Source organism: Arachis hypogaea, chromosome 1 (genome assembly GCF_003086295.3).
Source record: "Arachis hypogaea cultivar Tifrunner chromosome 1, arahy.Tifrunner.gnm2.J5K5, whole genome shotgun sequence".
NCBI classification, from domain to species: Eukaryota; Viridiplantae; Streptophyta; class Magnoliopsida; order Fabales; family Fabaceae; genus Arachis; species Arachis hypogaea.
In genome coordinates, this window is record NC_092036.1 from 11082537 (window position 1) to 11225058 (window position 142522).

General features: G+C 34.7%; 13 protein-coding genes and 1 long non-coding RNA gene across 21 annotated transcripts; 11 read left to right on the plus strand and 3 right to left on the minus strand.

The window, feature by feature from the left end:
* Positions 1-5317: 5317 nt before the first annotated feature.
* LOC112796441 (ABC transporter G family member 32-like) lies at positions 5318-6641 on the plus strand. Its single transcript, XM_025838892.3, has 3 exons — positions 5318-5802; positions 6162-6282; positions 6387-6641. The coding sequence occupies exons 1-3, from the start codon at positions 5528-5530 to the stop codon at positions 6519-6521; spliced, it is 531 nt and encodes a 176-aa protein (XP_025694677.2). The 5' UTR covers positions 5318-5527; the 3' UTR covers positions 6522-6641.
* Positions 6642-7949: 1308 nt separating this feature from the next.
* Positions 7950-13238, plus strand: LOC112796437 (ABC transporter G family member 32). Of its 2 annotated transcripts, XM_025838883.3 has the most exons (19): positions 7950-8159; positions 8263-8339; positions 8407-8460; positions 8547-8637; positions 8718-9019; positions 9104-9385; positions 9474-9790; positions 9869-10029; positions 10116-10219; positions 10368-10530; positions 10613-10732; positions 10819-10910; positions 10983-11315; positions 11439-11729; positions 11858-11941; positions 12032-12165; positions 12243-12470; positions 12550-12721; positions 12797-13238. In XM_025838883.3, the coding sequence occupies exons 2-19, from the start codon at positions 8265-8267 to the stop codon at positions 13097-13099; spliced, it is 3306 nt and encodes a 1101-aa protein (XP_025694668.1). In that variant the 5' UTR covers positions 7950-8159; positions 8263-8264; the 3' UTR covers positions 13100-13238. The 2 variants fall into 2 exon arrangements, with proteins under 2 accessions (XP_025694668.1, XP_025694671.1); XM_025838886.3 differs by lacking the exon at positions 7950-8159 and having other exon boundaries at positions 8267-8339; positions 8554-8637.
* A 2720-nt stretch (positions 13239-15958) lies between these two features.
* On the plus strand, positions 15959-23676 carry LOC112796447 (SUPPRESSOR OF ABI3-5). 7 transcript variants are annotated; one of them, XM_025838909.3, is made up of 16 exons: positions 15959-16190; positions 16551-16693; positions 16933-16973; positions 17214-18036; positions 18119-18190; positions 18281-18373; positions 18453-18532; positions 18617-18752; positions 19043-19130; positions 19356-19447; positions 19572-19640; positions 20041-20220; positions 20666-20834; positions 21058-21978; positions 22653-22831; positions 23324-23676. In XM_025838909.3, exons 2-16 carry the CDS (start codon positions 16646-16648, stop codon positions 23507-23509), a joined length of 3177 nt encoding a protein of 1058 aa, XP_025694694.1. In that variant the 5' UTR covers positions 15959-16190; positions 16551-16645; the 3' UTR covers positions 23510-23676. The 7 variants fall into 7 exon arrangements, with proteins under 7 accessions (XP_025694694.1, XP_025694701.1, XP_072093539.1 ...); XM_025838903.3 differs by having other exon boundaries at positions 15969-16190; positions 18614-18752; XM_072237429.1 differs by having other exon boundaries at positions 16029-16190; positions 16401-16693; positions 18614-18752.
* Positions 23677-24534: 858 nt separating this feature from the next.
* On the minus strand, positions 24535-29715 carry LOC112796467 (phosphatidylinositol/phosphatidylcholine transfer protein SFH13). The gene is made up of 15 exons (XM_025838936.3): positions 29270-29715; positions 29133-29162; positions 28726-29035; positions 28380-28479; positions 27384-27650; positions 27003-27080; positions 26816-26920; positions 26675-26724; positions 26491-26590; positions 26297-26392; positions 25893-26006; positions 25620-25764; positions 25125-25516; positions 24964-25038; positions 24535-24729 (listed from the first exon to the last, which is right to left on the minus strand). Exons 2-15 carry the CDS (start codon positions 29152-29154, stop codon positions 24709-24711), a joined length of 1875 nt encoding a protein of 624 aa, XP_025694721.1. The 5' UTR covers positions 29155-29162; positions 29270-29715; the 3' UTR covers positions 24535-24708.
* Positions 29716-41716: 12001 nt separating this feature from the next.
* Positions 41717-42613, plus strand: LOC112796478 (uncharacterized). The gene has a single exon (XM_025838946.3). It carries the CDS (start codon positions 41920-41922, stop codon positions 42340-42342), a length of 423 nt encoding a protein of 140 aa, XP_025694731.1. The 5' UTR covers positions 41717-41919; the 3' UTR covers positions 42343-42613.
* Positions 42614-43870: 1257 nt separating this feature from the next.
* LOC112803463 (uncharacterized) lies at positions 43871-45244 on the plus strand. Its single transcript, XM_025846979.1, has one exon. The coding sequence runs from the start codon at positions 43871-43873 to the stop codon at positions 45242-45244; it is 1374 nt and encodes a 457-aa protein (XP_025702764.1).
* Positions 45245-45406: 162 nt separating this feature from the next.
* On the plus strand, positions 45407-48690 carry LOC140179581 (uncharacterized). Its single transcript, XM_072218543.1, has 4 exons — positions 45407-45537; positions 45622-46081; positions 46336-46470; positions 47071-48690. Exons 1-4 carry the CDS (start codon positions 45407-45409, stop codon positions 48688-48690), a joined length of 2346 nt encoding a protein of 781 aa, XP_072074644.1.
* Positions 48691-52943: 4253 nt separating this feature from the next.
* Positions 52944-53372, plus strand: LOC112796487 (chaperone protein dnaJ 11, chloroplastic). The gene has a single exon (XM_025838955.3). It carries the CDS (start codon positions 52944-52946, stop codon positions 53370-53372), a length of 429 nt encoding a protein of 142 aa, XP_025694740.1.
* Positions 53373-90706: 37334 nt separating this feature from the next.
* On the plus strand, positions 90707-93310 carry LOC112796496 (uncharacterized). Its single transcript, XM_025838967.3, has one exon. The coding sequence runs from the start codon at positions 91169-91171 to the stop codon at positions 93161-93163; it is 1995 nt and encodes a 664-aa protein (XP_025694752.1). The 5' UTR covers positions 90707-91168; the 3' UTR covers positions 93164-93310.
* Positions 93311-96073: 2763 nt separating this feature from the next.
* On the minus strand, positions 96074-96905 carry LOC112796505 (uncharacterized). Its single transcript, XR_003199219.2, has 2 exons — positions 96653-96905; positions 96074-96511 (listed from the first exon to the last, which is right to left on the minus strand). It is a non-coding gene; the product is annotated as an uncharacterized lncRNA (long non-coding RNA).
* A 408-nt stretch (positions 96906-97313) lies between these two features.
* On the plus strand, positions 97314-100963 carry LOC112796510 (ferredoxin--NADP reductase, leaf isozyme 1, chloroplastic). Its single transcript, XM_025838985.2, has 9 exons — positions 97314-97753; positions 97867-98104; positions 98547-98680; positions 98825-98903; positions 99007-99098; positions 99221-99298; positions 99665-99727; positions 100013-100247; positions 100694-100963. Exons 1-9 carry the CDS (start codon positions 97649-97651, stop codon positions 100759-100761), a joined length of 1092 nt encoding a protein of 363 aa, XP_025694770.1. The 5' UTR covers positions 97314-97648; the 3' UTR covers positions 100762-100963.
* Positions 100964-103844: 2881 nt separating this feature from the next.
* Positions 103845-105157, minus strand: LOC112803543 (uncharacterized). The gene is made up of 4 exons (XM_025847056.1): positions 105140-105157; positions 104878-105050; positions 104124-104781; positions 103845-104003 (listed from the first exon to the last, which is right to left on the minus strand). Exons 1-4 carry the CDS (start codon positions 105155-105157, stop codon positions 103845-103847), a joined length of 1008 nt encoding a protein of 335 aa, XP_025702841.1.
* Positions 105158-119183: 14026 nt separating this feature from the next.
* Positions 119184-120435, plus strand: LOC112796523 (uncharacterized). The gene has a single exon (XM_025839010.3). The coding sequence runs from the start codon at positions 119288-119290 to the stop codon at positions 120095-120097; it is 810 nt and encodes a 269-aa protein (XP_025694795.1). The 5' UTR covers positions 119184-119287; the 3' UTR covers positions 120098-120435.
* Positions 120436-120621: 186 nt separating this feature from the next.
* LOC112796517 (thaumatin-like protein 1b) lies at positions 120622-125859 on the plus strand. The gene is made up of 5 exons (XM_025838998.3): positions 120622-122356; positions 123011-123077; positions 123292-123342; positions 124166-124862; positions 125560-125859. Exons 3-5 carry the CDS (start codon positions 123294-123296, stop codon positions 125696-125698), a joined length of 885 nt encoding a protein of 294 aa, XP_025694783.1. The 5' UTR covers positions 120622-122356; positions 123011-123077; positions 123292-123293; the 3' UTR covers positions 125699-125859.
* The last annotated feature ends 16663 nt before the right edge of the window (positions 125860-142522 follow it).

Genomic DNA, 142522 nt, shown 5'->3' on the forward strand with positions numbered 1-142522 from the left:
TGCCTCTTTGATATGGATTGCGAGAAGGGACCTTCTCTAAGTCCATTTACTAGCCCCATGATGACTGCCTCAGTGGGCAGGTCTTGAATCTTCAAGCACGCTTTATTGAACCTTTCCATATAGTTCCGTAAAGGTTCTCCGACCTCCTGCTTTACTCCCAGGAGGCTTGGTGCGTGCTTTACTTTATCCTTCTGGATGGAGAACCTCATTAAGAACTTTCCCGAGAGGTCCTTAAAGTTGGTAACCGACCTTAGAGGGAGGCTATCAAACCACTTCATCGTCGCTTTTGACAAAGTGGTCGGGAAAGCTTTGCAAGAGTTGCATCAGAAGCATAAGCCAGATACATCTGACTTTTGAAATTGCTTAAATGATGCTTCGGGTCTGTGGTTCTGTCATAGAGGTTCATATCAGGGCTTTTGAAGTTTTTTGGAACTTTTGTTCTCATTATGTCCTCACTAAACGGATCCTCTCCTCCCAGGGGCGATTCTTTTCAGTCGCCACGGGAGTTCCGACTTCTAAGGGAAGACTCTAGCTTCAAGAGTTTTTCTTCTAACTCTTTTCGTCGCTCTATCTCTTCCTTAAGATTTTGCTCTACCTCTCGTTGTCGTTCTAATTCCTGTTCCAGCTGTTCCAAACGACCTTAGTGACCATGGACCAACCCCATTAGCTCGGCTGCATGGGATGGCCCTTCCTTTCCTGATTCTCGTCCTTTCGAGGAGTTTACCTTTGGGTTTTTAAACCCAGAGGTGCCTTCTCTATGCTGGTCGTTGGCTCCCTGGTGAAGGGTCAGGTCTGCGTCGTTGTTTTCGGTATCTAGATTTTTTTGTTTGGAATCAGACGCTGTATGACCATCCTCCGGTGAGTTGTCAGCCATTACTGGTTGATCTCTCGGGTCCCCGGCAACGGCGTCAATGTTACAATGGGTAACCGAAGATTAATGGGATGGATTCATTAGATTGGCCCAATCGTCTGAGGAGGGAAGCCTTCGAATGGGTTCGCACCTTTGGGGCCTCCGTCCGACTTGTGAGTGTGAGTAAAATGAGGGTGGTACCTGCAAAGACACTCCGATGCCTAAGTCAGCAAGGGTGTGAGCAGGTCTAGAGAGTATTGGGACTTAGAGATACCTATGGGGTGTCAGTGTATTTATAGTGGTGAGCCAATAACCACCGTTGAAGTAGTTCCACCTTTTAAGGTGGATAACCGTCCCTTTATCTTAGGGAAGTTGAGATATGGCTCCTGGAAATGGTTTGAGAGATTTTAGGGGCAGTTATTTTAGTATTATCTGCCAGCTAATCCTCGTTTCCGATTTTCCTAAAGCAAGTCGTGGCGAGAACCGACTTCTCAGGGGAAGGTCGGCGTAATGTGAGGCTCATCCTTGTGGGTTGGGCCTTTCGTTTGGACCTGGGTCCTAGCGTTGGGTCAGGGTATGAACAAGTATATAACATACCATTATTAACATACCTACTAGATCAATGAGAGAAGTTCATCAATATAATTAAGAGTAAAGTATATTTTGTCTCAAAAGATTGTTAAAAGTTTTAAAAATACTTTTAAATTTTATTTTGTTTAAAAAATTTTTGATTTACATTAAATATACTATTGATAGCTAAATTTTCAGAAAGTTTAAGACCTATCTAATAATAATGCATGATAATTATGTCTAATTTGCTTATGTGAAAGATTGTTCTTGTGAAATTATTATTACTGAATTGGTCATAAATTTTTTGAAAAATTAGTTGCCAAAATATATTTGATGTAAATCGAAAACCTTTTAAATAAAATTGATACAAAATAAAACTTAGAAATTTTTTTAAAAATTTTGGATAATTTTAGAGACAAAATATGCTTTATCCTATAATTAATTAGTTTCAATACTCATTATACCGTAAAACAAAAAGTTAGAAAAAAAAGAATGGTATACTATGGTTAATGATATTTTTTAATTGCACCTAATATTATTGGATCTCCTCAAATAATAGCTATGTTTAGAAAGAGGTAAATTAAATTATGTCTGTCAAAGCCTAGTTTCAGAGATAATTACTCCGTCTCCATATTATTCTTCCTGGCACCAATTTACAAAACTAGTTCACCTAATATGATCTCTGAGGATTCCACAGTAGTTGCCCAACTCATCGGAAAAAAACATAAACAAGATCCATATAAATGCCATTCCATGTCTTGTACCTTTTCAAAAACTTACCATTTGTGCCTTAATTTGCACTTTGTCATATATAGATATACGCTTCTATCAAGTGGGTGACTTTATTTTCAATAAGTCAATATAATATATAACATAAGATTATTAAACGAGAAATCTACCAAATGTTTGGGATGACAAAGACCCTGCAAGAAAATTCATTGGATATATAAATAGAAAAATGTTGAGGCAAGTTCGTTAGGCTTTATACATGTTTGGTGATTGACTTGTATGTTTTGGTTCAATTTTCACTTCAATTTTTCCTAAATCTATATATGTTCCTTTATTAATTTTTTTTCCAAAGATAGTAGAGTATATTTCATTAATTATTAAAAAGTAAAATATAAAAATGTTAAAAAATAGCGCACCATAATAAAAGATGAAATTTTTTATTAGTTTAATTAAGAATAATATTGATTTTTTAAAGAATGTTCTTTTTAATTGACACAATATTGAATTAAGGAATTCAAAATATCATCGTAAGAAAAGGAATTTTCAAATATTATTTAGTTCTCTTTATTTGAAACTTGATTGATAACTTTTTTTTTTTTAACTCAAACTTGTCACATATATTTTTATTCATTTTCTTGTCTATATATAAACGATAGAGTATATATTTTAAAATTATAGATATTTGAATCTTTGACTATTTATTTATTACTTAATCATGACCTATTACTAACTTATTACGAATAATTTTTATTTAGTCAAATTTACTCTTAAACATTTTTTCCTTTTTAAAATAATATTTAAAAGTTGACAATTATATATGTACATTGCATTATGCTAGCATCAATGAATATACTCTATGAGATATGTTTTTAAAAGGGACAACCTTCCTTACATGGTAAAAAAGGATATAATAGTAAATGATAGCTAATGAAATTAGTTGTCCATGTATATAACACAAACTGTACTCTTATGTACTCTAATTTTAATACAATTTTTACTCGTTCTTTTTTTCTTTTACATATCTCTAATATCTTTGATTTGTGTTCTAATTCTTATTCTTCGGAACCTGAGTCTTGAAAAGTCAATACCTTTTACATGGCATTAATTTTTAATATGGACTGAGACCAATATTATCATGGGATGATTTTAATTAGCATCTTAAATATGATTTATTATAACCACTCTTTCTGTCCCTTTGGTGTTAAAGGAAGATCGAGCTGTGATTGATTATTTTTGTGAAATTTTTTTTGGATAAAGTTATAGTTACATCAAACTAATATAACTATATATGCCTTAGTTTATATAGGGATCATGAAAATTTGGAATCATTTTAGGTTTTACAACGGATCAGTTTTTAATTTAGTTGAGTTATCCATAGTTACGCGGATTTAAATATTTCAATTTATGGAATAGTCTTGATTTAAATTAGTTTCTTAAACTTAATTTTGTTTTTTAGTGTGGTTGGTGGGATAGTGACATGTTATATGATATATATGACATATTATGGATTATTATGTGACATGTCACGTGATTATAATACTTCGTGATCCCTTGCAACAAAAAAATTATTTCAATAAGAGAATTAATTTCACTTCTAATCAAACAACCATTTAAGAGATTAAAATAATAAAAAAATAGAATGTATACACTAAGAATTTAACCATCAAATCAATTATTATGTATCATTTATATATATATACAGTATTATTATATATATTTTTAATGTATATCTTATATTTTAATATGTATTTTATGTAGATGAGCGACTAATTTTCAATACGCTTGTAATATAATAATTTAAATAATTTGTATAAAATGAGTCTTGTTTTAGGTTAAAATATCTGTGCTCTCATATATATATTGCAACCACTTTGCAAGTGTGCAAAGATACAAAAAGGCAAATCAATATGTGAATTTTTTTGTTGTAATGTATATCTTTTTATATTTTAGGTAGAAAATCAGGTGCATTAACCGTTAGATGATTTAATTGATTTGATTAAATTTTTATCTAACGAATCTCAGATATCAATTTCATTTGAAATTGGCTTCATCTGAGTTTTCACCGTTATTTTAATATGTATTGCGAGTGTTTTCTTTAGACTAAATCTCGTGCCTGAACCTCTTTCAACAACGTAGAACAAATAGAGGAGAATAACGTTTTACATGTGTTTCCATTTGATGATTCTTGGCTTTGTGCATGGAAGTAAAGAAAGGAAAAGGTAGATATAACTTGCAACAACACTTAAATCCAAAATAAAAGCTCCGAAAACGCTTACCCCTTCAATCATCACGACTAGTAACCCACCATAATGTACAATAATGCTTCATACTTAATTTTCAAGTTGTAGCCGTTTTCCCAAAACCGGGATAGTAACCCACCATGTCTACCGTTGGATCGTGGTCACCATTTACCACTCACCACAAGGATGAGATTGTAAATTCTCTACCTCATTCTAGTCTACTTGTTATATCACTCTAAATGACCACCGTACTCTCCGAACACTGAAAAAAAGTATACATATTTTGACACATTAAAAGTGTGTTGGAATATATATATTTTTTCCAATAACTGGCTTTTATTGAAAATATTATTCAATCTATCTTTTCACAGATATTAAGAATTAAAAGGAATAATTTTCATAGTGTTTGTAAATTAATTGAAAAGTAAAATTCATATTAAAATTTATGCTGAAAGTCGAAAGCCATTAGTATTTTACACCGATTTACAAGTTCACACACATAGAAGTATAGGTACAGTTATGCATTTAACTCTTTATCAAAGTCAAATTTATTTATTTATTTCTAAAATCCTAATCCAGAGGCGGTGTTAGTGTTAAAGTGTTAAGGATTAAAAGGCATTATCGCCAGGGTAGTTAGTTGGCGGGAGCGCGTGACAGTCACAGCGAGAGCTTCGTATTTGATTTTGATTTTTCTGAATTATTGTTTGTTTATCCTTTCCCGCGGCTATTAAATGAGGGAAGGTCTAACTGGAGAGATAAAGAAAGTCACCAGAGTGTTGTGCTCTTTATCGCAGTGCACCAACTCAAATCTCAATATATGTGGAGAGGGAAGAAATATTCAAGTCTCTATCATTTAATGCACACTTCAACTACCTGTCCAAACAACACTTAATCTACATTTGTAGTAGCAGTAATAGTAGTTGTATCATTGTACCTTCTTCAGTTTTTCTCGTCATTTCTCATCTCTTTCTGTCTCTCAGACTAACACCACCGTTGAACTGACCAGTAACCACCCTTACACCACCACCACCAACATCTCACGTTATTATTGTTATTATATTCTATTTTGTTCGAGTTTGTTAGACAGTTAGGGGTTTGGTGAGCTGCCCGCTGGCAGAGAAGGTGGTGAAGGGGCGCAATGTGGAATTCTACGGATAATGCGTTTGCGAGATCGACATCGTTTCGGAAGGAAGGGGAGGATGAGGAGGCGCTGCGGTGGGCCGCGCTTGAGAGGCTCCCTACCTACAGGCGAGCGCGGAGGGGGATCTTTAAGAATCTCAGCGGCGACAAGAGGGAGGTTGACGTCGCAGACCTTGGCACGCAGGAGCATCGAATCCTTCTCGAGAGGCTCGCCGATGCACTCGATGATGATCCTGAGACGTTCTTTCAGCTCATGAGAAACCGATTCGACGCGTAATGATAACTTTTTTTCTGTGCATCCACAGGGGGAAATGTAGAATCTAGTAAACTTATAATTCAGAGTTCTGAAATCAGAAGTAGTATTTTTTAAAATAAAAATCTAAAAAAAATATTTGTTAGTTGTTACATTTGATGTACTTGTTATGTACTCTTACTATAAAATTAATTATAATTGAGTTATATTATTATTAATAGAAAATGATGTAGGTAACAAGTACCGTCTTTACTCTGTATCTTCCATGTGTAGTTAGAAATAGTGTTTGTGATTTGTTGTATACTTCTTATTTTGACTGGATCTTTCATTTTTCTTTGAATGTAGCTAATAATGCTTTTATTTTTTTATGTGTCCGCAGAGTAGATTTGGAGTTTCCGAAGATTGAAGTTCGGTTTCAACACTTGACGATAGAGACTTTTGTCCACATAGGAAGTAGAGCATTGCCTACAATCTCCAATTTCATTTGCAATATGAGTGAGGTAATATACAGTACTTCCTATATTTCTCTTAGGTTGACTTGAATCAACGATTTTTTTTTGTTTTTTGTATAGTTTTTTAATTTGATTTCGGTTTGTATTATTAGGCTCTTCTACGACAAATGAGGATATTAAGAAGGAAGAGAAGCAAATTGACGATTATTTCTGACATTAGTGGGATTATAAGACCTTCAAGGTCAGTGATCAAAGTTATTATTCACTTAATTCTAATATTTTATTAGATTCATACTGGCGTTAATGTCTTATTGAGAACCACAAGAAATAGTTTGAGTATTTTTTATCACAAATTTGTGTAACATTTGAGATTTCAAAAATTGAAAGATAAAGTTGCTATTACAGTCGGCTGTATCTTTCATAAATAGAAATCCTAAATGTTTAATTTCTGTCTTTTTTGAAGCGCTGTTATTGTCTCCCAGTGGAACTCATACAATTATTAGCGATAGTCATTTTTAAAAAAAAATTAATGAGTACATAATTGGTGGCAACAGAGAGTATTCCTTCCTGTTTGTTAAAACTTTTTGGTTTAAGTTTTAATGTGTTTTTTTTTTCTTGTCTATTTTAATATGTGGTTATATCTAATTGCTTGTAGATTTGCATTGGCCAAATAGAATATTCTTCAATAGAAGAATGACTATTATTATTTTTTAAAGTTTTTCTTCTCAATTTTTGTTAAGTTTAATTTTATTAGTAATATAAAAATTTTTATATAGTCATTCAATCAATTCGATTCATGTTTAAATAATTTTTTAAGTAATGAATTTAAGAATTTATTACTTACATGGTAATACACATCTATACAAAATTCTTTTACAATTGATAGTAAATAATTTAAGAAAAAAAATATTATTATCATCGTACTTCGTCACACAATCGCGTTAAGTATTTTCCTTCAAATTTTTATTTGCTATCAATCATTTTCCCTTTTTCTTTTTGGGTATCTAATAATCGTTGTCCTTATATTACATTGATATGTGCCGAACAATAGAAAAAAGATTTTGTTTAATTTTTAGTCGTCACAACTTGTTATCATTCATGTGTTAAGCAGTATTGGCTAAAGTTTTCTATCCAAAATTTATTCATAATATGTTATATGAAAAACAATAAAAACATTGATAAATTAAATTAAAATATGATTGTTATTAATTAATTATGTATTTAAATTATTTTTTAATCAATAAAATAAAAATATTGATTGTCAGGTGTCAAAAGGTATTTACAATAAAAAAAAATTACAGACGTAGCAAGATTGTTTAAAATAACCATTAATAAATTAATTTTTTCATGTATATGATAGGATATTGATTTGTCATTGTTGCAGACTAACGCTGCTGTTGGGTCCACCAAGCTCTGGAAAAACGACACTTCTATTAGCTCTTGCTGGTAGGCTGGGACCTGGTTTACAGGTATACTAATTAAGTAGACTTCAATTACACTCACATTGAACAACAGTATAAGAATCCCTGCTAGAGTCTCGTTTAAATAACATAATTTCGTTCCAGTATTACTCCTAATTTAAAAAAAAAATTTGATAACATGAATTATGATGTGAATGGAGTAATAGGTTGTTTGGGTTTTGAAATTGATAATAACCCAAGGCAATAAGCACTGGTAGGAGTTATATCTACATTCTATTTTGGACTTGTATCTTTGTCTTCTTTTTTTTGTCACCACCTCATTTTTGTTCTTATGTCATCCACAGATATCAGGGAACATTACTTACAATGGACATGGTTTGAATGAATTTGTTCCTCAGAGAACGTCTGCTTATGTCATTCAACAAGATTGGCACGTGGCAGAGATGACCGTGAGGGAAACTCTCCAATTTGCAGGCCGCTGTCAAGGCGTCTGATTTAAATTTGGTAATGTGTTATGATAAACAAGTTACTTAGTAGTTGATTTTTATATTTAGTTCATTAGAAAATACTTACGATTCTGAGTACTAAAAGTCTTGAACGTTAACAGATATGCTACTAGAGCTTGCTAGGAGAGAGAAGAGTGCTGGAATAAAACCAGATGTTGATCTTGATCTCTTCATGAAGGTATGCTTTTCATTAATTACGAAAACTTGTTACACAAACTAATAATCGAATCTATTTTCTTTTGTAGTCAATTGCTCTTGGAGGACAGGAAACAGATCTTGTGGTAGAGTACATCATAAAGGTATTCATTATGCAAATTGTGAAATAGTTTAGTATTTGTTGAGTCGATAAAAATGTAAGAATAGAGCTAAGATATTTCTCACAAAGATATTAGGTTTGGATATATGTGGAAACACATTGGTGGGAGATGAAATGCTCAAGGGAATCTCAGGGGGACAAAAGAAGCGACTTACAACAGGTTTATCATAACATTGACATATAATTTGTCTTGCATTTTAGTATGTGCTATGCTAACCAAATGATGTGTGAGATTTGCAGGAGAGTTACTAATTGGTCCAGCAAGAGTTCTGTACATGGACGAGATATCAACGGGGCTCGATAGTGCAACCACTTACCAAATCATTAGATATCTTAAACATTCTACCCGTGCACTTGATACAACCACTATCATATCTCTTCTCCAACCAGCTCCTGAGACCTATGAATTGTTTGATGATGTCATTCTATTGTGCGAGGGTCAGATTGTTTATCAAGGGCCCCGTGAATCTGCTATTGAGTTTTTCAAAATGATGGGGTTCACTTGTCCTGAGCGAAAGAATGTAGCAGATTTCTTACAAGAAGTAAGTGGTGGTAGCAATATTTGATTCTTTATTTTAATAAAAGTGCTGGCTTCTGAGACTTTCTGACTAATTTTTTGTTAACAGGTTACGTCAAAGAAGGACCAGGAGCAGTACTGGTCTGCTCTGGACCAGCCTTATCGGTACATACCTGTTGGGAAGTTTGCCCAAGCGTTTTCATTGTATCGCGAGGGAAAGAACTTATCAGAGGAACTAAGAGCTCCTTTCGATAAACGCTACAATCATCCCGCAGCCTTGGCTACTTGTACCTATGGTGCCACCAGGCTTGACCTTCTCAGGACAAATTACCAGTGGCAGAAGCTTCTTATGAAACGGAATTCATTCATTTATGTTTTCAAATTTGTTCAGGTATATAGTTAAAAGATTTTAGATTTTATTTTTATTGAATCAACCACCTTCAGAAGCTCACGAAGAAGAATGTATTTATTCTTTGCAGCTGTTTTTGGTAGCTTTAATTACAATGAGTGTATTTTTCCGGACAACGATGCACCATAATACAATTGACGACGGGGGATTATATCTTGGTTCACTGTACTTTTCGATGGTTATTATTCTCTTCAATGGTTTTACGGAGGTGTCAATGTTGGTTGCAAAGCTTCCAGTTTTGTACAAGCATAGAGATTTGCACTTCTATCCTAGCTGGGCTTATACAATCCCTTCTTGGTTCCTTAGCATCCCAACTTCTCTCATGGAAGCTGGTTGCTGGGTTGCTGTCTCTTACTATACAATTGGATATGATCCTTCAATTATCAGGTAACTCTCAATTCTAACTGGACTTTTGTGTATTCTTAAGTTTCTCTTGAGCTATTTTTTGTGTTTCTTGTTTTGCAGATTTTTTCGGCAGTTCTTGCTTTATTTCTTTCTGCACCAGATGTCTCTAGGCCTATTTCGTCTGATAGGATCCTTGGGGCGGAACATGATAGTGGCCAATACTTTTGGATCCTTTGCCATGTTGATTGTGATGGCTCTTGGCGGATACATCATTTCAAGAGGTTATATAGGAACTGCACTCTGCATTTCTCCTAGTTTCATTTATATATTGAACTAAGTTTTATGAAGTCTTGTCATTTTTTGATAGATCGCATTCCAAGTTGGTGGATATGGGGTTTTTGGATTTCTCCTTTAATGTATGCACAAAATTCGGCTTCCGTAAATGAGTTCCTTGGGCATTCCTGGGATAAGGTATCATTTACACCGTTTTCATCATAACTTTGAGAGCTATGTAACAGTATTTATTCACAGGTTAATTCTGTGAAGTGATGATCTCTATTTAGTATGCATTCAATCCAACAATTTCCTTACTCCCTTGAAATTCTTCTCTTTCTTACAGACAGTACAAAATCAGATCACCAACTATCCCTTGGGTAAGCTAGTGTTGAAACAGCGAAGTTTGTATCAAGAGAGCTATTGGTATTGGATTGGTGTTGGAGCCATGGTTGGATATACAATTTTGTTCAACACATTATTTACTATCTTCTTAGCTTACCTTAATCGTAAGACAAATTTCTCTGTATAGTTTAAATGTTTAATATTTAATAGGACAATTTAAGATCTTGTTCTCCTTATTTTCTTCAGCTTTGGGAAAACAACAAGCTGTAGTTTCAAAGAGTGAGCTACAAGAAAGAGAAAAGAGTAGGAAAGGTGAAAGTGTTATTGTTGAGTTGAGAGAGTACTTGCAGCATTCATCATCCAGTGGTTTGTAAAATGTCTAATACATATTTTCTTTGCCCGTTTCTGTTCAGCTGGGAAATGACATTCATTTTATTGTATTGTCATCCCAGGAAAGCATTTCAAACAAAGAGGAATGGTTCTCCCATTTCAACCTCTTTCCATGGCTTTCAGCAATATCAATTACTATGTGGATGTCCCTTTGGTGCGTAAAAAGAAACCCCCTGTCGCCCCTAAAAAGTATTCTTAAAAGATATTTGATTCATGATTTCTTCAGGAATTGAAACAAGAAGGGATACAAGAAGAAAGGCTGCAGCTGCTTGTTAATGTTACTGGAGCTTTTAGGCCTGGAGTGTTGACAGCATTGGTTGGAGTAAGCGGGGCTGGAAAAACCACGCTAATGGATGTCTTGGCTGGAAGAAAAACTGGAGGTGTTATAGAAGGGAACATATACATATCTGGTTATCCCAAAAGGCAAGACAGTTTTGCAAGAATTTCTGGTTATTGTGAGCAGACAGATGTTCATTCCCCTTGCTTGACTGTCTGGGAGTCCTTATTGTTCTCTGCTTGGCTCCGGTTATCTTCAGATGTTGACTTTGAAACGCAAAAGGTAAAGAGTTCAGTCTTTGTTTAGACATTAGACAATACAGTTACCAAAATCATATGAACTTGTCATTACTATTTCATTTTTGAAAGTATGCATTAAGTTTGGAGAGTTTAATTGGCATGGCAGGCCTTTGTTGAGGAGGTAATGGAACTGGTGGAGCTCACTCCATTGAAAGGGGCACTAGTTGGTCTACCTGGAATTGATGGCTTGTCAACAGAACAACGAAAAAGATTAACAATAGCAGTTGAATTGGTTGCAAACCCATCTATAGTTTTCATGGATGAGCCCACTTCTGGATTGGATGCCAGGGCTGCAGCCATTGTAATGAGAACTGTTAGGAATATAGTCAATACTGGCCGAACCATTGTGTGCACAATCCATCAGCCTAGCATAGACATATTCGAATCGTTTGATGAGGTATATACTCTCCTTACTACATGCAACATATGCTAGTTTCTGTTAGAAAAATATATAGTTTATACTTTATAGCTTAGCGTCATGGCCTTGGACACACTAGTCTAACAAAAACCCAATTCCTTTTATAGCTTCTGTTTATGAAGCGTGGAGGAGAGCTCATATATGCTGGTCCACTTGGCCCTAAATCTAGTGAACTTGTCAATTATTTCGAGGTAAGCTAATTGATGCTTAGCTTTCACTTATTTATGTGATATATGAATGGTGATGAAACAATCTTCAACTACTTATCTATGTGATTGTAGGCAGTGGAAGGGGTTCCGAAGATCAGGTCTGGATATAACCCTGCAACATGGATGTTGGAGGTTACTTCTTCAACAGAAGAAAACCGTTTAGGAGTGGACTTTGCAGAAATATACCGAAGATCAAGTTTATACCAGTACGTATAAATTTCAAATTACTACTAAACAAATAACCAGTTTCATACTAATTAATAGATTTTTTCCTCATGTAAAGGTATAATAAAGAATTGGTTGAAAGCTTGAGCAAGCCGAGCAATAATTCAAAAGAGTTGCATTTTCCAACCAAGTATTGTCGATCATATTTTGATCAGTTCCTAACTTGTCTTTGGAAGCAAAATCTATCTTACTGGCGTAACCCACACTACACTGCTGTTCGCTTCTTTTACACTGTCATCATCTCCTTGATGCTTGGGACAATATGCTGGAGATTTGGTGCTAAAAGGTCTTTTTCTTTTTCATGCTAATTTTAGCTGAATCACATGAATTTCTCAACATGTTTTACTCTTGCTTACCATTTTCAGAGACATGCAGCAAGATCTATTCAATGCCATGGGATCCATGTATTCTGCAATCCTCTTCATTGGCATAACAAATGGCACAGCCGTTCAACCGGTTGTTTCGGTTGAAAGATTTGTTTCATATAGAGAAAGAGCTGCTGGGATGTACTCGGCCTTACCATTTGCTTTTGCTCAGGTATCTTACACTTCAGATGAGAAAGATTTATTTTGTAATAAGTAGATTAATATGTTGTACTTCTTGGATGTGCAGGTTATTATTGAGTTTCCTTATGTGTTAGCACAGGCTATGATATACTCCACAATTTTCTATTCTATGGCTTCCTTTGCCTGGAGTGTTGATAGGTTCATATGGTACTTGTTCTTCATGTATGTTACTATGCTGTATTTTACCTTCTATGGAATGATGACAACGGCTGTCACACCAAATCATAATGTTGCTGCCATTATCGCTGCTCCATTTTATATGTTATGGAACCTTTTCAGTGGTTTTATGATTCCTCAACCTCAATCTTTAATTCATTTATTCTGCTTTATTTGCCAAGGTCTTGAGTAACTATTTGGTGTTAACAGAATGATTTGATGATGTAGCATTCTTTCAAGGATTTAATTAATGAAGAAAATCTTGATGAATATAATAATAGTTTACTCTGTTGAATAACCAGCAGCCAGTAACTATCATTTATTACGACATATATAGCTTGTTTGAGCGTTATCAAATTAATAGAAAAAAAATTAATAAAAAATTTTTTTTTTAATTTTTTTAATATGTTTGATAAATTTTTAGTAATAAAAGTAAAAGTATTAAAAAAATAAAAAATATTTTTTTAGAAATAATTTATTTTTTTAAAGATTTTTTTTAAATAAATATTTCACGTAATAAATAAACAAAAAGGTACTTTTTTATGGTTATACTCAAACATAATTGATAATTAAAAAAATTTTTTTGCATGAAATATTTAAATATAAAATTATTTTTATTTTACTATAAATTTTTTTTAAAAATTAATTTTAAAAAAAGATATTTTTTAAAAGCTCATCCAAACAAACTCATGTTTTAGTTATATTTTCCGGTTAGATTTTACAACTAAAGTGTTTATTTTACTCTAAATCTAGGGAATCAACTATATTGTGAGTCAACTCAAACCAATTCTTTGTATTTTTAGTTTTAAAATTGGAAAAATTAAAAATAGTGAAGATTGTTTTTTCTTTTTTTTATAACAAACTTATTTTAAAAAGTGAAAATTCAAGTATAATCAATTTTACGTGAAATTATGATTTAAATAAATTGACTAAATTTTTACTACAGTAAAATTAGTAGGCTATACCTAGGTGATTCTCTAACTTAAACTGCCGGTGGCAAAGTGCTAAAGACACCAATTATTATTGTTCATGATAAACTCAAGGCTTTTAAGAGACGCACATCTGAGTAAAAAATTCATACATTACGTTAAAATTATCCATTTAAGAAATTTGTCTGGATGTTGCTTTAATTTTCTCAGAGAATCCCTGTTTGGTGGAGATGGTATTACTGGGCAAACCCTGTAGCCTGGAGTCTTTATGGTCTCCTGACTTCACAGTATGGTGGTGATAAAAAATCTGTAAAGCTATCTAATGGGAATTCTATGGCTATTTCACAAGTACTCAGAGTGGTGTTTGGGTACAGGCATGATTTCTTGTGCGTTGCCGCTATTATGGTTGCGGGCTTCTGCGTATTTTTTGCAATAATATTTGCCTTTGCAATTAAATCCTTCAATTTCCAAAGGAGATGATGGTATTTATACGCACTTGCAAAGCCACCAAAATTATATATATACTCAATTGTTGTATGTCGGATTCTCCGCACCTCATAAAATAAGTGTGTATAGCATAGTTAGAAGAACTAGAATGTACTTTTAGGGTTTGTAAACTAATAAGAATATATTGTTTGGTTGAGTATAATTTATTGTAAATTCATATATTCTTGGTTTGTAGGTTTTGTTAGATAAAAATTCACATATTCTTGATTCATATAAAACATACTTATAAATCTTCTGTGTATTGAATTGCAGCTACAGTTTACCTAAAGTGCCAAATAGTATATGAAGTGTTATGCTTTTTTTTTGTTGGATGGTAATGAACAAACCTTATCCCTTTGGGAGAAATACAAAATTTGTCATCTAAAAGGTGAATATCGATATAATAATTGAGTTTCATTTGTTTATCTTTTAAAATGCGATGGAAGTGACAAGTGAGGAAACATATTATTATAATGTTCTAAAGTCATTTTGGTATTAATATAAATGACTTACCCGAACTATTACTTGACAGAAAATCAAAGCATTGGTTTCGACTAATAGGAATAAAAAAGAAAAAAAAAGAGGGTTTTGCATTTGTTAACTCAAATGGTAAGTACACAAGCATGAAAATTTATATGATGTGCTATATCTTCATGAATTTAAAAATTTTACTTGTATTATATTATTTGGTCTACGTATTTAAATTTAAATTGATTATATTTGAGATTATACAGGATTATACACGAAAGATTTTTTTTGCTTTTTCTTTAGTCTTATGTCTCTTATCTTATATTTTTTTTTCCGAAAAGTTTTATTTACTAGCAGATAAGCCTATATTTCTTCGTTTCAACAGGATTCCTTGCAAGCATTATTTCTATATATTATTATCTAAAATAATCAAATTATTAATGACGAAACGAAATCAAAAAATAACTCCTTAAGTGTAAAATTATAGAAAGTTCATCTTAAAATTAAACAATTTTATCGAATTAAATATGATTGTATGTGTGATAATATTAAAGAAGATTAAGTAGATAACCCATACGTAGCGCAAACTATATACTAAAAATCTAATAATATAACTAAATATCACTTAATTAATATTTATTATTTGTGTGATTACAATATAAACTTTTTTTTAATTTTTTTATTGATTGTATAAGAATAACACAGTGTAACATTTATTTAAATATACAAACATAATAACTTTTACATTTAAGTAAAATCTACTAACATATGCTAAAAAAATAATAAAATTATTTTGACCTTTATAAATAGATGATAGAACAGTGTTATGTATTGTATAATTAATTTTTATACATCAAGATTTTTCTAAGTTAAAAATAACAATTATTAGTATTAATAGATAAACACTAACAAATTTTTATAATAAAATAATATATTTATACACAAATATATTAATAATTAATTTTATTATACAAATAATATTTTTGTATATTAATATAATAAAAAAGATTAACCTCTCATCCTATATAACATGTAAAAAATTTTATTGTTCATGTATAAAATTCTTTATTTATAGAAAATTAAACGATAAATACATAGTTATGAATACATGTATTAATTTATTAATTATTAATTATTAATTAAATAATTAAATAGGATCTTGAATTCTTGATTTTTGGCATGATTAATGTACTGGCCTATGGAATCATTGCCACTTAGCAGCACATTCAATTGAAAGTTGAAACACAAACAAATCGTTTCTCCTTCTCCAACAACACAAAATACCTCTCTCTGAGTTCCAATTTGGCGCTATCTCCCTGCCAACTGAAAACCCTAGATCTTCATTTTGGGCACCTGAATCGCGGTATCCGACTTAATCTTACCAAACCTATCCTATCATCGGTAAAAACCCTAACTATTCTGGCCTTTGATTTTCATATGATAATCGGAAACAATATATTCGTTGTTTTTTGTGATTGTCCTGATTTCGTTACTGTCGATTGGAGTTGTTCATATTTGATGGTTGTTTAAATGTTAAAGCTCAATTTGTTATGTGATTTAATTTTAAATTAGTTGTAGAGCTGATGAATTTTGTTGTGTGGTATACCTAAGGGGAGGATTTGGAAGAAGGTAATTATGTTTTTGAGGATTGCAAATTCCTATTCGAGTTATGAAAGAAGAGAGGGCCAACAAAAGGTCATGGGAATTATTGGTTGTTGGTTCAATGGTGGATAACTCTATCTGTTTGTATGCATATTACAGGGGAGAGAGGTTTTGAGACCCAATTTTGCATTCTCGAATTCGAAATCCATCTTGAGAGAGTTTCTCGCCTCGGGGGGCTATTGGCTCGGCAAGAAATGGATCCTGGTCGCTATGGTCTTCATCAAGGCTGGGATAATAACAGCGTAATTGTGGTTTCCTCCTTAAATAAATTCACCTATAGTGGGGATGATTATTCAAAGAAACTATTAGGGGGTTTCAATGTGATTGAATTTTTTACCGGGGAAAATGTCATGTCATCCTTAGAGAAATTATGAAAGAAAGCTAGCTGTGGGGGCAGTGAGGATAAGGACTGGATTTGCCTAACACTCCTCTCATCATTGATTATTTGTTGCTGACATAGCTTATTCTCTTGAATCCACAGGCTCTTGAGGGTTATGGTGCGGTCCATGAGCCAAATTATCGGTGAGTGCAACTGCTTGTTGCTTATCATCCCTACGGTAATATAAAACCTTGGGCAAATTTGTATATGTAATGTATATTATTTTATACTTTATAGATAGAAATGCTTCATTATGGTATAATATGGTACATGATTGTCTCAAGATCTTCTGTTCATCTTTGTGCTGCATACTGTATTTGTTTGGATGCATATTATCGAGTTTTATCTTTTCCTTCCTCCCATTTTATCCATTTGTTTGGCAGGGTTGGGGGTGCTTATGAGGATAGACGCTTTGTAGATGAAAGATATCCAAGGGATGCCATATACCAGAGAAATGCTTTCCATCGTGACATTTTGGATAGGGAGGGCTATATGCCACCAGGACCTCCTGTTGGCCACTGGAATCAATCCAAAAGGAGAGGTTATGAGGAAGATTATCCAATGGACAGAGAATCTAGACGTTTTCAGAGGCCTTATCATGAGCCGTATAATCAGATTGATGCCTACAGAGAAGCCGATATTGACACGTTCCCAGAATATGATAAGTTTCGAGATGGTTATGGCAGCATTGAAAATTATGGGGATCGAGGATATGATAAACCTGCCAGGTTTGGAGGACATGACCGTGATGATTATGCATATGATGACTATGGCTACAAGTCCCGTGCTTCTCATCATCGTAGGGAGGATAGCCATGAGAGGGATTATGATCATGGCCGCCATAGTTATGATTCTGATTATGAAAGAGGCAGTAGAAGAGATAGTAACTGGAGGCGACGTGGATCACGTGATCGAGAACATGATAGAAGAGGTCTTAGTCGGGAAAGAGATGTAAGCCCGCGTAAGAGGCGTGAGCATTCTCATTCTAGGTCCCGATCCCGTTCCCGGTCCCGGTCCAAATCTCAGTCCCATTCCCGATCCCGTTCCCAGTCTCGTGGATACGACGATCATCCAAGATCAAGGTCCCCTCGAGGTCGAAGCCATAGTCGGAGTTATAGAGAAGATAGCTATAGTGACAGTCGATACGATAGAAGTGAAAGACGCAGGGATCGTGAGGAAAAACGTCAGCGTGAACATTATTCAGTGGTATGCGCCCAATGTAACTTATATGTTTTACGTGAGTACTTACAAATTCTGGACGATCTGATGTAAAAAGCTATTCTACCAGGCCCCATCTGCAACTATTGTTGTGAAAGGTCTCTCACAGAAAACTACTGAGGAGGATCTGTACCAAATACTTGTATGTGCCCCTGAATTTGCTTCAGCATTATTATGTACTTATGTGGCTTTTGTGGTCTTATTTTACTGACATTATCATGGATCTCTTTAGGCGGAGTGGGGACCCCTTCGTCATGTTCGTGTTATAAAGGAAAGAAATTCTGGCATTTCTCGGGGATTTGCGTTTATCGATTTTCCTTCTGTGGTAATAATCATGTCTGGTTTCCAATATCATTTTTATGTCAGTTTCAAGAATGTTGAAATGAGAATAATATTATGATTAGGGAGCCGCACAAGCAATGATGGACAAGCTAGGAGATGATGGTCTTGTTGTGGATGGCAGAAAGCTTTTCTTTGAATATAGGTATTTTTTGTTTCATTCTCAAATTCTGTAATATTGCCTTTTTATGAGCATCTGTAATATGACAGCCGTACTTTGTTGCAGTAGTAAACCTACTGGTGGTCCAGGTCCTGATGGAGCTATGAAATCAGGCCATAATCATAAGAGCATTACAATACCATCTGATTGGATGTGCACTATATGTGGCTACATCAATTTTGCACGTCGTACCTCCTGTTATCAGGTTCATACTTTCCCTTGCATTGGTTCAGTAATTGGTTTTGCTATCTTGAAGCTTAGTATTCATTCTTGGATATTGCTTTGAACTTTGGCGATGCCTAAATTAGTTTTTGGTGCTAATAATAAGCCATTTTCTCCCTGATTTATATGCTCCCCATCCCCACTTCACCCCACCCCCAGATAAGGTACTTCCATTGATTGTAAAAAGTAGTACAAACTGGACCATACTAGATCAATAGCAGCATGAAAATGGGCTTCTATTATTAAATAATTTTTTCACTATAATGATTGCAGTGTAATGAGCCACGAACTGAGGATGCTCCTGCAGCAGATGTTTCATTAACAAATTCATCAGCCATGGGGAAGAAGGGTCTGGAGGCAGGTTAGTATAACACTCTTATTTGAGATTAATATAAATTGTGTGTGTGTGTGGATGCATTTTTTGGACAAACAAAAGTCACCTTTTTCAATTTTTTTAAAAAAAAAAAATCAATGTTCAACATTTTCCGTTAAATAGAAAATTTAAGTTGTGGAATCACTTGTTTCAGAACTAGAAACAAATGCATCCTAAATTTATCTGTTATTAATGAAGTTTCTATGTAATCAGGTCCAACTCATGTTTTGGTTGTTCGTGGATTGGATGAAAATGCTGATGAGGAAATGCTCCGCTATGAGTTTTCTAAACATGCTCCAATTAAGGTTCTATTGATAAATAATTTTATTAAAATGATTCATCCTTCTTCTAGATTGGGATGTTACGAGTCTTGTTTTGCATCTGCTTTTATCATCTATGTGCTAAGAGTAATTTTATCATCAATTACAGGATCTGCGTCTTGTGAGAGACAAGTTTACACATGTCTCAAGGGGATTTGCATTTGTACACTTTTATTCGGTGGGTATAAGTTATGATGAATGCTTGAGAATTATTTTTGCATGCTCTCCTCATGACCTCACCTATTCCTTCTTTTTTCTCCACTAAAAAGTAATATCTTTGCCGTGAATTGGTCAGTAAGAACTTAATTTTAATAAATTGTATGCATTTGATTTCCTATTTGCAATAGCGCAACCTAGCGCCATTAGAACAAGTCCAAACCCATTGAATTGACTCATTTTGGTTATTAAGTGGTTACATGAGAGGATCCATTGCTTAAACTTGTTAGGTTAACTCATTTAACATCCCTATTAAATGTCATGTCACTGTTACACTTTAGAGTAATAGTAGAGTTTTTTCTTTTTTCTATGGTGGTGAAAACTGAAAAAGGTTAATAATCTGACAAGATACTTACTTTTAGGTGGAGGATGCTACCAAAGCTCTTGAGGCAACAAATGGGACTACTCTTGAGAAGAATGGACAAATTCTAAGAGTGGCATATGCTAAAAGTATCTTGGGCCCTGGATCAGGAGCACCAGGAACTTCACAATCAAGCAGCCTTGCAGCAGCTGCTATTGAGGCTGCGACATTTGCTCAACAGGTGTTCTATTCTTTATATATATATTATTGAAATTTATAAATGACTAAGGTATATTTTGTATTGTTGAAGTGATTATTGTCGATTTCAAATGATGATTAAAAAAAATTACAAAACATTTTAATTTTAAAAGATTTTATGCAATGTGAGCATTTTCCAAAGTTGTTCGAATCCTTAATATTTTAAGAATAATATATGTAGTTAAATAGTTCTGAGCTCATTTCCTAATTTGACATAGAGCTACTTAGGCCTTTTTTTCCCCCTTTTGTTGGAAGTTTCACTCTGTTTTCGGCAGTTTTCTTTGATTTTAGGTATGGTGTAGAATTTCAAGCAGTAATCTTTCATTGATAATATTGCCTCATTTTCGTGCACTTAATGAATTTCAGTGTTCTTAATTGTCAACTTGTCCTGAATATGATTGTTGTCTTGTACTTTTCCTACTGTTCAGTATGATTCTGTGGGGTGGGCTCCAAAAGAATACAATCCCGATGATAAGCAAGCTTCTGCTCCTGAGCAAAGCACCACAGGTGGTGCTCCACAATCAGGCTTTGTTTGGGATGAAGCATCCGGTTATTATTATGATGCAGCATCTGGGTTTTACTACGATGGAAATACTGGTGCGTATGTTGCTATTCGATACAAAACTCATACTGAAGTTTCTCAAAAAAGCATTTTTCCTGAAGTAGTTCTTGAGTTACTTTCTCAATTTTAGGATTTTAGTTTATTGTTTGGGCCTTTGTTTATAGTTTGGGCAGCATTATGATTTAGAAACACTAAAATACTTGTCAAACGATATTACCTTCTATTTTATTTTCATTTTCTGCATTTTATGGCATGTAGGTCTTTACTACGATGGTAACAATGGGATATGGTATACGTATGACCACCAAACTCAACAGTACATCCCTTGCACTGAACAAAATCAAAACAACACAGCTAACCAGCAGTCTGAACCTTCCAAGGCATCTGATGGTGCCAGTAGTAAAAAGGTGGTAATTTCTGCACCGGCTTCTACTGTTGCATCAGTTGAGAAGCCTGCATCATTGGCAGATGCTGTGCAGGCTGCTGCAACGGCTGCTTTAGCTGCTGAGAAGAAAGAAAAAGAGAAGGCAAAGGAGATAAAACTTGCCTCAAAAAGCAGTATTCTAGCAAACAAGAAAAAAATGAACAATGTGTTGTCAATGTGGAAGCAGAGGAGCCATGAAGGGCAGGCTACTCGAGTAGCCTTGGAGGACAATCAACTCTCTGTTTCCACCGATGATAGGTCATACCCTACAAAGAACAAGTTAAAAGGTGAATCTATGCCTAGGGAAACCAACGTATCTAGCTTGGGAACACATACAACTGTTATCCAGGCTGCTGGTTTGGACTCTCAGGCACAGGCACGGCCTGTTAGTAATAGTCTTGGTGGAACTATTATGGGAGTTATAAGGGGTTCAGGAAGAGGGGTTGTCAAATCAGATAGCTACCCTGGTTCTACAGCTTCTCCGTCATCATTTTCAAGTTCTTCAGCTGCAAGTGTCGATGCACAGATAAGTTCAACTCCTTTTAGAACAGATGTCTCTGCCTTGGGTTCATATACACCATCAGTGGCTGCCGGAAGTGGCAGAAGAAGGTTTTCAGAAGCGCCTAGTTCCGCTTCAATTCATAAGGAGCAACCTCAAACAACCTATAGAGATCGTGCAGCTGAGAGGAGAAGTTTGTATGGCTCATCATCATCGGGTGGGAATGATTTGGCTGATTATGAAATTGGGGATTCAAGTAAGACTGCTTAAATTATTTTTTATTATTTCTTGAGTTCAACTACTTTTGAAAAATAACCGAGGTGAATAGAAAGTATTTGCTTAATGGAGCAATTATTTCCTCATATTTGAAATCATTGTCCTCTGCCTTTTGAAAGGCTCTAGTAGAAGAGGAAGCTTTAACTTCACATTAGGTGCTAAGTAAGGCCTCGCTCTTCTACTTGTATTTTTGAGAATCGGATATGTAGGCCTGTAAATATGTAGGATTGTCTCTTATTTTTGTGATAATTCTCAAGGGGGATTTCAGAAATCTTCAAGGCAAGGAAATCAAACTTTAGTAGGGTTGTATGTGAAATATATTTTAATATATTTATGATTTAGGATATATGTTTTGTACAAATATAAATTAACCATTATTTCTATTAAGTCTCTAAGTGCTGATCAATTCCAGCCAGTAGAAAGGGATTTGCATTTTCATTTTATTTTATTTTTTCTGAGGCTTGGGTGGCGTATTAGAAAAAAATTTCTTGTATCAAATTGTTGATGCTTCGTATGATATTACTATTTGATATTTGGAGTTTTGAGTAACGGAATAGTAATCAAGAAGCCATTAGGTTCACTGGTAACTTTATATCCTGGACACATGGACTGACTTTTAAGAAACAATTGTTTCTACCTTATGTGACCCTGAAGATCGAGATTTTGTGTCGAGGAAGGGTGATCCTATGCCTTTTCCTCCTGGGGTTGGTGGAGGACGTGCAGTTGGAGAAGTCAACCTTGATACTTTTGAGGTGATAACAGCAGAAAAAGCACTTGATGAAAACAATGTTGGCAATCGTATGCTTCGCAACATGGGATGGCAGGAAGGCTTGGTATCATTTCATTCTCTCTGCACTACATTAGTTTATTATTGATATTAAGGATATGCTTTGTTGCAAGGTTAAAAATGAGGGTGGAAATTCCATGAATGAGCTTCTTGGGTAAATTACATATGGAGCTCATCCATGTAAATTTTTCCTCCCCATTTTCACCCTCCGGCAAAACACATCCTAAAGGCATTAGTTGTCTCCGTGTGACCACAAGGTCATGGGTTCAAGCCGCGGAAACAGCCACTGATGTAATTATCAGATTGGGCTGCATACATTACACCCTTTAGGCGCAGTATTTTCCCGGATCCTTAGTTAACATGGGATGCTTGTGCACTGAGCTGCCCTTTTTATTTTATTTTATCAAATTGCACCTGTAGACTTGGATGGGATATCCCTGGAAATTTGATGTTCTCTCACAACATATCTACGATTTGAAGGATTCTAGGATTTTAATATTGTGCTTGTTTGTTCTTGAATGTATAATTTGATGCCCAGGGACTTGGAAAGGATGGGAGTGGAATGGTAGAGCCAGTGCAGGCACAAGCCATGGAGAATAGAGCAGGACTTGGAAGTCAGCAGAAGAAGTTAGATCCTAGCCTTGAGGTGCAGGCAGGGGACAGTTATAAGATGCTTATTCATAAAAAGGCACTTGCCAGGTTCCGGGAAATGAATGACAGTTAAAGGTTTGAAGTTGAACCCTCCAAAATTTAATATTTAAGCCTTGAGAAATGAGAAACATATAATATTAAAATCTGTAGGTTTTTTTTTAATGTTTTCCTAGTGTAGTGACAGTGACATAAAATATTGTCAGTTTTGAAATCTAGTGATTAAGTCAGCTTTCTTTTGCACTGGTTGAACTTTGTATTAGAATGTCATTTAATTTGTGTTTGCCTTGGTGAGCCAAGAAAAAACTTGTGATGGATTTGTATTTTTTTTTATTGGTTTTTCTTTCTTATGTTTGGAAGATGTGTGATACTGTGCCCAAAAAAAAGTTTGTCTGCCTCGTACTCAACAAACTAAACAAATAATTTATAAAAAGGCATTATAATATGGATCCTTGTGACTCTCCCACTTGTCATTTTACCTGCAAACAAGAATCATTCTTCCCAACTAACTTGTCTGTTTTAAATCGTTGTTGTTTGTAATCAAAATTGTTGTCTGCACAATTTCAACTCCAAATTATATTATTTCTAAACCAATTTACCGGTGATTTCAAAGGTTCTGATTGTGGATATTCATTCAGGACACCATCTAGGAACTGAGGTTAAAAAAGAGAGAAAAGCAATGCACAATTATTAAGAGCCAAAATAAAGTTCATTTATAAATCGTTCGTAACATTAAATTTTTATTTTTGAGAACTATTGTTAAACTAGAAATCATAAGTTTTTACATTATTAAGAGTATTTAAATATTTATTTTGTTCTATTTGTCATCAAGAAAATGGACCTTTCTCACTAGGGCAAAGTTTATAGGTTTTTTAGTTTAAATAAAATTTAATATTTACAAACATTCACAAATCTACAAACTTCAAAAATGAAGCACACTATTGGTGTTATGCATAGCATGATTGATACATATTATATAGCATTTTAATATTGGACTGGAGAACAATCTCACGATTTTTTATAGGATCCTTTTTTTTTCGGATTTTATTTTTCCTTTTGATATTGCATAAGAATGGCTCGAACTAAATATTAAGATTGTGATTTCGCCCATTTGAAGTGGTAGTTTCCTCATTAAACTGAAAACCCAGAATACAGGAGCATTTCCATCTAAGCATAACTAAAATTTTGCCATCTATTTACCATGAAAATGCTATTCAAGATAGAATATTACAAAAACTAATCTTCTGAGCGGCTGACCAACTTGGTTCCAACTGTTTAACAGAAAAGCCTTCTTTTCTGCAATAATGATTGTTAATCAGTCAACACCAATAAAAAATAATAATTGCAAGAAGTGATTTAAGTTACTTAAACATCCTCCTCCTAACTACTGAAAGAAAGAACATTTCAAAACATGGAGTATATCTACTTAGTATTTAATTGGATATCGTGGAACATGTTTAAGATGTTGTACCATTACTCTTTTTAAGATTAAATATATGGCACGACACATAAAGGCGAAAAGCAACTCACTCGACATTTGGACACCTGAAACTTCTCGAGCAGATCTGAAATCTCAAGTTGCTTCATCACCATAGCATGTACTACCTGAATGATTTAACAGCACAAACTATTAAGTATCATATTGTCAACTAAAAGATGTAGCTGATTTAAGAAAGTAAGAGATATAATACCCTTTTAGTCTTTTCAAGATCAAACTCAACAGATTTAATCCTATCCAACGAACCCTTAAGCATTTGATCCTTTTCAAGAGGTATACTTGCTGGTTTATCGCGAAGTTCCTCAACAGCATTTTCTAGTCTCTGAAGGCGTTGTAAACATGGTAGAATATGATCCCTTTCGGACACAACTTCACTAGTTGCCAAAATGTTATCAGTGTTAGGTTCGATGGGGATAGACGGCAAAACATCGTTCTGTATTCTAACAAATTCAAATCTTAAACTGCAGAAGAATGTAACTAGTCTTTGCAATACATATGTAAGCACTCTTGACACATTTAAGAACTTAGTTTTCGCCACCATTGCTTTGACAAGACTGAACCAATTGCTGATGCCAAAAAAGGTTTCTGAAAATTATGTAAATTTGTAATAAGCCCATAAGATTATGCAATACTGAAATACTTGCTAGTGATATAACCATGGTAACCTCCTAACTTCCACACAAAGTACCTTGACAGTTTTCGCTAGAAACAATTTTCCCCACATCATTGTGCAATGACTGTTTGTTAGGACGATGAAATTCATCACTTGTGGGCACTTTCTCAGCTTTAGGTGTGCTACCATTACAACTGAAGTAGCTATCTGATACCCTGAGCTGCAGAACAACCAGCTTTTGTACGATAAAAAGCTCGATGACACCCACATAACATGAAAACAGTATGTAAAGACAACAAAGTGATCATAAGCTGAATCAGATTGAACGGTATCAAATTGAAAACTCACTTCTTCAAGAACTGGGGCTAACCGAGGAAAGGTAAAGCTTCTTTGTATGTATGGTGAGCAACAATCATCAATATCAGACCCTGATTCTACCGGTGATGCATCACCCCATTGCTCCTGGAAGATGAGAGAAGATAAGGTAAAACACATACTAGTGCAAACCATTTCTGCTAAGAACTTCGGCCAACATATCAAGGACGGGATGTAATGTTAGGTCATGTCCGATTGATACTAGCTCATCTCTAAGCCCACTAAACAATAAGATTAACAACCTAATTATGGAAACAAAAAAGAAATATAAAGAGATCATTCTAAGATGTTTCTATTGATTCAAGAATATGATGAAATACCCAAACAATATCCTACAAAAAATTGTAACATCCTAGTTATCCATTGCCAAGACTTACCTTATGTGAGTGAATCCAAAAAGAGTCCGATTTCCCTTGTTCACCGGGTAGTCCAGTGATTTGTCTCACAACAGTTGCCTCCACACTATGTACCACCTACAATCAAAACATTTATTAGTCGTGAACAAGGCAATTCTGAGAAGGAAAAAAACCCTCAAAATGTAAAGGACATAAAGAGAAAAAAATTCCAATACCTTCATGACATCAGGATCTTTCCATGGACCCATGCTAGACCTTAGACATCCACCTTCTCCAGGACATGTACATGAACCACCCAAAAAATCTGGCAACTGACTGTATGGATGCATTTACATATTACAAGTGACTCAATTACAATGAACAGAAAATTCGAGGCAATATAAAGGAACAAATGCATACCTTGAGTCAATGACATCCAGTAACTTGCATAAAGACTTGGGTTCATAAACCTGGAAATTTGGGAATTTATGTAGTATCAAAGGGACTTCAGGAAAAACATTGAACAATATTCATAACAGAAATAAAAGCTATATCCATTACCTGTATCTTTGCAATAGTTTTGGGATCAAGAAACTTCTGTGCAGCAGGCCAAAGCATCTTCTTGAAGCCAGTACCAGCATTTACTATATACATCCGATGTAATGTCTGTAAATATATCAAGGGAGTGTTTTATACAAAGAGAAAGGACTAAATAACATGTTACTTTGAGAAGGTATACGGACGAAACCTCAGGATAGTAATTGTTATCTATTCTTGTCATAGCAGCCAAGAGATTTGCAGCAGTAGGTGAGAAATTTTTCATTCCCTGAATCATACACAATCAAGAGCCAGCTAAGGTTCAGAAAAAGTAGCACCAAAACTCAGGGGAGCTCCTAACTTTGAAATCTAGCTAACTAAGAACACCCTTCCAAATAGGAGTTTAGCACATAGAATGTGACTACCAGAATTGATACATTGTTACAGAACAGGTGAATGACTAATCAGCTACCTCAAACCAGAACAAGCTATAAGACATACAAAGAGTGAAAAGCTGAAAACCCGCAGAACCACATCAAAGCTTTAGTGTTTTGGAAATCAGATAATTGTTTTTCAGTGTAATGCAACATACCAAGCCCTGCACGTCCAAAATTGTTGTGGTTGAAGAAATCCGTCTCTTGGAAGCAACAGAACATGCTGGAAATTTCTCCTGTAGAGCTCTCTCAAACTCCTGAACATGGTACTTCAAATATCTATCTATTGTGGTAATGCGCATCAAGCGGCTCGGATGAGCTTTCCCAAGCCTCTCAATGTAAACTGGCCTACCTTCTTTGTCAACTCCATGATACCCTTGAGGATAATGCTGCAGTACTTCTTCCAACTCTTCAAATTCAAAATCCTTCAAAACACCATGGCATCACACTTAGCTGACTAATACATGAAACAAGTGTATCCAATCCAAGCACAGAATCCATGCTAATGCTAAAATATACAAATCATACAAAGAGTATATGAATCTGTATAACAGTAAAAACTTACACTATCCTATTTTACTTCATCAACCAAAAAAATTGTTGTATAGCACAAGTTTTCTGTCATAAAAGTTGGTGGGATCTGTGAATGGGTGAGTATCTTGAATAAAATTAATACCCACTTTCATGTACTCATTTAAGAATCCTTCTATCATCTAATCTAGAGAGGTCGATCCCTTCAATTCATGAATCAATATATGATTCAGATTCACAGATTCAGTGAATGTTATCTTGTATTCATTTTGTACCAACTTTAGAGATGATATTTATTTAAGTCAAACATTTATACTAAGATGATATATATAAGTCAAACATTTATACTAAGGTTCACAACCCAAGATTAGATAATTGTAAGAAATATTTTAAAACTAACAGTGTAACAAATAAGTTATTTTTTTAAGTGTTTTTACTCCTACCTTACATAAATATATTCTTTCCTCCCTTAACAGAAACCCAGGAATATTTAACCGACACCTTGGAAAAAGAGAAAAAAAAATTGGCAGTACCGAAGTAATGAATCTCCAACACTTTGAAGCATCCATTGAAAGTTGAAACTTTTACTAAGTTTTCTACATTCATAAAGTCGCAGCATTAACCTGAAGGATGGTATCAGTTCCATATTCTTTTCTCCAGCTTAACATGTCTTCCCACATCTGAATAGTCTTCTCAATGTCAAAGTCCCTTGCTTTCAGAAACCTACCACACCCACATAATAATGAAAACCACAAGAGTGAATGAGAAGAAATCTACAACACAACTAAGAACAAATAATTAAATCAATGACACTATCGACTATACATTAGATATAACATAACATTATAGTCACTCAGTTTCAAACAACTGTCATTTTCACTAAATTAGGATGATACTTTTTCACTTGAACTAATGTGAGTATATAGAGGTGAAAAGAAGGGGAAAAAAACCAAAAGAAGAACAGATTACCTTAACAATGCATGATAATCATCATGAGTTGGACGCAAAGAACACCTTTGTAGCAGTTTCAGACGCAATTTTTGCACAGCTGATTCCTCTTGTGCATCTCTCACATCTTCAATGTGAACCCTATTGTTGTTGTTACTGTTATCATCTACAATTCTGCTTTTCCCCCCTCTCTTCTTCAAAGAATGAGTGAACCTGCATGAAGCACTTATGGCCTTCTTCTTCAAGCTCCCAATCTTTGATCTCTTCCTTTCCTCTTCACAGGTCTCACCATCAACACCAGGACCAAAACCAACCCCATCTTCAAAAACCCCTTTTTTTTCACACCACATTTCAACAATTACCACATTATTTATTTATATACCCAATAAAGGAATAATAATTTATTTAACTCAATTAGCATAACATACCTGAAACTTGATTTGAGTCCATTTCAGTGACTGTTTAAATGGAAAAGAAAAATTAGTACTTGTATTTGTAATGTAGATGAAGTGTTTGTGTAAATGTGAATGTTAAAAATGGGAAGCATTTATGTAAATTCCAGTACCAGTGGAGGGAATCTTTTCAGTTTTCTGGTTTAATGGATCCAATGCAGCATTGTTGTTGAGTTTTCGTTGCAATGCAATGTAATGAGAGGAATGTGCAGTAACAATAACAATAGCATAGAGAGAGTTATGAAGGCTGAGCTCAGAGAAAAAGAATCTCTTGGGAAATGAAGAACAAAAGGAGGAAAAACGATGAAACAGTTAGTTAGTTGGGGTAATAAAGGAGCCACCTTTAGCGGTTTTTCAGTTTAGGGGGTTGTGGCTTCTTCAGCTGAGCAGTGAGAAAAAATGGAGAATCTCTGAGCAGAGAGAGAGAGAGAGAGAGAGAGAGAGAGAGAGAGAATAAAAACTGCAATGCAAATGCAAATGCAATTGGAATTGGAATTGAAGTGGAATGTGAATGTGAACAGGGATGCAATGAATCTCTCTCTCTCTCTCTTTCTTCTCTGCTAAGCTCTGGTTAGTATTAAACTATTAATAGTGTTTTTTTATTAGAATTTAATTTTATTTGTTTAACTTGAAAATTTATCTATTTTTTTAGTAGAAATAACAATTTAATTAATTTGTGTCTTAAAAGTATATTTTAAAAATATAATAATAAAAAAATTTATTTTATGGTATATTTAATTGTTGTCTTTATGGCACAAGTTAACAAAACTTAAATATTAAAATTATTATAAATTGTATAATATGTATTGTAAACAAAAAAAATGACATAGTGATTTTTTTTTCTAGATACAGTTAAATAAAAATATATAAATAATTATACATTGAATATATTCTCTCTTTGAGTGTGAATTATAAATAAATTCAATCTAATTTTGATATTATTCACAAAATTACTTATTTTAAAAACTATTATTATATGCACACACATGACACAACTCTACAGTTGATGAGAAATGTTTTAGGCAAACAAGATTTTTAATGGTAATTTTTTGGAGGATTCATGTCTTGACCCAAGTTTGTTGACATGTTGATGGAAGTTGCTGTAGATGAGAGGTGATGGATTGGATTTTGCAGCAACTTCTGATTTAGAAGTTCTGGTCAGGGTGCAAGGATTAATTACATCTTTGAAAACAAAGACACTCATAGTACTTTTCGAGTTAATTATCTTTTTTATGATGGATAAAATGATGTAATACGATAGTATGAGTTAAAATGGGTGTATTTCACAAGTGTGATGCATAATACAAATCTCGATTTGTATAACAAAAGAAATCGATATTCATGATTTCATAAATCACATTTTTTTAAAATTAAAAAATTAAAATCGTGACTCACGATTTCTTTTTTTTTTGTCTTACTTAAAATCGTAATTCACAATTTCTATTATTTTTTTTAATTTTTTGTTTTATTTAAAATTATTACTCACAATTTTTTCTTATTCCATATCACTGCATTACGTTAAAATATTATAATATTAATAAAAAATACTAATAACAACCCAATATAAAAAAAATAGCCCGTATTTTTCTCCATAGTACTTTTCTTCTTCTTTTTATTACAATTATATTTTTTTAGTTATTTTTTGTATTCTGTTGAAGAGTTATTTTTTAGTTATTATTATTATTTAATCCAAGTGATCATATTATATAATATTATATTATTAAAAAAATAAATATAATTATATAATTACATAAAACACTTCGTACTGTTCGAATACATTAAAATTAAACTCATTTTAATTAGCAATAAGTCAATAACATGTTTTTACTTTTTATAGAATAGGAGTAGGGAAATAATAAGGAAGAAAAGAAGGTGGAAACGGAAACAGTGAAATAGTTAGCGGAAGCAAAGGCATTGGATGTGGCGGTGGTGGTGCTGACTCTGACTCTGACACTGTCTTTTCTGATGCCAACAACACACAGGTCACTGGCGTAGCCGGTAGTCCCACTACCTACATACCTTTCCTCTTGCCACGTGTCCTCTTCCTCCGACACCATTTGTCCTTTCTCACTTCTTTATACTCTCCATGTTTTAAGCTAACTAAGCCTATAAAAAAACAAAAACCTTCCTTCATACAGGATTGAGCAACAAATGCTGTTAATCATTATTCAATTATTTCAAGAAAAATATACAAATAAATAAACAGCTACTACCATTTATTATAAATAATACGTGTCTATCAATTTTTTTATATATACAAATTACTCTGAAAATAAATTTTTTAAATTATTTTATTTTTTATTAATTAAATCAATTATATTTTTATTTATTATATTTCATATTAATTATTCCAATTTATTATTTAGAATTATTAATTTCGCTTATGTAAATATGAAAATTGACTCAAGTAACTGTGGTTATGTATTCTCAAGATTCGATTGGTCTTATTTTTTAGATTTTTTGGTATTAGTTACTCTAAACTTTGATGAAACCTTGAAAAATTGATGTTTTCATTATGAATTTAGAGAAATAAATTCTTATGCGAATATATTAGTCTTACATGAATATGATTTACATTATAGTTTTATATATATATATATATATATATATATATTAAATTTTTATTTTTTTTATTTATTATCTTATTTTTTTAGAAATAAAATTTGTTATGTTTATCTTTTTTAAATAAGTTATGTTTATCTCTTTCTAATAGAATCAACTAAAGATTTTGATTGTTTTATCTTATTTTAAAATTTAAAATTAATTTAATAATTAGTATAAATAGGTAGTATTATTTTCTCATACAACAACATACAATAAAAAGTATTCATGTTTTTTTTATTCTTTCATAGTTATATATATAGTTGCTTAGTCTTTTACTTTTTTATACAGATTAGTTGGAATTATATTTTTTAAATAATGACAGTGTAATTTGTTTTTTCTTTTGATTTTTCTATCTTATTACTTATCAAAATAGAGTTTATAATTTAGAATTTAAAATTTAAAATTTATAATATTTTGCTTTTGTTTATTTTATATTTATTTTAAAATAATTTTTAAAAAGTTAGACTTTTACTTTTATAAAGAGCACATTAATATTTGTCTAGAAATGATCTATTAAATTAGGTAAATTAATTTATATGTCTATGAAAATTAAATAATTTTTTATTATTTAAACATTACTATATATTCAAATGTCTTGTCACGAACACGACATTCATCTGTTGGTCCTGATATGAAGAATAGTCATCTTTCAATGTGCAAACGTGATGAGACATTCATGAAAAGTTGAAAAGCAGAATTAGACCTCTATCAATGCTTTATTTTTAGATTGCACTCATAATTACCAATTACTAGTAATTTTGATTTTTCTTTTTTTGTCAGGTCAAGTATGGTATAGCCCTATAGCACAGTAGCCCACCAATTTTGTTTTTAACTGTTTATTCATTTCTACACTTCAATGTGACACACTGACACTGCTCCAAAAAGGGTATGTTAATTCACAAGAAATATTTGGCACAAATTATCTAAATATTGTAATTAAGGTATGGGGTTAACTATCTTACGTCCTAATAAGAGCACATATTATTAAATTTATAAATTAATAAATTTTTTAAAAATATATAAAAAATTTAATTTTTTAATACATTTATTTTATATTTATTAAATAAAATATTTAAAATTTTCTACTAATAATAAATTTATTATGTGTTCTTAAATCACATGTTAATTAAACCCATAAAATATTCGTAGTTATAAAACAAGTAGTATGTAACTTATTCAATTATCTCCTCGGAATTCATAGTACAAGTTTAACTTCAAAACATAATCAAAATATGATTTCTAAACTAATTTTTGAAAATATATATCTAATCTCTATTTCTTTATCATTTTTTAAATATTTTAAGTGTTTATTTATCGTTCGATCTTTTAAGTTATTTTTATCAATAACATAAAATTTTAAATATTATTTTAATAGTTTATTTTATTTTTAAAAAAACTTACAAAACCAAACTTTTAATTTAATATTTAAGATCTCTTTGGTATCCAAAACTAAAATGTGAAGATAAAATTTGTATTAATAGTCAAAATAACTTTAGAAAAATTATGTTTGTACAAATTTATTCTTGAAAAATTAGATATTTTAAATTAATCTATAAAAAAAAGTCAAATAACAATAAATTAAATTAGTTTTTTCACCAGTTAGACAATGATATACGACAAAATAATTATATTGTCTATCGTAATTTAACTTAAAAAGATTAATTTGACTAATAATTATATCTTTTAATTAAAAATTATTTTCACTATTAACCCATAAAAATCTTATAAAAATGAATCACCCTCATTTTTATTCATATCATTTTTACCTTATATATTTCAAATTTCATCCTTGTTGGAAATGATACACGAGTACATCACCACCGGAGAATAAAACAAAGGAGACAGCTATATATTTTGAATATACTCCAAGAGTTTATGTAAATATCAAAAGGGCATGTGCATACACATACAAATAGAAAGGAAAAACAAGATTTTGTCTTCTGTAATAAATGGTAGCATTTCAGAACAGAACACAGAACTAAGAGAAGGGTGAAAGTGAAACTTCAATGTCTCCATGCATGAAAGCTCCATTTCAATTACCATCCTTAATGCCTCAAGAATAATGTTACATCAAATGACGAAATTGCATATGCATACAAATATGTATGAACCATACACACATAGCAACTTGAATTTTTATTAAGAAAATGCTATTCGTACACTAAAATTAGTTATTAATATATTTATGTATAAATATATGTGTGATTTAATTTATTTTTAATATATATTTATATTTTAACATGTATTTTATAGTAATAATTGATTTTAGTAACTAATTTTAATATAATACAGCATAATCATTTTTATTTAGTGGAAAAAAAAATAAAAGCTTTATGTATGACTACAAAAGAACAAATACTAGTACGATATTTGTGATCAAGTACTTCATTATTCCCAAACCGGATAAATAATGATTTCTAGTATAAATCATAATTAGAATTATTAGAATAAGAAAAAAGAGAAAGCAAAGCCGTATAAATTATTTTTTGAGATCTTCTCCATCTCTTGTCCTTTGGGTCCATGTCTTTCAATAATTATTTTCTGCTAGTACTCTAGTTGAAATAATGTATGTTGTGCAAGGAGATCGAAAAATGTTGGAAAGTGACTATAATAATGTTATTGTATTTTCTAAATTATTTTCTTTTTAAATTATCAACACATAAATGCATAAAATATTGTAAAAGAAATAAAGAAAAGTTATATCTATTTTTTTTAATTTATTAATGACCTATATTATGTATACACTAAAATCAGCCACTAAAATTAATTACTAGTATATATAAATATATATTGAAAATAAGTTAAACAACACATATTTTCATATAAATATATATATATAAATTAATTTTAATGATTAATTTTAATATACAAATAATATTTTTATTTATTAATACTTGATTTTAACTCTCTTATTTTTATTATCATTTTTGTAACATTTAGATCTTATACTAGCAATATATTAAATTTAATTATGTATTTGCGATGTAAAATAGTTTTATAATATTAAAAAATTAAATTTAATCAAATATATTATTTATACATAAAAAGTATAGTTATCAAATTTATTATCATATATTCATGTATAAATTTACTATCATATTTTATCATTTATTTTAACAAGTATTATTTTCTATAAATATTTAGTTTAATTACTGATTTGTTGTAAATAAATAATATGATTGAAATTTAACTCAAATAATTGGTAAAAAATTTACTATACTAATTACAATAAATTAATATATCAATATATATTACCAAAAAAATATTAACATAGAAATAGAAGTTGGGAAAGTAAAAAATGCAGAGGTAGAATTTATTGATAGAAAAGTCATTTTCATTGCAGGAAAAAGGGGTAGGAAGGCCCATTGTCAACCCCCAAAGCCCAAGAAAATAGCAGTTAGTAGTCACATTAAATTAGAGGTTGAAGCTCAACTAAACTGTGCTCAATATATTTATAGGACTGAACATAGCTGTGTGCTTCATTTATAGTTGTGCCAATTATGCTAATCCTTAGCCCTTAGGCCTCACACAAACATAGACTTGCTCACTGTTAGGAATGTCATTGGGTAAAACCCTAAATCCTTAAAGGTCGTTTACACTGGTCACTTTCATATACAGTGATCATCGGAACCCAAAAAATAAAAAAATTCAAATAAACATGAAAACTCAGATGCAGTCAACTTTACGTAAAGTTTATAATTGAGAACCGTTAGATGATTTGATTGATTTGACTAAATTTTTATTTAACAATTCTTAATTATCAACTTCACGTAAAGTCAACTGTATCTGAGTTTTCATTAACAAATAAATAACAGTGATTAAAGTAATTTACCCTTTTTTTTGTTGCATGTAAGATTGGGCTGGGTGTTTTGGGTTTCTTTAAGTATGAGATTTTGAATTCATTTTAGATACTGTTAGACAATAGAATATATCTCATTTACGTTCAAAATAGAACATTTACAGGTTATTTTTTTTAACAGAAATATAGAAAAATATTTTAACATTATATTAGAGTTGTCTGAATTTCATCAATCCTAGATATTGGTTCATTCAATGAAAAGAAAAAAGGACAAAATCTATCAACAACATAAAACTCTAGTAACCCTTTCTTTGAAGTTGTTGAGGAATTCTTAAGTTAAGTTTATTGGTAAAATATGAAATAATATTTAATTTGGTCTGAATTTATAAATATAAATTTTTATTTAGTTTATAAAATTTTAATTGTCTATATTTAATTTTTAAATTTTGTAAATGTGACTCATGTTAGTTCTTAGAATAATTTTTAATTCATAAATGTTAATAGAATATTAAAAAAAAACAGTTAAATATTACACTGAATTTTATAAAATGATGTTATTTTGGTTTTGATATTCAAATAGTCCAAAAATAATATTGTAAATGATATTAATTGAAATTTTTCTTCTCACTGTAAGTAATATAGTAATATTTTTAGACTATTTAAACGTCAAAATCAAAATAACATTATTTTATAAGTTTTATAATTTGCAAGTTGATATCATCATTTTATTAGACATACAAAAAAAATCAATATTTTATTAATGTTTATATGTCAAAAATTATTTTAAAAATTAATGTTTATTACGTTTACAAAATTTAATAACTAAATGAAAACAATTAAAAGTTTTCAGAGATTAAATTAAATATTAATTCAACAAAATACCTTCTCAATAAACAAATACTTTTTATTTATAAAAAATAAGGCATCAAATTCTCATTACTTAATTAATAGACTAAATAGAATAATTACGAGTGGGAAATATATTCTAAAGTGCTTTTACATGAGGATATATATAACAAATTCACAATCAACCGCATATGCCATATAGTATGGTGATACCGCTAAAAGCCTAATAAAGTAAAACAAAATCAAGCGTCGGTTCACAGATTTTGTGAAATATTATTTTATTCCATCTGGTTATCATTTTAAAACCAATATGATTATTATTAGGGCAATTTACATAAATAAATAAAGTGAGAGAGTTATTTACGTAAATGTGCAAATCTGTTTGTTGTTACGATTTTGTGCAAAACGGATTTATATGTAAACCGTAGCAACCCACCACGGTTTCTAAACATTCATAAACCGTGGGAGGTCACCACGGATTTGGAGCAAATAGTTTTACATGTAAACCATGGTAGGTCACTACGGTTTACGAAGGCAAATCGGTGTGCATAAACCGTGGGGAGTCACCACGGTTTATGAGGAAACAATGTTGAACGTAAAACCCGGTAACCCACCGCGGTTTACGTGTATCTATATATATATGTAATCCGCTGAAAGCAGGGACGGATTCATTTGCAACCTTAGGAAAAAAGTGGATTCATTGTGGTAGAGAGAATCTGGGAAAAGGTTTGGAGGCAGTGAAGGAGAAGTGAGTGGTGGCCGGTGGGGCCAATGGAGGATGAGGATCGATTGTACCGACTAAATGGCATCGCTCACGTGGCAGGAAATATCGACGAAGAGGTTAGTAACTGTTATTGTTATTATTATTGTAATTAAATTTAATTCTAATATAGCAGTTGATATGTTAGTAGGAATATTGCTAGTAGATATTTTTATTTTATTACGTTTATTTGTTTTGTGATTCTGTTTAATATTATTTACATAAATATTAATGATATTATCGGTATTGTTAGTAATACATATTTTATTATGCTTATTTATCTTCTTAGTGTCGTTTTTAGTATTTTTGCACAATATTTTGTTATCATTATTTTATTTTATCCAAAGATTTTTTTCATGAATTTAAATTGTTAATTTGTTGTAGTGAGTGCACAGTTTTCTTAGCTTCAGTATTTAATACAGGATAAGAGAATCCATGAATTTAATGTGCACAGTTATCTTAGCACCAGTATTATGTATCTTGTTATTTGTAATGGTTGTATGTTAAGGGATTTTATTACCAACGTTTTGCAGCCTAGTAGGGTTATTACAGCCGTTAGGCGGCAGCAGAATATGCCCTTACATGACCGGATTATACCGTATCTGGAGACTGTGGGGTTGTATCATCTTGCTAGGCTAAACAGTCAGTGGTTCTGGGTTGACGAGTCTCTGCTTAGCGCATTTATTGAGCGGTGGCGTCCGGAGACCCACACGTTCCATATGCCGTTTGGTGAGTGCACCATTACTCTACAGGATGTTGCGTATCAGCTGGGTTTGCCGATTGATGGTGCACCCGTTAGTGGGTGCTTGACTGAGTTTGAGAATCTGATGGAACACGGTAGACCAGCATGGGTGTGGTTCCGGGAGTTGTTCGGGGAGTTACCTCCGCAGAGTAAAGTGAAGCAGATGACAGTGTGCTACACCTGGTTCCACGAGAGGTTCCGTGTTCTCCCTACAGATGCTACTGATGAGACCGTTCGTGTATACGCACGCGCTTATATCCTGATGTTGTTGTCGTCTCAGCTGTTTGCGGACAAGAATGCAAACAGGGTACACCTTCGCTGGTTGCCTTATTTGGCATCATTGGATGACTTGGGCAGATATAGCTGGGGATCCGCTGCACTAGCCTGGTTGTATAGGTGTCTTTGTCGTGGTACAAACAGAAACGTCGTTAACTTGGCTGGGCCGCTACACCTACTACAGTCTTGAATTTTCTGGAGGTTTCCCACTCTGAGGCCCACTGGTTTTGACCGGTTTGGTTTTCCGCTTGCTTCTAGGTATGGTTTAGAAATATGCGTTCATAAATTGTAAAAATTGCTACTGTTATGGTTTGTTATGACATCATTTAAATTTAAATTGTAGGTGGGCGGAGTTTGTTCCGAGGAACGATGCAGGGGCACAGAGATTAGTTTCCGCACGCCTTGCACTTGATCGTTTGCGTGTCCACGATGTGAGTGATTTATTTATTACTGATGGTCGACCTAGTTTTTCTTACATGGCACTGCCTCATGAACGTGTTACTGTTTGTATGCAGTTTGTGTGGGAGCCTTATTCTTCTGCTGATGTTACTGCTGTTATTCATCCGGAGATACTAGTTGATCAGCACCGACGGCTATGGACGGCCGTCACTAGCCTGATATATTTTGCTGCGATCGAGTGGCATCAGGTGGATAGGGTTCTACCCCAGTTCGGCGGTGTTCAGCATCTCCCAGATGTAGCTCTGAACATAGATTGGCTACATGCAAAGGATGGTAGGGGTGGGGACCGGTGGTTTCCTGCATATTATCAGGAGTGGCACCAGCTTTGGGAGAACCGGCATCAGTCAGTCATATGGGTCGATCGTGTCCTCGACCCTGGTCCATCATCAGATTACCTAGAGTGGTGGTACCGTGTGGCGCACAGGTTCCTATCCCCAGATGTAGCATTTCAGGATCCGAGGCCGATTGTGTTGACTGAGGAGGCGCGTCACAGAGGGTCGTCTCAGGCACCTCCTAGAGTTCATGTTTATGACAGACCAGATAACAGACGAGTTGATAGGCGTCGCCGTATTGGGACCCGGACCACCGATCGCGAGTGGAGGGAGTTTGCCGACCGATTGGAGCAGGACGTTCCTGGAGCTGAGGCTGGGGATCCAGTGGACTACCGTGTCCCTCGACGTAGAGGCAGACGACCACCTGCACGGCCTGACCGTCGAGGTGGGCCTGATGGAGGACCCTCAAGGGCCGCCTTGATCCCATTATGCCTGTCTGAGATAACTAGGATACCCTCCTGAGGAGTCACATGCTCTCGTAGGTTGGACAAGAAGAATGACCACGACTCTGCATTTTCCCCCTCTACAAGGGCGAATGCTATCGGCAGGATGTTCGAGTTTCCGTCCTGAGCTATCGCCAACAGGAGCGTCCCTCCATACTTCCCATACAAGTGGGTACCATCAATATTGACGAGTGGCTTGCAATGCCGGAATGCCTCGATACAGGGTGGAAATGTCCAGAAAAGTCGGTGAAAGTACACCGTCGACTCATCAACAGCACCACCAATCTGAACCGGAGACGTCTTCAGCACCGTGATTGTTCCCGGCATTGTTGCCTGGATCCCTAGCATCCAACGGGGCAACTCCGCGTAAGACTCTTCCCAATCTCCATATATTTGTGCCACTGCCTTTTGCTTAGCCAACCAGACCTTCCTGTAACTAGGCCTGAAACCGTAATCAGCTTCTGTCGCTTGTTGGAGTACCTTTACCGTAACCGCAGCATCTGCCCTAACCATAGGAAGAATCCTCGCACATATAACGTTATAATCCAGCTGACGGTGATGACTTGAAATAGAAGTTGCGAGGCACGTGTGTGTCCCGTTGTACCTCCTAACCTCCCAAGTTCCCTTTCGTGCACGAAGCGCTACACGAATCAACCAAGTGCAACCGTTGCCGAATTCCTTGCATTTTCCATGATACTTCAAATGATCCGATTCGATGACTCTGTACTCAACACCTCGCCGGATGCTATAGTCCTTCACACTTAGCACAGCTTCATCTTTACTCTGGAAAGATTGCCCAATCTCAAATTCTGTAGAAGATCTACCCACTCTGTGCCCACTGTCTTCCTGTTGACCAAGAGCTTCCAAGTTTAGTGTGGAGAAGTGTGGAGGGTATTGATGAGAAGCAGAACTTGAAGGCCGATGATGCGCCTGTGGATCGCCGCCTGTGTTTTCGTCGCTGTCACCATCGATATCAACAAGCTCCTCGTCAGACTCATCATCACGCATTGCATTCTCTACTTGATCAGGTCCACCAAAGTCTTCGAGATAAGGCACGAGGCCACCACCGGTACCCACAACGTTGGGAGGCTCAATGACTGCTGCATGCTCCAAAGGGACAGAACCAACAACCTCCGTTTGTTCTAAGTCAGCCGCAAAAGAAGGTGATTGAACCGGCGGAAGATGCGGTCTGACCGCAGGCATCGAACTAGATGCACCACCCGCGGAAGCTACGCAAGGAACTGGAGCGGATGCCCCAGAACTATCGACACCAACCTCCAACTTCGCGAACAACTCATGGATTCTGATCTCCGGAAAACTCCTTACACAGTAGAACAGAACCCTAATATCTTCATTAGACTTAACCGCAAAGGTTTCGTACTGAACACCGGTCGAGACAACCGCCATGGGAATCTTGTAGAATAGTTTCTTCACCCACTTGCAACCCAACACGCCAAGCTTCTCCAAGATGCTGTTCTTCAACTCCGACAAACTCATAGACAAACTGATAAAAATACTTAGTGGTTCTCTGTCGGTGAACTTCATACCTTGGGTTTTGCTTTTTTTAATTTTGCCAGAGCAATGCACCAGAGCAAGAAAGCTCTCTTCCTCACTAGCCATTGTGAGAATGATCTCTTCTGGTGCTTGAATCACCCACATATATATAGATTTTCCGTCAGAGTAAACCGTGGCAACTCACCACGTTTTTTTACTCTACATAAACCGTGGTGACTCCCCACGGTTTATTGTTGCCAAATTTGCTTCATAAACCGTGGTGACCTACCACGGTTTCCTTCTACAAAAACTTGCTCCTAATCCGTGGTGGCCTCCCACGGTTTATGCATGTTTAGAAACCGTGGTGGGTTGCCACAGTTTACATATAAATCCATTTTGCACAAAATCGTAACAACAAACAGATTTAGACATTTACGTAAATAACTCTCCCACTTTATTTATTTATGTAAATTGCCCTTATTATTATTTTCGTGAAAAATATCTTCATTCTTCTAAACTTGAAAAATCGAATGGACACCTGTAGCCCACGCATCAATTATATTCAATGAGCTTAATAAAATTATTGGTGATCACTTGTATCAAAATATAATTTAATTTTGATTCGGTATAAACTTTTACATGCATTTAATTATATAACATTATATTAATACAAATATTATCTTTTATATTGATGACAATGTAAATTAATTTATTTTATTAATATATTAAAATTAGACACATCAAAATATCGATAATAATTAAAATTGGTTAAAAATTTATATATCTAATTAAATTATCTAATATAACATGTGTCTGTATCTTATTTTTTTTTTCATGTTGATGTGAGTACCAAAATTATTATCCCCTTTTAATCTTATTGCTATCTTTCATTTATTGTTTTTTGAGTATATAACAAGACTAGTAAGATTATCTCATCTCACTTCACCGTAGCCATAAGATTATTATAATTAAGATCCCACAAAGCACTTCACAGATAAGAGAGAAGGGATGGGAGTGGTGGTTATTGACGGCACGACCGTTAGGGATTTCGTTAACGACGATGCACACTTCGACAAGAGCGTTGATGAACAATTCACGGCGCTTGATACCAACAACGACGGCGTTTTGTCACGCTCCGAGCTCCGCACCGCCTTCGAGTCCATGAGGCTCATCGAGACGCACTTCGGCATCGACGTTGCTACTTCGCCGGAGGAACTCAAGAAACTATACGATTCCATCTTCGAGAGGTTCGATGGTGATGGAAGCGGCGACGTCGACAAGAACGAATTCCGATCCGAGATGAAGAAGATCATGCTCGCAATCGCTGACGGTTTGGGATCTTTTCCGATCCAGATGGTTCTCGAAGATGATGACAACAGCTTGCTCCAGAAAGCTGCAGATCTCGAAGCTTCTAAGACCGCCACTGCTTGATTTCCGCCGTCATCGGCGGTGGCGGTGGCGGTGGCGGTGGCTCCGCCTTCGTTCTTTTGTTACTTATGGTGGTATCACGTTGTCGTTTTGTGTTGTTTTCAGTTGTCGTTTTGGTTATGTGGAAATAATGACTGGCGACTGGTACGGGAATTGACTTTGTAGTTTGTATATGTTTTTTTTTGTTTTGTTTTATTGGGCCTTTTTTATATGTAAGATGAATAATAAATAAGCGGGCCTATTAACATGAAAATGGGCCCAATGTGAATCCAAAGTAGTGAATAATGTAGCTACAAAAAGTAGAAAGAAAAAACGCCTACAAAAACTTCACATGTAGTGCTCAATCTGTGGACAAAAACATAGTCACTTCATTTTAGCTTTGGGTTTGAAACTAGGAAAGTACCGAAATTAACAGTTATTGTGATTTGCGTGATTGGTGATATGATCGTAAAGCGAAGTGGTGTATTTACACTTTCATTTCATATAATGTGTTACTTTAATTCCTTGTGTCACTGGCACCAAGGTAATCCTAAATATTATTTGTTCCGCAAATCATGTTCAAAGTGCAATGCATGAGGAAATATACTTTAGGCGAAAACATGGAACAACGCGAGTGATGACAAAACTACTCTTCCCCACATGTAATGTCATCCAATTCTCCGAGTGTGATTAAATTAGGCCAGACGAAAAGAGAATAGTGATTCATGAGGCACATTTTCGCATATGCACGTTGAATCTACTACGAAGGTCGTGATCTTCTTATTTTGGATAGAAACTTTTGTCTCATACATACGATTTTTTTTAAAGTAATTTGATTTTACGATTTTTTGATTTTTTGTATTATAATCTATAGTGTCAAAATAAAACTAACGTAATTTTATAAAAGTTATATTATCAGAATGTTATTATGAGTAACAATACTAGTTTGGAGAAAGTATTTTCGGCCAAAAAAAATTATTTATGTCGGTTTGATGATTTGTTCCTGATACGTAGCCTACAACCTCGGTCGTCAAACCTTATCTCATCAACACAAATCTCGGTCAAACAAATGCATATCTCAACAAAATCAAATAAATAACAAACGCCACCAAATCTGAGGACTAAAACAGAACTCAAAATCTCAACTGACTAGGATTAACGTCATCAAGATATCCTTGGTAAACAAGGAAAATTCCTAAACAAACGCCAACTAAACAATTCCCAAGGCCTATATAAACAGATACATAACCTCGGAATAGAAGAGGTCACAGAACTCACTCTGATTTATTACTCTCATTTTCTTATAACTCACATTCTTACTTGAGCGTTGGAGTCCTTTTTGCAGATGCTTCCGCCGCGATGTTCCAACTCAGTCGACGTATACCTCTCCCACCTGAGCACAGCAGCAGGCAGTAGGAGTTACTATACCTCGGCCCCATACGCACGGAACATTTGGTGCCCACCGTGGGGCCCTGAGTTGATCTAACCCTACTTTTACTCTTAGATATTCTCCGTTTCTTTTCTTGTGTGCAGGGATTCTGACCTCCCAGACATGGCTGAAAATGGAGCTCAATCCTTCAACCAAGCCGAGCTGCTAGCCCAGATGGCCGAACTCCAGGCAGAAGTCCATAGGCTAGCCAAGATCTCCACACAGAATAACACAGGCAAACATGAGGAGAGTAGCTCCAAGAACGCGGCCTTGGGAAACTCAGACCCCTTAAGCATCACCCCACCAAAGGAGAAGTTGACGCTAGACAACCCCTTCTCTGAAGAAATCACGAACTTCAAGATGCCTAAGAATTTCATTCTGCCTAACTCCCTGGAACCTTACAAGGGGATTGGTGACCCCCGATCTCACGTTAAAAAATTCCAATCCATGATGTTCTTTAACGGCCCTAATAATGAACCTATACTATGTCGTTCTTTTCCTACTTACCTTGATGGTGCTGCTTTATTGTGGTTTTCTAAATTTTCTGCAGGATCAATTTCATGTTTCGAGGATTTGGCGAGGTCTTTTATTGACTACTTCGCCGCCTTGAGGATCTATGTCCACGGCTCAGATTACCTCGGGACAATCAAACAGGGACAACATGAGAGCTTGAAGGATTACTTAACCCGGTTCGCTGATGCTACCATGGAGATTCCGGACTTGGACCCTAACATCCACCTACACGCACTCAAGGCCGGACTCAGGCCTGGGAAGTTTAGAGAAACAATAGCAATAACCAAACCCAAAATATTGGAAGAATTCCGAGAAAGAGTTGCAGGCCAAATAGAGATTGAGGAATTGCGAGAAGCACAAAAGACGGACAAACAGCCGACCAGAAAGAAGGACGAAAAGACATTCAGACCACCGAGCAGGAAAGATCAGAAGAAACCCTTCAGGCTCACTCCAAAGTTCGATACCTACATCAGATTCAACACAAAAAGGGAGAATATAATCAAGGAGATCCTCAACGCCAAAATAGTCAAACCTCCCGCCAGAGCTGGAAGCTATCAAGATCAACAGTTTGTAGATAGAAGCAAGCATTGTGCCTTCCATCAGAAGTATGGACATACAACGGACGAATGTGTGATAGCCAAGGACCTATTAGAAAGATTAGCTCGGCAGGGCCTCTTAGAAAAATATGTCGAAGGTCGAAAAAGCAGAGAAACCAAGAAAGAGTCAGAGGAGCGGTCAACAGAGAGAAAAAAAGGAAAATGGACAACAACAGATCCTCCCAGGGGAATCATAAACTGCATATCAGGAGGATATGCAGGAGGAGGCGAAACAAGCTCGGCCCGAAAGAGGAGCTACCGAGCAATGCTGGCAATCGAAAGAACAAATCCTACAACAATGCACAAGATGACAAAGCCAGAGATAACCTTCTGCCAGGACGACCTAACAGGCCCAAACCTTGATGACCTAGTCGTGATCTCCATCTAGACAGGAGAGTTATTGGTAAGAAAAGTCCTTCTGGACCCAGGTAGTAGCGCTGATGTATTATTTTATTCAACTTTCATAAAAATGCAACTATCTGAAAAAGCCATGCAGCCCTCATCCGGAGAAAGGATCCCGACAAAAGGGCACATATGGCTGAAAACAACTATGGGTGACCCCCCATTATCGAAAATTATTGACGTCCAATACTTCATAGTTGACTGCCCTAGTCCTTATAACATTATTCTTGGAAGGCCCGCCCTGAATAACTTCAGAGCGGTAGTATCAACATTACACTTGTGTGTTAAGTTTCAGGTACAAAGCAATAAGGTGGCAACCGTACATTCAAATTGACAACAAGCTCGGCAATGCTACAACGCCAGCTTAAAGAAAGCCAGCAATGAACCTAAGACTAACCAAAGGGCGGGAGTAACGCATACCGCATCTGAGGTATTGTCCCTATCGGAACTGGATCCAAGGGAGGATTTTCAAGAAAGGCCAGAACCAACGGACGAGCTTGAGAAGATCCCCCTGATGCCAAAAGCTGAACTGTTTACCTATATCAGCCGAGCTCTAGAAGGAGAGGAGCGAGCAAGGCTAATAAGAGTACTCCAAGACAACGTCGACTTATTTGCCTGGACACCAACAGACATGCTAGGGATAGATCCAAATATAATCTGCCACAAACTCGCCATAAACAAAACAAGCAAGCCAATTGCCCAGAAAAAGAGGAACCTCAGAGAAGAAAAAATGAAGGTAGCCCTTGAAGAGACAAAGAAACTTCTCAACGCCGGCTTCATAAAAGAGCTTCGCTTCACCACATGGCTCTCAAATGTGGTAATGGTAAGAAAACAATCAGGTAAATGGCGCATGTGCGTCGACTTCACAAATCTAAATAAAGCTTGTCCAAAATATACGTATCCTTTACCTTGCATTGACAAATTAGTAGATAACACTTCTGGATTTAAAAGTTTAAGCTTCATGGATGCATAATCTGGATACAACCAGATCCTCATGCACCCAGAAGATCAAAACAAAACAGCCTTTATAACAGAACACGGAAATTTTTGCTAAAAGTTATGCCATTTGGTTTTAAGAATGCAAGAGCAACATACCAGCGACTCATGGACAAGGTTTTCCAACAACAAATAGGAAGGAACATGGAGATCTATGTAGATGATATGGTAGCAAAAACCTCGGAACAAGGATCACACTGTGATGATCTAGAAGAGGTCTTCCAACAAATCCGAGCATATAACATGAAACTAAACCCAGAAAAATGTGCATTCGGAGTTTAAGGAGGGAAATTCCTCTGAGTTATGCTGACCTCACGAGGAATTGAAGCAAACCCAGAAAAATGTGAAGCTATTCTCAAAATGAACAGTCCAAAAACAATAAAAGAAGTACAACAACTAGCAGGACGAGTTGCCGCACTATTATGTTTCCTACCGGCAGTAGCAAACCGATCATACCATTTTTTCCAAACAATCTCCAAGAATAAAAAGTTCAACTGGACAGAAGAATGCGAATGATCTTTCACAGAACTTAAGCAAATACTATCATTGCCACCAATCCTTCAAAAACCGGAGCTCGGTAAACCACTATATTTATACTTATCAGTTTCTAATCATGCCATTAGCTCGGTGCTAGTTTCTGAAACAGGAAAAACATAAAGCCTGGTGTACTTCGTCAGCAGAATTCTACAACTGGCAGAAACCAGATACCCAAGAATAGAACAGCTCACCCTAGCCCTGGTCACAACAGCACAAAGACTAAGGCAATACTTCCAAAGCCACAGTATAATAGTCAGAACAAATCAACCGCTTCAACAGATTCTAACCAAACCTGAGCTAGCTGGATGCCTAACAAAATGGTCCGTCAAGCTCTCCGAATACGATGTACAGTACCAACCTCGGAAGACTCCAAAGCTGCAAATACTAGCCGACTTTATCTCAGAGCTGACAACCGAGGACAGGGAAAAAGAATATAAACTTTATGTAGACGGCGCATCGAACAAAACCGAAAGCGGAGCAGGCGTAACACTTAATGAAGGAGAACAAGTCATAGTCGAGCAGTCATTACAATTCTCATTTCCAGCAAGCAATAACCAGGCAGAGTACGAGGCTCTTCTAGCCGGATTAAAGCTCGCCCAGGACTTACAAATACATCATCTCACCGTATACTGTGACTCACTACTCGTTGTCCAGCAAATCAAAGGTGACTTTCAGGTAAAAGATCCTTTGTTAGAGAGATACTGGCTCATAACAAAGGATCTTATTTCAAAATTTCATGAGTTTAAAATAGTACATGTGAACCGGGAACAAAACACAAGAGCTGATGTTTTATCTAAATTAGCAACAACAAGGCCACATTCACACACACCAACACTTTCACAATTAACACTTGAAAAACCAAGCTTTGAATTAAATGGCATATTGAGCATTACACAGGATAAGGATTGGAGGACACCGTTTCTCAAATACATCAAAACGGGAGTTATCCCAACAGACGAGCAAAACGAAAAACTCTTTCGAAGAAGAGCAAGCTACTACACAGTAGTCGGAGAAAGCCTATACAGGAGAGGACTCTCACAACCTCTCCTAAAATGCCTAAACAAAAGCGAAGCCGAGATAGTAATGGCGGAGACACACGAAGGGGTGTGTGAAAATCACATTGGAGGCCGAGCATTATCCACCAAGATATTACAAGCAGGATACTATTGGCTAACAATGAAGAGAGACTGCATAGCCAAAGTAAAAAAATGTGACAATTGCCAAAAGCACGCCATGATATCCACAACACCAGCAGAGAAGCTACACACTCTAGAGGTAAGTTGGCCTTTCGATAGATGGGGGTTGGATATCCTCGGCCCCTTTCCAAAAGCGCCAGGACAGGTAAAATTTCTTTTAGTATCAATAGATTATTTCTCAAAATGGATTGAAGCACAACCCTTGGCATGGATAACAGCAGAAAAGGTGAGATCTTTCCTTTGGAAAAATATCATCTGCCGCTATGGTATACCTAGAGAAATAATCTCCGACAATGGCCGACAATTTACAGATCAACACCTCGCCTTATTTTCACAAAACTTCAATATAAAACATCATTTCAGCTCGGTCGAGCATCCAGAGACAAACGGCCAGGTAGAATCAGATAACCGAGTCATTTTGCAGGCCTTGAAGAAAAAATTGGACGATGCTAAAGGCAAATGGGCCGACCTTGTCCCAGAAGTCTTATGGGGCTACAACACGATAATTCAATCATCAACCGGAGAGACCCCCTTCAAATTGGTTTATGGGGCAGAAGCCCTTATACCTGTAGAAATTGGAGTGCCAACCCTCCAAACCGAGCTATATGATCAGAACAAAAACAACAAAGAGAGAACAGCCAACCTAGACCTCGTGGATGAAGAAAGAGAAATAGCAACGATAAAACAACTAGCGATAAAATAGTTCTTACAAAAACAACATAACAAAAAGATCGTCTCAAGAACATTCGAAAGTGGAGAGCTCATCCTCAGATAAACAGAGGAGGCAAGAAGGCCCAAAGCCCACGGGAAGTTAGCAGCAAACTGGGAGGGGCCATTCCGAATTTACAAAGTGCTCGGCAAGGTAGCATATCAACTGGAGACCTTACTAGGAGAACCAATATCAGGCAATTGGAATGTATCCTCTTTAAAGAAGTATCAATCATAATGTATACAAAGCGGATGAAGGTACTCTTTTTTCCATTTGAGGTTTTTATCCCAAGTAGGGTTTTACTCAATGGGTTTTAACGAGGCCGAACGCCATATCTAAATTTTCTTTCAAAACAAGATATCCGTATCCTGCTACTCATCATACTTTACATTTTCAAATATTTCCAAACAAACGAAAACGGCCAGTAAAGACTACCAAATTAGTTATACAAAGAGGCGTCTAGCCAAAAACAAACATACATGTATGCATATCAAAACAAACAAAACCGAGCTTCATACTCGGACGCATCTTAACAACCAAACAGCAAAGTCAAATATTACAAAGACCATTGTAGCATTTCAAAATAACATCAAAAAATTCAAAAAACCTAGCCAAATCATCATTCTATTTTATCACCAATACTAGAGTTGTCGCTTTGCTTATCAACCTCATTGTCAATCAGCTCTCCATTCACAATGATCTTCGTCGCATCCAACTTATCGGCATCAACCTCAAGAAACAAAACACGAACTTGAGAATAGCCCTCTCAAAACCTTGTGCAAAACCCTCGTAAACCTCGGTTTCCAACTCCTTCACTCGAGCCGCCAATTGATCATTCTCAGATTTCAAAACCTTGTTATTTCCAGCAACCAATGAGTGAAGACGCTTCTCTTCAATAAGCTCATCCTCTTTCGCCTTTAAAGACGACGAAAGTTCAGTAATCATCTTATCCTTTTTTTGAACAGCAGAAGACAGCTCAGCAATGTCAACAGAATCCTTCACCTCAGACTCGACAGCAAGCTCCTGAGCCCTCCCAATAGCAACAATATGAGCTCCAATAACCTGCAATGAAGAAGGTTCAGTAAGGAAAGTAAAGATAGAAAGCAAACAAAGAAAGAGAAGATACCTGAAGAAAATGGCTAGTTCCGGCCCGACCAACCTCTTCAATCATCTTAGAGTCCTCGGGAAAACGACACAGTTCATCAACAAGGGTGGCAAATGAAAAGAACCTTGACCATAAGGATCTCATGTTGTCATCCTCCCGATAGGCATGAAGCCTCTTTTGAGATCCATATGCAGCTTCAACAATTGGTAACACCGGAGAGTTCTCCTCTTTACTCTCAACTACCTCGGCGCGATTCTTCACCCTTTTTCTTTTTGAACGAGGATTAACATCGGCCTGAACAGCAGGACCACCTTCTTTACCCGCATCGGTGGTCGATCCTTCTTTCTCATTCTTTTTCCTCTGGCTAAAAAAGGACTTTAACCCAGCAGTAGTGATGGTGGGGGCTTTTTCAGTTGCAAACAAAATCACAAAAGCCAAATATCAATACTAACAATACCAATACATCAACAAACCATACCAGGAGCGATTACCTAAATAATCCAAAATCGCCTCCTTATTTTACTCCCACTTCAACAACTCAGCAACAGACAACAACCCAACTGACTCCAATGCCTCTAACAAAAATTCCAGCACAGCGTTATCATCAGAAACCCTATCATCAACGTCAAGCACCTGGACTAGTTCGGGAGACCAGGAGAGAGGAAATCTAGCCTCTAAGAATTCATCAAGATAAAAAGGAAATTCATCATCGACACTTCTAACCTTGACAAACATTGTCTTAAAATCCTTATATGAAGATTTATACAAAGAAAACACTGAATGACGAGGATGGCTACTAAGATTCACCCATAATCCCCGCCTGACCCCCTTGGACTGAAACAAGGAAAAGAAGACCCTGAGGGAAGGAGGCCGCTCTAAAATATCCATTAAAATTTCAAAAGCATGAACAAAGCCCCAAGAGTTAGGATGTAATTGAGAAGGAGCGCAATTCAATCAGAATAAGACACCACACTCAAAATCTGTAAAGGAAAATCGGACACTCAGCTCAATTAGCAGACATGAATACAGATAGAAGTAGGACCAACCCTCAATCCGCTCACACACACGATCTCCCTCCTCACAAGGTAAAAGCTCTATCCTGATCCTATGTCCCTCCCTAACCCATACATTTGAACCTAGCACCCTCACGGACTCAAGATCATTAAACCTAGACACACACTGCTTCACCTGCTCACTAAGCCAGTTACAAGGATCGCCCTCTTCTACAGTAACCTTACCCTTTTCCATGACAGTAGAACAAACAAAAAATAAGGAAGAAGATAAGAGGGAGAAACTGGAGTCCTTCAAAACAAACCTTTGGTACTCATTCTTTTTCTCCTCTGATAGCAAAAACTCAGACTAACATCAAGCAGGAGTTACCTATAACAAATCCAATAATAAAACATGGGGTATCGAAACGGTTTACAAGCCACAACTTAAAACCGCCCCAATCTTAACCGTCCAAAATCCACAATAAAGATCAACGACCAAGATTGCACAGGAAACTGCACCATGAACTCACATCAATCATTTCAGCGCGAGAAACAAAACGGCAATTAAATGCCCACTTTTCTCTTTCCCAAGGAAGCCAAGACAAACGCGAAACGCAAAACCACGACAGCAAATCCAAATACTAATGAAGAAAAAAGCTCGCCCTTGTTCCCTTAAGGACACAAGGCGACCTTGGGGGCTATGATACATAGCCTATAACCTCGGTCGTCAAACCTTATCTCATCAACACAAACCTCGGTCAAACAAATGCATATCTCAACAAAATCAAATAAATAACGAACACCACCAAATTCGAGGACTAAAACAGAACTCAGAATCTCAACTGACTAGGATTAACGTCATCAAGATATTCTCGGTAAATAAGGGAAATCCCTAAATAAATGCCAACTAAACAATTCGCGAGGCTTATATAAACAGATACATAACCTCGGAATAGAAGAGGTCACAAAACTCACTCTGATTTATTCCTCTCATTTTCTTATAACTCACATTCTTACTTGAGCGTCGAAATTCTTTTTGCAGGTACTTCCGCCGCGATATTCCAACTCAGCCGACGTATACCTCTCCCACCTGAGCACAGCAGCAGGCAACAGGAGTTACTATACCTCGGCCCATACGCACGGAAGCGTTCCCATTACTATAATTTCAAGAAGCTAGCTGTTGTGTCTTGTGTGCATGTTTACATACAAGTTTACGTTTCCCCAATAAGACTTCACCAAAATTTGAGTTTCGTTCCACAGTTGATTTCTCTTTTAGAAGACTTTCTTAATTCGACTAAATTATAAAAGTTTTAATCATGATCAATCAATTTCTCTCATCCAAAGTAGAAGTTATTGTCATATGCAAAATAGGGAAAAATAAAAATTTTAACGTGAAAAAAAATGAAGTGCGTAAAATTACAATTTTAACAAAATTTAAATTGTAAAATTGTTAAATTTAATATAAATTTTATAAAATTAATAAACTAATTTAAAATTATAAAATCAAAATATTTTAAAAATTAAATCAACATTATTGTATTATAATTATATTATTATATTATGTATATATTAAAATTAGTTATTAATATAAAATATATAATAAAATAAATTAAATTATATATATTTATATATAAATATATTAATAATTAATTTTAATGTATAAATAATATTTTTAATAATTATACGACTCAATAAATAGGAGTTACTCCATATCCAAGATAGGATAAGCCGATAAGGTGTACACTCATGGTGTGAGTCAGCACGGATAAAGAATTAAAAAAAAGCTGAAATCTGATTTGTATTGGATAAATTAACACTGAGATCAGCCAATGAAATAGTCAATTTACTAATTAACTTAAACAAATATCAATAATTTGAATGTTATTTTATATACGTATTAATTTATTAGTTAATAATAAATGAATAAATGAAATTTTAATTCGTAACAGCGAGAATTCGATTTAAAAAAGAAAAACGGGAAACAACAGCGGGACCCACCACTTTCCCACTCTTACTCTTGAGAGTTCACGTATCACACAATTCACTTTTTCTTGGTTTCGTTATATATGGCACCGCAAATTCCTCTTCTTCCTTTCCTCTGAAACTCTTCCAACTTAACGAAACGAAACGAAACGAAACGGTGTCGTATCATGCTATCCTCATCTTTCTCTTCGCTGCGCCACGTCAGATCCCGGCCAACACTCGCTGCCGGAGCCACCACTTCTCCGACGTCGGAGAATCAACAATCATCGAGTCTTTCTCTCCACGCAACAGCGTCGTTTTACGAGATCCTCGGGATCCCCGCCTCCGCGTCGATCCTCGAGATCAAGACTGCGTACCGCCGACTAGCCAGGGTTTGCCATCCCGACGCCGCCACTGTGACCGGCGGTCGGAACGTATCGTCGGACGAGTTCATGAAGATCCATGCTGCTTACTCTACGTTATCGGATCCTGAGAAGCGCTCCAGCTATGATAGGAGCTTGCATCAGCGACGGCGGATTCCACTGACCGCGACGACGCCGGAGTCAAGGTTTCCCGGTTACGGTGGGCGAAGATGGGAAACGGATCAGTGCTGGTAGCGAGCTGACTCGGTGAGTTAAGGAAGAACGAGTTAGTTAGCTGAACTTTGGGTCTTAAACTCAATTCTTAGGCGTAGTTATTAAATTCGCCTTTGATTGTGTGTAATTACTAATTAGTAGTTAATTACGTTGGTGCGTGCAACCTGTGTTATATTCTACATGTCATTACTATTCCATACAAAAGAAAGAAGCACCTCTCTATTTATTAGTAAACTTCTTTGAAGTATTCTACTTATTACAACTACGGTATAAAAATGCGTAGAAAAAGAGTGCCGCTAAATTTTAATAGGTTAAAAATCTTTAGAAAGTTGATTCTCTTGTAATTAATCTCCCAATGTTTTTAGTTTTATCTTTTTGTATAATACCTTTAATTAATTTCAATTGTTACGTTAATAAAATAACTAATTTTTATATTTGTTATAAAATCAATATTTGAATATATGAATTTGATTAGATGATTGTATAAAATTTTTTAGTCTTTATATATTAATACATCAAAATGAAACTCTAATAATAATATGAATGGGACAAAGTCTAGGTGAAGAACTAACCAAAAAGTCAACAATTAGAACCCTTAATTGGTTTTTTTGTGTGGAAATGAAATGTAAAAGTAATAAGTAATAACTGTACATTGGTGCAATCTACAAGTTTAATTAGAATCCTTTTATTGCACCCAAAGTCAACCCTTTTATTGCACCCAAAGTCAACACCTTCTAGCTAGGGCTATAAGTAACGAATTCACGTGTAATTGTATTGATTGGATTAATTCAATTTGAAAATGTCTTTAGAAGAAAATGGATACACTTCAATTTCAGTCTCCATTGATATTGATTAAGGATATCTGGTTATAAAAGATTGAAAATTCGATTATTATTCTCAATCTTACAATACGTGTTTGGATGGAAAGTTAACACTTTAGTGCTTGAAAGGGAAAGGCCAGAATATAGATAGCGATGAAAAAAAAATATATATATATATATATATATATATATATATATATATATATATATGATCCAGTCAATTTTACATAAAATTAATAATTAAAAATTATTAAATAAAAATTTAATTAAATTAATTAAATTATTTAATTATTTTTAATTATTAATTTTATGTAAAATTATCTGGATCTAAATTTTTACTATACATTATATACACACAAAACTCTTGGGATTCAAACTAATAAACACCTTAAATAAGAGTGCACGTATTCTCATTTTTATTCATTTTATTAATTTAAAATTTAAATGATTATATTATACCTATTTCTTTTATTCCATCTCTTTACCCAAATATTCTCATTCCCTTCATCCGTTTATTATCAATCATCAATGATAATACAATTAATGTACACACAAACATAATCTTTTGATTTCTATAACTAATAAACTATGCTCGTATTTAATTCATATCTCTTTACGTCAATATAAGTTCACTTTTTTTTGGATTTTTTTTATTTAATTTTATATTTGTAAAATTTCTTTACAAATAATAACATTATTTATGCATGTCCAATTGACCAATTTAGGTTTTCGGACAGAGAAAAAAATATCGGAAAAGCTCTTATGCTTTACAAGTTTATTAAACAATAAATTTAAAATACGCGCTCCTCCACGTACGTTGAATACACGCGCTATATAATATCCCGCGTATATCTAACTTCCAAATTTGAAATATTTGTTTCCTTCTTCGTTTTCGTTATTTTGAGATTTGGTTGTTCTTCTTCTCGCGCGTCTTCCCTCATTCTTCTCCATCGATCTTTTCCTCTCCTTTTCTCACTGGTATGTTCTTCGTTTACGTTACCTTTTTCTCTCTCTGCAACTCGAGTTTCGTTTTCTCTTTTGATTTGTTGTTTTCTGAAATCAAAGTTTGAACTCGTTTTGAAGATAATGGATCCTTCAAGCTCAGATTGTCTGCTGAATCCAGCGAAGTGGATTATGAATTTGAATCTAACGAAGTTTCTGAGGTTTGATTTACAGTAATTTGTATAGCATTGTGTAGTTTAAAAATTGCTCAACATTGATTAATTACCTGGAATTTATAGCAGACGCTCGGGTGTAGATCAATTCTTCTTTGGGTGTATTTTAGCTAGAAGTGTGGGTGTATATACACTTTACTGGTTTTTTGTTATTTTTAATTGAGTTGTTGTTGTTCAGGTGTATTATATCAGACATGATTGGGTGTGTTTTTAGTTTTTGACATGGTGTATTCTGCAACCTGTGTATTGACAGTTTATGGCTTTAAAGGTCATTCTGTAGTTGAGTTGTTGCGGTTCGGGTGTATCATATTAGACATGATTGGGTGTATTTGTATCATATCTATGGGTGTATTCACAGTTCTGACACGGTGTATTGTGCAGCCTCTCTCGGTTGTTGATGACGAGCTTGTTCCGAAGGTTGGAATGACCTTTACCACCCTTGAAGATGCCGGAAAATTTTACAGGAACTACGCCAAGGCTGCAGGTTTCTCTACAAGAGTTCGGTGCACAAATAGGAAGGAAAACGAGATTAAGAATCAACTGATTACATGTAGCAGAGAGGAAAAATGAAAATCTAAAATATCTCCAACCGAGAAGACCAATCCGACAGCCGGTTTAAACTGTCCTGCAAGAATTTATATACACACATTGAAGGATGTCGGTGCTTGGATCATTTCAAAGGTTGTGCTGGATCATTCACACCCCTGCTGTCCAAGCAAAGTAGAGATGCTCAAACAGCACAGGGAACTAAGCATGTCCATTCGTCGTACGATAGAGAATAACGATGAGGCCGGTATCAGACCAAGCAAAACCTACCAATCATTTGTTGCGACTGCCAGGGGTCACCGCGAGTTAAATTTTATCGAAAAGGACGTGAGGAATTACATTACCAGGGAAGTGCGGAATGTTTCCGAACAAGAAGATGCAAAGGAATTCAGAAAATATTTCTTAAGAATGAAAGAGAAGAATCCGAATTTCTTTTTTGAGCTCGAACTCGAGGAGGATCAATCGATTAAGCTGGCTTTTTGGGCCGATGCAAGAAGCAGAGCCGCCTTTGAGTATTTCGGAGACGTCATTTCATTCGACACCACCTACAATACAAACAGGTAACAAACTGTCCCTGTTTATGATGCTAAATTAATTTATTTTTACGAATCCACAGCAGAGGTGTATATTGGCTGTTTCATTGGGTGTATTCGAAGCATTTGTTGGGGTGTACCTAATGATTTTGCATTCTGGACCATGGTAATTTGTTTCAGGTATAATTTGGTCTGTGGTTCTTTTGTCGGGGTGAATCACCACGGTCAGTCAACACTTCTCGGATGCTCTTTGACGAAGAACAAAGAAATCGAATCATTCAAATGGTTATTTCAATGCTGGCTTCGTTGCATGGGAGGAAACGCTCCGAAAGGGTTTCTCACCGATCAGTGCGCATCAATGAAAAGGGCTTTAGAGTCCTGTATGCCAACAACAGTTCACCGCTGGTGTATTTGGCACATCATGAAGAAGATTCCAAGCAAATTAAACAGGTACAAGGCACATGCCGATATCGAACAACAAATGAGCCATTTTGTTTGGAACTCTCATAGCAAAGACTCATTCGATAGGAATTGGAACGATTTTCTGCTAAATTTTGGTCTTGCGGACAACAAGTGGCTTTCAGGTAATGTGTTTTTAAAATCTGCAGCAGAGGTGTAAATTGTACGATCTCTCGGGTGTATTTTACAGTATGTGTTTGGGTGTATTATGCAGATCTGTACGAAGACCGTCACATATGGGTTCCTATCTATCTGGATCACCACTTCTGGGCAGGGATGAGAAGCACACAAAGGAGCGAGAGCATGCATTCATTTTTTAACAAGTACATCACCCGGAACAGCTCGCTCATTCATTTCGTCAAACAGTACGATAATTGCCTCGGAAGCAGGGAGCAAGCAGAGAGAGAATCAGATGCTGCAGATTTTCATACGGTCATACCGTGTGCAACCAAATCCTCCATTGAAGCTCAGTTTCAAGATGCGTACACTCACGCAAAGTTTAGGGAAGTCCAAGCGCAATTCAGAGGAAAGGCGAATTGCATCACCAGATTAAAGAATTCCGCTCTAGGCTATTCAGTATACGAAGTCGGAGAACAAGTTTCCAGCTCAATATTCAACAAGTTCGCGGTTACCTACGACTCAGTTGCAGCCGAGGTAAAATGCCAATGCTTATTATTCGAGTCGAGAGGGATACTGTGCCGTCACGCACTAAGCGTGTTAAGCTTCGAACAAGTAAGCCAAGTGTCCCCTAGATACATATTGGAACGATGGAGCAAGAAGGTAAAGAGACGACACACACACATCAAGAGCAGCCACGACGAGCCACTAATGGAGCCAAGAAGCAAGAGGTTCGACCAATTGGTTTTTCGTTCGCAAAATATTTGCGAATTTGCCTCCGAATCGGAGGAGCTGACTGCAATTCTGCACCGTGCGTACGATAACGTCATGGCTGAGATGGAAGCATTAAAAGGCAAAAGGAAGGGGACATCTTCTTTATCCCACGAAGACGCCAACTTGGAATCCGTTAACGAGCTTCAAAGCCCGCCAAGGATTCGAACAAGAGGACGTCCAAAAAACAGGCTAGGTTCAAAGCTGGAGAAACAGATTGCAAATGCCACAAAGAAGAAGAAGACGAAAGTTTTAAGCGAGGTAAATGTAATGTTCTTTAAATTTGTGGCGATTGAGTTTATTTTTCTAGTTAATAGTTTAGCTAATGCGTGAGTGTTATATTCAGATAAACCTGTTTGATGCTGCATCAGTGGCGCATTCAAATTGCAGCCAATATCAGGGACAAGTTATAAATTATCAGCTCAGGGTACCAGCAGCAGGGGATAACTCTTTGGGTGTATAGTTATAAAGAGTATGGGTGTAAAAGCACTGTTTCTTTTAGGTGTATTTTTGTTAATTCACAATTTACATATAGACACATATATAGATACATATAGAACAAACGCTGTAAAAATTCACAGGTTATGGGCGTATATTTTATTTGATGTTTTTCTTCATATTTTAGTACATGTAATTCATTCATTTTGAATACAGCACAGACAGTTGGGTGTATATTTTATTCAATCTTGGGTGTATTATTAGACTTGCGTTGGGTGTAACAGTTATATAGATACATATAGAACAAATGCTGTAAAAATTCGCAGGTTATGGGCGTATATTTCATTTGATGTTTTTCTTCATATTTTAGTACATGTAATTCATACATTTTGAATACAACACAGAGAGTTGGGTGTATATTTTATTCAACCTCGGGTGTATTATTAGACTTGCGCTGGGTGTAACAGTTTATAATTTACGTTTATATATGCCTTTATTTTTTGCTTCATATTTTACCACCTGTAATACAGCTTTTGAATACATCACAGGCAGTTTACCATCACATATAGTTTAACTATCGGAAAAAATATACATGGAATAGAAGTTGTTGATAAATGGCAAATATTTACATCATTTGTTCAATTTACAAACTACCCAGCAGTTGGATTACCCAGTTTCTATATCAGCAGAATTAATCTGACAAAACGGACTCAATAATACAGAGGATGGCTTCGACAGCCTTATAACACTACTCTCTCTAATTGCCCGATCTTTCTGTTTATTCATTTCACTGAATAGTATCCGGGAAGCATACTCCACTCTATAGTGGTCCACCTCCTCCTACAATTAAAAAGTATGTTATGTTTAAACAGAAATATTAATTCAGTAAAGTAATACAGAGTTATATAGTTCTAAAGACAGTTACCTGTGTCCAATTATCCCATTTATACTTCCCCTTTTTAATGTTTTCCGGCTCAATTAACTCAAGCTACTTCATTACATAGATAGCGCAGTCATAGCTGAAAACGAAGAAAATAAATTACAAATCTCATTTAGAAAAGTTTAATGTTCAGAGTCACAAATTTATACCTTGTTTTTTGGCCTGATATTTTAACATATGAGGCTTTAATCTCCTTCTCCTTCTCGCCTTTCTCCAGAGGTTTCCCGCCGGCATATGTTATCAATCTTGAAAATACATATCCCTTAAATACCAAAACAAATGAGTAATACACCCGAATGAATGGACAAGATACACCCAACTGAATATGGAATATACACCCAACAGAGGCAACTTACAGTGAATTTATTAATGTCCTTTCTCTCATCGCTTGGAGCTTTTTTGTGTAGCGGGTCAAGTATTTGACATTTCCGCTTTGTTGTATTTATCAGCCATAACCACCAATGTCCCGAGTGGCAAACAGGAGCAAAAATATGAAGGATTGCCACATTTCAACAGTCTGTTATTTTATTTGGCATATAAGTAAATAAGCGTACTAACAAATTTAGGAAACGAAAACTTACATATGGATGCGAACTTAATTTTTTTCTATCTATGAAGTGAATGAAACTCGGGTAGGCTTCCACCCTGAATTCTTTTTTCGTTTTCGGGGATATGAATTCCCCCTTGGGTGATCCGAAAGTGCCATGCTCTGTAAGAATTGCGATACAAGAAATGAAATACTGAAAATACACAACTTACACCCAATCTAAGCTAAAAAATACACCCAAATCAATGCATAAAATACACCCAAAGTTCGTAGAAGTAACACTTACCACAATATCGGGGGAGAGACAGTATATTTATTCCTGAAACCTCTTTTCATTTTTCTGGTTTAGGATGAGGCAGATGGCAGATACAATCTAGAAATATATGCCGAAATCAATTTTAAATTAATAAACATTGCAGTTGACTTTGGTGTAAAAACATTAATGTTAGTCTAAAATTACCTGAGATTCTATATCACTTTTTGCCTGGAGGGATGCAAGGTGCGTTCTCATCAAAATGTATTCTCCTTGGCCAATCAGAGTGCATATCTCCTCATACTCGTCAGTATCGCCTTTTGCGTCTTCCTTCAGTCTCGTCCCCCAGATGTAGCACTTTTGTTTCATATCATCCGGAATTTGATTTATTCCCCCAGGAGTTTCAAACTTTGCAGAACTTTCTCCCCCAGTCTCCCTCTGAATTTGTGGACTTTCGTCTTTTCCCTTTGCCGCACTGCTTGCTAATTTTTGGACCAAACTGTCTAATTGTTCTAGCATAGTTGCAGTTTCTGGAGATTTTTCCCTTTCTGTCTCCTGCGTTGACGCCCCCTCCTGGCTTGAATCTGTCAATCCGAGGCTGAATGATGGCATCCCTGGATCTGTTTTAGGAACATAGGTTGCTGTCCGTGCCATCATCAACAGGGCAGCAGCGTCTTCTGCGGCTGGATGACTGCGTCATTATGTATAAGAATAAGAGTAAGAATAAGAATATACGGATGATAAGCAAAGATTGATTTTAGTCTAATGAACTTACATTTTTGTTGGAGCTGGGGAAGCTTGGGTGTTGTTTCTTGAAGTTGTTTGGGGGTTTCAGGAGTGCTGCACAGTTACACAAAATTAATCATGGCGTAAAAAAAAATTGATCAGGAAGAATATACACCCAAACTGTTAGCAAATATACACCCAAACCCTAAATAAATATACACCCAATACTATTTTCTTACGTTTCTCTAGCCCCTTCAATCTGTAGCATAGGGGTTGGTTCGAAATCTGCGTCAGTGGTTGTTTGTTGGGATGCCGGCACAAAAAACTGGATCGGGACTCTAAACAAGAATAAAAATGAAAGGTTAACAACATATTTGAAAATAATAAGGTTATAAGGTTGAAATATTCTTGGAAAACTCACATTGCAAGCGCTTCCGACGGTGTTTGTTCCCTAACAACCATCATATTCGAATCATTCGGAGTCAACCTAAAATACACCCAAAGTAGGTCAAAAAATACACCCGAACAATTCAAAAAGAAGACGGGCTTTGTTTTTTGAGAACTTACATACTTGCAGTTTTTGCTTTTTTTGCTGCCTTTTTTTTCTTGAATAAAATAATAAAGGGCTTTTTTTCTAAAAAAATATATATACAGAATTAGAAGTAGAAGTTATTAGAAGAACAAAAGTAACGGTTATTTGAAAGAGAAATTACATGCTCTGAGACGGCTGGTTTACACTACTCTGTTCTGTGCGTCCTTGAGAGGAAGGATCATCACTTCCCAAGTTCACAGCCGGTAGTCTAAACAGATTTCATGTTATTCAAACGAAATATACATCCAACTTAGTAAACAAGATACACCCAACTTGATCCACAAAATACACCCAAATTGTTTCACAGAATACATCCAAATCATGATAACAAGATTTTATTAAATAATAAAGCTTCTTACGTTTCAGAGGATACATAGCGACCTTCTGTCGATCGCAGGTCAGCTTGGTTCTCCCTGCGAAACAAGATACAATTATTAGCAAACAAAAGACACCAAAATCTCAAATACACAGCCCAGCAAGACATACCCCTCTGCAGCAGATTTATCAACGTTTTCCCTTAGGCATTCATCGAGTTCGTCACTTGATATTTCATATCTCTCACTACATTCATAAAATAAGACGTTAACAAAAATAATTACGATGATAGACCGTAGTATAGCTTACGAGGTACTGTACCCGTCAAAGTATTGATCTTCTTCAGGAGGTGAATCCTCCACAACAACTTTTTTCTTTTTTTGTTGTGTTCTGGGTGGAAAAAAAATAGTACCAATCAGAAATAAAAAATTAATTTTATCACAGAATTTTATCCAAAGAATTGCTTACTTTTTTGGAGTTGTTTTTGTTTTTTTCTTTTTCTTCTCCTTCTCCGCAGGTGATGACTTTTCGCTCCTACAAGTTAATAATAGACACTTCAGTTAATACACGAAATCTTTATAATGAAGCCAAAAGAAAAGAGTATTAATTTCAGGACATTACTCATCACTTGGTTCAGATTCAGATTCTGAATCAGAATCTGACTCCTCTTACCTCTGCTTTCTTTTTCTTGAGTCCATTTTGGAAGGCAAACAATTGTCATTTAGAACATACTAAAAATACACCCAAACGAATTCACGAGATACACCCAACTAAATATACAATATACACCCAACGCAGCAAACGAAACACACCCTGCTTAATAAGCTACATACACCCAACGTGGACAAACAAAATACACCCAAACCGAAAAAGAAATTACACCCAAGTATGGTACTTACTTTTTTCCCTTTTTGTCGGGGTGTTTTCTTCCCGAATCCTCTGAGTCTTCTTGAGCATCAGACTCAGAGGTAGAAGTGTCACTATCAGTAGTTTCTGTTTGCGAAGACGATGTTGGACTCGCCTTCCTTTTTTTGTTTTTTTTTATTTCTTGTTTTTTTTTTCTTTTTTTCTTTTTTTTTTCATTTTTTCTCTTGTCTCTGCCATCTTCACAATCCCCTGAAACATGAGATATTTTAGTTAGCACCATTCGGGTAAATAAAATACACCACCTTATTATGATTACTCACCAAAATTTCCTCTCTTTCTGCATTCATTCTTTTCACCAACTGCTCCTTAGTCCAGTTGGCAATCCATGGCTTTGGTGGTCTTTCAGCCCTGTTCTTGCCTTTGTTTTTTGAAAGATGAAAGTAGATTATCATCAGGGCGAAGAGGCAGCCATTAATTGCCTTCTTCTTCTTCTCTTGATAGTCTGTGATGCCCTTGACCATGAAGGTCAAAACATGCCCCCCCAGTTTCTCTCCGATATGCCGTCCATCTTAAAAATTGGGGCCAGGTGCACGGACGATATTTTGTTTATCGTCGTTGGCAAAAGGAACGCCATCTGTATGTAGAGGATGAATATCCTCTTGAACATCAGGCATTCCTCTTCGTTGCCAACGCCGATTTCCATCATTTCATCGGTAAGACTTTTGAGGGTCTTACCCTGGAATCTTCTATAAATTATTTTGTCATCATCAGAAAGTTTCTTATAGTCAACTTTCTCAGGAAATAGATCTCCTACAAAAAGGAAGACAACAAAGCATCCAAGTCGGTTCAAATACACCCAAGCATCAACTTAATATACACCCAAGCAACAACTTAATATAGACCTATAATTTTGAGCTAATTACCTGTTGCAATGCCAAGCGCATCACCTATTTTTTTTGGGGTTATTTGGAAAGAACCATATCCTGTCTTCAGTCTGTTCTCCCCAAGTTTGAAGTTGTTTGCCAGCTCCCTTAAAAGTTTGTGATCCACCCTTAGTGGTGGGATGTGCATCAACCCACCGAATCCAAGATCCCTCACAATTGCCTTCTTCTCCTCAGTCATGTTTCTGAACTTATCATTCAGGAGATGTGTGGCACACTTAAGGTCTTTTCTTTGGTTTCTTGCTGCCATTTTCTCTGAAACTAAAAATACACCCAAAGAGATCAGTAAGATACACCCATATATATATGACTCAGATACACCCATTAATAACAATAAGATACACCCATTGATAACAATAAGATACACTCATTGATAACAGTAAGATACACCCATATATATGAGTCAGATACACCCAAAGATATCAGCAAGATACACCCATTGATAACAGTGAGATACACCCATAGATATTATTCAGATACATGCGTATAGATATTAGTCAGATATCACTCAACCATGCTTCAATATTAAGCCACATTACAAGGTTAAGCAGTTTACACCCCCGAATCTATGGAATAAACCCCCAAAAATCAACAAAAATAGCAGGAGAACTTAGAACAACAACGTAGAACGACGTAGAACTTAGAAGAACGACGTAGAACTTAGAACAGTGTAACAAAGAAGCAAGAATAATAGTAAACCCTAGAAGAACGACGTAGAAGAAAAGTAAAATATACAGGAATCTTAATGGACTTACGTTGAGTATTGTTGCTTTATTTTTTCTTCAGATTCTTCACGGACAGTTTGATGGAGTTTTCGAACAACGATTTCTATATTTTGAACTTTGATTTTCGCTCGAAAATGGGAGGGTTCGTTGTTTTAAAAGCGCCTTGAGAAATGGAAGAAGTGGAAGAAGTGGAAGAGTCTGCCATACGTAACCGTTCGAATGTTGAGCGCGTGATTTTGACGCGCCATGTTATCTCTCTTCATGCGCGTGAGTTCTCTTTGGGCTGGGCCAACTTGTATGCTTGTAGGCTTGTATGTGTAGCAGGCCCGAAAAAATATATAACTTTAATCACAAAACACAGATCAATCATAAATTTTGACACAGGAAACACACATAAAATCCAACCTTTTTTACCTTTTAGGCATAGATATACGAACATTTTAGTATTTTTCATCTCTGAAAATTACTTTTACCAAATTTAGATAATTATGTATATATTATAAACTACATAATTTTGATTTTGAGAATTAATAGCCTTAATTTTTTATGTTTTACATTTAATGTATTCAATAAAGAATTCAATCATTCTTTCTATATATATCAAATCATATGTTATGAATAAATATACCTTACATTATTCCAAGATGAACCTCATACTCAGAGAAAAATTTAGAATGGTGTGTTATTATTATTTCATGAAAAGTTACTATGGACACGTTAACATTTTGTTTAGATGAAAGATAAAAAATAAGAGAAAAAAAAATGAAAGCAAAGATAATAGAAGAAAAGAAAATGAAAGAAAAAGTTGATTTTTTTTATATTGTTTGGATGAAGAGAAAATGGATAGAAAGAAAATAGAAAGAAATTTTTCTTGTGTTTGAATGAAATAAAAAGTAAAAGAAAAAATCATAACCAAGTGAAATTACATTAATACTCTTCTTTATATTATATATAAAGTAAGAAAAAAAATCATAACCAAGTGAAATTACATTAATACTTTTCTTTATATTATATATAAATTATAATATACTAATGTATTTAAAAATTTTTAATAAAAATATTATCTAAATTATATTTTAAAATTTTAACGTGTTTTTTCATTAAAAATAATATTTTTTGAATTTATTTTTATGAAATTATTCTTTTTTATTGTCTTTTAATATCATAAATAAAAATATATATTAATTTTTTTAAAAATATATAAATAAATAATCTCATAAAAGAATAATAAAAACTACTCATACTTTACATCATTAATCTCCTTAAACATATTTAAAAAAATGTTCACTAAATTATATTTACAAAATAAAATATTATCAAAAATTAGTAGCATTTCTTTTCAAGTATGTGCAACCAAAAATCATATACAATTTTTATAAACATATAACAAAACGCCAAAAAAGTAATAACCAAAAGAACTCCTAGAGAGTACTATTTTATCATCAGACAACATTTTTCATAAGGGTAATTCTTCATGGTCAGCGACATCGCCTACATCCAAAAAATCAATTCTACATAGCTTGAGTCATCTGTACCATAGTTGTCAGAACCGAACCGGTAATCGAATCGGTCAGGTTACTGGGTCACTGGGTTACTGGTTCAACCGGTGTGTCACTGGTTGAACCGGTTGACTCAGTACTATATAAATAGAAAATAAAAATAGTCAAAATTTTAAAATTTTAATTTAAAATACATATTTTTACTAATATTTTAAGAATATCAAAATATTTTAAAATATTATAGACCAGAAATAATAAGTATTTTATTATTTTTACTCTATTATAAATATTTTTATTTTGTTTTTATATTAAAATAACTATTATTTTTAAATTTTAACAATTTATTAATTAGTTTATATCTATTATATTATTATATACTACAATTATTTATTAAAAAATAATGCTAATAGATATTATATAATTATAAAAAAGTAAATGAGTTTATAATTATTGTTAAATGAAAATATAATTAATTTAAGAATAAATGAATTTATAACTAAATTTAAAATAAATTGGACAGAAATAAATTATTTGATAAAAGATATGTATATATATTATAATTTGCATATATATCATTGAGAACCATCCCAACTTAGTGGCTGTCAATTGGGTTACACTTTCAAGGGGGAGGGTTCGAACCCTTATGTTACATTTTGTTAAAATTTAATTTCTAACCGGTTCGGTTGGACCGAACTTTACCGAATTTGACTGGTTTACAGCAGTTTTTAACCTTATACGGTCCAAACAACGGACCGGACCGGTAGAGGATCCGGTTTACCGGCCGGTCCGGTCCGATTCTGCTAACACTGATCTGTACTCATCTGTACTTCTTGTTCCCAAACATTTTCAAGTTATGATTCCTGCACGAGCATATACAACAAAAACAAATTAATTCAAAGATCAGAGTTGATCATGATAATCTATTTTATTGATGTCTTTCTATTTAAACAACCAATCAATCTTAAAATATATATACATAAAGTGATTTCCAACCATGGTTAACATAAATAAATCAGAAAATGATATCTTCTTTAAATACATGAAGATATGCCCATAGTATATGACACTTAGAAATCTATAATCAATTAATGAAAGCAATAATATCAAATTAATCAGAAATTAAGTGCGTATAAAAGTTATACCTGTAATGGTTAATGTTTTATGAAAGTACTATATCTCCTAAGCGAAAACCAGCAGCCGTCATGAAATGAAAAAGAACATCCAATTGCATTTCAGGTGGGATCCCAAAAATTTGGCGCTTTTTCTGCTCATTTTTCCATAAAAACTAATAACACTGCATTTGAGCTGAATCTATCAGATCCAATTCAGTCAACATATCCCATACATCTGATTCGCTTGCATAATAGCCAACCTTTTTTCAGCAATTGCAACTTGTCTTTCAATTAACAAGACTTACTTTTCGGCAACCAAAACTTGCCTCTCAGCCACAGAAGCTAGTCTCTTAGCTGATTCAACCTGCCTCTGAGCTATGTAACACCCTAGTCCTTACCATACAGAGTTTTATGATTAAGTCATAATTCAGAGATGGCAAGGTATTACGACCTCTAAAATAAAAATTCAGTACGTATAGTAGTATGAATGATTGATTATAACTAAGAGCTTTTGTAGAAAAAGGGGTAAACAAAAATCGCAATTCGAAAGCGCAACACTCCGATCGATAACGTAACAATCAAGGATAACCAACGCGAGATTATATATATACAAAGGTGTATCAAAAAATGGAATATCAAGACTCAAAATCCGGCTACGAAGATCACCGGTCCGAGCATATAGCAATATATACATATGATAAAATAAGGAAATCCCCAAAGAAAACCCAAAGGGACACAAATACAGAAACCTATTCTCCAAATCTCCTATAAGAGGAGTCATCACAGTTTGTATTATTTAATGGAGATAAAAGTATCTAAGTAAAACATATAAACCAAAACATAGTCCCGAGAACACATGATCTTCGCAAATCTAGAAGTCTCCAGCATGCCTCAGAAGGGAAACCTCACGTCCTGCATCTGAAAATCACAAAATCCGCATGGGTGAGAACCAGAGGTCCCCAGCATGGTAACAGCTTCCACATATATAATACATAATAATAGAGGAAAGCCAAAGGCAATCCTAGAACTTCCTCCAGATAATTCAAAGCTTATAAACAAGCTAAACCATAAAGGGCATATGACTAAAGATCCTTCAGTCTAACTAATACTTCCCTTTCCAATTCCTTCAGACCTCCCAACCACCAGCAGGAGTATAATGTAGCAAACACAGTTATATCAAACAAGAAATATACAAATAGGAACAATTAAGGCATTTAGACAATTAGCAAGTAATATGCAGTCAAATAGGCAATCTCAAACAATTCATATAGTATGCATATGATGAATGCATGTCCCTAGTGGCTGATGATACCATCTGTCGGTTATAGAGCCAACCCGACAAGTCCTGGTAGCTAACCATTGGACTGTCCCTCTGTCGCGCATCCCCAACTCGAGTTATACTCATCATAAACTAGATCATAATCATGATCTATATCCATCACCTTCACTGGTGAATATTTACGGGGGCGAGCTCATCCGGGGCTTTCACAGTGCCTGGCCACCCTTATGACATAGGGTCAAAAGAGCTTCGAGTCTCAACCTGGAGCACGTGGTGGCTAGCCACTGCTTCCTTCCAGGGAAACTCTCATCTCCGATAGTGAAAGTGCAACATTCACAATTCATTTAACAACATATATGCATTTATACTTAGCCATAATTATGGCTCCGCCGTAACACGGCAATAATCTAGCCATCTGACTCACGGTTAAATCCATAACCAGCCATTCGGCTCACGATTAAATCCATAACCAGCCAATTCATCAACAATTACGGCCCTTCGGCCCATGGCATAACAAGCACTTCCACCACCATCCTCCGCATCTCACATAATCATCTTTGATCCTCATTGAGCATTCATTTTTCCCTTGCTTCACTCGCAAGTTACCACATTCACTAGCCCTTCTTCTCATAGCTAGACATATCATAATGATTTAAGACATAAGCGGTGAGATCGGAGGCTTAGAAGTATGAGATTTAGCTTTTAAAACTCAAAAATCAATTAAAACATGCCAATTTCATCCCTTTTCTTTGAAATCAATCAAAATATATCAAATTCAACATCAAGCCTCCTCAGCTCACACATTGACACATTACCACAATTTACAAAATCACTATCCCATCATTTTAATCCACTTCACCCAAGTGGCTCAAACTCAAACCCATTGACATATTATATACTCTTCCTCATGCCAATTTTCAACAACACCAATTCCAATAAATCATCATTGTACACAATCAATATCATACTCACCATCAACATGGTTCCACCCACAATTCAACCATAATCAATCATCAAGCATATATCACAACATGCATATTTCTCATACATCATACCATTAAGGCATCAATAATCATCATCACATATATGACCACATCATATATATCAGCCATTCAACAACATCAATAATTCAATGCCTATCTTAGGGCCTCTAGTCTAAGTATTTCCTACCATATTACATATTAGATACGGGAAACCGAGACCACACCTTAGCCGATTTCCCAAGCTCAACCGGAGCACTTCCAAACCACTTTTTTCTCAAACTCTCAAGGCCTCAATACTTCCAAGAACAGATTTTTCATCACCAAATCCCTTTTCAAGCTTTTCAACACATACACAACCTAAGTCACAATCATCACACCCATACACAACATCTCAAAATCTAAACATCATAGAACCACAAATTATACAAGGGTTGAGAATCTTACCACACCCAAGGTCCAAGGAGATAAGATTAACCTTCTCCTTCAAGAGAGTTGGGTCATATAACATCAAAGAGCCCAAAATCTCAACATTTTTGCTCATGAAACTCGAAATCAAAGATGGAAATTCGAAGAACAAAACATGACTTACCTCAAGATTAATTGTAAAGGTTTTGTAGAGCTCTCCGCAGTGAACGCGTGGCCGCAAACGGAGCAGCAATTGGAGCTCTAGATCAAAAGTTATGGTGGTTTGAAGACCAAGTGAGAGAAAGAACTTAAGAGAGTGTTCTTCCCTCCATGGCCTCCATTTCCAACGTGTGAGTGTGTTTAATGAGGAGAGAGAATACTGAAAACTAAGGTTTTGGTTTAGTTATGTTGGGCCAAGGGCCCACTTTGGGTCCGGTTGACCCGGTTTGGCCCGTTCGATCCAATCTTGGTCCGAATTCTATAAAATTGGTACCGAAATTCTCGTCTCAATCTCCTCTATCACATTTAACCATAAAAATCACATTTTAGGCTTTCTAGAATAAATTCTCATTTATGGGTTAATTAGCCGTTAATAAACCAGATTTTACATTCTATCCACCTAATTGGGAATTTTCCCACAAAATTCAAATGTAATTACCTGAGAATAAGTGCGGATAATCCGTTCGCATCTCTGACTCAAGTTCCCATGTGTGTTCCTCAACACCGCCTCGACTCCATGCCACTTTGACTAATGAAACCTCTTTTTCACACAACCGTTTGATACTAGTATCATCAATTCTGACCGGAGCCACTGGAAGCGTCAAATCTTCTCTCAACTGAACCGATTCTGGTTCTAACACATGGCTAGCATCAGGAGTGTACTTCCGAAGCTGCGACGCGTGAAACACGTCTTGCAGGTTCGAAAGATGGGGTGGTAGAGCCATCCGATACGCCACCAGTCCAACCCTCTCCAGGATTTGAAATGGACCAATGTATCGAGGATTCAACTTCTTTGCCTTAATCGCCCTATCTACTCTCGTAGCCGGAGTAACCTTAAGGAAGACATGGTCTCCTTCCTTAAATTCTAAGGGCTTCCGCCTCTAATCGGCGTAACTCTTCTGACGACTCTGCGCCGTAAGCATCCTATCACGGATTTTCTTGACTTGTTCAGTGGTCTCAGCTATCATTTCCGGTCCCAACAAGCCTTTCTCTCCAGCTTCATACCAACATAGCCGAGATTGACATTTCCTCCCATACAAGGCCTCATACGGAGCCATTCCGATGCTCGCATGATAACTATTATTGTATGCAAACTCCACTAATGGCATATACCGATCCCAACTCGCTGATTGCTCCAAAACACAAGCTCTCAACATATCCTCTAGTGTTTGGATCGTCCTCTCAGATTGACCATCTGTTTGAGGATGGTAAGCCATACTCAAGCTTAATCGGGTTCCAAAAGCTTTCTGAAATGCACCCCAAAACCTTGAAGTGAAACGAGGATCTCTATCAGAGATTATAGTAGCAGGTACACCATGAAGTCTCACAATCTCCTTTATGTATAACCGTGCTAGCTCCTCAAGGGTGTAAGTCATACGAATGGGTAAAAAGTGAGCTGACTTCGTCAGTCGGTCCACAATCACCCAAATAGCATCAAAACCAGCCCTAGTCCTTGGCAATCCCGACACAAAGTCCATTGCAATACTTTCCCACTTCCATTGTGGAATCTCTAAAGGTTGCAACATCCCGGAAAGTCTTTGATGTTCAATCTTTACCTTTTGACAAGTTAAGCACTTTGAAACATATTCCGCCACATCATTCTTCATACCCGGCCACCAAAACATCGCCTTTAAATCATGATACATCTTAGTACTTCTCGGGTGAATGGAGAATCCGCTTTTATGTGCCTTCTTTAAGATATCCTGCCTCAAAGTGCCAACATCCGGCACAATGATCCTACCCTTGAATCTCCATAACCCATCTTTTTCTTCCGACACTCTCCACTATTTTCCTTGCTCAATGGCCGGTAATACCTTCCATAACGCTTCATCATTTTGATGAGCCTTCAGGAGTTCGGACTTAAAGTCACTTGAGATTTCTAATCATCTCAAACATAAGGTTCCGGATACTTCTCGAGCACCAATTTTTAGACTCTCGAATCCCTTGAGCAACTTCTCCTCTTGGAGCATCATCCAAGCCGCATGTAACGACTTCCGACTTAACGCATCCGCCACTACGTTTGCCTTTCCCGGATGGTAATTCAACTCAAAGTCGTAGTCTTTCAATAATTTCATCCACCTCCTCTGCCTCATATTAAGCTCTTTCTGATCAAAGAGGTACTTCAAGCTCTTATGATCAGAGAAAACTTGGAACTTAACCCCATAGAGATAATGCCTCCACACCTTTAGCGCAAACACGACCGCAACAAGCTCCAAATCATGCGTAGGGTAATTAACTTCATGCGGTCTCAACTGCCGTGAGGCATACGCCACCACGTTATGATGCTGCATCAGCACGCACCCTAGACCCTTTAATGAGGCATCATAGTACACCTCAAAAGGCTCGTTCGGCTCAGGTAACACTAACACAGGTGCAGTGGTCAACTTTTTCTTCAATGTCTGAAAGCTCTCCTCGCACTCAGGAGTCCAAACAAATGGAGTGTCTTTGCGGGTTAACTTTGTCATTGGCAAGGCTATCTGTGAAAAGCCCTTGATAAACCTTCGGTAATAGCCAGCTAAGCCCAGAAAACTCCTTATCTCCGTTACGGTGGTTGGTTGCTTCCAATCCATCACAGCCTCCACCTTAGTTGGATCTACGGCTTTTCCCTTCTTACTCACCACGTGACCCAACAACTTCACCTCACTCTTCCAAAACTCACACTTAGACAGTTTTGCATAGTTTCTTCTCCTTTAGAATCTGCAACACGGTCCTCAAGTGTTCTGCATGCTCTTCCTCAGTCTTGGAATAGATCAATATGTCATCAATGAAGACAACAACGAATTTATCCAGAAACGGACGGAAAACTCTATTCATGTAATCCATGAATACCGCAGGAGCATTCGTTAACCTAAAAGACATCACAGTGTACTCATAATGACCATAACGAGTCCTGAAAGCGGTCTTAGTGATATCCTCACCCCTCACCCTTATCTGGTGACAACCGGATCGCAAATCGATCTTGGAGAAAACTCCAGCTCCTTGTAACTGATCCATGAGATCATCAATTCTCGGTAATGGGTACTTATTCTTTATTATGACCTTGTTTAGCTGCCTGTAATCCACACAGAGCCGCATACTCCCATCCTACTTCTTTACCAGTAGCACTGGCGCACCCCACGGAGAGACACTTGGTCGTATAAAATTCTTACCCAACAAATCCTCTAACTGAGACTTTAGCTCGTTCATCTCTAACGGTGACATCCTATAAGGAGCACTTGAGATTGGTCACGCCCTAGGTACCAACTCAATAGCAAACTCAACCTCTCGGTTAGGTGGAAACTCATGAATATCATCAGGAAACACTTCCGGAAACTCACACACAACCGGAGTCTGTTCCAACCTTTGATCATCACCTGAAACACCCGCAGTTAACAACAGGATACCCTGACATTCGATTCCAAAACAGTTCACCATCATCGAATTCAAGTAATAATTATTTACCGCGACCGGCCCTTCTGTATCTTCCGGCATAAAGTACATCGACTTTGTAGAACAATCCAGCAGAACATGGTTCTTAGATAACCAGTCCAATCCCAAGATAAAATCAAGACCGATCATCGGCAAGCAGACTAAATTATGAACAAAATCACGCTGCTTGAACCTAAAGAAAACTTTCGGGCATCCTAGCCTAGTCACCATGGCTTCATGGGTAGCATTATACACTCTTAGGTCATAACCTAAAGTTACAATCTTCAATCCTAACTCATGGGCTTTCTCAAATGCAATGAATGAATGTGATGCTTCCGAATCAAATAAAGCATTTAAAGTTTGACCAGCCATTTCACAGTTACCTCGAATAAGTGTCTCGGATCCCTTGGCACCTATAGCTGAGGTGGTGAACACCCGACCAGTCTGTTGTGCTTTCCCAGCACCTTGTTTCTGCTTCTCCGGACAACTTGCGGCTTTATGCCCCGCCTTTCCACAATTGTAGCACAAACCCCATCCGGCCTTGCATGGTGCTCCCGGATGGTAACTCCCACATCTAGTACAAGCTTGATCATTCTGAGGCTGCTTCCCAAACTTCTTCCCTTGGGAGTTGTTGTTGTTGGGCCTCCTGAAAGAGCTTTCCCTCTTGAAAGGCGGACCTCTAGGTGTAAAGCTCTTCCCTCAGTTCTGTGGGAATGATCCTTTGTGACTCCCTTTCTCAACGGTTGCCCTCTTTACACACTCTTCAGCAACCCTACACTTGTTTACCAACTCGGAGAAAGTCCTAATCTCCATTGGTCCCACTGAGCTGAAGATATCGCTCCGGAGTCCTCCTTCATACTTAACACACTTCCATTCCTCATATTCCACCGGAGTCCCTTGGCACATACAAGAGAATCTGAACAGCTCCTCAAACTTGTCAGTATACTCAGATACGGACATAGTATCCTGCTTCAGCTGTAACAATTCAAGCTCCTTGGCCGTCCTAGCAGAAGTCGGAAAGTACTTCTTATAGAACTCCTCTTGGAAGACACCTCAGGTGATATTATCATCACCCTGCTGCAGGAGGCGTCGGATTCCTTGCCACCAATGCGACACTTCACCGGTGAGCATATAGGTAGCAAACTCGACACGCTGTCCTTCAGGTACCACTTGTGCTTGCAGTGCTCGCTCTATAGCCTGAAACCATGTATCAGCCTCAGTCGAGCTAGCAGTTCCCTTGAACTTAGGTGGGTTAACCTTTAAAAAGTTTGCCAATGTCATCGGGCCCTGAACTCCACCTCCATCATTGCCATGGTTGTTCATCTGTTGACCAAGAGCCTCAACAGTGGCTTGCATAGCAGCAGCCATGTTCTCCAACGCAGTCATAAAGTTCACCGGGTCATTAGGGTTATTCTTCGGCGCACGAGCATTCGTACGACCTCTCACACAACCTCTACCGCGTCCACGAGGTGCCATCTGGTTCCTATACACACCAAACAATCGATATTAAGTTGATCAGTCTCAATATCGGAAGTCTAGTGCTTCAAAGTCCCAAATGCAAGCTCATGAATGTTTATGCCAATTATATCAAGCAGATATACTAATAGCACATAACACACATACAGAGAATGCACAGAAGCATGGTCAGTCCGTCCCTCAGGCTCTACAGGAACGAACTGCTCTGATACCATAATGTAACACCCTACCATACAGAGTCTTATGCTTAAGTCATAATTCAAAGATGGCAAGGTATTACGACCTCTAAAATAAAAATTCAGTACGTATAGTAGTATGAATGATTGATTATAACTAGGAGCCTTTGTAGAAAAAGGGGTAAACAAAAATCGCAACTCGAAAGCGCAACACTCCGATCGATAACGTAACGAACAAGGATAACCAATGCGAGATTATATATATACAAAGGAGTGTTAAAAACAGGAATATCAAGACTCAAAATCTGACTGCGAAGAGCACCGGTCTGAGCATATAGCAATATATACATATGATAAAATAAGGAAAACCCCAAAGGAAACCCAAAGGGACACAAATACAGAAACCTATTCTCCAAATCTCCCATAAGAGGAGTCATCACAGTTTGTATTATTTAATGGAGATAAAAGTATCTAAGCAAAACATATAAACCAAAACATAGTCCCGAGAACACATGATCTTCGCAAATCTAGAAGTCTCCAGCATGTCTCAGCGGGAAACCTCACGTCCTGCATCTGAAAACCACAAAATCCGCATGGGTGAGAACCAGAGGTCCCCAGCATGGTAACAGCTTCCACATATATAATACATAATAATAGAGGAAAGTCAAAGGCAATCCTAGAACTTCCTCCAGATAATTTAAAGCTTATAAACAAGCTAAACCATAAAAAGCATATGACTAAAGATCCTTCAGTCTAACTAATACTTCCCTTTCTAATTCCTTCAGACCTCCCAACCACCAGCAGGAGTATAATGTAGCAAACACAATTATATCAAACAAGAAATATACAAATCGGAACAATTAAAGCATTTAGACAATTAGCAAGTAATATGCAGTCAAATAGGCAATCTCAAACAATTCATATAGTATGCATATGATGAATGCCTGTCCCTAGTGGCTGATGATATCATCTGTCGGTTATAGAGCCAACCCGACAAGTCCTGGTAGCTAACCATTGGACTGTCCCTCTGTCGCGCATCCCCAACTCGAGTTATACTCATCATAAACTAGATCATAATCATGATCTATATCCATCACCTTCACTGGTGAATATTTACGGGAGCGAGCTCATCCAGGGCTTTCACAGTGCCCGGCCACCCTTACGACATAGGGTCAAAAGAGCTTCGAGTCTCAACCTGGAGCACGTGGTGGCTAGCCACTGCTTCCTTCCAGGGAAACTCTCATCTCCGATAGTGAAAGTGCAACATTCACAATTCATTCAACAGCATATATGCATTTATACTTAGCCATAATCATGGCTCCGCCGTAACACGGCAATAATCTAGCCATCCGACTCACGGTTAAATCTATAACCAGCCATTCGGCTCACGGTTAAATCCATAACCAGCCAATTCATCAACAATTACGGCCCTTCGGCCCATGGCATAACAAGCACTTCCACCACCATCCTCCGCATCTCACATAATCATCTTTGATCTTAATTGATCATTCATTTTTCCCTTGCTTCACTCGTAAGTTACCACATTCACTAGCCTTTCTTCTCATAGCTAGACATATCATAATGATTTAAGACATAAGCGGTGAGATAGGAGGCTTAGAAGTATGAGATTTGGCTTTTAAAACTCAAAAATCAACTTTGGGATGAAAATTATCGATGCGTATGCGTCATGCATGCTAACGCATGGATTGAAAATTAGCCAATCGACGCGCACGCGTCAACCACGCGTACGCGTGGGTGCTCTCGTGCCCCAGGCACAAACTGGCACAGTTCTGGCACAACTCTCTGGAAAATGGCTGGGCATTGGGTGCAGTACATTCGGCGCGTCCGTGCACATCACGCGCACGCGTGGATGGCGCTTTCTGGAAGAACGGCGCGTACGCGCGAAGTGCGCCTATGCGCGGGGGGGTCATTCTGCTAAAAATTTTCTAAGTTAAAATCTGCAAAATTCACAGATTCAACCCCCAATCTTCCAACGGATATAACTTTCTCATTTTAAATCATTTTTAACCAATTCTTCGAACGGCATGGACATCCCGGATCCAATTTCATTTCTAAACAGATTTAGCACAAAACGGAGATCCGTAGTCCATGTTATGTCCCATCAAAGTATGCCTAAAAACCATATTTTCATACAAAACCACAAAGTGCCATTTTCAAAACAAACCATTTTCAACTCTTTTCAAAATCAATTAAAACATGCCAATTTCATCCCTTTTCTTTGAAATCAATCAAAATATATCAAATTCAACATCAAGGCTCCTCAGCTCACACATTGACACATTACCACAATTTATAAAATCACTATCCCATCATTTTAACCCACTTCACCCAAGTGGCTCAAACTCAAACCCATTGACATATCATATACTCTTCTTCATGCCAATTTTGAACAACACCAATTCTAATAAATCATCATTGTACACAATCAATATCATACTTACCATCAACATGGTTCCACCCACAATTCAACCATAATCAATCATCAAGAAAACTGAATCCTTTCAAAAATTAAAAATCTGTTAGAGACGCGTTTGAGCGTAATATCGATTAGAGGACTTGTAAGACTTGTATAGCAAAATCACTTTTATGTAGAGATTAATCCTAAAATTTAAATTTGAAACTCCCAGTTCCTTAAAATTTTTTTTATTATTAATTATAGTATACTAATATAAGTATATAACACAAAAATTAATCTCTATTTTTAGACAATAAGAATATAATTAGAACTTATCAATGGTAATTATCATTACATACATATAGATTGAAATTTAACAAAATTAAATATAAAGTATGCAATTAAAATTTCTTAAACTTTTCAAGGAGGAAACATACTTTATCAATGAGCAATTGAGAACAAATAGAAAAATGTGTACTGTATAGTAGCCAGAAACGAAACCAATTCAAAGGCCATCAAAAACTCGTAGATGTATGGCGGAGTAGTCTCATAGCCAGCCTTGCAGCAGAAAAGTCTTCCCTAACAAAGAATGTTCTAAAACATGTTTTTCTTACTCAAGTAGGCCCCTGCCTTTAATTTGTTGGCTGCACCATACTAACTTGTCCCTCTTTTTGAATAGTGTTTGTTTATTGACTGAGTAACCTTAAGTTAGAAACAAGTATACTATAGTATTAAATTGCTAACTGGGATTTTTTTTTACCAATTCAAGTTCTTTTCAGTGGCCTTGTTATTGTATCTAAGTGTATACTATAGTATTAAATTGCTAGTACTACAACGATTAATCATAAAGGTAGAAACGAGAACTCTTTATTGATTAAAAAAATATATACAGATCTTTCATAAAATGGAGAAAAAACTGTATCGTTTCTTAACTTTGATAAACAATAGTAGTAACAAAAAACTGTCTACTAATTTTTCCTCACGCAAGATTGACACATGGTTGACTCTTAGATGAGGCTCACCCCTAATTTGACTTGCCATCATCATCGTTTTGTGGTATAAGCCAACAATTTAAAACGCAGCTACCCAAATTTGAAGAGAGAAAAAAGAAAAGGAGGGAGGAGGAAGAGAGAGCACAGACATTTTAGGGTTAAAAAGTTTAAAAAGTTAACTTTTCGAACATGAAACTTTTAAACTTGGATAAACTATAATTATAAAAGTAGTCTCTTTTCGAAGATAGAATTAGAAGATTATTTATAATTTTTTTTATCACAAATGGGATTTAGATGTCTGTTAAACTCAATAAATCCTTCGTTCATACTATTATGTGTAAGAAAATGATTCACCTTTGTCTGCCAGATACACGGATGAAGACGCGGTAGAGTTCTCACGACGACAACGAAGTTGCTAGTGATGTTGAGGACAGTGGAAATCTGCGGTGGCTTTGTTGAAGACGACGACAAAATAGAAGAAGAGAAAACACTTACATCAATTTTTCAGAGACTGTGAGTTAGGGATTTTGCTTTTTGTTAAAAGGATAACTTTGAAATTTTAACATTCTTTGGCTTTCTCTTGCAGTTTTCTTCGCAGCATTGAAAAGAAAAAATTTGTATAGCCCCGTGGTAACTTTTTTGTTTTCTATTCATTTTCCTCTCTAATCCAAACAATGGAAAATTGGCTTTTCCATCCATTTTTTACTCTTTTATTTTCTTTTCTTTCAAAATCTGCTATTCGAAACAACGTGTAAAGGTAGAAATTATTTTAGTAAATAAAAAAATAAAAATAAATAAATAAAATATTGTGGAACTAGGTTTTTTGTTAGAGGGATTGAACAACAACCTCTTAATCTTAAGCATTATAATGAATCCAGTATAGGATCTTTTTTTTTTTTTGTTCAGGTGGATATAACATCTTAAGAGACACCAAAATTTATGACTAAATTAAAGTATCATGAACACGGATTTTATGTACCATGTGTGTTTGGCTTACCAACGTGTATAACATTTAATTTTGGCTGACCGGTGCATCGCTTGATAAAGAGTCATTAGATTATATATGCTTTTTAATTTAACAGTAGAAATTTGTCTGAATCTAACTTCATACGATTGGCTAGTAATACTTTGGTTTACTTTTATGTCAGTGGGGTAACTTTATAAATATTAGTTTTATGATGGTTGTTATTGTTAAATTTAAAATATTTTGTGGTATTATATCAAAAAATTAAAAAAAATTAAATATTTAAATTAATTCTGTTTGACTTTGGAACCTTAACGCTCAGTTCTCTCAAGCTCCTCGGTGACGCTCACTTGAACAACGGAACCATCAGCCTCACGTGCGACCTTCCCGTCCCCGCTCCGGCTCTGGCAGAGCCTTATATTCTCGTCCGGTCAGATTCCGCCAACCGAAAAATCATTCTCCGGCCAATTTTCCAAACCTTCTTCTCATTTTCTATAACCAATCTCAACCCTTCATCAATTGGCGGCGGCCTCCAATTTGTCCTCTCGCATTTAAATGAAGGAGATAAATATTTTTTCTCACTGTACAAAAAAGGCTACAAAAACACTATAGGCGAATAATTGTAATGGGCTGAAAAGCATGCAACATGCTACAAACCAGGGTCCGTTTTCGAGGCTTCGGCCCAGCCAAGACCAAAAAGAGAAAAGGTAAGGAAGAAAAGGGATAGCACCCTATATTGGTTTTCGATTTCATATAATCATGTGTGAATTTTCAAGTCTCATATAATTTTAATTTAGATTAATTAAAATGTATATTTATTTTTCCCCCTCTTAATTCGTTAATTTGAATCATCTTGATCTTGGAGGATTTTTTAAGAACGTTAAACCCAACATGCATCTAAGGATTGAGCATTTGGAATCCATATAACGGGAGAAAGAAAAAGAATATATACACTTTTCTCTTATTTATAGTTTCAAAATTATCTACACCAAGTTTTACTAGCTAAAACCTTATTTCAGTAATTTTAACTTACAATACAATATGAAAAATTTTTATTATTTAAATTTATTTTTGAAGGTGTAAGGAGCAACTAAACTCAAGAAATACTTTTGTATTTGTTGGTTAATGCTCATTTCACAAATTTAATAACCGTCATGATATTATTTTTTTATAAGAAAAGACAATATAAATAGATATATTTCTAACATTCTTTCTTAAGTAAGAATTTGTTTTGAATTTGTTTGATTTTTATATAGATTTTTTTAATTTTTTTATTTGTCTTATACTATTTTTTTATATTTTTAGAATTCACCAAAAGATCAAATTTTAGATTTTTCAAACATAAAATTCTAATATCATATCATAATATCAATTCTCCTAAAATTTTAAACTTATAAAAAGAGATAACATGAATAAAAATATCTCTAACAATAATGCAATAAAGACTAGTACTCCATTACCAACTAATTACGAATTAAGATGTGGCGAATTCATACACATAATTCTTGTGAGAAACAAAGTAATCTGTCACATAGTTAATAAGTTAATAGGAAACTTCAATGGTGTTTATATGCAATGTTCTAATGATAGCATATATTAATTAAATTAAACATAATGAGAGTAGACATAACATGTCTATATGTAGTTATGTACCATTACTATGGCCAAGATGCTACCAATGTGCAAACATCACAATATTGAAAGCTATAACTTTTTTCCATTGTAGTTTGTGCATAGATATATAGTCCAAAACCATGATGCTTCCACGATACAACATTTGATGTTAGGAAAAATAGGGTACACAAAAAAAAAAGCAACATAATATATTAGTGGAATTTCAATTTGCTTATATAGTTTCCATTGGTGGTTGGTGTTGTTGCCACTAAAATTTAAAGATGCAAATTGTTCTTATTGAACATTGTTCGATGCAGATTTCTTTTCAAGCAATCTTGTATACAATAACAATGGGGTCCCAAGAATCTTTAGTACAAAATTTTGCTTCGACTTTTTAGGGTTAACCATTTATCAATCATAAAATGTACTATATTTGTAGCAAGGTTTTAAGATTAACCAACCCAAACTATATTTATTTATCAGTAATACTACATATACACTAAAATCAGCCACTAAAATAAGTTATTAGTATAAAATACATATTAGAATATAAATACACATTGAAAATAAATTAAATTATACATATATTTATACACAAATATATTAGTAGCTAATTTTAGTAGCTGATTTTGGTGTACAAATAATATTTTTATTATTTATTTTATTCTTTTGGTGAGTTCTTATTGGGAGATAGAAGTATTGCATATGGGTATTGAATTGATTGATTTAAATTATTAAATCTATAATTGTTACAAAATCACACTTTAGTTAAATTAATATAATTTAGTATAAATTTTCAAAACATTGAATTATGAATGTCAAGTATATAAGAATAAGATTAAAGCACCAAAATGATTGTGCAAGACACGTTGCGTAGGCTAGATTGGTGAGTATTCCGTAGTATATTATCATATATAATTTTGCTGGTAACAAAAATTAATATGAACAACCTAACATCTTCTTCATTGCTTTCACATGGTTAATTGAATTATACTTATGTGCTAGCTAACAATTTTGCCAAGCTAGAAACATTGTTGCATATGGTAAATAAAAACAATTATAGGACCACAAATTAAATACCATTGATCTTTGGAAAGTTCTAGTTAGTAAAAAACAATTCCCGGGGGAGGAGGATGAATTAAATAATTGATTATTCATTTGATCTAAATAATTAGCTGTTCAACTAATGGATACTAGTACATAAACATAAGTAGTTTACTATTTTTTTCAGAATTGAATTTGTTCAAATAGAGGAGAAAGCCTTGGTGGAATTGTCGTTCAGAACAAAATGGACCTTAAACAAATTATTATTATTATTATTATTTTGATATTAGGGTATAATTAGAATCAATTAAATCAATTAGCATTATTTAACATATTTATATGTTTATTATAAGATATTATGTTTTTATTGTTTTGATTCTTCTACTAGTTATATATATTATTGTACATTGTATCATTCTGAACTGACTCAATAATACATCATACTTTTTTTAGTTTAGTCCCTTATTTCTAACATGGTATCAATTTTTTTTTCAAGAAAAATCGTTTCTTTCATATTTTCTTCTTCCAAGAGCCTCTTTGTACCTGTTTTTTATCTCTTTCCCGACGTTTTTCTTTGTGAGTGACCACATCATTCTCTTCGTCTTGTCGTCTTAAGTCCAACTATGTCGCCAGAAATGCTCTGACGTGATGTCGTAAGCTCCCTGCCCGCCATCACTAGTTCTCCTTTCCAGATACATCCAAAACCGTTGATCTGCATCCAAGATCAACGCTCCCGAACCTTCCATGTGTCGAACACGCGTTGCCTCAGTCAACCCACACGTCGTCCTGACCCGACCTGACGGTATCTCCGTGATCCATTTCACCGTCGTGTCATCCTTGACATGTCCTCTTCCTCTAATCCGACCTCGCCACGTGTCATCCCCTACTGACGTGGTTGCTGATGATGCAGATAGTGGAACTCTTCCTAATTTTTTCGTGAGCTTTTTCTGATTCTGCCTTCCATTTTTTCGATTTCTGCTCCGATCCCTCCAATCGTTCTTCTAGGGTAAGAAATTCACCTCCTCATTTTCTTGATTATAATTGTTTTTCTACTATTCTTCATTATCATGAGCCTCAGTCATTTCGAGAAGCCTCCATAAATCCAAATTGGCAGTAGTAGTAATGCAAGAAGAAATTTAGGCACTTGAAAAAGCACACACTTGCAACTTGGTTGATCCTCCTTCTGATCACGAAATTGTGAGTAGTAGAGGGGTATACAAGATCAAGGTTCGCTTTGTTGGTTCTACTGATTGTTATTAAAGCACAATTGGTCGCTCAAGGATGTACGCAAGAGTATGGTATTGATTATGAAGAGACTTTTGTTCCTATTACTCGTCTCATATCTGTTCGCGTTCTTCTTGCCATTGCTGCGGTCAGAAAATGGTCTCTCAGTCAGATGGATGTGAAGAATACATTTTTTATGGGGATTTGAAAAAGAAGGTTTATATGAAACCACCCTTGAAATATTCTTGTCCTTCTAGCAAAGTCATCCTTCGTAAGACACTTTATGGTCTTAAGCAAGTCCCTCGTGAATGGTTTGAAAAGTTCAGTACCACTATATACAATCTCAGTTTCACTTGCAACCCTTATGAAAGTGCTCTCTTTATTTATAAAAGTGAACATGGGGTTATTCTTCTAATTTTATATGTTGATGATATGATCATTAATTCATTATTGGAAGTGATGTTGATGGTATCTTTGATTTTAAAGCATCCCTTCACCACACTTTTGAGATAAAAGATCTTGGTTCTCTAAGTTATTTTCTTGGCCTTGAAGTTATATCCTCAGATGATGACATCTATCTCTCTCAAGTTAAGTATGTTTCTGATCTTCTTGCTCGAGTCAGAATTACAGATAGTCGCACTAAGTCTATCCCTCTTGAACTTAATATTCGGTTTACTCCTATGGATGGCACTGTTTTAGATAACCATACTCTTTATCGATAGTTAGTTGGAGATCTCATCTACTTGACCGTTACACGACCAGATATCACCTATCCAGTTCATGTTCTTAGCCAGTTCTTATCAGTTCATCGTACTACTCACTATGCTATAGTTTTTTTGCATTTTTCGCTACATCAAAGGTTCTCTGTTTCAGGGTCTTCATTTTTCTACCCATTCATTCTTAATCCTTCAAGCGTACTCAGATATTGATTGAGTTGGTGATCCCTCTGATTGTCATTCTACTATTGGTTATTGTTTGTTTCTTGGTGACTCTCTTATTTCCTGGCGAGCTAAGAAATAAACGTTCACTACTCGATCAAGTACCGAAGATGAATACAGTGCTCTCGCTGATACCACTGCTGAAATTCTCTCGATGTGTTAGCTTCTCAAAGACTTGGGTGCCCCTCAATCGTCCCTAACGGGTGTTTATTGTGACAACCGCAGGACTATTCAGATTGCTCATAATAACGTTTTTCATGAACACACCAAATATATTAAAATTGATTGTTATTTTGTCTAGCAATGCCTTCTTTTTAATGCTGTTCGTCTCGTAACTGATGAAACTCTGGATCAAACTGTTGATATCTTCACGAAGTTTCTTTATTTTACTCGTTTTTTGACTCTAGTGTCTAAATTCAAGATGATATCTTTAATTCCCACTTGAGTTTGAAAAAGATATTAGAGCATAATTAAGATCAATTAGCATTATTTAGCATATCTGTATATTTATCATAGAATATTACAATTTTATTGTTTTAATTCTTCTAACATCTATATATATTCTTATATATTATATTATTCTAGATTGATTCAATAATATACCATATTTTTTTCAGTTTAATCTTTTATTTCTAATATGATTTATTTGTATGAACCACAATTGTGTTTGATTTGGTCTTGAGGGCTCATGAAATATACCATTCGGCGATTTATTAAAGGCTGGTGATCATCATTTTTTTTCTATATATATAAAACAGAACTAGAACAAAATCATCCACACATAAATGTGTGGGAATATAAGATTTACGTGTAAATACTAAATATATGCGTTGACAGATACACATATGAGAATATTAAAACAATCGCTTTGAGTGAGAACAAAGAAGAACGAAAAGAAAATTTAACATGTAAAACAAAAAAAACCAAAAAAACGAAAGGAAACAGCACATATATACAAATCATAGTATTTGAGTACATTCTTCCACACCACCAATCCACCACACCATTATATGACATTTATTTTATCTTGTTGCCAGTTTGCAGAATCGCTATGATATCAAAATAAAAATCATTTGTTTTTCTTCCTTTTTTAGGTGTCTTTCTTCCTTTTAACTATATGTAAATACCACTTCACACTTCCCTTTTATTTTTTACTAATCATAGTTTCTTAAACCATTCCAAATGTCATAATTCATTATGTGTTATCTAATACTTACTGTTTTGTGCGTGTGCTATTGTCCTTTATGTGTATACTCAATAAAACACTATTGAATCTTATTCACCAATCTTACACAAAATGTAAATAAGATTATGTTATAATTTTTGTGTTTCCTAATTTTGTTCTAAGAATTAAGAACCTGTTATATTTCCCCTAACTTTAAACGTGTGTATACACTATTTAAAATACTTTTCTTTCCATTGAAACCAGTGGCGGATCTTAAAACAAAATTTTGGGGGCCAGATAGAGGATAATTACTAAGATATTTTTTATATGGACCCATTTAAGATAAGCTCGTCTAACCTCATCTCTCTGATTTGGGTGATATTGTCAAATTTAAAGCTGTTTTCCAAAGTCTTGTTCTAAAGAATTAAGGCCAAAATCATCAGATTCAACTTTTTGAACTTTTAATGGTTGTATCTCACTTTCTTTGTGATTCATTAAAGTAGAAGAACTATCTACATGTGTTGATATTGTAAAAGTTATATGTTCTCCTTCTTAAATATTAGCCTTCCTCTTAAAAGTTCATGAATTCTTTTACTTTTCATGATTATTTTATATAAAAATTTGAATATATATCCTGTAAAATATGTAAAAAAGAAGTTGGAAGGACAAATATTAAAATTTATAATATTTATTGAATTTCTTTTTATCAATTTATATAAATACAATAATATCAATATTTAGTGAATATTCTAATATTTTTTATCATATAAAAAATTAAATTAAATAAATAATAAAATATAAAATAATATTAAATTAAATAAATAAAGAATACTTATTTTTTTATATTTGAACTCAAAGATAGAGACAGTGTTGCTTATTGAATAGAGAGCTGCGAAATGCGAATACACTCGGTTCAGTCCAAATCCATCATGTTTTGAATGTTTAAAATTAAAAATTATTGTGCAATAAAAGTAAAAGATAAAGATTGAACTTGGATACTTTAAGTCATAGTAAAATATTTGAACCAACAAAACTCTTTTTTATTTTTTGAAAAAATACTACTAATTTTTTTAAGAGTAAAGGACATTTTCATCCCTGACATTTTTTTCGCGGACATTTTCGTCCTCAAGGAATGGAAAATACATTAAAGCCCCTAACCTATGAAAAATGTGGACATTTATGTCCTTCCGTTGAATTCAGCCATTTGGACTGGACGGAAAAGGATGAGCTGGCAGAGGTGGCGCTGAGGTGGCCACAACGGAGGTCAGGTGGCATGGAGCATTTCGTAACAGGACATATAAGTCCTTGGAGACGAAAACGACGCCGTTTTTGTAACCTCCCCCAATCCTGTTTTGAATTTCTCTGTCTTTTCTTCTTCCTTCGTCCTTTTTCCCTTCCATTCTTCTTCCTTGGCCCCTGCCTCCATCACCGCCGCACAACGGCGCCTCCTCAGCCACCATCAACGCTGGCGACCTCCTTCTTCCTTTCTTTTCGCGTCTTCTTCCCTTTCTTACTCCCTTACTCCCATTAGTCTCTCTCTCTTCTCACCCTCCTTCCACCCACCGTTCGTCCGCAACAACCTTCTCGGCGACCCACTGCCGCCGCGCCGCCGCCTATCTACTGGCGCACCACCGTCGCTACTAGGGCCCAACCATCATTTTCTCTCTCTCATTACCACCCCTGTGCTTCCCAAGTCTTCTTTCTTTCTGTTTAATTCACTCTGTTATTGTAATTAGTTAATTAATATTGTTTAGTTAGTTTTGTTTAGCTAATTTCAATTTGGTTAGATTAGTTAGTTACATTAGGTTGTTAGAGAATCTGGCGTGGATAGTAGATTAGGTCTTGCTTGTTTAATGCTGCTGTCTGTGTAATCACTGTTTGTAGTTCATTATATTTAGTTTGTTCAATTGTTCTTGAGTTGTTAGGATTAAGGTTGGTTAATGGAAATTGCTGAGACTGATGTTTTACACTGCTGCTGTGTAAATTCTCATTGCCTGTTTTGGTTAACAATGAACTCTTATGTGCTCATTTTGCTGTCTGATGCCACACCTCTGTTTTAACATGAGCTAATTTCTTTGATTCAATGATGCACTTTTGTTAGGTTTCATGTAGCTTACTTTTGATATAATTGTTGAACTCGATGAGAATTGCTGCTTAAATCTGGTGCTTTTATTCTATGTGTTGTATTTCAAGCCATTGTGCTGTACTTATGTTGATTGTGTTACTTGATTTTTACTATGCTTGATTATGGTTCATGTTACTTGTTTTTGTTCTTGCTTAGTGATACTGAGTTCTTAATGCATATTGAACTTCAATTTTGATTCTAGTGAGACTTGATTATTTGATTTACACTCTCTACCTATAATTGACTGTTGAATTCATTGTTTGTTTGACTTTGGAAAATGTACTATGTACTACCGAGATGCTGCCGAATTTCAAAAAAGTTTTATTTGCTGCATTAGGAAGGGGATGTTGTGATGTTGCTAACTGTTATACTAAATATTTCAACTACACATATGACCCTTACAGCTTGACTTGGTCCATTCCCTTCACCTGTTGCAATTTTTCTATAATTTGAGAATTCTTCTGTAGGTTATGTTTACACAATTTGAGTAGATTAGGGTTTAATTGAACACAGTTGACAAAAATAATTAAGCCTTATTCTAATGGATTAGGCAATGTTATAGCATTCTATTAAAATAGAACATAGTTGAATGGCACAAAAGTTTGTGCTGGACGTTTTGTCCTTTGGTTAACATAGGTGAATGCAATCCTTAAAGAGAAAGATTTTAAACAAGCCCTTTCCTTCAAGAATGAAATAGTTCCATCTACTTCCAAATCCCTCTCCTTTTACAATACTTCTCTGTTGAAAGAACCCCTCAACCTTTCCATGACAACCACCAAATTTATAGACAAGTATCATTGTATTTTCATGCAATTCCAACCAGATCGTGGCTTCCCTCCACATGTTAAGCTCACACCTCATACTTTATGCCTACACAAAGAAGAAATAGATATCCACAAATGTCTCATTAACCGTGTAGACATTGTTCATAGAATTGCAAGGCTTCTGATGCTTGCTGGTATGGGAAAATTGCCACTTTATGTAATTGAGAAGCTAAAATGGGATCTGGGTCTTCCTCATGATTATGTGAAGAGTCTTTTGGCCAATTACCCTGATTATTTTGATGTTTGTAGCATCGAAGATCCATTATCCGGAAAGGTTGTCCTGATTAGGAAGCATCCATTAATAGGTATGAGATTGAGGATCGCTCACAGGGCCAACAGCTACTCAAAAGAGAGGAAGGAGGAGGTCGTCGACGTTGATGGTGGCTGACGGAGGCGCCGCTGTGCGGCGGTGATGGAAGCAGGGGCCAAGGAAGAAGAATGGAAGGGAAAAAAGACGAAGGAAGAAGAAAAGGCAAAGAAATTCGAAACAGGATTGGGGGAGGTTACAAAAACAGCGTCGTTTTCGTCTCCAGGGACTTATATGTCCTGTTACGAAATGCTCCATGCTACCTGGCCTCCATTGCGGCCACCTCTGCCAGCTCATCCTTTTCCGTCCAGTGCAAACGGCTGAATTCAACAGAAGAACATAAATGTCCACATTTTTCAGGGGTCAAGGACTTTAATGTATTTTCCATTCTTTAAGGACAAAAATGTCTGCAAAAAAAAAGTCAGGAACAAAAATGTCCTTTACTCTAAAAATATAAAAATTTGGGAGCCATGGACCCATTTGTCTCAACTAAGTTCCGCCCTGATTGATATATAGCGCTCCGTTAATATTAGTTTTTTTGCGATTTGCTTTTTCTTTTCTACAAAAAGAAAACAACTCTTTCTACATCCAAAACCATTCAAGGATTTTCTTTTTTTTTTCTTTTACTAAAAATGTATTTTTTTAAATAAGACATAAGCTACACATAAAATAAATTAAACTTCTTTAGTTCTTTGCTTTTTGGAGTAGGTGTTTTGAATCGCTTTAAAGAAAAGGCAAGAGTAGGAAAAAGCATCGATGGTAACATTTATACTTTTATAATTCTCCAAGCGCACGATTTCAATTCATTGCTTTCTTATAGTAATTAAACTAAGAAAATTGGAAAGATAATATGTGGACTAGTAAAATTAGTTGTTCAGAATACTACACTTCACATAAATTTATTACCAAAAGAAGATGGAGCATGTAGTTAAATAGCTTAAGATCTACTTGATATAGAATTTGATTCCTAAATGGTTCAAACTTAAAGGGAAAAAAAAAAAGAAACGGAGGGAGATATGAAATGATATTTGATTTAACATTATTATTCATGTAAAAATCATTTTAATTTTAGAAAATTATTTTACAAATAGGTTTATTCTTTAAATGTTAGTAATTCTCTATGAAGAATGAACACTTCGTTAAGCTGCCGTATCCGCATATTGAACACATTTCAGGCACGACATTCACCGATATATGTGTATCTTAATAAAAAAATTCTGAATACGTTTTGACACATCTAAATAGTAAATATCATTATGTGTTAGTGTGTCTAATTTTATTATTAATATATGTTCTTGAAATAAATTTAAATATAGTATATATTATTATTTATTAAAATAAAAAATATTTTAAATACTTAATATAAATAAAATAAAAATACATTAAAAATAATTAAAAATTAATTTATATTTTAATATCAAAAAAATATCAAAATATCATTATAATTTATTTAAAATAACTTTATATTTTATATGTATACATATTTCTATATTTTATAAGATTTTAAAATTCTTACGTCAGCGTGTCCCGTGCCTAAGGGTGTACATGCATCATCGAAATTAATTCTCTTATAATAATATCCACAAGCAAGATTAGTTTTGCGTGTAAATTCATCTAATATGGAAAGTTTTTTTTTTTTTAACATAGAAAGTTACGTGAAAACAAATTTTGACGGTGAATGGTATACTTGGTAATATGTTGAGATAAAAATGAAATTTTCTCATTATACACTCTTAAAAATGAAAGAAAACATATGCACATTAAGTTGCAAAAGAAAGTGAACCAAATAATAAGTTTCAAAAATAATATAGTTGTTTGTCAACAGATTTTTATTTTACAAGTCAAAATGATGATTTTCATAAAACTAATATAAAACATAAGAGTTTATAGTAATCACAAGTTAATTATCTATGAGTAATTATTCAGATAAAAATATTTCTATATAAAAGTGATAATTAAAACTGTTAAATAGTTTAATATATTTAATTATATTATCTAATATAATAGTACTAATATTTTAACTATTGCTTTTATATAAAATCAAGTAACCACTTTATCAATTTTGAAGTAAGTATCTTACCACAAGCCTAAAAACTTAGAGGATTAATAAATGGATTTTTTTTTTTAAATAATATCACTCATCTCAACTGACCAAACACTAATCAATAAATTATCGTGTACATCAAATAAAACTCGAATACTTGATATTTATTTAAGTGAGTTGCCGTTAAATCAACTAAGTTAATTATAAATAAGAGATTTGAATAATTTAAGTTTTAAATTTTATTTTAGAAGGTAAAAAGTAATTTTTTATTATTTATTTTATAAATAAGACTAAAAAAAATAAATAAATTATTAAAAAATAAAAATTATATTTTATTTTTTAAAATAAAAATTTAAAATTTGGAGGATCTAAATTTATAAGTACGTGGATTTAACCATTTATTAAAATGAGTCAAATATAGTCTCCTAAATTCGAAGAGTCCTAAATTTTGGCCAAAGTTTACTCAAGAGAGAGAAAGAAGAAACCGCGTTTGGTTTGTTGTAAACCCCGTCGAACACCACAGCACCATGGGTATACACTTCTTCAGTCTTGAGATTCGTCTGTTTAATACATTCTCCTTTCACTCACCAAACCTATAAGCCCCACCTCCCTCACCACCCTCTTCACCTTTCTCACTCCATTATCATAACCAATCATTCATTCATTTAATCAATCATTTCTTCACAATTCCAATCTTCTTTCATCTAAACCTTTTGCTTTTTATAAAACAAATTCCGATCCTTCATCAAAGCAGCAATCAAAGAATTCCCAGTGCCAAATAAATAGTCAACTGTAAGTCTCATCAAGTTTTGACTTTTGAGATCAGAGATCGATCCAATGGGAGACTCAGTGAAGCAGTTACTGGCAAGGCCGATCCAGCTGGCAGACCAAGTAACCAAGGCGGCCGATGAGGCCAGCGCATCTTTCAAGAACGATTGTCAGGAGCTCAAATCCAAGGCGGAGAAGCTCGCCGCCCTCCTCCGCCAGGCCGCAAGAGTAAGCGGCGACCTCTACGACCGACCCACGCGCCGCATCGTCGCCGATACCGATATAGTTCTCGACAAGGCACTCTCGTTAGTCCTCAAGTGCCGCAACAACGGCCTCGTAAAGCGCGTCTTCACCATCATCCCCACCGCCGCGTTTCGCAAGATGTCGTCACAGCTTGAGAATTCCATCGGGGATGTGTCGTGGCTTCTCCGCGTCTCCGCCCCCGCCGACGACCGCGCGGACGAGTATCTCGGCCTTCCTCCAATCGCCGCCAACGAGCCAATACTCGGCCTAATCTGGGAATACATCGCGACGCTCCACACGAGCTCCGTGGATGAACGCGCCGATGCTGCGGCGCAGCTTGTTTCTTTGGCACGTGATAATGACCGTTACGGGAAGCTCATAATTGAAGAAGGTGGCGTTGGTCCGTTACTGAAGCTTGTGAAAGAAGGGAAGATGGAAGGTCAGGAAAACGCTGCAAGAGCGATTGGGTTGTTGGCGCGTGATCCCGAGAGCGTGGAGCATATGATCCATTCTGGTGTTTGTTCTGTTTTTGCTAAGATCCTTAAAGAAGGACCTATGAAGGTTCAAGCAGTGGTAGCTTGGGCTGTTTCTGAGCTTGCAGGTAACTACCCTAAATGCCAAGATCTTTTTGCTCAGCATAATATCATAAGATTGTTAGTTGGTCATCTTGCTTTTGAGACTGTTCAGGAGCATAGTAAGTATGCTATTGTTAGTAATAAGCCAAATTCGATTCACGCTGTTGTGATGGCGAATAATACCAATAATGTTAATGGGAATGGGAATGGTTTGAAGAAGATTAATGGGAATGAAGATGAGGATAAGAGTAGAGTGCAGCATCCTTTGGGTGATCGTTCTACAAACCAGATGCATAGAGTGGTTACTAGTACTATGGCTATGCATGCTGCTTCCAAGCAGCAGCAGCAGCAGCAACAGCAGCCGTCCCAGCAGCAAGTGAATCAAGGGAATGATGTGAATCAGAATCATGGGAAGCAGAGTCATCAGCAAAGCTATTCGTATTCAGGCATTAACATGAAGGGGAGGGAGCTTGAGGATCCTGAGACTAAGGCTTATATGAAGGCCATGGCTGCCAGAGCCTTATGGCACTTGGCCAAGGAAAACTCGGCTATTTGTCGTAGCATCACGGAATCAAGGGCGTTGCTTTGTTTTGCTGTTTTGCTCGAGAGAGGGCGCGAAGATGTGCAGTACAATTCTGCCATGGCCGTGATGGAGATAACGGCTGTGGCAGAGAAAGATGCAGAGTTAAGGAGGTCTGCCTTCAAGCCTAACTCCCCTGCTTGCAAGGCAGTTGTTGATCAAGTGCTCAAGATCATAGATAAAGGCGATTCAGACCTCCTCATTCCTTGTGTCAAGGCTATTGGGAATCTGGCAAGGACATTCAGGGCGACGGAGACAAGGATAATTGGTCCCTTGGTGCGGCTTCTGGACGAAAGGGAGGCCGAGATATCAAGAGAGGCATCAATTTCGCTCACAAAGTTCGCTGGCAAAGACAACTACCTCCATGTTGATCACTCTAAGGCAATTATAAGCGCTGGTGGCGCTAAACACTTGGTTCAGCTTGTGTATCTAGGAGAACAAATTGTTCAAAAATCAGCACTGGTATTGCTATCTTACATTGCACTGCACGTGCCGGATAGCGAAGAGCTAGCCCAAGCCGAGGTTCTTGGAGTGCTTGAATGGGCATCCAAACAACCTAATGTGACTCAAGATGAGGCGCTGGAAGCCTTGTTGCAAGAATCCAAGAGTAGGCTAGAGCTTTACCAGTCTAGAGGTTCTAGAGGGTTCCATAAACTACATCAATAGCAAGACAAATGCGTTATTGTTGTTATTTATTCTGTAAGGTTTCATTATTCAATCAATTTATTCTTATCTCTAATTTATTGTTCTTGTGAGTGTATATACAATCAAATGTAATGCCTTCTTAAATTGATAAGATTTAGTTTTCAGTTATCTGCAGAGTTGTTTGGTGTAGAAAGCTATAACCTACACATACGTTTAGGTAAAAGTTTTCTTTATTGTAACTTGTCAATTTATAGTTTGCGACCCTGAAAACAGAAACAAATCCAATTATGCATTGGCAATTGTAGCAGAATGTAAAGACCCCACACGTCAATATCAAGTTATAGATTTTGTGTAAATCAACTCGTAATATCAAACAGATGGAAACACTTCACTTTAGGTAGTTTTAGTTACATGGACAACAACTGACACGTACCACATGAAATTATATCATTTCCCTCACTTTCTTTTTCCTTTTCTTTTTTTGTTTTTCTTCTTTTTTATTTTTTTTTATTTATCACCATCATCATTTGCTAATTTTAGTCTTTAACCCATCTTATTTGATGTTTCTATTTCCCTTTTAACTATGGCACCGATATTTTTCCCGCATTCTAGTTGAAAAGATTTTGGGGGAAGGGATGATGACCAACATGGAATGTTTGCAGAGTCTAATGGAATGATCTTTTGCTGTAGCTAATCTTTCTTGGTCAAGGATTCGATAACCGGTAGTCTACTATTAAATATTTATGAAATATATATATATATATATATATATAAAAGAAATTGTAACACATCCCAATTTTTTTCATTATTTATTTTTGAACTAATTTCTATTAACCGAAGAAAGTAAGAAACTAATTTCTATTAATATGAAAAAGGGCTCATACGGAAGAAAGTAAGAAACACAAAGGTATACCGTGAGAATAATACTCTAATAATTTTCTCATCTGTTCATAATTTCATACGCAGATTAACAAGAAAAAATTATTTGATCCAAAGGCCCCAACTGTTTTATTATTTTGATATATCATGCACTGAGATAAACTAATGCTATAAATTTTAATATAACTTCGTATAAATAATTTGTAATATATCTAAACATTTGAATAATGTTGATTCATGATGCACCATGTGTAATTCAGTAAATCAACTTATTCTCATTTGACATGTACTCTAATCTCTTTTATTTTGGTTGAAGTAACTATCAGTCACACATGGCCACACCAATTTTGACCAAGAAAAAAAATACTATGCAAACATGCAAGTAACTCACTCGTTTTCTAAAACAATATCATCCCTCATCATGCACTAATAAAGGCGAAATTGACTATACTTTTTAAAAGGATAAAAGTGGAACCATGATTAAGGTATGCCACTAGTGTCAAGCGTCAACTAATTGCAACTTGCAAAGGCATACAGTCTGTCATAACAACCAAGACCATAAACTTGTGTATCTGTCTATGCAAAGTGAAAACAACCTCCCAATTGCTCGCTAACAACCATTTAAAAGGTAAAAAAAGTAGTCATCTATATTCTTACAAATCACAATTCTTCTTTTCTTAGGAAACTAATAATATGGTAGGAATAGGTAAAAAACAAGAACTCAGAATCAAATGCAATATCAAAAGAAAGAACTCTATGGACCTTAGGACAGTCAAAGCACGTGGCTTGCAAACGGTAAAGTCATTGGCATGGGTCAATTATTGAATAAGATCACATTTGTGGTATGCATTTAGAGATTCTAATAACCAATCAATTGACGAATATAGAATTTTGAATATTTTTATCATTATCCACACGGCACTTGGTCAAAAGATAAACCCTAAAAAAGTATTAAATAGTCAAAATAATGTGTTTAAATTTTGATGGGTGATGGCTTAAGGATTTATCTTGTTAAGGTAAATAGAACATGAGCATTCCAAATGCAATGGTTAATGAATGTGCTTTTCTCATTGGCCTTGAGATCGAGTTTCTGTAAATGAAAAGAACTCATTTAAGAGACATTGTCACAATTTTTCGGATCGAATTAGTCAAACTCCTGATAAAAGAATCTAGATACTAGCTAAAAAAATGGAATGGTTAATGCACATAAGCTGGTGTTGTAAAAAAGTTTTCCAATCCCATATGAATGAATATTAACATCCAATAAGATAAATAAGAATAGTGCTTCATCTAAACTACTAACAAGGAATAAATGACTATACAATTCAGATCCTATCTTTTATAAAAAACTATCCATTAAGAAATAAAATACAAAGACTAAGAAACTGATATGTATCTTTCTACCATGACAAGAAACCAAACAAGATATCAAAGAGAATCAATTCAACCAAACAAGAGAATCCCTCTATTCACAATAGATAAAACAGAAAGCAAGAAATGAAAAAAAGAAAAGAAAAATCCTAAAGCTTGAAATGAAGATCCAAATCAGAGCATTGCAAGAGAAAAAGTTCGGTTTTTTCTTTCCTATTGTCCAAAGAATAATTGGGCATATAATAGTAACATCCACAAAAGTTTCCTATGCCACCAAGTAGCTAAATGAATTATTCGATGCCATGTATGTACCCATGTTACTCTATCAAAAACGACATTTTTTAGTAAAAACATTTTAGAGTATTAGCATCTTTTAAATGGTTTCTCCAAATGTTTGTTTATATTTGTCTTCCATTGCCCCTTTTTGAGAAGACTATATCTTCTATTTGATTCACTTTTATCAACCGAGTATCTATCATTGTTCTTCTTCTCACGTGATAGGTATTACTTCAAATCTTCAGTAATCTCTTGCTATTTTTTTATTGTAAACCAGAATTCAGAATAATATGTAAATCTTGTATTCTCTCTCTCAAACTATTTAAGGAACTCTCAGCCACATCATAACCAATCTAATATTCCATTTTCACATAACATAGACAGAAAAGGAGGGAAATAAATCAATAACAAATGAACATTGATTAAAGTATTAAACAACAAGTGCAGACTGCAGACCACATATATTTATACAGTAAATCAAGTTTCATGAAAATCTTACAATAATAATTGACTTGCTATATAAGTCGACATGAGAGCAGAACCAGCAGAATGCTGATTCTACATAAATCACATCAAAATCCTCTCCATATCTACCAGATAACTTTCAATTAACTTATAATTTATAATTTATGAATCTCCAAGACATTGCAATCACTATTGGCTAATTAAAAATGTAACATATCTAATTCAGCAATTCTCATAAAAATTTCTTGAGTGCAATGCACACAAATCTAGGTTCTAGAAAATATAAATTAATAAATCTGAACGACAAAAAAAAGGAGAGCCAGCAGCTGGCGACTAAAGAAACACAAATGCTGCATCTACTGATCTATTCTCTAGTCTCTGCCAAGAAACAAAGATCGAAAATAAAATTACCTAATTGGATCAGATTCTCGCAATGGTTAATCAGAAACATAATCACCAAAATTGCAGCATACATAATAATAGCATCAAATCAAGGTCCAAACGGAGAAATCGGCGTACCTGAAATCTGAATCCGACGAGGAGAAAAGGACACTCGAATCGACGCTCGATTCTTCAATTCTTTCTTCCTCATGCATGTAGTTTCTGAGAGAAACAAATTTCAGTCATGTATGCACATTAAATATATTTTTTTATTTAAATTCAAATTACAGCTGAAGCAACGTGAGTCGGTAGAGTTAATGGCGTTTTGTTAATGTGAAAGGAGTGACACATTTATTCAGAATAGTCAAAATTCAAGCTTCTGCTCCGTAGCGCCTAAAGGCGCCATTTTCTAACGTTTTTAGCCCAACTCCCGCGTAATCTGATTCTGGGCATAGTATTGGGCCCAAATTGGGCTAGAGTTGGGCCTGCCTACAGTGGATTTTTACTTCACATTTTATTTTGTGCTGTTTATTTTTGTTTGGACAAAAATAAAATCCGAGATTCCAGCGTCATTTGGCTTCATACCAAAATGAAAATGAAATGAACATTTGTTTCCATATGCAAATTATTAAAAACCAAAATGTTCTGAAATTTGTTAAGATTAATTTGAGTGTATAATTTTATTGAAACACATAAGTAATTTTCAGAAATTCTAAAATAACAAAAAATTATTAAAAACTAAAATATCTCATAAAAAATTCATTGGACTAACTTAAATGTTTATTCAAAGGTTAACCAAAGGAAGAAAAAAATTGTTTATTCAAATATTTATTATTTTGCGAAATCATATGGCACCTGTTAATGATGAAAATATCACATAATAATTTATGAGTGTCATAGATTCCACACTAGAACGTACATTTTATCCTCATGTCATATCCTCCACTGCATTGCTTTCCAATTCTCGTCCACTCAATCAATTAATAATCGCCAATCCATCTTTTCTCTCGTTCTCTGCAAAAACCAAAACAAAAAATAACACAACATAACAACCTTTCAAGTTTAAACTACCTTCACTTGACACCACCACTTCTTTTCTAACATTGCTCTCTCTCACTCTTTTCTGCTCAAAAAATGGCTGCCGCCGTTACGGCCTCAGTCTCCTTCCCATCTACCAAGTCTGCCTCTCTCTCGAGCCGCACCTCCATCGTCGCTCCGGAGAGAGTCGTATTCAAAAAGGTACAAATATTTTTGCACAGAAGATAGATAAAAACTGTTAGATGATAATTTAATTGTATTCTTAATTTAACGTGGAGATATGATGTAATGGTTTTGATCAATCTTTATTTCAGGCTTCATTGCAATGGAGAGATGTTTCGGTTTCAATAAGAGCTCAAGTTACAACCACGGAGACAGAGACGACACAGACACCAACAAAGGTGGAGAAGGAGCACAAGAAGCAGGAAGAAGGTGTGGTTGTGAACAAGTTCAAGCCTAAGAACCCATACATTGGAAGGTGCTTGCTCAACACTAAGATCACTGGTGATGATGCTCCTGGTGAAACTTGGCACATGGTCTTCAGCACTGAGGGTAATACATTTTCATTTTTCTTAATTCAATTTCTAAAAATTTTAGGGAGAAACTCAGGTACAGTTAACTTCATAGTCATTAAATAATTTGATATGTTTGACTAAATTTTTATGTACCGACTCTCAATTATCAACTTTACATGAAATTAACTACACCTAAGTTTCTACCAAAATTTTATTATGTTAATCTATCATCTAATCTAACCCTCGTAAGGGCTATTTATACAAAGATATTTTCTTGTGAATATGACAGCTGATATATAGATATTTATTGTGAAATTATTTAACGGTTCTCAACTATCGTATTTATATAAAAACAATTAATGTTTATGAAATATTTTCATTAGGCCAATTGAACATATCCTTTGTCTAAACATTTATACAAGATTTCTATTAGAAGTTATTGTTTTGAGCAAAAAAGCTGAGTATATTATATATTTCAGGAGAGGTTCCATACAGAGAAGGGCAATCAATTGGGGTAATTCCTGAGGGAGTTGACAAGAATGGGAAGCCTCATAAACTCAGATTGTATTCCATTGCCAGCAGTGCCCTTGGTGACTTTGGAGACTCCAAAACTGTGAGTCATTGTTAGAGTTTGATTGCATAAATTCATTCATAGAGCCTTTATCAACTTTTGTGCCAAAGTAATTAGAGAGTTCAGAAAGTGCATGCTGACATTCATCAGTGACATCAACATTGAGTTGTATATGTTTTCATGCAGGTTTCACTATGTGTGAAGAGGCTTGTTTACACAAATGAAAATGGAGAGATTGTCAAAGGAGTTTGCTCAAATTTCTTGTGTAAGAATCAATGGTTTTAGAAGATATTTATAGTCTTTTATAATCAAGAAATTGTTTTCATTTTCTTTTGTTCCAGTCACTATCAATGGTCCTGTTGATGCAGGTGATTTGAAGCCTGGAGCTGAAGTAACAATTACAGGACCTGTTGGGAAAGAAATGCTTATGCCAAAAGATCCTAATGCCACCATCGTCATGGTACATTATCATTCATTTTACCATCTTAATCAGTAGATAAAAAGGAATATCATATATATGTGATGATCATCACTGCTGTTTTGATTTTTAGTACCATTAAATCATTGAGATTTCGTTTACAGTTGGCAACTGGAACTGGAATTGCCCCATTCCGCTCATTTTTGTGGAAAATGTTCTTCGAAAAGCACGACGATTACAAGGTAAGTATTCACAGAAACTAGCATCTTTCTTGAGAGTATCTAGCATGAACATTAACATGGACAATATATGCTATAGAATTCCTAGAATATCAATCAGTACCATAAAACAATTTTGAAGACCAGACACTGATAACTGATATGTATTCATAGTTCTTAGCTCTAAGGTATTGCTGAATTAGCAAAAAAAATTTCTATTAGCATATGCCAACTAAAATTTGACTGCTATTAAAGATAATAGAGAATTATGACAGTTGTTTGATCTATATAGTCGATCCTTCTTTGTTGTCAATTGTTAAAATAGAATGTGATTGTAGTGATCACATTTGATTATTAACCATGTTTTGATATATTTACACATATGTGTAGTTCAATGGTTTGGCATGGCTCTTCTTGGGTGTTCCCACAAGCAGCTCACTGCTTTACAAGGAGGTAAGAAGAATCAAAGCATTTTCATTCATTCATGAAGCCAGTTATTCCAAAAGTTTAATCTGATATAGAAAGTGATATATAAATAGTTATATCTTTAAAATAAAATAATTCACGCTTCAAATATAAAAAGAGTAGACATGTAAGAGATATAATCATTTATGTAAGTTTTCATATCAACTTAAATTTTTAGGATAAGTAGTTTCATGAGACTGATTAATCATTACTCGAAAAGTTGAGTTATATATTTGGTGATTGAACTCCAATTACATGGATTTTGGGGGGTAGGAATTTGAGAAGATGAAGGAGAAAGCACCTGAGAACTTCAGGCTTGACTTTGCTGTGAGCAGAGAGCAAACAAATGAGAAAGGAGAGAAGATGTACATCCAAACCAGAATGGCTGAGTATGCAGAAGAGCTTTGGGAGTTGCTCAAGAAAGATAACACTTTTGTTTACATGTGTGGACTTAAAGGAATGGAGAAAGGAATTGATGACATTATGGTCTCTTTGGCTGCTAGAGATGGTAACATTTTTTTTTTAAAAAAGAAGAAATCATTTTCCTTTTGCCATATTAGCATTTTAGAGCACCTCTAGCATCTTAACCAACACCTTTTTCTCTATTGAATGCTTGTCTCACTTAGAAGTCATTTTCTTATTAGAGTCTTCAATCAATTAGAAATAAAGATAAACTCAAATAGTTCTGAGTCTTTGACAATATTTATTGAGTTAGTTCATGTATTTGTCAAGTTAATCAATTTCAAATTCTAATTCATTATCTAATTTTGAGGGTAAAATATGTACTACTAAAGTCTTACACTATTTAGAAATAAGGTGTAAATAACTTTTATAAATCTTATACATTTCTGCTCTATGAAGTAACTTTTAATATTATAAGACTAAGAGTGTTCATAACAAAATTTCAATTTACTTTATACATTTTTATGTATTGTGTTTCATTATATATTGTAGGAATTGACTGGATTGAGTACAAGAGACAATTGAAGAAAGCAGAGCAATGGAATGTGGAAGTGTACTAAGTTCAGTTGATTAGATATATCAACTCATGCTTTATGATGAAACAAAATAGTCACTACCCTTTCTCTGCATTCTGTAGATAAATTACCAACTTGTAATTTTTCTTTCATGATTTGTTTTTACCATGTTTATGTAACAACTTCGTTGGAAAAAAGGCCTTAATTTTTGAGGGATGATGCAGTATAGACAAAATTCACACCTTCATATTTGTACCAATTTTTCTATTTTCATGCCTTTTGTTGAAGATTAGTAAATTATACATATCATACTTCAAATTAAACACCTTGATGAATAGTGAAAGTTTTCTATTTTAAATGATTTAAGCATGTTATTAGCGGTACTTATAAACAATCTTTGGTAAATCGTTTCAGTGTTAATGGGTAAAAAGTTAATCTCTTTGGAAAACGATATTTAATATGATGTTGGGGAAACTATATTAAAATAATGATATTAAGTAATAAAATGAATTAACTATACTTGACTTTTAGGATATAAATGTTAATTTTTTTTTTGAAAAATTATTTCATTGGAAAATATATTTTTTGAGTATTAAAATAGTCATTTATTCCTAAAATTTTCATAAACATCTTCTCATTTGAAAGGATCAAAATTTTTAGAAAAAATTCGGTTCTTAGAATGTAAACCAATATTAATTAAATCTAGAGTTTAGTTATCATATGTCTTTAAAACATATGTTAAGATTATTATTAATAAAAATTTTAAATTTTTTATTTTAATAAATATACAATAAATACATTAAAAATTAAATTTTATATTTTGTTTATTTTTTTTAATTAATAACATTAATTTATGTTCTTAAGATATATGTTAAATAAATCCTTAAATTTATTTAAAAATAATAAATATGTTTGATGAAATATAAAATAAAATTATACAAATTTATAAGTACTAAATTTAGATTTAATTTTCACGTATTTTTAATATAAAAAGTTAAAAAATAAATATTCTTCAATTCCACTAATTACACAATTAATAAGTGACTTTGGATGAGAAGTCACGCATGCAAGTCCTTTTTTTTATAGATTTATCATTAATTAATGAGTTGTTACATATATAACATAAAACTTTCAACACTTAAATAATCTAGTAACCTAATTACTAAACTTAATTATCCAGACAAATCTTTCAGCTCCGTAAATGATTTGATTAATAACTAGGGCCGAAGTGAACCCATCTAACTTAAGTTAGGCCAAACCTAAGTTTAGTTACGAAGTTTAGCAAAAAATAATGAGCATGTAATTTATAATTTACCATTCTCTAACAATAAATTAACCTATATAAAAATATTATTTATATTTATTATTTATCTATTAATTATGATTTATATCTTTTATTAAAGTTATATATAAAAAGATGACTATAATGTTTTATAAACATCAATATATAAATATATTGCTTTTTTTCACAAATAATTTAATTAAATTTATTAGGTTAAAATTTATTATCTATTTAACCTACAATAAAATAAATAAATATATAATAATTTTGATATGACAAGAAAACAATATTTTTTTTATATTTAACAAGCATAAATATAAGGGATAAGTATGATTTTGGTCCCTAATGTAGGAGCTAAAAATTTATTTCGTCCATCGCCTTTTTTTCGCAACAAAAAGGTCCTTGAGATTCCAGTTTGTTTTCTCGGACGATTTTACCCCTGTAGTCGTTAAGTTTAGTTACAACCGTTTTAACGGATATTGGAAACGTTAATTAATATAAATAAATAATAATAGAAGGATTAAATCAAGAAAGTGAATGAATGTGAAGTGCAGGCGAAGGAGGAATATCGACGGGAGCTGCTGCTAACGGTCGACAGCTAGGGTTCAGGAGACAGCAGCGTCCATGGCTTCCCAGAGCTCAAGAGCCTCACGTTTTCGTTCAGATGCAAAAGAGTTGCTCTGTGGCTATGGTGAGAGGCCGATTTTGCGAACTTCATCGACGAAGGATAACCTGAGACGAAGATTTTAAGGTTGTGTATACTATGAGTTAAAGTGTTCTTCCTATTTTGCTATTGTGGGTCTGAGAATTTGAGATTTCTTCATATGTTTCTGTAGCTCCTATTAGGTTCAGAATGGCTGTGATTTCTTCAAATGGGCAGATCCAAAACCTGGAGGTGTCCAGCAAGAGGTTGAATTTGCAAGAAATAGGAGGAAGATAACGAAATTAAAAGCAAGATTGAAGGAGGTGGAGACGAAGCTTTGGGTTGTGGCTGCTCTATGTATTGCTGGGTGGGTGGGGTTTTGTTCTTATTTCTGCAGAATCATTACAACTTAAAGCACCCGAATGGAATGCACCTAGGTTATAGATGATTTTGTAGGGAATGTTATGAGGTTTCCTATCTTGTGTGGGTAGAGTTTGAGGGTATTCTGTGATGTTACAGTGGTTTAGGTGTGTAGCATGTTTGAAACTGTTTGAATTATTGAAGGAAAGTGTTGTTTAATGTTGCCCATATTGTCACCTTCTTTAATGGTGGAGTTGTGTTATCTTGTAATGTAAATGTAGTTTTTGAGCAAAGTAGAAAAGTATTAAGTACAAGATCTGAAAATTTAATAATTAGTAATGGCATATTTCATTTGATGACTAGTTAAAATATACACGACTAAACTGTTTGCCTCCACATGCTTAGTACCAAAAAACAGAGAAGCAACACTTCAAGTGTCCTCAGGCACTTAATACCAAAATACAGTAATCAAACCAATGTAACTAAGGTAATGTTCTTAATGTAAATAGCCAGTACCGAAATTAAAAACACTGCTTGCAAAAAATTAACACAAGAGTCCCAAAAGATTTCACATTCAAATCCTAAAGATTTTTTCACTGAGATGGAGGTAACTTGGCCGTCAACCTCAGCTTCTGTAGGGGTAGATGAGGTGCACTGCATTGAATAATAGAAAATTTTCTCTTCCTCACAGATGGCTGGCTAGGGGGCTGTTTGTTGCTGGTGGAGGTTGCAGCTGATGCAGCCTTGTTCTTGGGCTAGACCAAGATGTTGGGCTAAGTGGAAGGTTTCTTGGGCTTAGTGGAAGCTTTTTTGGGCTGAGGTGCTTCTGTGGTGGGCCGGGCTTCACGTTTCTTGGGCCTTGTGGGGGGGGGTTTTCCTGGTATGAGATGCTGGCAGATTGGTTGGTGATGGTGTAGTATTCTTCTTTCTGCCTCCCCAAACTGTCTGACCAGGTGCCAACTTAGGTGCATTCTTCTTAGCTCTTTTGGTTGAACTTTGGGTCTACAAACAAAATGTAAATCATAGAGACAGTTAGACACATATCATATAGTAGTTAAATTAAATAGATGGCAATCATAATGGTAACTGAACCCTAGAATAGCATATCACAAACCCTCTTACCCTCTTCTTAGGCTGGCTGCAGCCGCTCTTCTTGTGTCCCACTCCACCACAGTTGGAGCATCTTTGGACTTCTCCCTTCCGTGACAGATGAGTCTGGCTTCTGTTGTCTTCATCTGCAGCCCTTCGTTTCCTCTTCTTCACCGGCCTGTGGCTTAGCTTCCTGTATGGAGGTGGGATGACATCATCATATTGAGTCCTCTCCCATAGCTCCAGGCCGTTTAGAGAGTGTATGACCTCCTTGTAGCACATGATGTAGGCCTCCTTCTTGTAGCAGTCATCCACATATGACTCCAGATTAAGGCCTTTGAAGATGATGCAGCTGATGGCATGAGGACAAGGAATCCCACTCATTTGCCATTTCGTGCAAGAACATTCACCAGCAGTTAGATCCACAACATACTTATCTAGACCACACATAACCTCGTACTTGCTAGCAGATGACCAATATGGCCTCCAGTCCCTAGCTAAGCTTGTCCGTTTTTCTAATTTCTTCCTAATCATTGGCATAATGTTTCCTGGATAATTAAGAACCCTTTCCCTATTTGCAGCCCATCTAGTCATCATATAAACTCTAATATCCTCTAACATGCTCACAATTGGTTTCTCTCTTGCTTCTACTAACACAGCATTAAAACTCTCACTCATATTATTAACGAGGCTGTCACATTTAGATAGGAAGGAAAACCTGGATCTTGACCAGAACCTTGGTGGAATGCCATTCAGATGTCTAAATGCTCCCTCATTCAAACCTCACAAAGATTTCATCTCCTTCTCCCAACTCTGCCAATGACTTGCTTTAGCACACTTCCACATCTTGTTCTTTAGCTCTAAACCAGGAAACTTCTTCCTGAAGTTGCTGTAGAGGTGCCTGACACAGAACCTATTATCCACCCCTGGAATGACCTCTTCAAACACCGGCAGTAAACCCTGTTTACAGAAGGTAAGATTTCATATGGTTAGTGCATTTATAAATGTATACATGGACAAGTTGCATAGGCTGATATATGGTGAATTACCTTTTGCTGATCAGACATAAACGTGCACTTTGCAACATTATGTGGGCCTAAGTCATCAGACAGGTGACGCAAAAACCAAACCTAAGAGTCCTTAGTCTCTGCCTCCACAACTGCATACGCAATTGGAAGAATCTGGTCATTTCACTCATTTGGGTCTCTTCTGACTGCAGTCAACAGTTGTCCACCTTGGGGGGGTTTTCAAGAAGCAACCGTCCAGCCCAATGAACCTTCTACAGTGTTGAAAACTTTTCTTGCAAGCATCAAAGCATACATACATTTTTTGAAAAATACAATAGTTCATCAGCTCTGCGTTCTGTCTCTCTTGAGCAAAATTTGGTGATCGAGTTACCTTCAGAATCACTATGGAACCTGGGTTTGTTCTTAGGAGTTCATGGCAGTAGTTGTTTATTCGCTTGTACTACTCCTTAAAGGCGCCCTGTATCTGACTCAAAGCCTCCTGTTTTATCTTAGCTGCCATTGCCTTGGTAACAGTCAGGTTCCATTTTTTGTGAGCCCTTGCAACCAGCTCCTTCACCTTGATCTTTGGGTTGGCTTCAACTTTCTTCTTAAACTGGCTACCCAACCATTTGCTATGCATAATCCCAACCTGGTGTGTCTGCATGCAGGTATGTTGGAGATTCATGCTTCTTAGTTGCCAAGTGGATTCCTCACCGACCCTGCGTGCATATAACTAAAAGGGGCAGCCTTTCTGACAAACAGCTCGAACCCTCACCAAGTCACACTTCTTGAATTTAATGTTCCTAACTGTGTGGACTGCATAGGCCGCCAATGTGTCCTTGAACTCTTGTCGAGATTCATACAATGTGCCCACCTTCCATTTGTACTTTCCCAGGTACTTTTGTGTCTTATGCACTGGAAACCTCTGCCCCCCTCCTCAGCAGCATCCTCCCCATCATCAGCACATGTTCCTACTCCTGCAATTACATGGTCCTGCTCCAATTCATCACTGTCAACTGCATCCTCATCATCCAAATCACTTGTGACAACCTTTTTGTCCTTCTCCGCATTACAATCCTTCAGCACAGCATTATCATCACCGAATCCACTTTCATAGTCGTACACCTCATCACTGTCAGTGAAGTGGATGTCTTCCACACTATTTTCTTCTTCATTAGATGGCAAGTATGTTGGGTCATCACTGTCTTCGCCACTGCTAACATCGTCACTATCCGCCTCATGTCCCTCTTGGCTTAATTCCACCCCACCATCCTTATTCTCGCATTCTTGTTCACCAACAACCCTAGCTCCATCACTGTCTTCTACATTCCCTTCAAACACCACTAAATCCAGACCACCACCTAAAAGTTCCTCACTCTGGCCACCTACCGTTTCTCCCCCCACATCCAGAAAACCCACCTCCGAAAATCTCTCGGTATCCTTAACATCATGCACCACAAATAGATCAACAAAGCCTCTCCTCCCTGCTATGGTACACATTTCAATTGCCTCTGTGTCACCTTCCAACAGCTTCAAGTGACTCTCATAATCATCCTCAGTTGGGTCTTTGTACCATAACGCAAAAATGTTGGATTTCAGGTATCCAAGCTGTCTCAGTTCCTCGTATGCCTCAAACACACTCCACCGATCGCCGTCAATGTCCTCCACAACTGTAGATTGACCCTTCAAGTACCTGAGCACACCATTTTCATATCCAAATACCCCACCATGGTGCACTCGCATGTTGAAGAGCACCATTTCCTTCCCGAAAAATCCTATTAATCAACACAGGGAGTTAATCAACCAACTATGAACAATAACAACTACAATCAGTTCTAACCCTAGCCTTCCACACACCTTCGAACAATCCACATTAATAAACGAGAAATTACATTCACATAATGCTTACCTCACGAAGGGATTTTTGTTGGAACGAAGCCAAGTTAACGACCCAGGAAGTTTTCCGGCAACCTCTCTCAAGCTACCAACGCCAGACCTCACAGGAAGGCCTTCCAAGGGTTTCGCACAATCATTTTGAAGGTTGTAGTAGGCTTAGAGAAGGGGGGTTGAATCTATGCCTTCTTTTTAAGTTGCTGTTTTGACCTTTTTTGTAGAAGTTACAAATCTGATTCTGTTTGAACTCAGCAGCGGAAATTTATGAGACAATTTATTTTTGTCTCATGAATAACGGAAAACAGAACATGACAGAGAAGAAAAGGCTTACACCAACATATATCCTGGTTCGGTTGCTTTGTGCTATTCAACCTACATCCAGTCTCCTCCACAAATATGGAAGAATTTCACTATAGTTAACAGTATTACATACACCAATTTCACACTCAAGTTCTAACCTAACTTGACATTGGCTATGCTAACACCTAACTATTTACTCTTAGTGCTAACCCAACTAAGAAAGGGATACCAAACAGGAATAAGATACAAGACACTTAACCAACCTAAAGAAATCTGAAAAAACTCTAGGCTTTTCTCTCGAGAGTATCTCTCAGCCTTTTCACTCATGGCTTTTTCTTAAGCTTTCTCACTTTGCCTTTTCTCTCAAGAAATTACAGAAAGATAAGCTTAGAAAAGTACATTACAATCAGAAAAACATGAAGGAGATTGACTTCAACAACAGCCTCTGTGCTATGCGAAAAACCAGATTAGCAAGCCTCTGATTCAGTTCTTCATACTGGCGGAATGCACCTTTGAGTAGGTTACACTGTCCAGTTAGTTGAACTTCTTCAAAGAGCTTTCTCAGAACAAAACTTTCAAACTCTGATTTTCTCTCCTTACCTCTGAATGAACAGCAAGCTCCTTTTTTTTTATCTTCATTCATGTTCCTTGGTACTTCATCCAAGGTCAACACCTTGAGCCTTGAGCTTCACCAACTCACAGATTCACTTTTTTCATTTTTAACATCAAAGAGTAACCTTTGCTTCTGACTTTTCCAACTTGACCGAAAGCCATGAAGAAGTAACCGAACTTGTTTTCCAATGGTCAACCAAATCTGAACCCTTGAACACCAACTTGGTCCCCAAGTCTTGATTAAGACCGTAGATACACAGCAGAATAGGGCAGAGAACAACTTTCCCTTCAAGGCCATTTTCGGATAGAGCAGAGAGTAGGGAAGAAAGGATGAAGATCTGATGCATGCAAGATGATATGGTTTACCTTTCTTAAACTTGATTTAGCTTGGGATTTCTGTTTTAGCTTCTGTGCTTCAAGCTTCAACTCTCTCTCTCTTGCTTCTTTGGTTAATGGCTTATGGAAAGAAGCTTTTCTTCTCTTTCTCTTTCTTGCTTTTTCTGAAATCTTGATGTGACTTGATTAGAAGGAAGAAGAGCGTTGCTTTTAGTTAAGCAAGAGAGAGGGAATTTCAATTCTGAAACCAGTTCGGGCTTGGATCGGGTATTAGTATGCATGGCCCGATTTAATTTCTTTGGTTTCTTCCTTTGCTTTTGCTTGGGCTCTTTATTTTGCTTTTAGCCCAATATTCTTTGCTGAATGCCTTTTATTCCATTTGGGCTATTAACATTTGGCCTGCAACAATAAACAATTAGTTAATAAGTAGATATAATTAATCAACACTAATTATTTATTTTGCTCAAAAATAATGTTTGTCATCATTAATTAATTTAGTTAATTTCTTAACTCAACAATCTCCCCCTTGATGACAAACATGATTTAAGCAATAATCAAAAGGAAATAAGTTTGAGTTAGGTTTAGAAAAACTCCCTTTGATTTTTGTCATTTGCTTTTATGTTGCTCCCCCTTTCTTTTTCAATATTAGCTCCCCCTGGATTTATGCTTTCCTCTTTGTTCCTGTTTATGCATTGTACTTAAAGAAAGCACAATAAAGAGCTATACACATTTATCTTGTCTAAGAGATATCAAATGAGCAACATCACATAATCAGCCCAACATTAATTAAATGTTAACAGCAAAAAGATTCATCATGTGAGATCAAATTTTAGTGCAGCAATTAGACAAAAATTCGAAAGAACTACTAGTAGCTGCATCAACATCAAAAAATACCATCATTACTCCCTCTTTTGTCATCAAGGGTGGACAACTCAAAGGATCAACAAAAAACATCAATGTAAATCCTGCAAGGAAAGGTTAGATAGTAGTTCAAAAGTTCTAACTAAACCAACAAAAGTGCAGCAGTATTTAGAGTTATTACAGTCATCCAAAAAATTAAAAAAGTTCAACAGATGCAGAATAAATAAAATTCATGAGACAAAACGAGAGCAGCAGCAGCAGTCTTCATAAGACAAATTTTAGGCATCAGAACCATCTCCTTCCGAGGCAGCATCCTCTTCAACATCAGTGGCAATGTCTTCATCATTGTTAAGGTTATCAATGAAGGTCATGAGCACAGCCACCCTATCCCTTGATTTCTTCAGAAAGTTCTCATGCTTGCTAGCTAACTTCCTTTGTTCCTTGCTCATGGTAATCATGTGATTTGATTGAGATACAAACTCTTGAGCTACATCCTTGACCACATTCAGCAGAGTGGATTTCTTCCCAGTGGAAATGGAAGTACCCTCGGTGGAAGGAGCAGGAGAATCCTCAGGGACACAGTCCTCATCTTCATCATCTAGGACGACTCTTTCAGATCTAGTGGGTCCTTTGTTCTGTTTCACTGAACCACCCCCCTTTAGGTATGAATGTCTATTTTCATATTTCTCATTGGTCAAGTCAACACCAAAATGCTCAAATATGCAAGTTAGAAACATGCCATAAGGAAGTGCTTTATCTTTTGTACTTCGAACAGAATCAAACATGTATCTAGCCATCAAGTATGCAAAAGAGATTTCTGTTTTTGTAATAAGGGCATATAAAACAAGTGTGTCAGTGTAAGAAACCCTTTGATATGAACCACTTTGAGGAATCAAAATGTGGTTGACAATGCGGTGTAATTGAGCATGTTCATATCCTAGGGCTTTGTGAGTGGGTGTGATGCCATCAATTAAAGAAACATGTTCATAAATGTGAGTCAATGCATCAAGATAAGAAATTCCAACACCTTCATCCCACTTAACCGAAGTGTAAGCACAAGGCCCAACATCAGTATACTTCAATGCATCACTGACAGTTTCATTATTTAAAAATATGTCTCTGCCCTTAACATAAGAATGCACACTTCCTTCATGATAAGTCATGTTCGCATAAAATTCTTTGACCAACTGAGGATATACAGGTTTTTTGATGTCAAAAAGGTGATTCCAGTCTAAAAATTCCAAGTTTTCAACAAAAGGAAAACCTTTCTTTTTCAAATCAGGTAAATCAGCCAGAAAAGATGGACATAGAGTACGATACTTAATAACTCCCTCATAGAAATCGTGGTTCATGGTAGATTTGAAACGATGGGGGTTAAAGTCAGAGTGAGATGTCATATAGTGTGATTTGTGAGCAAAAGGATCAACTTCTGGTTCTCTAACAGATGAGAGAGGAACTCGAGCTTTACCTCTTTGAGAACGTGATGGAACAGACCTAGATTTTGGTTGTGTGGACTCAGGTGGAGGTTCTGGTGCTGCAGGTCGCTTTCCTTTGGATGAACTCGGTTTCGATGAACCTGGCTTGGATGGTGTGACTTTCGGTGGTGGCGTTGGCTTGGCAGAGGCAGGGAACCTTGGAGTATTTTTGGTTCGAGCCATGGGGTCACAGCGAGGAGGAGAGGTAGGAGGAGAAGGAGAAGGGGTAAAGGTTCGGTCTTGAGAGCGAGTGGAAGGCTTTGTGGGTAGTTTGTAAATCTTCTCACGAGGAGCCCTTTTTGCAATGACTTTCTTCCTCATTTTGGTTAAAATGATGCTTTTGATGAAAGGGAGATAGTGGTGTGAGAGGGAAGAAACCGAAGGGTTGAGGAGAAGTTATGGAGGGAAGAGAGGGAGTGTTGGTAACCGTACTCAAAAGCAATTTTCCAAAACCATGCAACTGCATCATCATTTGAAAAGACTTGACAAGACATGACCTCATAAAAGAGAAGATCTTATTTGATTTTTAAAATTAAATCAGGAAATTAATTTTAAATTTTGAATGGCAATCAGAATTAAATTGAAATTCATTTTGGACCAAAGTCAAAAATTAAAACAAAACCTTTGTTCGGGCCATAAACAAACTTTTAATGAAAACTTTAACACACAAGTAAGAATGTAACATTCACATTGGGCCCAGATGTGGTTTGAATTAGTGAAACATATAGGACTACCCAGATCTGAATTGATGTTGGCCCAGATTGATTTTTCACTTGCTATGAGCCCAGAACACGCTATTTTGAAGGAAACATTCATCATCTGCCCAAAATTGTCTCATACCTGTTCATGAAACAAAATTCTCCAGCAAGCACATCAGCACTTTTCAAACAAAGAATTATAACTCAAAATTCCTAGACAAGTCCTAAGCATGCAGAATCTATCTTCAGTTAATGGTTTAGTAAAAATATCTGCTAATTGCTCTTCTGATTTAACAAATTGAATACAAATATCCCCTCTTTGGACATGTTCTCTTATTGAGTGAAATTTCACTTCAATATGCTTAGTCCTAGAGTGCAAAGCTGGATTTTTAGAAATATTGATGGCACTCATATTATCACACATTAAAGGAATATTTTCAGCATTCAATTTGTAATCAGCAAGCTGTGTTTTTAACCATAAAAGCTGAGAACAGCACGAAGAAGCAGCTATATACTCAGCCTCTGCAGTGGATAAGGCCACTGTTGGTTGCTTCTTACTTGACCAAACATTTAAGGACTTTCCAAGGAAGCAACATAGACCAGAAGTGCTCCTTCTATCAACTCTGTCACCAGCAAAATCTGCATCACAATAACCAACTGCAGAAAAATCATCAGTCTTAGGATACCAAAGACCAAAGTTGGATGTGCCACGAACATATCTAATGATCCTTTTAACCGCAGAAAGATGTGACTCCTTAGGTTTGGATTGGAACCTAGAACACAATCCAACACTTTGCACAATGTCGGGTCTAGAGGAGGTTAAGTACATAAGAGAACCGATCATCCCTCTATACCTAGTCTCTTCAACATCTTTCTCATTTTCTCCCTTATCCAATTTAGAATTCGGGTGCATGGGAGTTCCCATGGTTTTGGCATTTTCAAGACCAAATTTCTTAACTAATTCCTTGGCATACTTTTCTTGATGAATGAAAATACCATTTTCAGTTTGTTTAATCTGTAGCCCAAGGAAAAAATTAAGTTCACCCATCATACTCATGTCAAATTCACTTGTCATGAGCTTTCCAAATTCAGTACAAAGGGATTCATTTGCTGATCCAAAAATAATGTCATCAACATATATTTGGACTAAAATAAAATAATCATTAGAATTCTTGATAAATAGAGTTGTATCAGTGGTGCTTCTTTGAAAACCATTTTTCAAAAGAAAGGAGCTAAGTCTCTCATACCAAGCTCTAGGAGCTTGTCTTAAACCATAGAGAGCTTTAGACAATTTAAAAACATGATTAGAATGCTCTTTATTTTCAAAACCAGGAGGCTGCTCCACATATACTTCTCTATCTATCACACCATTTAAAAATGCACATTTCACATCCATTTGGTATAATTTAAAACCACAAAATGCAGCATAGGCTAGGAGAAGTCTAATTGCTTCCATTCGTGCAACCGGGGCAAAGGATTCATCAAAGTCTATTCCTTCTTCTTGGTCATATCCTTGTGCCACTAGCCTTGCCTTGTTTCTTGCAATGCTACCATCTTCTCCTAACTTGTTCCGAAATATCCACTTGGTGCCTGTCACTTTCTTTCCACTTGGCCTTGGAACCAAAGTCCACACTTGGTTCTTTTCAAACTCAAGAAGCTCATCCTCCATAGCTTTAACCCAAGAGGGGTCATTTAGTGCTTCCTTGACGTTTTGAGGCTCTATTTGTGAAAGAAGGGCAACGTTTGAACTTTCATTTTCCTTTCTAGTGGAAGACCTAGTTTGCACTCCATGAGAGACGTCCCCAATGACAAATTCCTCAGGATAATTCTTCAAGAATCTCCATTCACGAGGTTTGGTGGACTTGGATGCGGATTCAGTCACCAAGGGATTCTGTGAGCTGCTGTCTGCAGATTTTCCTTCAGATTCATGAGACAAAATGGAATTGTCTCTTGATTTTTCAGCATTTGCAGTTTCTGGTTCAGCTTGTCCAGAATTTTCTTTTTCATGATTCTGAGCAGTTTCATCTTCCATTTGAGCCTGATTTCCTGCATCACCATCTTCCAAAATGCTTTGCACCAAGTTAGTATCACAGAATGTAACATGTATGGACTCTTCAATAATTCTAGCATCTTGATGATAAATCCTATATGCTTTACTAGTTGTGGAATATCCTACAAATAAGCACTCATAAGCTTTTGGATCAAATTTTCTTTGTTATTTAGAACAAAACATTTGCATCCAAAGATGTGCAAGTAATCTAAGTTTGGTGGGTAGCCTTTCCAAAGTTCATAAGGGGTTTTCTTTAAAAATTTCCTTATGATTGTTCTATTTAAAATGTGGCAAGCTGTGTTAACCGCTTCAGCCCAAAGGAATTTTGGAATATTACTCTCACACAGCATGGCTCTTGTCATCTCTTGTATGCTTCTATTTCTTCTTTCCACAACACCATTTTGTTGTGGCGTTCTTGGACAAGAGAAATTGTGAGATATTCCAAATTCCTCACAGAAGGATTCAAACAAATTATTTTCAAATTCAGTTCCATGATCGCTTCTTATAGAAGAGATTTTCAAATCCTTTTCATTTTGAATTTTCTTGCAAAAAGGTTCAAAGGCCGAAAAGGCTTCATTTTTGTGTGCAAGAAATAAAACCCAACCAAACCTAGTATAGTCATCCACAATTACTAAACCATAATGTTTACCACCTAGGCTTTGAGTTCTTGTTGGACCAAATAAATCAATGTGTAGCAACTCAAGTGGTCTTTTAGTAGAGATGTCTTCCTTTGGTTTAAAAGAACTTTTTGTTTGTTTTCCCATTTGGCAAGCATCACAAGTGATGTCTTTGTCAAACTTAATCAAAGGAAGACCTCTTACTAACTCTTTCTTTACAAGTTTGTTTATTTGAAACATACTTGCATGGCCCAATCTCTTGTGCCACAACCACTTTTCAGATTCTTTAGAGTGAAGACAAGCTACATTTTGATCCTTTAGTTCATCAAGAGTAAGTCCATACATATTATTGAAACGCTTGGCAACAAACATAACTTCATTTGTTTTTTCATTAACAACACAGCATTCAAGTCTTTTGAAAACAACTAAATATCCTAAATCACACAGTTGGCTAATACTCAAAAGATTGTGCTTTAAACCACAAACTAGAAGCACATCATCAATGAAAGTAGATTGCTCATTACCTACTTTTCCAACAGCAATGATTTTACCTTTACCATCATCTCCAAAGGTCACAAAACCTCCATCATACTTATTTAGTTTGATGAAGTAGGTTGACCTTCCAGTCATGTGCCTTGAACATCCACTATCCATGTACCACATGTCCTTTTTGTTCTTGGATGCTAGGCAAATCTGCATGATGAGTTTCAAGTAGCCTTAGGTATCCAAATTAATTTGGATCCTTTGAAGTTAATCCATCTTGGTTGCCCAAGTGCATTGAAATCACAAACAACATTGTAGACTTTGTTTCCTACAACTCTCTTCTCAATGAAGCATTGTACATATGAGTGACCAAATTTCTTGCAATTAACACAATGGTTTTCTTGTGTGCGTTGCTGAAACTGATGTGAGTTATATTGCTTGAAATGATTAAAGCTTTGGAATTTTCTGGTTTTTGGAGGAGATGCATTTCTTTTAACAAACTGATTTTTTTTTAAAGTTATTCCTCTTTGCAAAAGTATTTTCACCAGAATTTTTTTGAACATTATTGCCTTTCGAATATGAGGTTTTGTTGTAAAATGGTGGTTTCTTGAAAACAACCTCATTTTTTGAAACATAGCCCAAACCTGGTCGGTTTGAACTCGGACCAGTTCTTGGTGAAATTTCAGTTTTATTTGTGTATTCTTCATCAGATTTTTCTTCACAAGTGGAAACATATCCCATACCTGATTTATTTGGTATGGATTTAGTATTTGATGAAGAGGCCACAAATTTTATAGAGGAAGTGTTGGAAACAGCATCTTCCTTGGCTATGTAGCCTAAACCAGATTTTTCAAACAATGGTCTTTGACTTGCAAGTAATTTGTCCAAGTTACTAGAACCTTGTGCAAATTTTGCCAAGTCACCATTCAGCCTTTTAATTTTGTCATTTAATCTTTCATTTTCAGCAATTAACTCATGTGAGGGATCCACAATGTGCTTTCCTTTTAATTTTTCAAGTTCAGATTTTAGAAATCTATTTTCTTCAATGATGTCTAAAGCACATTCAGTTTCCTTCACTTTTTCTTTTAAAAACTCATTTTCAGCTCTTAACACATCTCTTTCAGATCTGCATTTTATCAAACAGTTTTGAGGTGTTTGAGGTAAGATCATCAATAATAGCATGCAAGTCCTCAATGGTCAAATCATAATAGTTTACCTCATCGAGATTGTTGTTTCCAGCCATGAAACAGTCCTTGTCATCTCCTTCAGATTCTTCTTCTTCATTTGAGTCATTCTCAAGATCCTCCCAAGCTGCCATGAGTACTCTCTTCCTTTCCTTCTCTCCTTTGTCCTCCTTTTTGAGCTTTGGACAGTTTGACTTGAAATGTCCAGCCTCCTTGCAATGATGACATGTCACCTTGCTCAAGTCTATCTTGTGCTCCTTTGAACTTGAGCCCTTGTATTTGCCTTTGCTCTTCAACATCCTTCTAAATCTCCTAGCAAAAAACAAAAGCTCGTCATCTGAAATACCATCACTTAACTCACTCTCTTTCGGTTCTATTTGTGACTTAAGGGCTATTCCCTTTTTCTTTGAGTTTGTGTTTGTGTGTGTGGCTTCATAGGCAAGGAGTTTTCCTCTCAGCTCATCATAGGTTATTGGACTTATGTTGTTACTTTCGGTTAGGACAGTGGCAGTGTTTTCCCACTCTTTTGTGAGGCTTCTAAGGAGTTTTCTCACCAAGGTTTGTTCTGCATAGTTTGTACCCATAGCATCAAGGTTGTTGATTATGATTGAGAATCTCTCAAATGCTTCATCAATGCTTTCTCCATCCTTCATGCTAAACATCTCGTACTCTTTTCGCAGCATATCAATCCTCGTTTCTTTGACTTGTTTGGTGCCTTCATGTGTAACCTGGAGTTTTTCCCAGATTTCTTTGGCTGTCTTGCATCTAGACACCTTCCGGTACTCTTCAAAGCTGATAGCACAGTGAAGAAGGTTGATTGCTTTCGCGTTCAGCTCTATCTTCTTCTTATCATCTTCATTCCATTCAGCTTCTTCTTTTGGAGTCACCACTCCATCAGCACTTGTTTTTGTTGGGATCTTTGGACCACTCACCACGATCTTCCATAGGTTGTAGTCAATGGATTGGATGAAGATCCTTATCCTTTCTTTCCAGTAGGAGTAGTTCTTCCCGTTGAAGAAAGGTGGTCGGTTGTTTGACTGACCTTCAGTGAGGGTGTAGGCAACTGTGGTTGTGCCCAAGTTGTTCGCCATTGGATCTTTACTCCAAGCGGTTAAGCTTGATTCTTGAGACCTTAGCTCTTGATACCAATTGAAGGTTGTAGTAGGCTTAGAGAAGGGGGGTTGAATCTATGCCTTCTTTTTAAGTTGCTGTTTTGACCTTTTTTGTAGAAGTTACAAATCTGATTCTGTTTGAACTCAGCAGCGGAAATTTATGAGACAATTTATTTTTGTCTCATGAATAACGGAAAACAGAACATGACAGAGAAGAAAAGGCTTACACCAACATATATCCTGGTTCGGTTGCTTTGTGCTATTCAACCTACATCCAGTCTCCTCCACAAATATGGAAGAATTTCACTATAGTTAACAGTATTACATACACCAATTTCACACTCAAGTTCTAACCTAACTTGACATTGGCTATGCTAACACCTAACTATTTACTCTTAGTGCTAACCCAACTAAGAAAGTGATACCAAACAGGAATAAGATACAAGACACTTAACCAACCTAAAGAAATCTGAAAAAACTCTAGGCTTTTCTCTCGAGAGTATCTCTCAGCCTTTTCACTCATGGCTTTTTCTTAAGCTTTCTCACTTTGCCTTTTCTCTCAAGAAATTACAGAAAGATAAGCTTAGAAAAGTACATTACAATCAGAAAAACATGAAGGAGATTGACTTCAACAACAGCCTCTGTGCTATGCGAAAAACCAGATTAGCAAGCCTCTGATTCAGTTCTTCATACTGGCGGAATGCACCTTTGAGTAGGTTACACTGTCCAGTTAGTTGAACTTCTTCAAAGAGCTTTCTCAGAACAAAACTTTCAAACTCTGATTTTCTCTCCTTACCTCTGAATGAACAGCAAGCTCCTTTTTTTTTATCTTCATTCATGTTCCTTGGTACTTCATCCAAGGTCAACACCTTGAGCCTTGAGCTTCACCAACTCACAGATTCACTTTTTTCATTTTTAACATCAAAGAGTAACCTTTGCTTCTGACTTTTCCAACTTGACCGAAAGCCATGAAGAAGTAACCGAACTTGTTTTCCAATGGTCAACCAAATCTGAACCCTTGAACACCAACTTGGTCCCCAAGTCTTGATTAAGACCGTAGATACACAGCAGAATAGGGCAGAGAACAACTTTCCCTTCAAGGCCATTTTCGGATAGAGCAGAGAGTAGGGAAGAAAGGATGAAGATCTGATGCATGCAAGATGATATGGTTTACCTTTCTTAAACTTGATTTAGCTTGGGATTTCTGTTTTAGCTTCTGTGCTTCAAGCTTCAACTCTCTCTCTCTTGCTTCTTTGGTTAATGGCTTATGGAAAGAAGCTTTTCTTCTCTTTCTCTTTCTTGCTTTTTCTGAAATCTTGATGTGACTTGATTAGAAGGAAGAAGAGCGTTGCTTTTAGTTAAGCAAGAGAGAGGGAATTTCAATTCTGAAACCAGTTCGGGCTTGGATCGGGTATTAGTATGCATGGCCCGATTTAATTTCTTTGGTTTCTTCCTTTGCTTTTGCTTGGGCTCTTTATTTTGCTTTTAGCCCAATATTCTTTGCTGAATGCCTTTTATTCCATTTGGGCTATTAACATTTGGCCTGCAACAATAAACAATTAGTTAATAAGTAGATATAATTAATCAACACTAATTATTTATTTTGCTCAAAAATAATGTTTGTCATCATTAATTAATTTAGTTAATTTCTTAACTCAACACATTTCACACAAACGTTTCACTCTGGAGTCCTATTCTCAGACAACGCATTGCTTGTTTAGGAAGAACGATTTCGCGGGAAGAAATACCAACCAGCAAGGGCATTTTCGTATTAAAATTTTATTTTTGGGCGCAAAGGACCATTTTAAAACAAACTGGAACTTCAGGGACCTTTTTGTTGCGAAAAAAAGTCGAGAAACGAAATAAATTTTTGGCTCCTACGTTAGGGACCAAAATCACACTTATCCCTAAATATAAATATTACAATTATGTGTGTGTTTGTAATAATCAATTCATGAATCAATGAATTTAGTTTATTCAAGATTGAATTTCACACATATTCATAAATCAAACATCAAATTGTTAATGAGCTAAATTTGAGATGAGTTGTGCTTTAATTTACTTCTAATCCTGCTAATAATTTACTAATTAAATCATTAATTTAGTTATTTAAAACTTGTTTAGAATATTAGGAATTAGAATTTATTCAAGAACTGATTTTTTTATTTTAAAACAATTAAAAATAAATAATTTGAATTCTTTTAAAAATTATAATTTTCATTTTTTTCGTTTGTAAATCAAATTAAAAGAAATTTGATTTTCGAATCAACTTTTATATTTTTAAAAGTTAAATTTTATTCTATTAATATATTATAATTATTTTAAATAATAGAATTGAATTTCAAATAAAAATACTTTTCTTTCTTAAAAAAATTATTTGCTTATGTTAAAATAAAATTATTTTCGTCTGATAATGATATTTGGGTGGTTATTTTGCTTTTTCACCTATCACAAGTGGCGTCACTATATATAAACAGATTCTGTTACAAACTCTTCACTGCTTTCGCAAATCCAACACTGTTTAGGGTTTGCTCTCACAGAAGAAAAAGAAGAAAAAGAAATTTCTCCGATGGCGGAAGAGAGGTTCACCGGCGTTGTTATGTGGTTCAACAACACCAAGGGCTTCGGCTTCATCAAGCCCGACGATGGCGGCGAAGATCTCTTCGTCCACCAGTCTTCCATCAGATCCGACGGTTACCGCACTCTCCACGAAGGCGATCGCGTCCAGTTCTCCATCGCCACCGGCGACAACCACAAGACCAAGGCCGTTGATGTAACTGCTCCCGACGGCAATCCCCTACACTCTCGTCCCAAGGAATCCGGCGGATCCGGATTTGGCGCCGGATGGAGGCGAAACGGCGGCGCCAGTGGAGGTGGAGGTGGTGCTGCTGGATCAGGTGGCGCCGGGTGCTACCACTGCGGCGAAGTCGGACACCTGGCTAGGGATTGCAACCGGAGCAACAATTCTGGTGGCGCTGGTGGCGGTAGTGGTGGTGCATGTTTTAATTGCGGCGGATTTGGGCATCTCGCTAGGGATTGCTTGCGAGGAAGCGGTGGCGGTAACGGTAATGGTCACAGTGGTGGTGGTGGTGGTGGTGGAGGTGTCGGTGGTGTTTCGTGCTTTAGATGCGGTGGATTTGGTCACATGGCGAGGGACTGTGCTACCGCGAGAACTGGCGGCGGTGCAGGTGGCGGCGCTGGTGGTGGTGGTTGCTATAGGTGCGGTGAGGTTGGTCACTTGGCTAGGGATTGCAGCAATGAAGGTGGAAGGTATGGTGGCGGAGGCGGCGGTGGCAATGGTAATGGTTCTAGAAGCACTTGCTTCAATTGTGGTAAGCCTGGGCATTTTGCAAGGGAGTGCGTTGAAGCCTCTGGTTGAAGTGAAAAGAAAAACATAAAATAAAAAAAATAAAAAATAGTGATGAATATGGAGCAGAGGGGTTAGTACATTTTGCAAAGAAAGGGTGAAAAAGGTTGAATGGTACATAACTCTTTTTGTTTTTCTTTTGGCTACTCTTTTAACAGTTAACCTATTTATTATTGTTATTACTATTGTTATTAGTTTCTTATTAATCTCTTTTTGGCGATGTTTATAGATAGAATCTTAATCTTAATTTTGACTATTAATAAGTACTAGTTCATAGGCAATTTTGCCTTGATTTGTACTTGTTAATTTATATTTTATATTTATGCATTATTGGTGTGTCTTGTCATTAACAGACATGTGTTAATACCTTGTTCTGATTTTATAGTCTGGAATGTTAGGTTGAGTTGTAGAAAAAAAAATTATCCTAGTTTTTTTTTGTGTGAGAAGGGGTTAGCCTTGGCCCAAGAAGGATGTTGATGCCTTGTGGCATAGAGTTCATTGACATTGTTAGTGTAAACTGAAAGGTTTCACCACTTAGGAGTGTAATTTGTAGGTTTGACTGAAATTCATGGGACATTGTGAATGTGAAGTTTTTCCCTTTTATAAGCAGAACGAAAATTTGATATTAGTCCTGGTAGAGTCTTTCTTATGTTGGAATATTAAGGCACTATGACTTTATCTTTTCAAATATGCATGTCTTGTGGAGTTGGATTTGATCACAGGTTATTCATTTATCAATTAGAATAGTTGGATTGAGATTTGTAACAATGGGAGCTTGCATTAACTAACTCAGAAGTCAGAACAGCAGATGAAAAAGATGACTAACTCCATCTGCAATTCTGCGTTACTATTATGTCCAACTCCACTTGATGTTGCCTTTAATCTTAGTGCAGCCATTTGACCTGATATTTAGATTGGATTTAATCCTAGTACTTTGGCAAATATTACCAGGTTCTTATATTTTCAGTTCTGCATTGACATAGAAGTGATTCTCTTCTGATGACCTTTCCTTTGGGTCTTGGGAACTTTTGGTGTTTGGTAACTTCCAATTCTAGATGGTTGTCAATACCAAATAATCTTAGATGGTTTTGGTCATTCGATCGAATTGTTATTACTTGCCCCAAAGAAAATCTGGTTATTTCTGGTGTAGTTGTGAGTATTTTCACAACTAAAAAGGATATGCTACAGAGACATCTCTAAGGACACCCTTTTTCATTGAAGATCATATTTGCTTGAAGAATAAGCATCGTTTTTATATGGTGTTATTCACATGAAAATATTTTTGTATAAAGATAAATGGTTAAAATGTTGATATGTGTCAATATTATGTTTAAGTAATTTTGTAAAATATGTTAAATCACTTTATTCACCTAACAATTTTGAACTATTATTTTTATATAAAGATATTTTCATATAGTTATCTTTTTGTAGTCTTACGTAAAAGAATCAAACTCTATTTGAAGATAGCCAACTCTGATATAAATTTAGAATCAAAGTTAACTTTTTCATTGGAGAAGTCACAAGTATTTTGATTATTTTTTCATATAACCACTGTATTATGTTCTAACAACCATTGAGAATGTGATGTTCATAGTTCTGATGATAATGCTGGTCAGTTTCTTACTCATAAAAAAAGGTGAATTTTGATGAGGCTAAAAATTAGAATTGGTTCTCAATTGATGGATATATGTGAATTAGTCACCAAAAAAATTGATGGATATATGTGAATTAAAATCCATCAAAAAATAGTTCCTCATAGTAGTATTCATGTTTTTGCCCAATAGACTAATCAAGGGGCATTTAAGTGATGCATCAACTTGCATTAGGATGAGTCATCTAGCTACATGATTCTTCTTATGTAGAATTGGTTACTTGTGTTAGTAAAAAAATATTAACCTTTATAATCTCTAACATCCATCTAAAGCTCAATTATTTTAAATAGGATGGAGTAATTTATTGTGGTAGCGTTGAATATTCCTTGAAGCTACAATTGATTATTGATTAATAAATTAATTAAAAAAATATTTGTAATCTTCTTCTACTTAGTTAATATGTTCACTGAGAGCTGCTTTTAGAAGACAAATGGAATCTGATATATTTTTTTAAACAAAAGCTTTTAAGCCAATTATTCTGTTTGAACTTTGAAGTGAAAATAAAACATCTATAATTGCAAAATGCATCGTATTGCATATGGGTTTATGGGATTCATAGTAGGAAGCATGTGATCACAAGTAGCTGACAACTTTTGATGACAGTATCAAGATTCAAGAGGTACAAAAATCACATTGAATTATTGAAACTACAATACTTTAACCACAAAAAGTACCACTACTACTGCTACTTCCACTGCTCAATCCTAAAGTGACCTCAAATATTTGTTCATAATTGCTCCTTCTGGTTAACTATCGTTCATTCATTCTAAACAGACAATATAGTTCTAAGGGTGAATTAAATATAATTCTTTTAATATTTGGTAAAATTCAACCAAATTTCTCTTTATTTCTTAAAAAAAAATATTTCATCTTATTTCATTAAGTAATATTATATTTAATATGCTTATATTTTATAAAATATGACAATAAGACATTTATAAATAATATAGGTGATACATTCCCTAAAAGAATATTTACGAGAAATTATAACTTGTATCATGGACAGGATTTTATCATTCATGAAAAGAGTGTACCATAAATGACTCAGTGCACCAAGTCCTTTTAACCTTAGTACATTTAACACATTATATATCATTGCGTCTAATTTGAGATATTCATTTTATACCCCTAAATATGGTGTAAAATTGGTAGCTAGCCATCCTTAATCCCATTGGACCGCTTTCAATAAGAAGGGTCCACAGTACACTGAACAAAACAACTACTCTTGATTTATTCGAAAAGCCTGATCATCTCCATGTTTTAATATGCATAGGTTCTTTGGATCTGGATCTTATATGCTGAAAGGAAAAAACAGACACACTTTGTCAAACCTAGCTAGAGTATGACGGATAATGCATACATGTGCATTGCATAAACATACCCATATTCTGCCCTTATTCACATGTTCCCCACACAAATATTCTCTCTATATAATACAATACCCCTTTCACTTCACTCACTCATATATAATATATAGAGATTAATACTCCATTCTCATTTCACATTTCACATTTTATGCTGCATTAGTTCATCAATTTGCTAATTCATTTTCAGCAATGGCAGTTGCTATTCTACTCTTCATCTCACTCTCTCACTTCGTCACAGGTGATTTTTCCATATCATGGCATGTTTTAAACATTTCTAAGTATACATTAATCATTTTATGTTATTCATTTTGGATTCATCATCACTTAATGAATCTTATTCATTTTTATGCAGTTTTAGTTGTCTTAGAAATGACATTCGATCAATTGCGGTTATACATTTATTATACAACAAAATTCACTCATATATATATATATATATATATATATATATATATATATATATATATATAATTGAATGTTAATATAAAAATTGAACTACTAAAACTCAGGTCAAAGTCAGTGGTTCATTGTATATTTCCATGCAACATGAGGTACAACTTAATTATTTTTAGCCACATTAATTTAGTAGAGTATATAGGTGACATTCATGGAGTACATATTAGGGTTACAAAAATGGGTGATAACTAAAAAAAATAGTTAAAATTAATCAAAAATTTATTATTAATTAATAAATACTAAATAAAGTAAGTTTTGATTTTTTTTTGTCCTCTTAACACATAGTTATAACCTCTTATGCGTCTATGATTAAGGATACGAAAACCCTTTTAAATTTATACAATTATATTTAATCTTATATACATAAAAATTAATTATTAAATCAATGATTAATATAAAATAATATTAAAATATAATTTGTATTAAAAAAATATAAAATAAAACATATATATATTGATTAATTTGATGAGTAACTAATGCAACATGCATTTTTATTAATTAATTTTTTTAACGAACACGATGCACATTATAATTGGCTTGAAATATGCAACCTCAAATTAAATGATGAAATCAAAAGTTAGTTAAACATTGTGGTTGTTTTACAGGTGCAAATTCAGCCACATTCAATATTGTAAACAAGTGCAGCTACCCAGTCTGGCCGGGACTTTTGTCCGGCGCCGGAACACCACAACTCTCCACTACCGGATTCGCCCTTCAACCTGGCGAATCTAATGTGGTGTCCATCCCAGCCGGATGGTCCGGCCGTGTATGGGGCCGGACCCTTTGCTCCACAGACTCCGTCGGAAAATTCTCATGTCTCACCGGAGACTGCGGTTCTTCCGCCGTAGAATGTGGTGGCGCCGGCGCCGTACCTCCGGCGACTCTGGCGGAATTCACCCTAAACGGCGCCGGAGGACTAGATTTCTATGACGTGAGCCTGGTTGACGGTTACAACCTCCCGATGATGGTGGTGCCTCACGGCGGCGGAAACTGTACGGCGACGGGATGCGTGGCGGATTTGAATGGTGGGTGTCCATCAGAGCTGAAGGTGAAGGCGGGAAGAGAGGAAGCGCGTGACGAGGGCGTGGCTTGCAAGAGCGCGTGTGAAGCGTTCGGTGATCCGAAGTACTGTTGCAGTGGAGATTACGCGACGCCGCAGAGTTGCAAGCCCACTTCGTACTCGCAGTTCTTCAAGCGCGCGTGCCCACGCGCTTATAGCTACGCTTATGATGATGGCACCAGCACCTTCACCTGTGCTTCTGCGGATTATCTCATCACTTTCTGTCCCAAACCTCCCAAAAGGTACTAAATTCTTGGTATTCATCATTTTGTTACATGTTATTTAATTAACATATCTATATCTTAATTTTTTTTCCAATCTTAAAAACTAGAGACAAAATTCAATAGCTTTGGCCAAGTAAAGTATGTGATACATATCTAAATTAAATCAACTATATGTGGTGTATACTACACTCAGTTACTAGATTAGTTATTAATATAAATTCAAAAATACTATTTATACATTAAAATTAACTACTAAAATCAGTCACTAATATATTTTTGTGTATAAATATATGTGTAGTTTAATTTATTTTTAATGTATATTTATATTTCAATATGTATTTTATACTTATGACTAGATTTAGTAGCTAATTTTAGTATACACGTAACATAGTCGATATAAAATATATGTTAAACATCACACACATACATTTATACAATAGTGACTATTTTTTTATGTACAGGTAATGTTCTCTAACATTTTATTTTAAAGATAAATAAATTATCGATTTTGAGAGACTAATTTATCTTTATATATTTTGAACGAATAAACTTAAAATATATTATATTTTAAAAGATGATGGATATTTTTATATTTATAATTAGTTAAAAATTTATGTATCTTCAAATTAAAAAATTATATACTTATTTATCTTTTTTAATTTTTTTTTATGATCAAATAACAACTGAAAATTGACCTAAGGATTAACTGATGCAGTTCAATGAAGGTTGTGAATGGAAAATTTCCAACGGCAGCAGATATCTCTAGAGGCCACAAGCTCAAACATGAATCAGCCACTTACATGACAATAGCTATTACTGCTATTTTAGTTTCAATTTGGTGGAGATTCAATTAAATGAATGTTTAATGAGAAGAACAACCAATGGAACACACCTCATTAGCATGGTGAAATTGAATATTAATTGTACAAGAAAGTAATGTTATTTTTGTAGGTTAAAATTTAATATTTATTAAGAATGTACATTTGAGAGAGAAATTTAAAAATTTTGACCTATATATCTCATCTACATACATCTTTTTTTAAAAATGTTTTAATCCGTTACTATCATATTTTGCTATATTATTATTAAATTAATAACAGAAATTAAAAAATGACGGATATACAAAAATGAAATATTTAGTGGGCTTCACAAAAGTGTTCAAATAATCAGCCCATAGCTTTGCCTTTAAGTTATGGGCCATTATTTTTTTTGCTTTTTGCGACAAACTGGTATTATAGTTTTTTCAAAAACAGAAGAAGGAAAAGCAATTATATTTGTGTCATTGTGAGATATCATGTTATATAGTATACTCTTCTCTACGTTAGATGTAGGACCAAACTAAATAGAGTTTTACACCCTAATAACTTCATGACACAATTAATTGTGGTTAATAGTGTATATTAAGATATATTTTTTTTCAAAGATAGTAGGTTATATTTCATTAATTATTGAAAAATAAAATATAAAGATGTCCAAAAGTAAGACAACATAATAAAAGGTGGGGATTTCCCAAAAACACTACACTGAAAGTATTTATCCAACGGTGCATGGTCGAAAAACGAAGAAAAATCTTAAAGAAGAAAGAATGATAAATTAAATTGAATGCAACTAAGAGCTTGCCTCATGGAGATGACAACCTAAACTGGGAGTTATTTGGATTTCACGGAACAACTTGACAGAGCATGCTAGAATGGCAGACGACATAGAAATAGAACCTTCAAAAATCAAATGGTTGCGAGCTTTCTAGCAGTTCCAGCAAATGATGGCAAGCAATTGAGCATTACGGTCATCATTCTTCAACGAGTTAAGTATCTTTGTTAATGCAGTTCACCATGTCCAAAAGTCATTAGGATTCTGAGGGAGAAGACAGTCACGAAGATAACTCTGAGACCATACGTCTTTAATTCTAGAGAAATCAATCAAACAATGAATGACTGTTTCTGTTGCTTCATGACAGCAGGGGCATATTGGTGATATAGATGGGATGCGGTGATGAATCTGAGCAAGCACCGAAAGCCGACCATGGAGAGCTTTTCAGATAAATAGCTTAATTTTGTGAGGCAAGTTCAATTTCTATAGATTAATCCACGGCTTTTTCTGTTGCATATAATTAGGGCAAAGCTCCAGAGGTGGATGGTAAAATAAATAGCCAATTCTGTAACCTGAACATGTATCATATTGCTTGGATTTGTTCAAATTTTATTGCAATTTGTCTCTACTCTACTGAATTTTAACTGACAAAATCCTATTTGCAACGTCTTGGGGAAATAATTCTTGAATAATATTCTGATTCTAATTCCTATTTTCAGTAATTAGATATTTAACTCTTGGAACCAACTCAGAAATAGCCTGTCTATTTGGCATGTCAGAAATCATTAAAGGATACGGAGGAGGCAGCCAAGGATCCTCAAAGGTTCAGATATTCTCTCTAGTACCCACAGCCCAATTAAGACCTTTTTCAATAATCTTTCGGCCTTTCAGTATGCTCCTCCATCCCCAAGAAGGTAAGACTCCAATTTCTACCGTTATAGCATTACCGTTGCTAAAGTATTTACCTCTTAGGAATTTGGATAATAAGGAAGTAGGCTGTGTTACGAGTCACCAAAACTGTTTGCCTAAAAGCACCAGATTTTGGATTCTGAGATCTTTAAATCCAAGGCCTCCTTCTTTTCGTGGGCGAGTCATAGTGTCCCAGCTAATCCAAACCATCTGCCTTTCAGAACCTTTTTGTCCCCACCAGAACTGAGAAAGTAGAGAGTGAATTTCTGAAATTAAACCGTCAGGCAACTTGAAGCAAGACAATGTATAAATAGGAATAGTTTCTCTCACTGCCTTAAGCAATACGTGTCTACCACCTAACGATGAAGATTGCGCTTCCACCCTTGGATTCTTTTCCGAACCTTTTCTTTGATCATACTAAAAGAAGCCTTTTTCTATTTAGAGACTGTAGAAGATAAACCAAGGTATTTATCCTGAGCCCCAATATGATTAATATTCATAGAGTTAGCCAGTAGTGTACGAGTAGTGAAGGAAGTGTTGTGGCTAAAGAATACAGCAGATTTATTAAGATTTACCCTCTGGCCACTGATGCTTTCATAAGAATTCAATAAATGCAGGATATTTGAACATACTTTAGGATTAGCCTTACAGAATAAGATGGGATCATCAGCAAAGAGGAGGTGGTTGACCTTGGGACGTCGTCTATGTATCTGAAGATCCTGAATTAGTCTATTTTGTTCTGCCTTGTGTAGCGAGAAGGAAAGACCTTCTGCAAAGAAAAGAAAAAGATAGGGAGATAGAGGATCTCGTCGTCGAATACCTCTATTTGGTTTGAAGAAACCATAAGGTTGTCCTTCCACAATAACAGAATAAGAAACAGTTGTCACTAATTCTCGAATTCACATGATCCACCGAGAGTCAAAACCAAACTTTTCCAATATAAACCAAAGAAAGTGCCATTTCACCCTATCATATGCCTTACTCATGTCTAATTTTAGCGCCATTTCATTTTCGAGTCCCCTTTTTTTGTTCTTCAAGTAATGCATACACTCGTGAGCAATTAGAATATTATCAAAGATTAATCTGTCTTTAATAAAAGTACTCTATGTATGGCTAATTTGTCTATTCATCATACCCTGAAGTCTATGTACAAATACTTTGGAGATAATCTTGTAAAAGACTGAAGATAGGCTTATTGGTCTTACCTAAGTCATATCTTTAGCATCAGAAATCTTGGGATTAAGACAAATCTGAGTGTGGTTAAAACCCTTAAAATTCGGCCCCCTGAAAAGAAGCTCTTAACTGCTCGAAACACATCACCACTAAGTATGTTCCAGAAGCTTTGAAAAAATTTTGCTGTCATACCATCATCTCCTGGAGCACTTTAAGGATGAATGCTAAATGTTGCACGTTTCACTTCCTCCATAGTCACTAGTCTTTGAAGCCTACGGTTCATGTGAGCTGTAACCTTAGGTTCAAAATCAGTAAACAGAGGTTCAGGGTTCTCATGACAAGTGAAGGAAAATATGTCCTTGAAATAAGATTCATCCACAGAAGCAATACCAGCATTTGAAGTAGCCACTTCACCATCACTGCCAGTTAGTTGCCAAATTCTATTCCTTCGGGTTCGATTTCTAAATTTCTGATGGAAGAAAGTTGTATTCTGATAACCGGATTTGAGCCATTTGACTCTAAACTTATCTTTCCAATAAGATTCCTCATTTTGCAATGCTTTTTTAAGTTTGTCCTCTATTTCTGAAATGATGTCACCTCCATGAATTCCTGCTAAATGAAGTTCCTCTAATTCAGACTGTAGTAAATCAATCTCCACCTTCAAATTAGATCTGTGTTATTGCTGCCATCTGACAATCTTATGCCGACAACGCTTTATTTTTTGAGCTAGGATATACATGGCTGAACCATCAATCTGTTCGTGCCAAACCTCTCTAACAATCTGCCTTATTTCATCATTGGAACACCTTCTTTCTTGGAATTTGAATCGGCGTTTAGATCTTTCAGTTCTCGGATTAGAGTCTAAGAGAAGAGGGGAGTGATCCGAGCCTGATTCTGACAGTATAAGAACCGTTGCATTAGGATAAAGTTGATGCCAATCAACTCCTACCAAGAATCGGTCCAGTCTTTCCTGTATTAACTCATCACCCCTCCGTCTATTCGACCAAGTGAATGGTCTTCCAACCATACCAATATCAATCAGAGAATTATCATCAATAAAATTGTTAAATGTTTCAATAGAAGAAGGAGATTTAGCACCCCCACCTGCTTTCTCTAATTGATTAGAAATGACATTAAAATCACACATTAACACAACCTTACCATCGAACTGTTAGGTGACTGAAGTTAACTCAACAAATTGAGCCATTCTATGTTGATCATTTGAACTGAGATAAACACCTAGAACACTATAGGGATCATTAAAACCAGCTGTCAGAACTGATGCTGCAATGAAGAATCTACCATGCTGTAAAATCTGAACAGTGCAACCATCCCTCCATGCCATTGCCAAACTCCCTAATAATCCATTCGGATCCTCAATAAACCATTCCTTGAAACCACAAGATCTTAGTTTTCCTTTAACTTGTCGAGATTGATTTTTTGTTTCACAGATAAAACCAACCTCGCGGGAGTAGGATTCGCAAATCCCTTTAAGATTGTGGATTGTTAGGGGTCTTTCCAAACCTCGATAATTCCACGAGAGTAGTTTCATATTTCTTTGGATGCCACTTGAAGGCTGCTGGCACCCTCCACCGTCATAGCATCAGAGACAATATCCTTGAGACAAATTTGCTTTGAAATATCTTTAGTACCATTACCTCCACTCTTCCATTTGAAACCTATCACAGACTTTCTGGCAAGTTGTTTCAGGTTTGGCTTTTTGTTCTCCTTTTTAAGCTTGGATATGACGTTGTTATTGTGTTGGACATGGGATAGGATATCTCTAATAAAGCATTAGAAGAAGAATTAGTATCAGCAGCCGTACCTGTGTTTTCTGATTCACCCTCATTTTCTGCTGTAGAACCCGAATTGGCAACAATTTTTTCATTATTCTGTTTTTTTGATCATCTTGCACACTCATTTTTGAGAAACTATCAAAAAGTCAAGCAAGTGGAGATTTTTTTTCGGTTGAGCTGGAATAGAACCATCCCGAGGTTGGTTAGGATTGAAGGAAGCTCTCTTTTTAGTTAAACGCCTACCGACTTGATCTGCTTTAAGCCATTCAGTAACTCTATCTTTCTTGATATTATTTTAAGCAAAATCATCAATAAAAAATTGGCAGTTCTTAGATTCATGCCCCAATTTTTCCCAATAAGTACAGAACACACCTATACGTTCATAGTGTACTCCAATTTCCAGCATTTTCTTATTAGGATCAAGCAATTTCAATGTATCCCTCACTCTTTTATCACTGTTCAGTTCCACTTTAGTATTCACTATGCGTGTATCTTTGCCTCTAACTTCAAATAGAGTAACATCTTCAATTTGACCAAGTCTCCCACCCAATTTTCGGCCAACCTCAAGCATTTTGTATTGTTCAGGCAATCCCAAAATTGTGCCCATACAGGAAAAGAAGAGATGTGATTATCCTCCATGTTTATTGACTGCTTCCATCTGCGAACATGAATAATAAAATTATTGAATAACTAAGGCGAACCCCTTTCAATTCGAGTTACATCAGAGTCATTCTCAAAGAAAAATTGAAACTGGTTTATTCCATATTACATAGTTGTAAAAACCGGACCGGACCGGCCGGTTCGACCGTAAAACCGGTGAACCGGACCCTATACCGATCTGGTCCAATGATTGAACCGAACAAGGAATTGACCCGGTCAAAACCGGTACGAACCGGTCAAAATCGGTTTGACCGAACCGTTTGGGAGAAAATATTTCCAAAATGCTTGAGGTAGGGTTCTAACCCCTGTCCTCAAGGAAACCAAAATGCTCCACAACCACCAGACCACTATGTTTTCTATTAAAATTAATGCAAATTATAATACATATAGATATTTTTCATCAAATAGTTTACTTTTATTTAATTTATTTTAATTTTAATTATAAACTCACTCATTCTCAAATTAATTATATTTTTGTCTAACAATAATTATAAACTCATTTATTTTTTTATAATTATATAATATCTATTAATATTATTTTTTAATAAATACTTGTAGTATATAATAGTATAAAAGATATAAAACAATTAATAAATTATTAAAATTTAAAAATAATAGTTATTTTAATATAAAAACAAAATAAAAATATTGATGATAGAGTAAAAATAATAAAATATTTATTGTTCATGTTCAATATTGTTTTAAAATAACTTGATATTTTAAAATGTTAGTAAAAATATGTATTTTAAATTTTAATTTTAAACTTTTGACTATTTTTTATTTTTTATTTATATAGGACCAAGTTAACCGGTTCAACCAGTAACCCAACGGTTGAACCAGTGACCCAGTGACCTGACCGGTTCGATTACCGGTTTGGTTCTGACTATTATGCCATATTATATAGAGAGCTCCTTCCATGGTACCTGCAGAAAAGATCCGATCTGAGAAAATTCTTTCGGACAGGTTCCGTGTACATGCTTGAATTCCTTCAGAAACATCTTCATAAGTTATAACGATCAAATCATCCTCCTGATCACTATTAATTATACGAGGGTTCTGAGTCTCTGATTTGTTGCTCATGGTGTAGAGAAAATTAGAATTGGTATTGAATGATTTTAGAGAGAAATAAGATATATGAAATGAGTGCATTAGAAAACGAAATAAATTAAAAGAGGAATGAATTTGGAGAGGAAACAAAAATTAGGGAGCTAAGCGGAAAAGAAATTAAGAAAAAAAAGTAGAAGAAGATGGAAAAAAGACTTTAACAAAAAAAAAATAAAAAAGTATAACTATAAAAGTGGCGCAGTAAAATCCTTGCAGAACATGAACGAACTCATGATACACTAGATGTATATTAAGATATTCTCAAACAAATATTATATACAAATGATATCTTTAACAATATTTAAATTCATAAGTACATAGGTCAATTGGAATGGGAGGCTAAGGGGGTGGGTCACTATATTATCTTAAATTCTTAATAGAGGTTTGAGCTTTCAAGTTTTGAATGTACAACTCTGTTAAGCTTGGAGGAAGCAAATTTTTAATAAAAAATACTATTAAAATTTTTTGCTTGTTTTATTTTATAAATTTTTATAATATATTTTATATTTTAATAGAGTAATGCTATGTGTATATCAAAATCAGTTATCAAATTGATCAGTCACCAGTATAAAATACATGTTAGAATATAAATATATATTAAAAATAAATTAAACCACACATGTATTTATACATAAATATATTGATGGTTAATTTTAGTGGATAATTTTAGTGTACAAATAACATTTTTGATTTCGATATATATATTCTATAGAAGTAGTTGATTAGTTGTTAATTTTTATATACACGTGACATAATCTATATCTAAAACATTTTACTTGAATTGAATATAATTGTCTGTAACTAAACATAAAACCCTTTTGCATGTTAATGATATTTATTAGGATTAATTATCATAAAACACATTTTTTTGTACATTTTATATAAAAAAACTAGGATAATAATTGAGTTATTTTTGTAAAACTTTAAAATTACATATTCAAATTGTAAAATCAACCACCGAAATATTTATAGATTAAACAATGTATATTATTATTATTATACTAAAACGAGAAAGTAACGTATATGAAGAACCGCAACCATGTTATCTTTGCATCTTTCGGTGTGGTAGTTGACAATTCTATATTCCATATTTAGAAAAGTTTCTACTTATTATATACATAGTATTAAAATTTCGGCACCATATGAAAAAAGTTTGGGTATTTATAATCGACCAAAACTATAATTTTAAACAAAATTAGCCAGTGGAACTCATTTTTATTATAAATGTATTTAAAGAAATAATAATATTTTTATTTTTAAAATTTGTGTGTTATTACTTTATACATCTTAATATATAATGAAGCTCAAAAAGTTATACCAAAATTAAAGGTGGATATGTATAGAATTAATTAAATCCTTTTCACTTTACCTACTATTGCTTAGGTATAAAACTCTATTTGTGATCATGATGTAAGATTTTTCATTGTCTATCAACAAATTATATAGAATGTGTTCACACACACACACACATATATATATATATATATATAGCTTTAGTTTATTTATTTATTTATTTATTTTTATTGTTTAATACCGCAGACAAATATTAGTTTGGAATTCATCGTCTCATAATATAGAATTTTAGTGTTACTATATATAATTCTAAACAATATCTTGCCATATGAAGTAATTAAAAATGATAAGGTAATAACAAAATATTAAATTATTCATTTAATTACTTAAATTTGTCCTCTCCATATATACACATGTATGTATACTAACATAAAGTAATGGCAGAGATACATGTGCAATTTCTATGTTAATTAGTATACATACATATGATTGAATTAGCACATATAATCTCAAAGATTTCATAATTTAAACTAAGGATTGATGTTGTAATGTACAATTGAGCAATTGGCACATATAATCTCAAAGATTCTCAAATACGTGCAATTCCTATGTTACTAATTGATCATTATTCACTGGAGAAAGGTAACTAATAAAAATTAAAATTTAGTAAAATTTATATGTAATTATTTTTATGTAAAGTTAATAGTTAAAAATTATTAGATAATAATTTAATTAAATTTATTAAATTATTTAATTAATAATTTTTAAATATTAATTTTATGTAAAAATAACTGCATATGATCGAATTCTCAAAGAAAGTTAGAAAATACTAATAATAATGTTGTTTACCAACTTTTGCATTTGCAAGAATCACTTCTGGTTGCCCTTCAAAGCTTTCTAATTCTGTAATACATTTGAAGTACAAGGTTTATTAATTAATAATTATAATGTCAAATTAAATGAATTTCTTAAAGTTATTATTATACATTATTTAATATATTATATTTATAAAGTCTCTAATTGGTTAGAGAAAAAACAGAACATACTTTTCTTTTCTTTTCTTTTACATGTTTTGATGTGTTGAATAGTTTTCAGGTTGTTTATTTCAAAGGTTAAAAATTAAAACTCAAATATATATTATGCTAAAATAATACACCCTAAAATACAATAATAATAAAACATTTATGAAACAATAGAATTTGCAAAGAAAAAGGAGATTCATCAAATTAATGAAAGGCACACTTTAAAGAGGAAACAATATCTTGAAATTTTTTTACAACGTGAAAAGCCAATCCTTGTTACTTTTTTCATATCCTCTCTCTCTCTCTCTCTCTCTCTCTCTCTATATATATATATATATATATATATATTGCTTTTTAACTTTTTCGGTATTTCCTTCCTTTGACTCTACTTTTCATCTTGTTTGTTCTTTTCTTACACTACCCTTCTTTTATATATATAAAATCATTTAGTATTTTTGTAATGTTATCGCTTTCATATTAAAATCCCCTCATTGTTCTTCTTGGTATATTCGTCTCGTCCCCATCCTCATTATGTCATCTTTCCAGATTCAACCATATATATGATAAATGGAAAGAAAAATGATATTGGTGTTATTTTTTAAAAACTTTGTTAACATTAATTTAGATGTAAGTTAGTTAGTTACTCAAAAATATTGCGTGCATATATACTAAAAATCTGTCATCAAAATAGCTACTAATAGTAAGTGTTGGGAATTCGAATTCCGCCTTATACATGCACTAATTCATTGGCCAGTGACAGACCCTTAAATGGAGCTCAGATCCGCGACGAATTAGTCATTGACCTGTTGGGTTGAGAGATATCGTGGACAACCAAAAAAAATAGCTACTATGTATTTATATATAAATACATGTAGCGTTTAATTTATTTTTAATATATATTTTGTATATTTTCTAACATATATTTTATACAAATAATTAATATTATAGTTAATTTTTTGTATACATATAGCATGATTAATAATTATTTATTTGTCTTACTAATTAACTTAATTTTTGGGATAAATATATAATATCAGAATTATATTTTTTGTAACCAAAATATTTAAATTTTATTTTGTTTCTAAAAAAAATCAACATTATATTCATAACACAATTAGCCAAACACAAAAGAAAAAGGTTTTTAACTTTTTATACACAATTCATTCTTCAAATTTAAAAAGAGCCATTGTATGTGAAAATATGTATTAATTAAATACATAATAACTCATGTATTATTATTATTATCAATTTAATTTTCTAGAATAAATAATTTTATGATATTAACTAAATGATCAAATTAAAGCAAAATATTAGAAAACAAATTGAAAAGCATTATTGCATAATGCATGCATAAATATGAATAATAATATTTTTGCTACGAAACATGGTGATGCAAATCTTTAATAAAGGAAGAAAGAGTGCATGCAAAACGGGAAGAAAAAGGAAGGATATGACGACGATGACGATAAGAAAAATTAAAAGTTTAGAAATGAAATCCTTATCCACATCATTTAAATTTACTTTACACGCCATGTGAACGAATCATTTCATGGACCAATGCATCAACACTGTCGTGACATTCAACTAACTACTCTCACCCAGCCATCTCACATGCACAAATCTTCTACTTATATTCTATTCCATGATAACACCTTTCAACAGGTTATCATGCATATTTATTCCTTCATTTCTTCAATTTTCTTTAGCAATCTTAAAATTACAAACAAAATATACTAGATGCTCTTATATAGTAAATCTTAGGTGTTGTATAACTCGTTCTATTTAAGGTTGAGCTCTTTTTTGTGTTGGGATAGATGAAGTCAAGAAAAATGGTAACTGTGAACACCTCTGACGCTTAAATATAAAAGAGTGTGAGATGAGTATAAAATGTATTTAAAATAAATAGCGTACTTTCTTTTGTTTAGGGTTATCTTTTTTATAGACTGATTTAAGTGAAAAAATGTTACAGTTTCGATTGATTTTATCTTTTGGTAACTGTCAAGTGTCAAGTAAGCTTGGCAATCGGTAGAGTATGGTAGATTTTGGACACTCTCCTAATCTTAGTTTATCCGTAAGTTGAAAATTTTTTAAAAATTTTATCCTATCCTACATGTGGATTAAGAATCTCTCAACCCTAATCCAATCATATCTTATTCTATCCATAAAAAATCAATTTTTTTAATTTAATATAAAAATTGAGTGAACATAATTTAAAAAATAGTGTTAGAATTTTTGAATTCACTTGATGTAATATATGATATCTCAATTTGAATTTTATTTTTAAATTTTATTTTTATTTTAACCTAACTTTATAAAAACAATAAATATACTAAATTAGTAAATTAAACACTATTTTAATAGTTATTATAAATTTTTATAAAAAAAGATTGTGCTTCAACATCCACCTCTTTCGTTACAATAAATAATCATCGAAAACATCATATATAAAACAAATATTATTAAATAATAAAAAATATTATTTTAATTTTAATAATTTAAAATATTATACTTATTGTAACTACTGTGACATAGACGTACTAATATATATATAATTTTAAGTAAATTATATATAATTTTAATATCATGACATTCCCCACTCTTCTCTTACCCTACATTTTTCTTGACATTTTGGGTTTAGAATTTCATCATATAATTTTAATTAAATTATATTGATTTTGCTTGATCCGTAATATAATATTTGACATCCTTTAATCTAACTCTTAATATTTGAGGTGATGAACTAAAGATAAAATTCTCCCAACTTCTGAACTTCCTAGATAGATTTTAGTTGAGAAATAGAAACAAATAAATCAAGAAACTAAACTTGCTTTCCCTCTCATGTCATCAATATATAGCTAGGTTTAATTTCTTGATGTAGTGTGACAGCAAATCATGACGTGAATGGCACAAAGCAACTTAAAGTTAATATCTATATCTATGTATAGATATTATTAGAATCAATTTTGAAGTCTAAGTTATTACTACTAGGCTATAATCTTAATTTTCAGCCACACACAAAACAAGAACACAATTAGGTGCTGAATTTTGATTGCATCTAAATACGTACATAATATAAAAAATTTTGGTGCTATGCATAGTCACAAATCATAGCATATTCATAGAGCTATTATCTAGGGTTTGTTAGATTTCAACACCTAGCTAGCTATGAATTAGGGTTACTACTCCCGTCTTAATCGTTATCCACGCAATATTTTAAATCAAACCGCGTAAGTTTTGGCATTTAGCACACATCACCTTGGTGTCTTTCCACATGTTTATAGATCACTTTTTTTGGGGACAAATTAGAGCTTCAATTGGAGCTAGCTAGGGTTTTATTTTGGTGTTAGTAACATCCCAAAGGCCAGTTTTTATTTCTTCATGACTTCTCAATTCTTGTAGTAGACTAGCTAGTAGAGTTCATCAAAAAAATTAAATTTATATATTATAATACATGAGTTCATTACCTATATATAATGTAGTCATCAATTCTCTTTTTAGTTATTTATGATTCTTTTCCACTTTAATTTCGCTCTAGTTCTTAGATTTTAACAAAGTTATATTTTTTCGGGTTATTTTTTTCTATAATTTTTTAGACTTTTTACCCCGATGATAATAAAAAAATGAAATAAAAGAAGATAAAAATTTATCCTTTATATATACCAATAGAAAAATATAAAAGAAATAACTAGAGTTAATTTAGTAGTTAATTCATCGATTTATTTAAAAAAGTATTGGAATTTAAATTTTATTTTATGTATGTAACAATTTATTAGTCAACGATAAATTTTTAAATAGAGTTTAAATGAGGCAGGTTAATGTTTTTCTTGATGGGTTCAAAATACTATACAAAAAAAATATACTGTATCCTGATGATAATGATAAAAAAAAGAAATGAAAGAAGATAAAAATTTATCTTTTATATACTAATAAAAAAATATATAAGAAGCTATTCCTATTTATACATTGTCTTGCTTCAAGTTGTCTGATGGTTTAATCTCAGAAATTTACTCTCTACTTTCTCAGTTCTGGGGGGGACAAAAAAGTTCTGAAAGGCGGATGGCTTGGATTAGCTGGGACACTATGACTCGCCCACGAAAAGAAGGAGGCCTTGGATTTAAAGATCTCAGAATCCAAAATCTGGCGCTTTTAGGCAAACAGTTTTGGCGACTTGTAACACAGCCTACTTCTTTATTATCCAAAATCCTAAGAGGTAAATACTTTAGCAATGGTAATGCTATAACGGCAGAAATTGGAGTCTTACCTTCTTGGGGATGGAGGAGTATACTGGAAGGCCGAAAGATTGTTGAAAAAGGTCTTAATTGGGCTGTGGGTACTGGAGAGAATATCCGAACCTTTGAGGATCCTTGGCTGCCTCCTCCGTATCCTTTAATGATTTCTGACATGTCAAATAGACAAGCTATTGCTGAGTTGGTTCCAAGAGTTAAAGATATAATTACTGAAGATAGGAATTGGAATCAGAATCTTATTCAAGAATTATTTCCCCAAGACGTTGCAAACAGGATTTTTTCAGTTAAAATTCAGTAGAGTAGGGACAAATTGCAATGGGATTTGAACAAATCCAAACAATATGATACAGCTTCAGGTTACAGAATTGGCTATTTATTTTACCATCCGCCTCTGGAGCTTTGCCCTAATTATATGCAACAGAAAAAGCCGTGGATTGATCTATGGAAGTTGAACTTGCCTCACAAAATTAAGCTATTTATCTGGAAAGCTCTCCATGGCCGGCTCCCGGTGCTTGCTCAGATTCATCACCGCATCCCATCTATATCACCAATATGCCCCTGCTGTCATGAAGCCACCGAAACAGTCACTCATTGTTTGATCGATTGCTCTAGAATTAAAGATGTATGGTCTCAGAGTTATCTTCGTGACTGTCTTCCCCCTCAGAGTACTAACGACTTTTGGACATGGTGGATTGCATCAACAGAGATGCTTAACCTGTTGAAGAATGATGACCGTAATCCTCAATTACTTGCCATCATTTGCTGGAGCTGCTGGAAAGCTCGCAACCAGTTGATTTTTGAAGGTTCTACTTCAATATGCCGTCTGCCATTCTAGCAAGCTCTGTCAAGTTGCTCCGTGAAATCCAAAGAACTCCTAGTTTAGGTCGTCATCTCCATGAGGCAAGCTCTTAGTTGCATTCAATTTGATTTATCATTATTTCTTCTTTAAGATTTTTTTCGTTTTTCGACCTTGCACCGTTGGATGAATACTTTCAGTGTAGTATTTTTGGGAAATCCCCACGTTTCATTATGCTGTCCTACTTTTGGACATCTTTGTATTTCATTTTCAATAATTAATGAAATATAACCTACTATCTTTGGAAAAAAAAATATATAAGAAAAAATTAAAATTAGTTTAGTGGTTAGTTCACTAGTCTGTTTAAAAAAATATCGATATTTAAATTGTACATGTAACAATCTATTAGTTAATAATAAATTTTTAAATAAAATTCAAATAAGACAGATTAATTCTTAACTTGTCGTTCTCATTATACCGTGAAAAAATATTTTAAAAAATGAAAAATATATATATAAAAATATCATTTTTTTTACTAACCACTAAGTTGTTATGGCATTGTTATCCATTTGCTGGCACAGAAAGTGATCGTTATTAATTAATTCCACGTAATGCAAAAATTGCTTTTGACGAACATTTCAACCATTAAGATTTCAATTGGATACATTTTTTCAAACAAAATATAAAAACGATAAATAGATATAAAGAAAAAAAGAGATTCTATTACCACCTTTAAAGAATAAAAAAGTATATGATATATTTTTACGACAAAAAATTTACTGTTAAACATAGTGATTAATTTATTAATATTAAATTTAGTCAGTTTAATTTGATTAATAATTATTGATTAACCTAATATATATATTGTTTTTTAAATTCATACTCAAATAACGGTCAAACAATATCGATATACTTAATTAAAGAAAGATAAATGCTTTTCACTGAGCATGATCCGAATTGACATTATAGATATTCCATTTGAAAATTAAACAATGTAGAGGTGCCACTGCATGCATTGTTGTAAAGTAGGTTTGAAGCTTTGGCATTTGGCAATGAAATCCATTTTCGGACATTTGGATGAGAATTCACACGTCAACCATGTGCCATTGTTTTATCTTTTCAAATTCAAACTGAAATTTCAACTAAAATTCTTTCTTTTATTTTTTTCAATATCTTCTAATTCGATAAATTAATAATTAATTTATCATAAATATGTGTTAGATTTTTTTTTTAGCATATATAGTATTAAATTTTATTTGAAAAGTTTCTAAAAACAAAATATTTAATAAAAAATTATCAAATTTTATTATTTTTAATTTTATTTAATATATAATATAATAAAAAATATTAAATAAGATAAATTTAAAGTATTGACATTAATTTCTTTTTTATCCTTAACATTATTCTTCTATTTATCTCGTCAACACGTGATGTTTGGTTTATAAAAGTAGTAATAATCACTTTAACTGAATTCCATTTTCTTTTTAAATAGCATAAGAAACTAAATTTTATTATAAAATTATTTTTTAAAAGATTTAAAATTAAAAGTTAAAAATTAAAAATTAAAAATTAAAAATTAAAAGTTTAAATTTTTAAAAATTAATTAATATTAACTTTAAAAATGAATTTGCTAGTTAATTCGTTAATTAACTGCTCAACGTGCATCATGAAATGATAGATGAAAGATCATAAGATGAAATAATATTATGTATTAGAATTTTATATTTTATATTCAGTTTAATTTTTTATATTTATATATTAATTTATTAATATGTTTTATAAGAGTTTTGACAATTGCATTAATTAGTAGTTAAGTATTATAACAGTTGTTCTCAATTAATTAAGTGAAGTAGAATACCTGGATTCCCAAATTCTAAGTATTACTATTAGAAACACCCCATCATTATTATATTTTATATATTATATTTAATAGTATTATCACAATGAATAATTAAATTTCACAAATGTTTCTTAACATCAAAGTTTTGATGTATCATGTACTAATTTTTCTCAAAAGCTCAAAAATTAAAATTAAATCATACAATAATCCCCCTTTTTTATATGAACCACACAAATTTTGATTCTATAAATGGAACTTAGGTCTTTTAATTTGAACTTAGTGTCTACCTAACAATGACTTTGAATTTGTGGTCTTTGTGAATATGACAAATATAGCATAGCATGTGTACTGAGATTAGTTTCTATTCCCAGTTAAACATCAAATTAAGGCAACTCTACAACCACATAAGATGCTTCTTCTTAATTATTGCCAAAAAAAAAATGTCCCTAACAATTTCTTTAATTTGTCTTTCATTTCTGACAAGGTCATTCATTCTTTTTTTTTTAAATAATAATAATAATAATAATAATAATAATAATAATAATAATAATAATAATAAAGTAAGGTAACAATTAACAAATACAACATATACTTTATACATCCTCACATATATTTTTAATTTTTTTCTTTATATGTATGTAGTAGTTGTTATTATTGTCTTTAGTTGTTAAATAAGTATTTTTCAATAATATAATATAAGACTTTTGTTTATTGATTATGAAAACTTCAGTTACATCAAATTGATCGACTCATAAGTGGTAGGCAAAGTTTCCTTTCTCATATCTAATGTTTCAAATTCAAAAGTTGGAAATAAAAAGAATAAAATATAAAAACTTGTATTTAACGAAAACTATAGTTTTACAGTCATGACAAAAATAATCAAATTTTTAATAACATAAAGTATATCTAACTGCATCATATTATTTTTTTAATTTTCATAATATTTTCCAATTCATCAAATCAACAATTAATCTATCAAATTCTATTTAAGAGTTTATGATTAATCAATAATAAATGACTGTAAATATAAAATAAAATTCAAAATCTTGATATTTTTTAAGTAAATGAGTGAATAGATCATTTAGGTAACTCAAGTTGATTTGATAAAATTATAATTAATTTTTAAAAATATAATTAGGTAAATAAATTATTTTTGTAGTTAAATTTAATAAAGTTTTTTTCCGTCTTCTTTTTTTTAACCTGATTTTTATTATGTAAATAAATTATTGAATCAATTTTGTTGAATTT

Excerpts from the sequence above, each read along its gene's own strand:
- LOC112796441 (XM_025838892.3), top strand. The coding sequence starts at position 5,528 with ATGTGGAATTCTACGGATAATGCGTTTGCGAGATCGACATCGTTTCGG. Across the intron at positions 5,803-6,161 it reads ATGAGAAACCGATTCGACGC|AGTAGATTTGGAGTTTCCGA; the intron begins GTAATGATAACT and ends ATGTGTCCGCAG. Across the intron at positions 6,283-6,386 it reads TCATTTGCAATATGAGTGAG|GCTCTTCTACGACAAATGAG; the intron begins GTAATATACAGT and ends TTGTATTATTAG.
- LOC112796437 (XM_025838883.3), top strand. The coding sequence starts at position 8,265 with ATGCTACTAGAGCTTGCTAGGAGAGAGAAGAGTGCTGGAATAAAACCA. Across the intron at positions 10,531-10,612 it reads CTTCTTAGCTTACCTTAATC|CTTTGGGAAAACAACAAGCT; the intron begins GTAAGACAAATT and ends TATTTTCTTCAG. Across the intron at positions 12,471-12,549 it reads TGGAGATTTGGTGCTAAAAG|AGACATGCAGCAAGATCTAT; the intron begins GTCTTTTTCTTT and ends TACCATTTTCAG.
- LOC112796447 (XM_072237429.1), top strand. The coding sequence starts at position 16,538 with ATGCATATTACAGGGGAGAGAGGTTTTGAGACCCAATTTTGCATTCTC. Across the intron at positions 16,694-16,932 it reads AAGGCTGGGATAATAACAGC|GCTCTTGAGGGTTATGGTGC; the intron begins GTAATTGTGGTT and ends TTGAATCCACAG. Across the intron at positions 16,974-17,213 it reads GTCCATGAGCCAAATTATCG|GGTTGGGGGTGCTTATGAGG; the intron begins GTGAGTGCAACT and ends TTTGTTTGGCAG.
- LOC112796467 (XM_025838936.3), bottom strand. The coding sequence starts at position 29,154 with ATGGACTCAAATCAAGTTTCAG. Across the intron at positions 29,036-29,132 it reads GGACTCAAATCAAGTTTCAG|GGGTTTTTGAAGATGGGGTT; the intron begins GTATGTTATGCT and ends GTGAAAAAAAAG. Across the intron at positions 27,651-28,379 it reads GAACTGATACCATCCTTCAG|GATTTTGAATTTGAAGAGTT; the intron begins GTTAATGCTGCG and ends GGTGTTTTGAAG.
- LOC112796478 (XM_025838946.3), top strand. The coding sequence starts at position 41,920 with ATGGGAGTGGTGGTTATTGACGGCACGACCGTTAGGGATTTCGTTAAC.
- LOC112803463 (XM_025846979.1), top strand. The coding sequence starts at position 43,871 with ATGGCTGAAAATGGAGCTCAATCCTTCAACCAAGCCGAGCTGCTAGCC.
- LOC140179581 (XM_072218543.1), top strand. The coding sequence starts at position 45,407 with ATGGGTGACCCCCCATTATCGAAAATTATTGACGTCCAATACTTCATA. Across the intron at positions 46,082-46,335 it reads GGCTCTCAAATGTGGTAATG|AATGCAAGAGCAACATACCA; the intron begins GTAAGAAAACAA and ends TTTGGTTTTAAG. Across the intron at positions 46,471-47,070 it reads ACTGTGATGATCTAGAAGAG|ATTCTAACCAAACCTGAGCT; the intron begins GTCTTCCAACAA and ends CCGCTTCAACAG.
- LOC112796487 (XM_025838955.3), top strand. The coding sequence starts at position 52,944 with ATGCTATCCTCATCTTTCTCTTCGCTGCGCCACGTCAGATCCCGGCCA.
- LOC112796496 (XM_025838967.3), top strand. The coding sequence starts at position 91,169 with ATGGGAGACTCAGTGAAGCAGTTACTGGCAAGGCCGATCCAGCTGGCA.
- LOC112796510 (XM_025838985.2), top strand. The coding sequence starts at position 97,649 with ATGGCTGCCGCCGTTACGGCCTCAGTCTCCTTCCCATCTACCAAGTCT. Across the intron at positions 98,681-98,824 it reads ACTTTGGAGACTCCAAAACT|GTTTCACTATGTGTGAAGAG; the intron begins GTGAGTCATTGT and ends GTTTTCATGCAG. Across the intron at positions 98,904-99,006 it reads AGTTTGCTCAAATTTCTTGT|GTGATTTGAAGCCTGGAGCT; the intron begins GTAAGAATCAAT and ends CTGTTGATGCAG.
- LOC112803543 (XM_025847056.1), bottom strand. Across the intron at positions 104,782-104,877 it reads GAGAAGGAGATGAAATCTTT|CCTCGTTAATAATATGAGTG; the intron begins GTGAGGTTTGAA and ends TAAATGTGACAG. Across the intron at positions 104,004-104,123 it reads GCAGCCAGCCTAAGAAGAGG|ACCCAAAGTTCAACCAAAAG; the intron begins GTAAGAGGGTTT and ends TTTTGTTTGTAG.
- LOC112796523 (XM_025839010.3), top strand. The coding sequence starts at position 119,288 with ATGGCGGAAGAGAGGTTCACCGGCGTTGTTATGTGGTTCAACAACACC.
- LOC112796517 (XM_025838998.3), top strand. The coding sequence starts at position 123,294 with ATGGCAGTTGCTATTCTACTCTTCATCTCACTCTCTCACTTCGTCACA. Across the intron at positions 123,343-124,165 it reads ACTCTCTCACTTCGTCACAG|GTGCAAATTCAGCCACATTC; the intron begins GTGATTTTTCCA and ends GTTGTTTTACAG. Across the intron at positions 124,863-125,559 it reads TGTCCCAAACCTCCCAAAAG|TTCAATGAAGGTTGTGAATG; the intron begins GTACTAAATTCT and ends TAACTGATGCAG.